Source organism: Schistocerca americana, chromosome 3 (genome assembly GCF_021461395.2).
Source record: "Schistocerca americana isolate TAMUIC-IGC-003095 chromosome 3, iqSchAmer2.1, whole genome shotgun sequence".
Classification (NCBI taxonomy): domain Eukaryota; kingdom Metazoa; phylum Arthropoda; class Insecta; order Orthoptera; family Acrididae; genus Schistocerca; species Schistocerca americana.
Window position 1 is genome coordinate 28,475,250 of NC_060121.1, and position 128,965 is coordinate 28,604,214.

Genomic DNA, 128,965 nt, shown 5'->3' on the forward strand with positions numbered 1-128,965 from the left:
CCATTTGGTGAATGTAGCCACGTAAGTCATTTGATAAGAATTCGGGATGAAGGCTGCAGTTTTGAAAATCGATACAATTTCTGTGTCGTCCGTCAATGTGAGGGTGTGCAGGATACAGTAAACGGGAGTGGCAAGACAGAAACAAGCAACTGACACCCCAGGAGAGGTTCCATGCGGTGACTGTAGCCGCGTTAGTCGCTCGGAGAGAAGTCGGAATGGCTCCTGTAGTTTTCAATCGAGACAGAAATTCGGTGTCGCATTGTCAATGTGATGGTGAGAGGTTTTGCAGTAAATGGGCAGTGGTGCATCGGAAACAAGCTACTGGCCTCCCAGGAGAGGTTCCATTTGGTGAATGTAGCCACGTAAGTCATTTGATAAGAATTTGGGATGAAGGCTGCAGTTTTGAAAATCGATACAATTTCTGTGTCGTCCGTCAATGTGAGGGTGTGCAGGATACAGTAAACGGGAGTGGCAAGACAGAAACAAGCAACTGACACACCAGGAGAGGTTTCATGCGGTGACTGTAGCCGCGTTAGTCGCTCGGAGAGAAGTCGGCATGGTGCCTGTAGTTTTCAATCGAGACAGAAATTCGGTGTCGCATTGTCAATGTGATGGTGAGAGGTTTTGCAGTAAATGGGCAGTGGTGCATCGGAAACAAGCTACTGGCCTCCCAGGAGGGTTCCATTTGGTGAATGTAGCCTTGTAAGTCATTATATAGGAAATCGGTATGAAGGCTGCAGTTTTGAAAATCGATACAATTTCTGTGTCGTCCGTCAATGTGAGGGTGTGCAGGATACAGTAAACGGGAGTGGCAAGACAAAAACAAGCAACTGGCACCCCATGAGAGGTTCCATGCAGTGATTATAGAAGCGTTAGTCGCTCGGAGAGAAGTCGGCATGGTGCCTGTAGTTTTCAATCGAGACACAAATTCGGTGTCGCATTGTCAATGTGATGGTGAGAGGTTTTGCAGTAAATGGCCAGTGGTGCATCGGAAACAAGCTACTGGCCTCCCAGGAGGGTTCCATTTGGTGAATGTAGCCACGTAAGTCATTAGATAAGAATTCGGGATGAAGGCTGCAGTTTTGAAAATCGATACAATTTCTGTGTCGTCCGTCAATGTGAGGGTGTGAAGGATACAGTAAACGGGAGTGGCAAAACAGAAACAAGCAACTGGCACCCCAGGAAAGGTTCCATGCAGTGATTATAGAAGCGTTAGTCGCTCAGAGAGACGTCGGCATGGTGCCTGTAGTTTTCAATCGAGACAGAAATTCGGTGTCGCATTGTCAATGTGATGGTGAGAGGTTTCGCAGTAAATGGGCAGTGGTGCATCGGAAACAAGCTACTGGCCTCCCAGGAGAGGTTCCATTTGGTGAATGTAGCCACGTAAGTCATTTGATAAGAATTCGGGATGAAGGCTGCAGTTTTGAAAATCGATACAATTTCTGTGTCGTCCGTCAATGTGAGGGTGTGCAGGATGCAGTAAACGGGACCAAGTAGCAATCGGTATTGTAACTGTCAACTGTCGAAGCTGCGTTGGTAAAGTACCGGAACTTCAAGCGCTGATAGAAAGCACCGAAGCTGAAATCGTTATAGGTACAGAAAGCTGGCTTAAGCCAGAGATAAATTCTGCCGAAATTTTTACAAAGGTACAGACGGTGTTTAGAAAGGATAGATTGCATGCAACCGGTGGTGGAGTGTTCATCGCTGTTAGTAGTAGTTTATCCTGTAGTGAAGTAGAAGTGGATAGTTCCTGTGAATTATTATGGGTGGAGGTTACACTAAACAACCGAACTAGGTTAATAATTGGCTCCTTTTACCGACCTCCCGACTCAGCAGCATTAGTGTCAGAACAACTGAGACAAAATTTGGAATACATTTCACATAAATTTTCTCAGCATGTTATAGTCTTAGGTGGAGATTTCAATTTACCAGATATAGACTGGGACACTCAGATGTTTAGGACGGGTGGTAGGGACAGAGCATCGAGTGACATTATACTGAGTGCACTATCCGAAAATTACCTCGAGCAATTAAACAGAGAACCGACTCGTGGAGATAACATATTGGACCTACTGATAACAAACAGACCCGAACTTTTCGAATCTGTATGTACAGAACAGGGAATCAGTGATCATAAGGCCGTTGCAGCATCCCTGAATATGGAAGTTAATAGGAATATAAAAAAAGGGAGGAAGGTTTATCTGTTTAGCAAGAGTAATAGAAGGCAGATTTCAGACTACCTAACAGATCAAAACGAAAATTTCTGTTCCGACACTGACAATGTTGAGTGTTTATGGAAAAAGTTCAAGGCAATCGTAAAATGCGTTTTAGACAGGTACGTGCCGAGTAAAACTGTGAGGGACGGGAAAAACCCACCGTGGTACAACAACAAAGTTAGGAAACTACTGCGAAAGCAAAGAGAGCTCCACTCCAAGTTTAAACGCAGCCAAAACCTCTCAGACAAACAGAAGCTAAACGATGTCAAAGTTAGCGTAAGGAGGGCTATGCGTGAAGCGTTCATTGAATTCGAAAGTAAAATTCTATGTACCGACTTGACAGAAAATCCTAGGAAGTTCTGGTCTTACGTTAAATCAGTAAGTGGCTCGAAACAGCATATCCAGACACTACGGGATGATGATGGCATTGAAACAGAGGATGACACGCGTAAACTGAAATACTAAACACCTTTTTCCAAAGCTGTTTCACAGAGGAAGACCGCACTGCAGTTCCTTCTCTAAATCCTCGCACAAACGAAAAAATGGCTGACATCGAAATAAGTGTCCAAGGAATAGAAAAGCAACTGGAATCACTCAATAGAGGAAAGTCCACTGGACCTGACGGGATACCAATTCGATTCTACACAGAGTACGCGAAAGAACTTGCCCCCCTTCTAACAGCCGTGTACCGCAAGTCTCTAGAGGAACGGAGGGTTCCAAATGATTGGAAAAGAGCACAGATAGTCCCAGTCTTCAAGAAGGGTCGTCGAGCAGATGCGCGAAACTATACACCTATATCTCTTACGTCGATCTCTTGTAGAATTTTAGAACATGTTTTTTGCTCGCGTATCATGTCATTTCTGGAAACCCAGAATCTACTATGTAGGAATCAACATGGATTCCGGAAACAGCGATCGTGTGAGACCCAACTCGCCTTATTTGTTCATGAAACCCAGAAAATATTAGATACAGGCTCCCAGGTAGATGCTATTTTTCTTGACTTCCGGAAGGCGTTCGATACAGTTCCGCACTGTCGCCTGATAAACAAAGTAAGAGTCTACGGAATATCAGACCAGCTGTGTGGCTGGATTGAAGAGTTTTTAGCAAACAGAACACAGCATGTTGTTATCAATGGAGAGACGTCTACAGACGTTAAAGTAACCTCTGGCGTGCCACAGGGGAGTGTTATGGGACCATTGCTTTTCACAATATATATAAATGACTTAGTAGATAGTGTCGGAAGTTCCATGCCGCTTTTCGCGGATGATGCTGTAGTATACAGAGAAGTTGCTGCATTAGAAAATTGTAGCGAAATACAGGAAGATCTGCAGCGGATAGGCACTTGGTGCAGGGAGTGGCAACTGACCCTTAACATAGACAAATGTAATGTATTGCGAATACATAGAAAGAAGGATCCTTTATTGTATGATTATATGATAGCGGAACAAACACTGGTAGCAGTTACTTCTGTAAAATATCTGGGAGTATGCATACGGAACGATTTGAAGTGGAATGATCATATAAAACTAATTGTTGGTAAGGCGGGTACCAGGTTGAGATTCATTGGGAGAGTGCTTAGAAAATGTAGTCCATCAACAAAGGAGGTGGCTTACAAAACACTCGTTCGACCTATACTTGAGTATTGCTCATCAGTGTGGGATCCGTACCAGGTCGGGTTGACGGAGGAGATAGAGAAGATCTAAAGAAGAGCGGCGCGTTTCGTCACTGGGTTATTTGGTAACCGTGATAGCGTTACGGAGATGTTTAATAAACTCAAGTGGCAGACTCTGCAAGAGAGGCGCTCTGCATCGCGGTGTAGCTTGCTCGCCAGGTTTCGAGAGGGTGCGTTTCTGGATGAGGTATCGAATATATTGCTTCCCCCTACTTATACTTCCCGAGGAGATCACGAATGTAAAATTAGAGAGATTAGAGCGCGCACGGAGGCTTTCAGACAGTCGTTCTTCCCGCGAACCATACGCGACTGGAACAGGAAAGGGAGGTAATGACAGTGGCACGTAAAGTGCCCTCCGCCACACACCGTTGGGTGGCTTGCGGAGTATCAATGTAGATGTAGATGTAGATGTAGAATGGCAATACAGAAACAAGCTACTGGCCTCCCAGGAGAGGTTCCATTTGGTGAATGTAGCGACGTAAGTCATTTGATAAGAATTCGGGATGAAGGCTGCAGTTTTGAAAATCGATACAATTTCTGTGTCGTCCGTCAATGTGAGGGTGTGCAGGATACAGTAACCGGGAGTGTCAAGACAGAAACAAGCAACTGACACCCCCGGAGAGGTTCCATGCGGTGACTGTAGCCGCGTTAGTAGCTCGGAGAGAAGTCAGCATGGTGCCTGTAGTTTTCAATCGAGACAGAAATTCGGTGTCGCATTGTCAATGTGATGGTGAGAGGTTTTGCAGTAAATGGGCAGTGATGCATCGGAAACAAGCTACTGGCCTCCCAGGAGACGTTCCATTTGGTGAATGTAGCCACGTAAGTCATTTGATAAGAATTCGGGATGAAGGCTGCAGTTTTGAAAATCGATACAATTTCTGTGTCGTCCGTCAATGCGAGGGAGTGCAGGATACAGTAAACGGGAGTGGCAAGACAGAAACAAGCAACTGACACCCCCGGAGAGGTTCCATGCGGTGACTGTAGCCGCGTTAGTAGCTCGGAGAGAAGTCGGCATGGTGCCTGTAGTTTTCAATCGAGACAGAAATTCGGTGTCGCATTGTCAATGTGATGGTGAGAGGTTTTGCAGTAAATGGGCAGTGGTGCATCGGAAACAAGCTACTGGCCTCCCAGGAGAGGTTCCATTTGGTGAATGTAGCCACGTAAGTCATTTGATAAGAATTCGGGATGAAAGCTGCAGTTTTGAAAATCGATACAATTTCTGTGTCGTCCGTCAATGTGAGGGTGTGCAGGATACAGTAACCGGGAGTGTCAAGACAGAAACAAGCAACTGACACCCCCGGAGAGGTTCCATGCGGTGACTGTAGCCGCGTTAGTAGCTCGGAGAGAAGTCAGCATGGTGCCTGTAGTTTTCAATCGAGACAGAAATTCGGTGTCGCATTGTCAATGTGATGGTGAGAGGTTCTGCAGTAAATGGGCAGTGATGCATCGGAAACAAGCTACTGGCCTCCCAGGAGACGTTCTATTTGGTGAATGTAGCCACGTAAGTCATTTGATAAGAATTCGGGATGAAGGCTGCAGTTTTGAAAATCGATACAATTTCTGTGTCGTCCGTCAATGCGAGGGAGTGCAGGATACAGTAAACGGGAGTGGCAAGACAGAAACAAGCAACTGACACCCCCGGAGAGGTTCCATGCGGTGACTGTAGCCGTGTTAGTAGCTCGGAGAGAAGTCGGCATGGTGCCTGTAGTTTTCAATCGAGACAGAAATTCGGTGTCGCATTGTCAATGTGATGGTGAGAGGTTTTGCAGTAAATGGGCAGTGGTGCATCGGAAACAAGCTACTGGCCTCCCAGGAGAGGTTCCATTTGGTGAATGTAGCCACGTAAGTCATTTGATAAGAATTCGGGATGAAGGCTGCAGTTTTGAAAATCGATACAATTTCTGTGTCGTCCGTCAATGCGAGGGAGTGCAGGATACAGTAAACGGAAGTGGCAAGACAGAAACAAGCAACTGACACCCCCGGAGAGGTTCCATGCGGTGACTGTAGCCGCGTTAGTAGCTCGGAGAGAAGTCGGCATGGTGCCTGTAGTTTTCAATCGAGACAGAAATTCGGTGTCGCATTGTCAATGTGATGGTGAGAGGTTTTGCAGTAAATGGGCAGTGGTGCATCGGAAACAAGCTACTGGCCTCCCAGGAGAGGTTCCATTTGGTGAATGTAGCCACGTAAGTCATTTGATAAGAATTCGGGATGAAAGCTGCAGTTTTGAAAATCGATACAATTTCTGTGTCGTCCGTCAATGTGAGGGTGTGCAGGATACAGTAAACGGGAGTGGCAAGACAGAAACAAGCAACTGACACCCCCGGAGAGGTTCCATGCGGTGACTGTAGCCGCGTTAGTAGCTCGGAGAGAAGTCGGCATGGTGCCTGTAGTTTTCAATCGAGACAGAAATTCGGTGTCGCATTGTTAATGTGATGGTGAGAGGTTTTGCAGTAAATGGGCAGTGGTGCATCGGAAACAAGCTACTGGCCTCCCAGGAGAGGTTCCATTTGGTGAATGTAGCTATGTAAGTCATTTGATAAGAATTCGGGATGAAGGCTGCAGTTTTGAAAATCGATACAATTTCTGTGTCGTCCGTCAATGTGAGGGTGTGCAGGATACAGTAAACGGGAGTAATGAGACAGAAACAAGCAACTGACACCCCAAGAGAGGTCCCATGCGGTGACACTAGCCGCGTTAGTAGCTCGGAGAGAAGTCGGCATGGTGCCTGTAGTTTTCAATCGAGACAGAAATTCGGTGGCGCATTGTCAATGTGATGGTGAGAGGTTTTGCAGTAAATGGGCAGTGGTGCATCGGAAACAAGCTACTGGCCTCCCAGGAGAGGTTCCATTTGGTGAATGTAGCCACGTAAGTCATTTGATAAGAATTCGGGATGAAGGCTGCAGTTTTGAAAATCGATACAATTTCTGTGTCGTCCGTCAATGCGAGGGTGTGCAGGATATAGTAAACGGGAGTGGCAAGACAGAAACAAGCAACTGACACCCCCGGAGAGGTTCCATGCGGTGACTGTAGCCGCGTTAGTGGCTCGGAGAGAAGTCGGCATGGTGCCTGTAGTTTTCAATCGAGACAGAAATTCGGTGTCGCATTGTCAATGTGATGGTGAGAGGTTTTGCAGTAATTGGGCAGTGGTGCATCGGAAACAAGCTACTGGCCTCCCAGGAGAGGTTCCTTTTGGTGAATGTAGCCACGTAAGTCATTTGATAAGAATTCGGGATGAAGGCTGCAGTTTTGAAAATCGATACAATGTCTGTGTCGTCCGTCAATGCGAGGGTGTGCAGGATATAGTAAACGGGAGTGGCAAGACAGAAACAAGCAACTGACACCCCCGGAGAGGTTCCATGCGGTGACTGTAGCCGCGTTAGTGGCTCGGAGAGAAGTCGGCATGGTGCCTGTAGTTTTCAATCGAGACAGAAATTCGGTGTCGCATTGTCAATGTGATGGTGAGAGGTTTTGCAGTAAATGGGCAGTGGTGCATCGGAAACAGGCTACTGGCCTCCCAGGAGGGTTCCATTTGGTGAATGTAGCCACGTAAGTCATTTGATAAGAATTCGGGATGAAGGCTGCAGTTTTGAAAATCGATACAATTTCTGTGTCGTCTGTCAATGTGAGGGTGTGCAGGATACAGTAAACGGGAGTGGCAAGACAGAAACAAGCAACTGACACCCCCGGAGAGTTTCCATGTGGTGACTGTAGCCGCGGTAGTCGCTCGGAGAGAAGTCGGCATGGTGCCTGTAGTTTTCAATCGAGACACAAATTCGGTGTCGCATTGTCAATGTGATGGTGAGAGGTTTTGCAGTAAATCGGCAGTGGTGCATCGGAAACAAGCTACTGGCCTCCCAGGAGGGTTCCATTTGGTGAATGTAGCCACGTAAGTCATTAGATAAGAAATCGGGATGAAGGCTGCAGTTTTGAAAATCGATACAATTCCTGTGTCGTCCGTCAATGTGAGGGTGTGTAGTATACAGTAAACGGGAGTGGCAAGACAGACACAAGCAACTGACACCCCAGGAGAGGTTCCATGCGGTGACTGTAGCCGCGTTAGTAGCTCGGAGAGAAGTCGGCATGGTGCCTGTAGTTTTCAATCGAGACAGAAATTCGGTGTCGCATTGTCAATGTGATGGTGAGAGGTTTTGCAGTAAATCGGCAGTGGTGCATCGGAAACAAGCTACTGGCCTCCCAGGTGGGTTCCATTTGGTGAATATAGCCACGTAAGTCATTAGATAAGAATTCGGGATGAAGGCTGCAGTTTTGAAAATCGATACAATTTCTGTGTCGTCCGTCAATGTGAGGGTGTGCAGGATACAGTAAACGGGAGTGGCAAAACAGAAACAAGCAACTGGCACCCCAGGAAAGGTTCCATGCAGTGATTATAGAAGCGTTAGTCGCTCAGAGAGAAGTCGGCATGGTGCCTGTAGTTTTCAATCGAGACAGATTTCGGTGTCGCATTGTCAATGTGATGGTGAGAGGTTTTGCAGTAAATGGGCAGTGGTGCATCGGAAACAAGCTACTGGCCTCCCAGGAGGGTTCCATTTGGTCAATGTAGCCACGTAAGTCATTTGATAAGAATTCGGGATGAAGGCTGCAGCTTTGAAAATCGATACAATTTCTGTGTCGTCCGTCAATGTGAGGGTGTGCAGGATACAGCAAACGGGAGTGGCAAGACAGAAACAAGCAACTGACACCCCCAGAGAGGTTCCATGCGGTGACTGTAGCCGAGTTAGTAGCTCGGAGAGAAGTCGGCATGGTGCCTGTAGTTTTCAATCGAGACAGATATTCGGTGTCGCATTGTCAATATGATGGTGAGAGGTTTTGCAGTAAATGGGCAGTGGTGCATCGGAAACAAGCTACTGGCCTCCCAGGAGAGGTTCCATTTGGTGAATGTAGCCACGTAAGTCATTAGATAAGAATTCGGGATGAAGGCTGCAGTTTTGAAAATCGATACAATTTCTGTGTCGTCCGCCAATGCGAGGGTGTGCAGGCTACAGTAAACGGGAGTGGCAAGACAGAAACAAGCAACTGACACCCCCGGAGAGGTTCCATGCGGTGACTGTAGCCGCGTTAGTCGCTCGGAGAGAAGTCGGCATGGTGCCTGTAGTTTTCAAACGAGACAGAAATTCGGTATCGCATTGTCAATGTGATGGTGAGAGGTTTTGCAGTAAATGGGCAGTGGTGCATCGGAAACAAGCTACAGGCCTCCCAGGAGAGGTTCCATTTAGTGAATGTAGCCACGTAAGTCATTTGATAAGAATTCGGGATGAAGGCTGCAGTTTTGAAAATCGATACAATTTCTGTGTCGTCCGTCAATGTGAGGGTGTGCAGGATACAGTAAACGGGAGTGGCAAGACAGAAACAAGCAAATGACACCCCGGGAGAGGTTCCATGCGGTGACTGTAGCCGCGTTAGTCGCACGGAGAGAAGTCGGCATGGTGCCTGTAGTTTTCAATCGAGACAGAAATTCGTTGTCGCATTGTCAATGTGATGGTGAGAGGTTTTGCAGTAAATGGGCAGTGGTGCATCGGAAACAAGCTACTGGGGTCCCAGAAGGTATCCATTTGGTGAATGTAGATACGAAAGTCATTTGATAAGAATTCGGGATGAAGGCTGCAGTTTTGAAAATCGATACAATTTCTGTGTCGTCCGTCAATGTGAGGGTGTGCAGGATACAGTAAACGGGAGTGGCAAGACAGAAACAAGCACCTGACACCCCAGGAGAGGTTCCATGCGGTGACTGTAGCCGCGGTAGTCGCTCGGAGAGAAGTCGGCATGGTGCCTGTAGTTTTCAATCGAGACACAAATTCGGTGTCGCATTGTCAATGTGATGGTGAGAGGTTTTGCAGTAAATCGGCAGTGGTGCATCGGAAACAAGCTACTGGCCTCCCAGGAGGGTTCCATTTGGTGAATGTAGCCACGTAAGTCATTAGATAAGAAATCGGGATGAAGGCTGCAGTTTTGAAAATCGATACAATTCCTGTGTCGTCCGTCAATGTGAGGGTGTGTAGTATACAGTAAACGGGAGTGGCAAGACAGACACAAGCAACTGACACCCCAGGAGAGGTTCCATGCGGTGACTGTAGCCGCGTTAGTAGCTCGGAGAGAAGTCGGCATGGTGCCTGTAGTTTTCAATCGAGACAGAAATTCGGTGTCGCATTGTCAATGTGATGGTGAGAGGTTTTGCAGTAAATCGGCAGTGGTGCATCGGAAACAAGCTACTGGCCTCCCAGGTGGGTTCCATTTGGTGAATATAGCCACGTAAGTCATTAGATAAGAATTCGGGATGAAGGCTGCAGTTTTGAAAATCGATACAATTTCTGTGTCGTCCGTCAATGTGAGGGTGTGCAGGATACAGTAAACGGGAGTGGCAAAACAGAAACAAGCAACTGGCACCCCAGGAAAGGTTCCATGCAGTGATTATAGAAGCGTTAGTCGCTCAGAGAGAAGTCGGCATGGTGCCTGTAGTTTTCAATCGAGACAGATTTCGGTGTCGCATTGTCAATGTGATGGTGAGAGGTTTTGCAGTAAATGGGCAGTGGTGCATCGGAAACAAGCTACTGGCCTCCCAGGAGGGTTCCATTTGGTCAATGTAGCCACGTAAGTCATTTGATAAGAATTCGGGATGAAGGCTGCAGCTTTGAAAATCGATACAATTTCTGTGTCGTCCGTCAATGTGAGGGTGTGCAGGATACAGCAAACGGGAGTGGCAAGACAGAAACAAGCAACTGACACCCCCAGAGAGGTTCCATGTGGTGACTGTAGCCGAGTTAGTAGCTCGGAGAGAAGTCGGCATGGTGCCTGTAGTTTTCAATCGAGACAGATATTCGGTGTCGCATTGTCAATATGATGGTGAGAGGTTTTGCAGTAAATGGGCAGTGGTGCATCGGAAACAAGCTACTGGCCTCCCAGGAGAGGTTCCATTTGGTGAATGTAGCCACGTAAGTCATTAGATAAGAATTCGGGATGAAGGCTGCAGTTTTGAAAATCGATACAATTTCTGTGTCGTCCGCCAATACGAGGGTGTGCAGGCTACAGTAAACGGGAGTGGCAAGGCAGAAACAAGCAACTGACACCCCCGGAGAGGTTCCATGCGGTGACTGTAGCCGCGTTAGTCGCTCAGAGAGAAGTCGGCATGGTGCCTGTAGTTTTCAAACGAGACAGAAATTCGGTATCGCATTGTCAATGTGATGGTGAGAGGTTTTGCAGTAAATGGGCAGTGGTGCATCGGAAACAAGCTACAGGCCTCCCAGGAGAGGTTCCATTTAGTGAATGTAGCCACGTAAGTCATTTGATAAGAATTCGGGATGAAGGCTGCAGTTTTGAAAATCGATACAATTTCTGTGTCGTCCGTCAATGTGAGGGTGTGCAGGATACAGTAAACGGGAGTGGCAAGACAGAAACAAGCAAATGACACCCCGGGAGAGGTTCCATGCGGTGACTGTAGCCGCGTTAGTCGCTCGGAGAGAAGTCGGCATGGTGCCTGTAGTTTTCAATCGAGACAGAAATTCGTTGTCGCATTGTCAATGTGATGGTGAGAGGTTTTGCAGTAAATGGGCAGTGGTGCATCGGAAACAAGCTACTGGGGTCCCAGAAGGTATCCATTTGGTGAATGTAGATACGAAAGTCATTTGATAAGAATTCGGGATGAAGGCTGCAGTTTTGAAAATCGATACAATTTCTGTGTCGTCCGTCAATGTGAGGGTGTGCAGGATACAGTAAACGGGAGTGGCAAGACAGAAACAAGCACCTGACACCCCAGGAGAGGTTCCATGCGGTGACTGTAGCCGCGTTAGTCGCACGGAGAGAAGTCGGCATGGTGCCTGTAGTTTTCAATCGAGACAGAAATTCGGTGTCGCATTGTCAATGTGATGGTGAGAGGTTTTGCGGTAAATGGGCAGTGGTGCATCGGAAACAAGCTACTGGCCTCCCAGGAGGGTTCCATTTGGTGAATGTAGCCACGTAAGTCATTAGATAACAATTCGGGATGAAGGCTGCAGTTTTGAAAATCGGTACAATTTCTGTGTCGTCCGTCAATGTGAGGGTGTGCAGGATACAGTAAACGGGAGTGGCAAGACATAAACAAGCAACTGACACCCCAGGAAAGGTTCCATGCGGTGACTGTAGCCGCGTTAGTAGCTCGGAGAGAAGTCGGCACGGTGCCTGTAGTTCTCAATCGAGACAGAAATTCGGTATCGCATTGTCAATGTGATGGTGAGAGGTTTTGCAGTAAATGGGCAGTGGTGCATCGGAAACAAGCTACTGGCCTCCCAGGAGAGGTTCCATTTGGTGAATGTAGCCACGTAAGTCATTTGATAAGAATTCGGGATGAAGGCTGCAGTTTTGAAAATCGATACAATTACTCTGTCGTCCGTCAATGTGAGGGTGTGCAGGATACAGTAAACGGGAGTGGCAAGACACAAGCAAGCAACTGACACCCCAGGAGAGGTTCCATGCGGTGACTGTAGCCGCGTTAGTCGCTCGGAGAGAAGTCGGCATGGTGCCTGTAGTTTTCAATCGAGACAGAAATTTGGTGTCGCATTGTCAATGTGATGGTGAGAGGTTTTGCAGTAAATCGGCAGTGGTGCATCGGAAACAAGCTACTGGCCTCCCAGGAGGGTTCCATTTGGTGAATTTAGCCGCGTAAGTCATTTGATAAAAATTCGGGATGAAGGCTGCAGTTTTGAAAATCGATACAATTTCTGTGTCGTCCGTCAATGTGAGGGTGTGAAGGATACAGTAAACGGGAGTGGCAAAACAGAAACAAGCAACTGGCACCCCAGGAAAGGTTCCATGCAGTGATTATAGAAGCGTTAGTCGCTCAGAGAGAAGTCGGAATGGTGCCTGTAGTTTTCAATCGAGACAGAAATTCGGTGTCGCATTGTCAATGTGATGGTGAGAGGTTTTGCAGTAAATGGGCAGTGGTGCATCGGAAACAAGCTACTGGCCTCCCAGGAGAGGTTCCATTTGGTGAATGTAGCCACGTAAGTCATTTGATAAGAATTCGGGATGAAGGCTGCAGTTTTGAAAATCGATACAATTTCTGTGTCGTCCGTCAATGTGAGGGTGTGCAGGATACAGTAAACGGGAGTGGCAAAACAGAGACAAGCAACTGGCACCCCCGGAGAGGTTCCATGCGGTGACTGTAGACGCGTTAGAAGCTCGGAGAGAAGTCGGCATGGTGCCTGTAGTTTTCAATCGAGACAGAAATTCGGTGTCGCATTGTCAATGTGATGGTGAGAGGTTTTGCAGTAAATGGGCAGTGGTGCATCGGAAACAAGCTACTGGCCTCCCAGGAGAGGTTCCATTTGGTGAATGTAGCCACGTAAGTCATTTGATAAGAATTCGGAATGAGGGCTGTAGTTTTGAAAATCGATACAATTTCTGTGTCGTCCGTCAATGTGAGGGTGTGAAGGATACAGTAAACGGGAGGGGCAAAACAGAAACAAGCAACTGACACCCCAGGAAAGGTTCCATGCAGTGATTATAGAAGCGTTAGTCGCTCAGAGAGAAGTCAGCATGGTGCCTGTAGTTTTCAATCGAGACAGAAATTCGGTGTCGCATTGTCAATGTGATGGTGAGAGGTTTTGCAGTAATTGGGCAGTGGTGCATCGGAAACAAGCTACTGGCCTCCCAGGAGAGGTTCCTTTTGGTGAATGTAGCCACGTAAGTCATTTGATAAGAATTCGGGATGAAGGCTGCAGTTTTGAAAATCGATACAATGTCTGTGTCGTCCGTCAATGCGAGGGTGTGCAGGATATAGTAAACGGGAGTGGCAAGACAGAAACAAGCAACTGACACCCCCGGAGAGGTTCCATGCGGTGACTGTAGCCGCGTTAGTGGCTCGGAGAGAAGTCGGCATGGTGCCTGTAGTTTTCAATCGAGACAGAAACTCGGTGTCGCATTGTCAATGTGATGGTGAGAGGTTTTGCAGTAAATGGGCAGTGGTGCATCGGAAACAAGCTACTGGCCTCCCAGGAGGGTTCCATTTGGTGAATGTAGCCACGTAAGTCATTTGATAAGAATTCGGGATGAAGGCTGCAGTTTTGAAAATCGATACAATTTCTGTGTCGTCTGTCAATGTGAGGGTGTGCAGGATACAGTAAACGGGAGTGGCAAGACAGAAACAAGCAACTGACACCCCCGGAGAGGTTCCATGTGGTGACTGTAGCCGCGGTAGTCGCTCGGAGAGAAGTCGGCATGGTGCCTGTAGTTTTCAATCGAGACACAAATTCGGTGTCGCATTGTCAATGTGATGGTGAGAGGTTTTGCAGTAAATCGGCAGTGGTGCATCGGAAACAAGCTACTGGCCTCCCAGGAGGGTTCCATTTGGTGAATGTAGCCACGTAAGTCATTAGATAAGAAATCGGGATGAAGGCTGCAGTTTTGAAAATCGATACAATTCCTGTGTCGTCCGTCAATGTGAGGGTGTGTAGTGTACAGTAAACGGGAGTGGCAAGACAGACACAAGCAACTGACACCCCAGGAGAGGTTCCATGCGGTGACTGTAGCCGCGTTAGTAGCTCGGAGAGAAGTCGGCATGGTGCCTGTAGTTTTCAATCGAGACAGAAATTCGGTGTCGCATTGTCAATGTGATGGTGAGAGGTTTTGCAGTAAATCGGCAGTGGTGCATCGGAAACAAGCTACTGGCCTCCCAGGTGGGTTCCATTTGGTGAATATAGCCACGTAAGTCATTAGATAAGAATTCGGGATGAAGGCTGCAGTTTTGAAAATCGATACAATTTCTGTGTCGTCCGTCAATGTGAGGGTGTGCAGGATACAGTAAACGGGAGTGGCAAAACAGAAACAAGCAACTGGCACCCCAGGAAAGGTTCCATGCAGTGATTATAGAAGCGTTAGTCGCTCAGAGAGAAGTCGGCATGGTGCCTGTAGTTTTCAATCGAGACAGATTTCGGTGTCGCATTGTCAATGTGATGGTGAGAGGTTTTGCAGTAAATGGGCAGTGGTGCATCGGAAACAAGCTACTGGCCTCCCAGGAGGGTTCCATTTGGTCAATGTAGCCACGTAAGTCATTTGATAAGAATTCGGGATGAAGGCTGCAGCTTTGAAAATCGATACAATTTCTGTGTCGTCCGTCAATGTGAGGGTGTGCAGGATACAGCAAACGGGAGTGGCAAGACAGAAACAAGCAACTGACACCCCCAGAGAGGTTCCATGCGGTGACTGTAGCCGAGTTAGTAGCTCGGAGAGAAGTCGGCATGGTGCCTGTAGTTTTCAATCGAGACAGATATTCGGTGTCGCATTGTCAATATGATGGTGAGAGGTTTTGCAGTAAATGGGCAGTGGTGCATCGGAAACAAGCTACTGGCCTCCCAGGAGAGGTTCCATTTGGTGAATGTAGCCACGTAAGTCATTAGATAAGAATTCGGGATGAAGGCTGCAGTTTTGAAAATCGATACAATTTCTGTGTCGTCCGCCAATGCGAGGGTGTGCAGGCTACAGTAAACGGGAGTGGCAAGACAGAAACAAGCAACTGACACCCCCGGAGAGGTTCCATGCGGTGACTGTAGCCGCGTTAGTCGCTCGGAGAGAAGTCGGCATGGTGCCTGTAGTTTTCAAACGAGACAGAAATTCGGTATCGCATTGTCAATGTGATGGTGAGAGGTTTTGCAGTAAATGGGCAGTGGTGCATCGGAAACAAGCTACAGGCCTCCCAGGAGAGGTTCCATTTAGTGAATGTAGCCACGTAAGTCATTTGATAAGAATTCGGGATGAAGGCTGCAGTTTTGAAAATCGATACAATTTCTGTGTCGTCCGTCAATGTGAGGGTGTGCAGGATACAGTAAACGGGAGTGGCAAGACAGAAACAAGCAAATGACACCCCGGGAGAGGTTCCATGCGGTGACTGTAGCCGCGTTAGTCGCACGGAGAGAAGTCGGCATGGTGCCTGTAGTTCTCAATCGAGACAGAAATTCGGTATCGCATTGTCAATGTGATGGTGAGAGGTTTTGCAGTAAATGGGCAGTGGTGCATCGGAAACAAGCTACTGGCCTCCCAGGAGAGGTTCCATTTGGTGAATGTAGCCACGTAAGTCATTTGATAAGAATTCGGGATGAAGGCTGCAGTTTTGAAAATCGATACAATTACTCTGTCGTCCGTCAATGTGAGGGTGTGCAGGATACAGTAAACGGGAGTGGCAAGACACAAGCAAGCAACTGACACCCCAGGAGAGGTTCCATGCGGTGACTGTAGCCGCGTTAGTCGCTCGGAGAGAAGTCGGCATGGTGCCTGTAGTTTTCAATCGAGACAGAAATTTGGTAACGCATTGTCAATGTGATGGTGAGAGGTTTTGCAGTAAATGGGCAGTGGTGCATCGGAAACAAGCTACTGGCCTCCCAGGAGGGTTCCATTTGGTGAATTTAGCCGCGTAAGTCATTTGATAAGAATTCGGGATGAAGGCTGCAGTTTTGAAAATCGATACAATTTCTGTGTCGTCCGTCAATGTGAGGGTGTGAAGGATACAGTAAACGGGAGTGGCAAAACAGAAACAAGCAACTGGCACCCCAGGAAAGGTTCCATGCAGTGATTATAGAAGCGTTAGTCGCTCAGAGAGAAGTCGGAATGGTGCCTGTAGTTTTCAATCGAGACAGAAATTCGGTGTCGCATTGTCAATGTGATGGTGAGAGGTTTTGCAGTAAATGGGCAGTGGTGCATCGGAAACAAGCTACTGGCCTCCCAGGAGAGGTTCCATTTGGTGAATGTAGCCACGTAAGTCATTTGATAAGAATTCGGGATGAAGGCTGCAGTTTTGAAAATCGATACAATTTCTGTGTCGTCCGTCAATGTGAGGGTGTGCAGGATACAGTAAACGGGAGTGGCAAAACAGAAACAAGCAACTGGCACCCCCGGAGAGGTTCCATGCGGTGACTGTAGACGCGTTAGAAGCTCGGAGAGAAGTCGGCATGGTGCCTGTAGTTTTCAATCGAGACAGAAATTCGGTGTCGCATTGTCAATGTGATGGTGAGAGGTTTTGCAGTAAATGGGCAGTGGTGCATCGGAAACAAGCTACTGGCCTCCCAGGAGAGGTTCCATTTGGTGAATGTAGCCACGTAAGTCATTTGATAAGAATTCGGAATGAGGGCTGTAGTTTTGAAAATCGATACAATTTCTGTGTCGTCCGTCAATGTGAGGGTGTGAAGGATACAGTAAACGGGAGGGGCAAAACAGAAACAAGCAACTGACACCCCAGGAAAGGTTCCATGCAGTGATTATAGAAGCGTTAGTCGCTCAGAGAGAAGTCGGCATGGTGCCTGTAGTTTTCAATCGAGACAGAAATTCAGTGTCGCATTGTCAATGTGATGGAGAGAGGTTTTACAGTAAAGGGGCAGTGGTGCATCGGAATCAAGGTACTGGCCTCCCAGGAGGGTTCCATTTGGTGAATGTAGCCACGTAAGTCATTAGATATGAATTCGGGATGAAGGCTGCAGTTTTGAAAATCGATACAATTTCTGTGTCGTCCGTCAATGTGAGGGTGTGAAGGATACAGTAAACGGGAGTGGCAAAACAGAAACAAGCAACTGGCACCCCAGGAAAGGTTCCATGCAGTGAATATAGAAGCGTTAGTCGCTCAGAGAGAAGTCGGCATGGTGCCTGTAGTTTTCAATCGAGACAGAAATTCGGTGTCGCATTGTCAATGTGATGGTGAGAGGTTTTGCAGTAAATGGGCAGTGGTGCATCGGAAACAAGCTACTGGCCTCCCAGGAGAGGTTCCATTTGGTGAATGTAGCCACGTAAGTCATTTGATAAGAATTCGGAATGAAGGCTGCAGTTTTGAAAATCGATACAATTTCTGTGTCGTCCGTCATTGTGAGGGTGTGAAGGATACAGTAAACGGGAGTGGCAAGACAGAAACAAGCACCTGACACCCCAGGAGAAGTTCCATGCAGTGATTATAGAAGCGTTAGTCGTTCGGAGAGAAATCGGCATGGTGCCTGTAGTTTTCAATCGAGACAGAAATTCGGTGTCGCATTGTCAATGTAATGGTGAGTGGTATTACGGTAAATGGGCAGTGGTGCATCGGATACAAGCTACTGGCCTCCCAGGAGAGGTTCCATTTGGTGAATGTTGCCACGTAAGTCATTTGATAAGAATTCGGGATGAGGGCTGCAGTTTTGAAAATCGATACAATTTCTGTGCCGTCCTTTAATGTGAGGGTGTGAGGATACAGTAAACGGGAGTGGCAAAACAGAAACAAGCAACTGGCACCCCATGAGAGGTTCCATGCAGTGATTATAGAAGCGTTAGTCGCTCGGAGAGAAGTCGGCATGGTGCCTGTAGTTTTCAATCGAGACAGAAATTCGGTGTCGCATTGTCAATGTGATGGTGAGAGGTTTTGCAGTAAATGGGCAGTGGTGCATCGGAAACAAGCTACTGGCCTCCCAGGAGAGGTTCCATTTGGTGAATGTAGCCACGTAAGTCATTTGATAAGAATTCAGGATGAAGGCTGCAGTTTTGAAAATCGATACAATTTCTGTGACGTCCGTCAATGTGAGGGTGTGAAGGATACAGTAAACGGGAGTGGCAAAACAGAAACAAGCAACTGGCACCCCATGAGAGGTTCCATGCAGTGATTATAGAAGCGTTAGTCGTTCGGAGAGAAATCGGCATGGTGCCTGTAGTTTTCAATCGAGACAGAAATTCGGTGTCGCATTGTCAATGTAATGGTGAGTGGTATTACGGTAAATGGGCAGTGGTGCATCGGATACAAGCTACTGGCCTCCCAGGAGAGGTTCCATTTGGTGAATGTAGCCACGTAAGTCATTTGATAAGAATTCGGGATGAAGGCTGCAGTTTTGAAAATCGATACAATTTCTGTGTCGTCCGTCAATGCGAGGGTGTGCATGATACAGTAAACGGGAGTGGCAAGACAGAAACAAGCAACTGACACCCCCGGAGAGGTTCCATGTGGTGACTGTAGCCGCGGTAGTCGCTCGGAGAGAAGTCGGCATGGTGCCTGTAGTTTTCAATCGAGACAGAAATTCGGTGTTGCATTGTCAATGTGATGGTGAGAGGTTTTGCAGTAAATCGGCAGTGGTGCATCGGAAACAAGCTACTGGCCTCCCAGGAGGATTCCATTTGGTGAATGTAGCCACGTAAGTCATTAGATAAGAAATCGGGATGAAGGCTGCAGTTTTGAAAATCGATACAATTTCTGTGTCGATCGTCAATGTGAGGGTGTGTAGTATACAGTAAACGGGAATGGCAAGACAGACACAAGCAACTGACACCCCAGGAGAGGTTCCATGCGGTGACTGTAGCCGCGTTAGTAGCTCGGAGAGAAGTCGGCATGGTGCCTGTAGTTTTCAATCGAGACAGAAATTCGGTGTCGCATTGTCAATGTGATGGTGAGAGGTTTTGCAGTAAATCGGCAGTGGTGCATCGGAAACAAGCTACTGGCCTCCCAGGTGAGTTCCATTTGGTGAATATAGCCACGTAAGTCATTAGATAAGAATTCGGATGAAGGCTGCAGTTTTGAAAATCGATACAATTTCTGTGTCGTCCGTCAATGTGAGGGTGTGCAGGATACAGTAAACGGGAGTGGCAAGACGGAAACAAGCAACTGACACCCCCGGAGAGGTTCCATGCGGTGACTGTAGCCGCGTTAGTCGCTCGGAGAGAAGTCGGCATGGTGCCTGTAGTTTTCAAACGAGACAGAAATTCGGTGTCGCATTGTCAATGTGATGGTGAGAGGTTTTGCAGTAAATGGGCAGTGGTGCATCGGAAACAAGCTACAGGCCTCCCAGGAGAGGTTCCATTTAGTGAATGTAGCCACGTAAGTCATTTGATAAGAATTCGGGATGAAGGCTGCAGTTTTGAAAATCGATACAATTTCTGTGTCGTCCGTCAATGTGAGGGTGTGCAGGATACAGTAAACGGGAGTGGCAAGACAGAAACAAGCAACTGACATCCCGGGAGAGGTTCCATGCGGTGACTGTGGCCGCGTTAGTCGCTCGGAGAGAAGTCGGCATGGTGCCTGTAGTTTTCAAACGAGACAGAAATTCGGTATCGCATTGTCAATGTGATGGTGAGAGGTTTTGCAGTAAATGGGCAGTGGTGCATCGGAAACAAGCTACAAGCCTCCCAGGAGAGGTTCCATTTAGTGAATGTAGCCACGTAAGTCATTTGATAAGAATTCGGGATGAAGGCTGCAGTTTTGAAAATCGATCCAATTTCTGTGTCGTCCGTCAATGTGAGGGTGTGCAGGATACAGTAAACGGGAGTGGCAAGACAGAAACAAGCAACTGACACCCCGGGAGAGGTTCCATGCGGTGACTGTAGCCGCGTTAGTCGCTCGGAGAGAAGTCGGCATGGTGCCTGTAGTTTTCAAACGAGACAGAAATTCGGTATCGCATTGTCAATGTGATGGTGAGAGGTTTTGCAGTAAATGGGCAGTGGTGCATCGGAAACAAGCTACAGGCCTCCCAGGAGAGGTTCCATTTAGTGAATGTAGCCACGTAAGTCATTTGATAAGAATTCGGGATGAAGGCTGCAGTTTTGAAAATCGATACAATTTCTGTGTCGTCCGTCAATGTGAGGGTGTGCAGGATACAGTAAACGGGAGTGGCAAGACAGAAACAAGCAACTGACACCCCGGGAGAGGTTCCATGCGGTGACTGTAGCCGCGTTAGTCGCTCGGAGAGAAGTCGGCATGGTGCCTGTAGTTTTCAAACGAGACAGATATTCGGTGTCGCATTGTCAATGTGATGGTGAGAGGTTTTGCAGTAAATGGGCAGTGGTGCATCGGAAACAAGCTACAGGCCTCCCAGGAGAGGTTCCATTTAGTGAATGTAGCCACGTAAGTCATTTGATAAGAATTCGGGATGAAGGCTGCAGTTTTGAGAATCGATACAATTTCTGTGTCGTCCGTCAATGTGAGGGTATGCAGGATACAGTAAACGGGAGTGGCAAGACAGAAACAAGCAACTGACACCCCGGGAGAGGTTCCATGCGGTGACTGTAGCCGCGTTAGTCGCTCGGAGAGAAGTCGGCATGGTGCCTGTAGTTTTCAAACGAGACAGAAATTCGGTGTCGCATTGTCAATGTGATGGTGAGAGGTTTTGCAGTAAATGGGCAGTGGTGCATCGGAAACAAGCTACAGGCCTCCCAGGAGAGGTTCCATTTAGTGAATGTAGCCACGTAAGTCATTTGATAAGAATTCGGGATGAAGGCTGCAGTTTTGAAAATCGATACAATTTCTGTGTCGTCCGTCAATGTGAGGGTGTGCAGGATACAGTAAACGGGAGTGGCAAGACAGAAACAAGCAACTGACACCCCGGGAGAGGTTCCATGCGGTGACTGTAGCCGCGTTAGTCGCTCGGAGAGAAGTCGGCATGGTGCCTGTAGTTTTCAAACGAGACAGAAATTCGGTATCGCATTGTCAATGTGATGGTGAGAGGTTTTGCAGTAAATGGGCAGTGGTGCATCGGAAACAAGCTACAGGCCTCCCAGGAGAGGTTCCATTTAGTGAATGTAGCCACGTAAGTCATTTGATAAGAATTCGGGATGAAGGCTGCAGTTTTGAAAATCGATCCAATTTCTGTGTCGTCCGTCAATGTGAGGGTGTGCAGGATACAGTAAACGGGAGTGGCAAGACAGAAACAAGCAACTGACACCCCGGGAGAGGTTCCATGCGGTGACTGTAGCCGCGTTAGTCGCTCGGAGAGAAGTCGGCATGGTGCCTGTAGTTTTCAAACGAGACAGAAATTCGGTGTCGCATTGTCAATGTGATGGTGAGAGGTTTTGCAGTAAATGGGCAGTGGTGCATCGGAAACAAGCTACAGGCCTCCCAGGAGAGGTTCCATTTAGTGAATGTAGCCACGTAAGTCATTTGATAAGAATTCGGGATGAGGGCTGCAGTTTTGAAAATCGATACAATTTCTGTGTCGTCCGTCAATGTGAGGGTGTGCAGGATACAGTAAACGGGAGTGGCAAGACAGAAACAAGCAACTGACACCCCGGGAGAGGTTCCATGCGGTGACTGTAGCCGCGTTAGTCGCTCGGAGAGAGGTCGGCATGGTGCCTGTAGTTTTCAAACGAGACAGAAATTCAGTATCGCATTGTCAATGTGATGGTGAGAGGTTTTGCAGTAAATGGGCAGTGGTGCATCGGAAACAAGCTACAGGCCTCCCAGGAGAGGTTCCATTTAGTGAATGTAGCCACGTAAGTCATTTGATAAGAATTCGGGATGAAGGCTGCAGTTTTGAAAATCGATACAATTTCTGTGTCGTCCGTCAATGTGAGGGTGTGCAGGATACAGTAAACGGGAGTGGCAAGACAGAAACAAGCAACTGACACCCCGGGAGAGGTTCCGTGCGGTGACTGTAGCCGCGTTAGTCGCTCGGAGAGAAGTCGGCATGGTGCCTGTAGTTTTCAATCGAGACAGAAATTCGGTGTCGCATTGTCAATGTGATGGTGAGAGGTTTTGCAGTAAATGGGTAGTGGTGCATCGGAAACAAGCTACTGGGGTCCCAGAAGGGTTCCATTTGGTGAATGTAGATACGAAAGTCATTTGATAAGAATTCGGGATGAACGCTGCAGTTTCGAAAATCGATACAATTTCTGTGTCGTCCGTCAATGTGAGGGAGTGCAGGATACAGTAAACGGGAGTGGCAGACAGAAACAAGCACCTGACACCCCAGGAGAGGTTCCATGCGGTGACTGTAGCCGCGTTAGTCGCTCGGAGAGAAGTCGGCATGGTGCCTGTAGTTTTCAATCGAGACAGAAATTCGGTGTCGCATTGTCAATGTGATGGTGAGAGGTTTTGCAGTAAATGGGCAGTGGTGCATCGGAAAAAAGCTACTGGCCTCCCAGGAGGGTTCCATTTGGTGAATGTAGCCACGTAAGTCATTAGATAACAATTCGGGATGAAGGTTGCAGTTTTGAAAATCGATACAATTTCTGTGTCGTCCGTCAATGTGAGGGTGTGCAGGATACAGTAAACGGGAGTGGCAAGACAGAAACAAGCAACTGACACCCCAGGAAAAGTTCCATGTGGTGACTGTAGCCGCGTTAGTAGCTCGGAGAGAAGTCGGCAAGGTGCCTGTAGTTCTCAATCGAGACAGAAATTCGGTATCGCATTGTCAATGTGATGGTGAGAGGTTTTGCAGTAAATCGGCAGTGGTGCATCGGAAACAAGCTACTGGCCTCCCAGGAGAGGTTCCATTTGGTGAATGTAGCCACGTAAGTCATTTGATAAGAATTCGGGATGAAGGCTGCAGTTTTGAAAATCGATACAATTACTCTGTCGTCCGTCAATGTGAGGGTGTGCAGGATACAGTAAACGGGAGTGGCAAGACACAAACAAGCAACTGACACCCCCGGAGAGGTTCCATGCGGTGACTGTAGACGCGTTAGTCGCTCGGAGAGAAGTCGGCATGGTGCCTGTAGTTTTCAATCGAGACAGAAATTCGGTGTCGCATTGTCAATGTGATGGTGAGAGGTTTTGCAGTAAATGGGCAGTGGTGCATCGGAAACAAGCTACTGGCCTCCCAGGAGAGGTTCCATTTGGTGAATGTAGCCACGTAAGTCATTTGATAAGAATTCGGGATGAAGGCTGCAGTTTTGAAAATCGATACAATTTCTGTGTCGTCCGTCAATGTGAGGGTGTGCAGGATACAGTAAACGGGAGTGGCAAGACAGAAACAAGCAACTGACACCCCCGGAGAGGTTCCATGCGGTGACTGTAGACGCGTTAGAAGCTCGGAGAGAAGTCGGCATGGTGCCTGTAGTTTTCAAACGAGACAGAAATTCGGTGTCGCATTGTCAATGTGATGGTGAGAGGTTTTGCAGTAAATGGGCAGTGGTGCATCGGAAACAAGCTACTGGCCTCCCAGGAGAGGTTCCATTTGGTGAATGTAGCCACGTAAGTCATTTGATAAGAATTCGGGATGAAGGCTGCAGTTTTGAAAATCGATACAATTTCTGTGTCGTCCGTCAATGTGAGGGTGTGCAGGATACAGTAAACGGGAGTGGCAAAACAGAAACAAGCAACTGGCACCCCCGGAGAGGTTCCATGCGGTGACTGTACACGCGTTAGAAGCTCGGAGAGAAGTCAGCATGGTGCCTGTAGTTTTCAATCGAGACAGAAATTCGGTGTCGCATTGTCAATGTGATGGTGAGAGGTTTTGCAGTAAACGGGCAGTGGTGCATCGGAAACAAGCTACTGGCCTCCCAGGAGAGGTTCCATTTGGTGAATGTAGCCACGTAAGTCATTTGATAAGAATTCGGCATGAAGGCTGCAGTTTTGAAAATCGATACAATTTCTGTGTCTTTCGTCAATGTGAGGGTGTGAAGGATACAGTAAACGGGAGGGGCAAAACAGAAACAAGCAACTGACACCCCAGGAAAGGTCCCATGCAGTGATTATAGAAGCGTTAGTCGCTCAGAGAGAAGTCGGCATGGTGCCTGTAGTTTTCAATCGAGACAGAAATTCAGTGTCGCATTGTCAATGTGATGGAGAGAGGTTTTACAGTAAATGGGCAGTGGTGCATCGGAAACAAGCTACTGGCCTCCCAGGAGGGTTCCATTTGGTGAATGTAGCCACGTAAGTCATTAGATATGAATTCGGGATGAAGGCTGCAGTTTTGAAAATCGATACAATTTCTGTGTCGTCCGTCAATGTGAGGGTGTGCAGGATACAGTAAACGGGAGTGGCAAAACAGAACCAAGCAACTGGCACCCCAGGAAAGGTTCCATGCAGTGATATAGAAGCGTTAGTCGCTCAGAGAGAAGTCGGCATGGTGCCTGTAGTTTTCAATCGAGACAGAAATTCGGTGTCGCATTGTCAGTGTGATGGTGAGAGGTTTTGCAGTAAATGGGCAGTGGTGCATCGGAAACAAGCTACTGGCCTCCCAGGAGAGGTTCCATTTGGTGAATGTAGCCACGTAAGTCATTTGATAAGAATTCGGAATGAAGGCTGCAGTTTTGAAAATCGATACAATTTCTGTGTCGTCCGACATTGTGAGGGTGTGAAGGATACAGTAAACGGGAGTGGCAAGACAGAAACAAGCACCTGACACCCCAGGAGAGGTTCCATGCAGTGATTATAGAAGCGTTAGTCGTTCGGAGAGAAATCGGCATGGTGCCTGTAGTTTTCAATCGAGACAGAAATTCGGTGTCGCATTGTCAATGTAATGGTGAGTGGTATTACGGTAAATGGGCAGTGGTGCATCGGATACAAGCTACTGGCCTCCCAGGAGAGGTTCCATTTGGTGAATGTTGCCACGTAAGTCATTTGATAAGAATTCGGGATGAGGGCTGCAGTTTTGAAAATCGATACAATTTCTGTGCCGTCCTTTAATGTGAGGGTGTGAGGATACAGTAAACGGGAGTGGCAAACCAGAAACAAGCAACTGGCACCCCATGAGAGGTTCCATGCAGTGATTATAGACGCGTTAGTCGCTCGGAGAGAAGTCGGCATGGTGCCTGTAGTTTTCAATCGAGACAGAAATTCGGTGTCGCATTGTCAATGTGATGGTGAGAGGTTTTGCAGTAAATGGGCAGTGGTGCATCGGAAACAAGCTACTGGCCTCCCAGGAGAGGTTCCATTTGGTGAATGTAGCCACGTAAGTCATTTGATAAGAATTCGGGATGAAGGCTGCAGTTTTGAAAATCGATACAATTTCTGTGTCGTCCGTCAATGTGAGGGTGTGAAGGATACAGTAAACGGGAGTGGCAAGACATAAACAAGCAACTGACACCCCCGGAGAGGTTCCATGCGGTGACTGTACACGCGTTAGAAGCTCGGAGAGAAGTCGGCATGGTGCCTGTAGTTTTCAATCGAGACAGAAATTCGGTGTCGCATTGTCAATGTGATGGTGAGAGGTTTTGCAGTAAATGGGCAGTGGTGCATCGGAAACAAGCTACTGGCCTCCCAGGAGAGGTTCCATTTGGTGAATGTTGCCACGTAAGTCATTTGATAAGAATTCGGGATGAGGGCTGCAGTTTTGAAAATCGATACAATTTCTGTGCCGTCCTTTAATGTGAGGGTGTGAGGATACAGTAAACGGGAGTGGCAAAACAGAAACAAGCAACTGGCACCCCATGAGAGGTCCCATGCAGTGATTATAGAAGCGTTAGTCGTTCGGAGAGAAATCGGCATGGTGCCTGTAGTTTTCAATCGAGACAGAAATTCGGTGTCGCATTGTCAATGTAATGGTGAGTGGTATTACAGTAAATGGGCAGTGGTGCATCGGATACAAGCTACTGGCCTCCCAGGAGAGGTTCCATTTGGTGAATGTTGCCACGTAAGTCATTTGATAAGAATTCGGGATGAGGGCTGCAGTTTTGAAAATCGATACAATTTCTGTGCCGTCCTTTAATGTGAGGGTGTGAGGATACAGTAAACGGGAGTGGCAAAACAGAAACAAGCAACTGCCACCCCATGAGAGGTTCCATGCAGTGATTATAGAAGCGTTAGTCGCTCAGAGAGAAGTCGGCATGGTGCCTGTAGTTTTCAATCGAGACAGAAATTCGGTGTCGCATTGTCAATGTGATGGTGAGAGGTTTTGCAGTAAATGGGCAGTGGTGCATCGGAAACAAGCTACTGGCCTCCCAGGAGAGGTTCCATTTGGTGAATGTAGCCACGTAAGTCATTTGATAAGAATTCAGGATGAAGGCTGCAGTTTTGAAAATCGATACAATTTCTGTGACGTCCGTCAATGTGAGGGTGTGAAGGATACAGTAAACGGGAGTGGCAAAACAGAAACAAGCAACTGGCACCCCATGAGAGGTTCCATGCAGTGATTATAGAAGCGTTAGTCGTTCGGAGAGAAATCGGCATGGTGCCTGTAGTTTTCAATCGAGACAGAAATTCGGTGTCGCATTGTCAATGTGATGGTGAGAGGTTTTGCAGTAAATGGGCAGTGGTGCATCGGAAACAAGCTACTGGCCTCCCAGGAGAGGTTCCATTTGGTGAATGTAGCCACGTAAGTCATTTGATAAGAATTCGGAATGAAGGCTGCAGTTTTGAAAATCGATACAATTTCTGTGACGTCCGTCAATGTGAGGGTGTGAAGGATACAGTAAACGGGAGTGGCAAAACAGAAACAAGCAACTGGCACCCCATGAGAGGTTCCATGCAGTGATTATAGAAGCGTTAGTCGTTCGGAGAGAAATCGGCATGGTGCCTGTAGTTTTCAATCGAGACAGAAATTTGGTGTCGCATTGTCAATGTGAAGGTGAGAGGTTTTGCAGTAAATGGGCAGTGGTGCATCGGAAACAAGCTACTGGCCTCCCAGGAGAGGTTCCATTTGGTGAATGTAGCCACGCAAGTCATTTGATAAGAATTCGGGATGAGGGCTGCAGTTTTGAAAATCGATACAATTTCTGTGCCGTCCTTTAATGTGAGGGTGTGAGGATACAGTAAACGGGAGTGGCAAAACAGAAACAAGCAACTGGCACCCCATGAGAGGTTGCATGCAGTGATTATAGAAGCGTTAGTCGTTCGGAGAGAAATCGGCATGGTGCCTGTAGATTTCAATCGAGACAGAAATTCGGTGTCGCATTGTCAATGTAATGGTGAGTGGTATTACAGTAAATGGGCAGTGGTGCATCGGATACAAGCTACTGGCCTCCCAGGAGAGGTTCCATTTGGTGAATGTAGCCACGTAAGTCATTTGATAAGAATTCAGGATGAAGGCTGCAGTTTTGAAAATCGATACAATTTCTGTGCCGTCCTTTAATGTGAGGGTGTGAGGATACAGTAAACGGGAGTGGCAAAACAGAAACAAGCAACTGGCACCCCATGAGAGGTTCCATGCAGTGATTATAGAAGCGTTAGTCGTTCGGAGAGAAATCGGCATGGTGCCTGTAGTTTTCAATCGAGACAGAAATTCGGTGTCGCATTGTCAATGTAATGGTGAGTGGTATTACAGTAAATGGGCAGTGGTGCATCGGATACAAGCTACTGGCCTCCCAGGAGAGGTTCCATTTGGTGAATGTTGCCACGTAAGTCATTTGATAAGAATTCGGGATGAGGGCTGCAGTTTTGAAAATCGATACAATTTCTGTGCCGTCCTTTAATGTGAGGGTGTGAGGATACAGTAAACGGGAGTGGCAAAACAGAAACAAGCAACTGGCACCCCATGAGAGGTTCCATGCAGTGATTATAGAAGCGTTAGTCGCTCAGAGAGAAGTCGGCATGGTGCCTGTAGTTTTCAATCGAGACAGAAATTCGGTGTCGCATTGTCAATGTGATGGTGAGAGGTTTTGCAGTAAATTGGCAGTGGTGCATCGGAAACAAGCTACTGGCCTCCCAGGAGAGGTTCCATTTGGTGAATGTAGCCACGTAAGTCATTTGATAAGAATTCAGGATGAAGGCTGCAGTTTTGAAAATCGATACAATTTCTGTGACGTCCGTCAATGTGAGGGTGTGAAGGATACAGTAAACGGGAGTGGCAAAACAGAAACAAGCAACTGGCACCCCATGAGAGGTTCCATGCAGTGATTATAGAAGCGTTAGTCGTTCGGAGAGAAATCGGCATGGTGCCTGTAGTTTTCAATCGAGACAGAAATTCGGCGTCGCATTGTCAATGTAATGGTGAGTGGTATTACGGTAAATGGGCAGTGGTGCATCGGATACAAGCTACTGGCCTCCCAGGAGAGGTTCCATTTGGCGAATGTTGCCACGTAAGTCATTTGATAAGAATTCGGGATGAGGGCTGCAGTTTTGAAAATCGATACAATTTCTGTGCCGTTTTTTAATGTGAGGGTGTGAGGATACAGTAAACGGGAGTGGCAAAACAGAAACAAGCAACTGGCACCCCATGAGAGGTTCCATGCAGTGATTATAGAAGCGTTAGTCGCTCGGAGAGAAGTCGGCATGGTGCCTGTAGTTTTCAATCGAGACAGAAATTCGGTGTCGCATTGTCAATGTGATGGTGAGAGGTTTTGCAGTAAATGGGCAGTGGTGCATCGGAAACAAGCTACTGGCCTCCCAGGAGAGGTTCCATTTGGTGAATGTTGCCACGTAAGTCATTTGATAAGAATTCGGGATGAGGGCTGCAGTTTTGAAAATCGATACAATTTCTGTGCCGTCCTTTAATGTGAGGGTGTGAGGATACAGTAAACGGGAGTGGCAAAACAGAAACAAGCAACTGGCACCCCAGGAGAGGTTCCATGCAGTGATTATAGAAGCGTTAGTCGCTCGGAGAGAAGTCGGCATGGTGCCTGTAGTTTTCAATCGAGACAGAAATTCGGTGTCGCATTGTCAATGTGATGGTGACAGGTTTTGCAGTAAATGGGCAGTGGTGCATCGGAAACAAGCTACTGGCCTCCCAGGAGAGGTTCCATTTAGTGAATGTAGCCACGTAAGTCATTTGGTAAGAATTCGGAATGAAGGCTGCAGTTTTGTAAATCGATACAATTTCTGTGACGTCCGTCAATGTGAGGGTGTGAACGATACAGTAAACGGGAGTGGCAAAACAGAAACAAGCAACTGGCACCCCAGGAGAGGTTCCATGCAGTGATTGTAGAAGCGTTAGTCGCTCGGAGAGAAGTCGGCATGGTGCCTGTAGTTTTCAATCGAGACAGAAATTCGGTGTCGCATTGTCAATGTGATGGTGAGAGGTTTTGCAGTAAATGGGCAGTGGTGCATCGGAAACAAGCTACTGGCCTCCCAGGAGAGGTTCCATTTGGTGAATGTAGCCACGTAAGTCATTTGATAAGAATTCAGGATGAAGGCTGCAGTTTTGAAAATCGATACAATTTCTGTGACGTCCGTCAATGTGAGGGTGTGAAGGATACAGTAAACGGGAGTGGCAAAACAGAAACAAGCAACTGGCACAACAGGAGAGGTTCCATGCAGTGATTGTAGAAGCGTTAGTCGCTCGGAGAGAAGTCGGCATGGTGCCTGTAGTTTTCAATCGAGACAGAAATTCGGTGTCGCATTGTCAATGTGATGGTGAGAGGTTTTGCAGTAAATGGGCAGTGGTGAATCGGAAACAAGCTACTGGCCTCCCAGGAGAGGTTCCATTTGGTGAATGTAGCCACGTAAGTCATTTGATAAGAATTCAGGATGAAGGCTGCAGTTTTGAAAATCGATACAATTTCTGTGACGTCCGTCAATGTGAGGGTGTGAAGGATACAGTAAACATGAGTGGCAAAACAGAAACAAGCAACTGGCACCCCAGGAGAGGTTCCATGCAGTGATTATAGAAGCGTTAGTCGCTCGGAGAGAAGTCGGCATGGTGCCTGTAGTTTTCAATCGAGACAGAAATTCGGTGTCGCATTGTCAATGTGATGGTGAGAGGTTTTGCAGTAAATGGGCAGTGGTGCATCGGAAACAAGCTACTGGCCTCCCAGGAGAGGTTCCATTTGGTGAATGTAGCCACGTAAGTCATTTGATAAGAATTCGGGATGAAGGCTGCAGTTTTGAAAATCGATACAATTTCTGTGTCGTCCGTCAATGTGAGGGTGTGCAGGATACAGTAAACGGGAGTGGCAAAACAGAAACAAGCAACTGGCACCCCCGGAGAGGTTCCATGCGGTGACTGTAGACGCGTTAGAAGCTCGGAGAGAAGTCGGCATGGTGCCTGTAGTTTTCAATCGAGACAGAAATTCGGTGTCGCATTGTCAATGTGATGGAGAGAGGCTTTACAGTAAATGGGCAGTGGTGCATCGGAAACAAGCTACTGGCCTCCCAGGAGGGTTCCATTTGGTGAATGTAGCCACGTAAGTCATTAGATATGAATTCGGGATGAAGGCTGCAGTTTTGAAAATCGATACAATTTCTGTGTCGTCCGTCAATGTGAGGGTGTGAAGGATACAGTAAACGGGAGTGGCAAAACAGAAACAAGCAACTGGCACCCCAGGAAAGGTTCCATGCAGTGAATATAGAAGCGTTAGTCGCTCAGAGAGAAGTCGGCATGGTGCCTGTAGTTTTCAATCGAGACAGAAATTCGGTGTCGCATTGTCAATGTGATGGTGAGAGGTTTTGCAGTAAATGGGCAGTGGTGCATCGGAAACAAGCTACTGGCCTCCCAGGAGAGGTTCCATTTGGTGAATGTAGCCACGTAAGTCATTTGATAAGAATTCGGAATGAAGGCTGCAGTTTTGAAAATCGATACAATTTCTGTGTCGTCCGTCATTGTGAGGGTGTGAAGGATACAGTAAACGGGAGTGGCAAGACAGAAACAAGCACCTGACACCCCAGGAGAGGTTCCATGCAGTGATTATAGAAGCGTTAGTCGTTCGGAGAGAAATCGGCATGGTGCCTGTAGTTTTCAATCGAGACAGAAATTCGGTGTCGCATTGTCAATGTAATGGTGAGTGGTATTACGGTAAATGGGCAGTGGTGCATCGGATACAAGCTACTGGCCTCCCAGGAGAGGTTCCATTTGGTGAATGTTGCCACGTAAGTCATTTGATAAGAATTCGGGATGAGGGCTGCAGTTTTGAAAATCGATACAATTTCTGTGCCGTCCTTTAATGTGAGGGTGTGAGGATACAGTAAACGGGAGTGGCAAAACAGACACAAGCAACTGGCACCCCATGAGAGGTTCCATGCAGTGATTATAGAAGCGTTAGTCGCTCGGAGAGAAGTCGGCATGGTGCCTGTAGTTTTCAATCGAGACAGAAATTCGGTGTCGCATTGTCAATGTGATGGTGAGAGGTTTTGCAGTAAATGGGCAGTGGTGCATCGGAAACAAGCTACTGGCCTCCCAGGAGAGGTTCCATTTGGTGAATGTAGCCACGTAAGTCATTTGATAAGAATTCAGGATGAAGGCTGCAGTTTTGAAAATCGATACAATTTCTGTGACGTCCGTCAATGTGAGGGTGTGAAGGATACAGCAAACGGGAGTGGCAAAACAGAAACAAGCAACTGGCACCCCATGAGAGGTTCCATGCAGTGATTATAGAAGCTTTAGTCGCTCGGAGAGAAATCGGCATGGTGCCTGTAGTTTTCAATCGAGACAGAAATTCGGTGTCGCATTGTCAATGTAATGGTGAGTGGTATTACGGTAAATGGGCAGTGGTGCATCGGATACAAGCTACTGGCCTCCCAGGAGAGGTTCCATTTGGTGAATGTTGCCACGTAAGTCATTTGATAAGAATTCGGGATGAGGGCTGCAGTTTTGAAAATCGATACAATTTCTGTGCCGTCCTTTAATGTGAGGGTGTGAGGATACAGTAAACGGGAGGGGCAAAACAGAAACAAGCAACTGGCACCCCATGAGAGGTTCCATGCAGTGATTATAGAAGCGTTAGTCGCTCGGAGGGAAGTCGGCATGGTGCCTGTAGTTTTCAATCGAGACAGAAATTCGGTGTCGCATTGTCAATGTGATGGTGAGAGGTTTTGCAGTAAATGGGCAGTGGTGCATCGGAAACAAGCTACTGGCCTCCCAGGAGGGGTTCCATTTGGTGAATGTAGCCACGTAAGTCATTTGATAAGAATTCAGGATGAAGGCTGCAGTTTTGAAAATCGATACAATTTCTGTGACGTCCGTCAATGTGAGGGTGTGAAGGATACAGCAAACGGGAGTGGCAAAACAGAAACAAGCAACTGGCACCCCAGGAGAGGTTCCATGCAGTGATTATAGAAGCGTTAGTCGCTCGGAGAGAAGTCGGCATGGTGCCTGTAGTTTTCAATCGAGACAGAAATTCGGTGTCGCATTGTCAACGTGATGGTGACAGGTTTTGCAGTAAATGGGCAGTGGTGCATCGGAAACAAGCTACTGGCCTCCCAGGAGAGGTTCCATTTGGTGAATGTAGCCACGTAAGTCATTTGATAAGAATTCAGGATGAACGCTGCAGTTTTGAAAATCGATACAATTTCTGTGACGTCCGTCAATGTGAGGGTGTGAAGGATACAGCAAACGGGAGTGGCAAAACAGAAAAAAGCAACTGGCACCCCAGGAGAGGTTCCATGCAGTGATTATAGAAGCGTTAGTCGCTCGGAGAGAAGTCGGCATGGTGCCTGTAGTTTTCAATCGAGACAGAAATTCGGTGTCGCATTGTCAATGTGATGGTGAGAGGTTTTGCAGTAAATGGGCAGTGGTGCATCGGAAACAAGCTACTGGCCTCCCAGGAGAGGTTCCATTTGGTGAATGTAGCCACGTAAGTCATTTGATAAGAATTCGGGATGAAGGCTGCAGTTTTGAAAATCGATACAATTTCTGTGTCGTCCGTCAATGCGAGGGTGTGCAGGATATAGTAAACGGGAGTGGCAAGACAGAAACAAGCAACTGACACCCCCGGAGAGGTTCCATGCGGTGACTGTAGCCGCGTTAGTGGCTCGGAGAGAAGTCGGCATGGTGCCTGTAGTTTTCAATCGAGACAGAAATTCGGTGTCGCATTGACAATGTGATGGTGAGAGGTTTTGCAGTAAATGGGCAGTGGTGCATCGGAAACAAGCTACTGGCCTTCCAGGAGGGTTCCATTTGGTGAATGTAGCCACGTAAGTCATTTGATAAGAATTCGGGATGAAGGCTGCAGTTTTGAAAATCGATACAATTTCTGTGTCGTCTGTCAATGTGAGGGTGTGCAGGATACAGTAAACGGGAGTGGCAAGACAGAAACAAGCAACTGACACCCCCGGAGAGGTTCCATGTGGTGACTGTGGCCGCGGTAGTCGCTCGGAGAGAAGTCGGCATTGTGCCTGTAGTTTTCAATCGAGACACAAATTCGGTGTCGCATTGTCAATGTGATGGTGAGAGGTTTTGCAGTAAATCGGCAGTGGTGCATCGGAAACAAGCTACTGGCCTCCCAGGAGGGTTCCATTTGGTGAATGTAGCCACGTAAGTCATTAGATAAGAAATCGGGATGAAGGCTGCAGTTTTGAAAATCGATACAATTTCTGTGTCGTCCGTCAATGTGAGGGTGTGCAGGATACAGTAAACGGGAGTGGCAAAACAGAAACAAGCAACTGACACCCCCGGAGACGTTCCATGCGGTGACTGTAGCCGCGTTAGTGGCTCGGAGAGAAGTCGGCATGGTGCCTGTAGTTTTTAATGGAGACACAAATTCGGTGTCGCATTGTCAATGTGATTGTGAGAGGTTTTGCAGTAAATCGGCAGTGGTGCATCGGAAACAAGCTACTGGCCTCCCAGGAGGGTTCCATTTGGTGAATGTAGCCACGTAAGTCATTAGATAAGAAATCGGGATGAAGGCTGCAGTTTTTAAAATCGATACAATTTCTGTGTCGACCGTCAATGTGAGGGTGTGTAGTATACAGTAAACGGGAGTGGCAAGACAGACACAAGCAACTGACACCCCAGGAGAGGTTCCATGCGGTGACTGTAGCCGCGTTAGTAGCTCGGAGAGAACTCGGCATGGTGCCTGTAGTTTTCAATCGAGACAGAAATTCGGTGTCGCATTGTCAATGTGATGGTGAGAGGTTTTGCAGTAAATGGGCAGTGGTGCATCGGAAACAAGCTACTGGCCTCCCAGGAGAGGTTCCATTTGGTGAATGTAGCCACGTAAGTCATTTGATAAGAATTCGGGATGAAGGCTGCAGTTTTGAAAATCGATACAATTTCTGTGTCGTCCGTCAATGTGAGGGTGTGAAGGATACAGTAAACGGGAGTGGCAAAACAGAAACAAGCAACTGGCACCCCAGGAAAGGTTCCATGCAGTGATTATAGAAGCGTTAGTCGCTCAGAGAGAAGTCGGAATGGTGCCTGTAGTTTTCAATCGAGACAGAAATTCGGTGTCGCATTGTCAGTGTGATGGTGAGAGGTTTTGCAGTAAATGGGCAGTGGTGCATCGGAAACAAGCTACTGGCCTCCCAGGAGAGGTTCCATTTGGTGAATGTAGCCACGTAAGTCATTTGATAAGAATTCGGGATGAAGGCTGCAGTTTTGAAAATCGATACAATTTCTGAGTCGTCCGTCAATGTGAGGGTGTGCAGGATACAGTAAACGGGAGTGGCAAGACAGAAACAAGCAACTGACACCCCCGGAGAGGTTCCATGCGGTGACTGTAGACGCGTTAGAAGCTCGGAGAGAAGTCGGCATGGTGCCTGTAGTTTTCAATCGAGACAGAAATTCGGTGTCGCATTGTCAATGTGATGGTGAGAGGTTTTGCAGTAAATGGGCAGTGGTGCATCGGAAACAAGCTACTGGCCTCCCAGGAGAGGTTCCATTTGGTGAATGTAGCCACGTAAATCATTTGATAAGAATTCGGGATGAAGGCTGCAGTTTTGAAAATCGATACAATTTCTGTGTCGTCCGTCAATGTGAGGGTGTGCAGGATACAGTAAACGGGAGTGGCAAAACAGAAACAAGCAACTGGCACCCCCGGAGAGGTTCCATGCGGTGACTGTACACGCGTTAGAAGCTCGGAGAGAAGTCGGCATGGTGCCTGTAGTTTTCAATCGAGACAGAAATTCGGTGTCGCATTGTCAATGTGATGGTGAGAGGTTTTGCAGTAAATGGGCAGTGGTGCATTGGAAACAAGCTACTGGCCTCCCAGGAGAGGTTCCATTTGGTGAATGTAGCCACGTAAGTCATTTGATAAGAATTCGGAATGAAGGCTGCAGTTTTGAAAATCGATTCAATTTCTGTGTCGTCCGTCAATGTGAGGGTGTGAAGGATACAGTAAACGGGAGGGGCAAAACAGAAACAAGCAACTGACACCCCAGGAAAGGTTCCATGCAGTGATTATAGAAGCGTTAGTCGCTCAGAGAGAAGTCGGAATGGTGCCTGTAGTTTTCAATCGAGACAGAAATTCGGTGTCGCATTGTCAGTGTGATGGTGAGAGGTTTTGCAGTAAATGGGCAGTGGTGCATCGGAAACAAGCTACTGGCCTCCCAGGAGAGGTTCCATTTGGTGAATGTAGCCACGTAAGTCATTTGATAAGAATTCGGGATGAAGGCTGCAGTTTTGAAAATCGATACAATTTCTGAGTCGTCCGTCAATGTGAGGGTGTGCAGGATACAGTAAACGGGAGTGGCAAGACAGAAACAAGCAACTGACACCCCCGGAGAGGTTCCATGCGGTGACTGTAGACGCGTTAGAAGCTCGGAGAGAAGTCGGCATGGTGCCTGTAGTTTTCAATCGAGACAGAAATTCGGTGTCGCATTGTCAATGTGATGGTGAGAGGTTTTGCAGTAAATCGGCAGTGGTGCATCGGAAACAAGCTACTGGCCTCCCAGGAGGGTTCCATTTGGTGAATGTAGCCGCGTAAGTCATTTGATAAGAATTCGGGATGAAGGCTGCAGTTTTGAAAATCGATACAATTTCTGTGTCGTCCGTCAATGTGAGGGTGTGAAGGATACAGTAAACGGGAGTGGCAAAACAGAAACAAGCAACTGGCACCCCAGGAAAGGTTCCATGCAGTGATTATAGAAGCGTTAGTCGCTCAGAAAGAAGTCGGAATGGTGCCTGTAGTTTTCAATCGAGACAGAAATTCGGTGTCGCATTGTCAGTGTGATGGTGAGAGGTTTTGCAGTAAATGGGCAGTGGTGCATCGGAAACAAGCTACTGGCCTCCCAGGAGAGGTTCCATTTGGTGAATGTAGCCACGTAAGTCATTTGATAAGAATTCGGAATGAAGGCTGCAGTTTTGAAAATCGATACAATTTCTGTGTCGTCCGTCATTGTTAGGGTGTGAAGGATACAGTATACGGGAGTGGCAAGATTAAAAACAAGCACCTGACACCCCAGGAGAGGTTCCATGCAGTGATTATAGAAGCGTTAGTCGTTCGGAGAGATATCGGCATGGTGCCTGTAGTTTTCAATCGAGACAGAAATTCGGTGTCGCATTGTCAATGTAATGGTGAGTGGTATTACGGTAAATGGGCAGTGGTGCATCGGATACAAGCTACTGGCCTCCCAGGAGAGGTTCCATTTGGTGAATGTTGCCACATAAGTCATTTGATAAGAATTCGGGATGAGGGCTGCAGTTTTGAAAATCGATACAATTTCTGTGCCGTCCTTTAATGTGAGGGTGTGAGGATACAGTAAACGGGAGTGGCAAAACAGAAACAAGCAACTGGCACCCCATGAGAGGTTCCATGCAGTGATTATAGAAGCGTTAGTCGCTCAGAGAGAAGTCGGCATGGTGCCTGTAGTTTTCAATCGAGACAGAAATTCGGTGTCGCATTGTCAATGTGATGGTGAGAGGTTTTGCAGTAAATGGGCAGTGGTGCATCGGAAACAAGCTACTGGCCTCCCAGGAGAGGTTCCATTTGGTGAATGTAGCCACGTAAGTCATTTGGTAAGAATTCAGGATGAAGGCTGCAGTTTTGAAAATCGATACAATTTCTGTGACGTCCGTCAATGTGAGGGTGTGAAGGATACAGTAAACGGGAGTGGCAAAACAGAAACAAGCAACTGGCACCCCATGAGAGGTTCCATGCAGTGATTATAGAAGCGTTAGTCGTTCGGAGAGAAATCGGCATGGTGCCTGTAGTTTTCAATCGAGACAGAAATTCGGTGTCGCATTGTCAATGTGATGGTGAGAGGTTTTGCAGTAAATGGGCAGTGGTGCATCGGAAACAAGCTACTGGCCTCCCAGGAGAGGTTCCATTTGGTGAATGTAGCCACGTAAGTCATTTGATAAGAATTCAGGATGAAGGCTGCAGTTTTGAAAATCGATACAATTTCTGTGCCGTCCGTCAATGTGAGGGTGTGAAGGATACAGTAAACGGGAGTGGCAAAACAGAAACAAGCAACTGGCACCCCATGAGAGGTTCCATGCAGTGATTATAGAAGCGTTAGTCGTTCGGAGAGAAATCGGCATGGTGCCTGTAGTTTTCAATCGAGACAGAAATTCGGTGTCGCATTGTCAATGTAATGGTGAGTGGTATTACGGTAAATGGGCAGTGGTGCATCGGATACAAGCTACTGGCCTCCCAGGAGAGGTTCCATTTGGTGAATGTTGCCACGTAAGTCATTTGATAAGAATTCGGGATGAGGGCTGCAGTTTTGAAAATCGATACAATTTCTGTGCCGTCCTTTAATGTGAGGGTGTGAGGATACAGTAAACGGGAGTGGCAAAACAGAAACAAGCAACTGGCACCCCAGGAGAGGTTCCATGCAGTGATTATAGAAGCGTTAGTCGCTCGGAGAGAAGTCGGCATGGTGCCTGTAGTTTTCAATCGAGACAGAAATTCGGTGTCGCATTGTCAATGTGATGGTGAGAGGTTTTGCAGTAAATGGGCAGTGGTGCATCGGAAACAAGCTACTGGCCTCCCAGGAGAGGTTCCATTTGGTGAATGTAGCCACGTAAGTCATTTGATAAGAATTCGGGATGAGGGCTGCAGTTTTGAAAATCGATACAATTTCTGTGCCGTCCTTTAATGTGAGGGTGTGAGGATACAGTAAACGGCAGTGGCAAAACAGAAACAAGCAACTGGCACCCCAGGAGAGGTTCCATGCAGTGATTATAGAAGCGTTAGTCGCTCAGAGAGAAGTCGGCATGGTGCCTGTAGTTTTCAATCGAGACAGAAATTCGGTGTCGCATTGTCAATGTGATGGTGAGAGGTTTTGCAGTAAATGGGCAGTGGTGCATCGGAAACAAGCTACTGGCCTCCCAGGAGAGGTTCCATTTGGTGAATGTTGCCACGTAAGTCATTTGATAAGAATTCGGGATGAGGGCTGCAGTTTTGAAAATCGATACAATTTCTGTGCCGTCCTTTAATGTGAGGGTGTGAGGATACAGTAAACGGGAGTGGCAAAACAGAAACAAGCAACTGGCACCCCAGGAGAGGTTCCATGCAGTGATTATAGAAGCGTTAGTCGCTCGGAGAGAAGTCGGCATGGTGCCTGTAGTTTTCAATCGAGACAGAAATTCGGTGTCGCATTGTCAATGTGATGGTGAGAGGTTTTGCAGTAAATGGGCAGTGGTGCATCGGAAACAAGCTACTGGCCTCCCAGGAGAGGTTCCATTTGGTGAATGTAGCCACGTAAGTCATTTGATAAGAATTCAGGATGAAGGCTGCAGTTTTGAAAATCGATACAATTTCTGTGACGTCCGCCAATGTGAGGGTGTGAACGATACAGTAAACGGGAGTGGCAAAACAGAAACAAGCAACTGGCACCCCAGGAGAGGTTCCATGCAGTGATTGTAGAAGCGTTAGTCGCTCGGAGAGAAGTCGGCATGGTGCCTGTAGTTTTCAATCGAGACAGAAATTCGGTGTCGCATTGTCAATGTGATGGTGAGAGGTTTTGCAGTAAATGGGCAGTGGTGCATCGGAAACAAGCTACTGGCCTCCCAGGAGAGGTTCCATTTGGTGAATGTAGCCACGTAAGTCATTTGATAAGAATTCAGGATGAAGGCTGCAGTTTTGAAAATCGATACAATTTCTGTGACGTCCGTCAATGTGAGGGTGTGAAGGATACAGTAAACGGGAGTGGCAAAACAGAAACAAGCAACTGGCACCCCAGGAGAGGTTCCATGCAGTGATTATAGAAGCGTTAGTCGCTCGGAGAGAAGTCGGCATGGTGCCTGTAGTTTTCAATCGAGACAGAAATTCGGTGTCGCATTGTCAATGTGATGGTGAGAGGTTTTGCAGTAAATGGGCAGTGGTGAATCGGAAACAAGCTACTGGCCTCCCAGGAGAGGTTCCATTTGGTGAATGTAGCCACGTAAGTCATTTGATAAGAATTCAGGATGAAGGCTGCAGTTTTGAAAATCGATACAATTTCTGTGACGTCCGTCAATGTGAGGGTGTGAAGGATACAGTAAACGTGAGTGGCAAAACAGAAACAAGCAACTGGCACCCCAGGAGAGGTTCCATGCAGTGATTATAGAAGCGTTAGTCGCTCGGAGAGAAGTCGGCATGGTGCCTGTAGTTTTCAATCGAGACAGAAATTCGGTGTCGCATTGTCAATGTGATGGTGAGAGGTTTTGCAGTAAATGGGCAGTGCTGCATCGGAAACAAGCTACTGGCCTCCCAGGAGAGGTTCCATTTGGTGAATGTAGCCACGTAAGTCATTTGATAAGAATTCGGAATGAAGGCTGCAGTTTTGAAAATCGATACAATTTCTGTGTCGTCCGTCAATGTGAGGCTGTGCAGGATACAGTAAACGGGAGTGGCAAGACAGAAACAAGCAACTGACACCCCCGGAGAGGTTGCATGCGGTGACTGTACACGCGTTAGAAGCTCGGAGAGAAGTCGGCATGGTGCCTGTAGTTTTCAATCGAGATAGAAATTCGGTGTCGCATTGTCAATGTGATGGTGAGAGGTTTTGCAGTAAATGGGCAGTGGTGCATCGGAAACAAGCTACTGGCCTCCCAGGAGAGGTTCCATTTGGTGAATGTAGCCACGTAAGTCATTTGATAAGAATTCGGGATGAAGGCTGCAGTTTTGAAAATCGATACAATTTCTGTGTCGTCCGTCAATGTGAGGGTGTGCAGGATACAGTAAACGGGAGTGGCAAGACAGAAACAAGCAACTGACACCCCCGGAGAGGTTCCATGCGGTGACTGTACACGCGTTAGAAGCTCGGAGAGAAGTCGGCATGGTGCCTGTAGTTTTCAATCGAGACAGAAATTCGGTGTCGCATTGTCAATGTGATGGTGAGAGGTTTTGCAGTAAATGGGCAGTGGTGCATCGGAAACAAGCTACTGGCCTCCCAGGAGAGGTTCCATTTGGTGAATGTAGCCACGTAAGTCATTTGATAAGAATTCGGGATGAAGGCTGCAGTTTTGAAAATCGATACAATTTCTGTGTCGTCCGTCAATGTGAGGGTGTGCAGGATACAGTAAACGGGAGTGGCAAGACAGAAACAAGCAACTGACACCCCCGGAGAGGTTCCATGCGGTGACTGTACACGCGTTAGAAGCTCGGAGAGAAGTCGGCATGGTGCCTGTAGTTTTCAATCGAGACAGAAATTCGGTGTCGCATTGTCAATGTGATGGTGAGAGGTTTTGCAGTAAATGGGCAGTGGTGCATCGGAAACAAGCTACTGGCCTCCCAGGAGAGGTTCCATTTGGTGAATGTAGCCACGTAAGTCATTTGATAAGAATTCGGGATGAAGGCTGCAGTTTTGAAAATCGATACAATTTCTGTGTCGTCCGTCAATGTGAGGGTGTGCAGGATACAGTAAACGGGAGTGGCAAGACAGAAACAAGCAACTGACACCCCCGGAGAGGTTCCATGCGGTGACTGTACACGCGTTAGAAGCTCGGAGAGAAGTCGGCATGGTGCCTGTAGTTTTCAATCTAGACAGAAATTCGGTGTCGCATTGTCAATGTGATGGTGAGAGGTTTTGCAGTAAATGGGCAGTGGTGCATCGGAAACAAGCTACTGGCCTCCCAGGAGAGGTTCCATTTGGTGAATGTAGCCACGTAAGTCATTTGATAAGAATTCGGGATGAAGGCTGCAGTTTTGAAAATCGATACAATTTCTGTGTCGTCCGTCAATGTGAGGGTGTGCAGGATACAGTAAACGGGAGTGGCAAGACAGAAACAAGCAACTGACACCCCCGGAGAGGTTCCATGCGGTGACTGTAGACGCGTTAGAAGCTCGGAGAGAAGTCGGCATGGTGCCTGTAGTTTTCAATCGAGACAGAAATTCGGTGTCGCATTGTCAATGTGATGGTGAGAGGTTTTGCAGTAAATGGGCAGTGGTGCATCGGAAACAAGCTACTGGCCTCCCAGGAGAGGTTCCATTTGGTGAATGTAGCCACGTAAGTCATTTGATAAGAATTCGGGATGAAGGCTGCAGTTTTGAAAATCGATACAATTTCTGTGTCGTCCGTCAATGTGAGGGTGTGCAGGATACAGTAAACGGGAGTGGCAAGACAGAAACAAGCAACTGGCACCCCCGGAGAGGTTCCATGCGGTGACTGTACACGCGTTAGAAGCTCGGAGAGAAGTCGGCATGGTGCCTGTAGTTTTCAATCGAGACAGAAATTCGGTGTCGCATTGTCAATGTGATGGTGAGAGGTTTTGCAGTAAATGGGCAGTGGTGCATCGGAAACAAGCTACTGGCCTCCCAGGAGAGGTTCCATTTGGTGAATGTAGCCACGTAAGTCATTTGATAAGAATTCGGGATGAAGGCTGCAGTTTTGAAAATCGATACAATTTCTGTGTCGTCCGTCAATGTGAGGGTGTGAAGGATACAGTAAACGGGAGTGGCGAGACAGAAACAAGCAACTGACACCCCCGGAGAGGTTCCATGCGGTGACTGTACACGCGTTAGAAGCTCGGAGAGAAGTCGGCATGGTGCCTGTAGTTTTCAATCGAGACAGAAATTCGGTGTCGCATTGTCAATGTGATGGTGAGAGGTTTTGCAGTAAATGGGCAGTGGTGCATCGGAAACAAGCTACTGGCCTCCCAGGAGAGGTTCCATTTGGTGAATGTAGCCACGTAAGTCATTTGATAAGAATTCGGGATGAAGGCTGCAGTTTTGAAAATCGATACAATTTCTGTGTCGTCCGTCAATGTGAGGGTGTGCAGGATACAGTAAACGGGAGTGGCAAGACAGAAACAAGCAACTGACACCCCCGGAGAGGTTCCATGCGGTGACTGTAGACGCGTTAGAAGCTCGGAGAGATGTCGGCATGGTGCCTGTAGTTTTCAATCGAGACAGAAATTCGGTGTCGCATTGTCAATGTGATGGTGAGAGGTTTTGCAGTAAATGGGCAGTGGTGCATCGGAAACAAGCTACTGGCCTCCCAGGAGAGGTTCCATTTGGTGAATGTAGCCACGTAAGTCATTTGATAAGAATTCGGGATGAAGGCTGCAGTTTTGAAAATCGATACAATTTCTGTGTCGCCCGTCAATGTGAGGGTGTGCAGGATACAGTAAACATGAGTGGCAAGACAGAAACAAGCAACTGACACCCCCGGAGAGGTTCCATGCGGTGACTGTACACGCGTTAGAAGCTCGGAGAGAAGTCGGCATGGTGCCTGTAGTTTTCAATCGAGACAGAAATTCGGTGTCGCATTGTCAATGTGATGGTGAGAGGTTTTGCAGTAAATGGGCAGTGGTGCATCGGAAACAAGCTACTGGCCTCCAAGGAGAGGTTCCATTAGGTGAATGTAGCCACGTAAGTCATTTGATAAGAATTCGGGATGAAGGCTGCAGTTTTGAAAATCGATACAATTTCTGTGTCGTCCGTCAATGTGAGGGTGTGAAGGATACAGTAAACGGGAGGGGCAAAACAGAAACAAGCAACTGACACCCCAGGAAAGGTTCCATGCAGTGATTATAGAAGCGTTAGTCGCTCAGAGAGAAGTCGGCATGGTGCCTGTAGTTTTCAATCGAGACAGAAATTCAGTGTCGCATTGTCAATGTGATGGAGAGAGGTTTTACAGTAAATGGGCAGTGGTGCATCGGAAACAAGCTACTGGCCTCCCAGGAGGGTTCCATTTGGTGAATGTAGCCACGTAAGTCATTAGATATGAATTCGGGATGAAGGCTGCAGTTTTGAAAATCGATACAATTTCTGTGTCGTCCGTCAATGTGAGGGTGTGAAGGATACAGTAAACGGGAGTGGCAAAACAGAAACAAGCAACTGGCACCCCAGGAAAGGTTCCATGCAGTGAATATAGAAGCGTTAGTCGCTCAGAGAGAAGTCGGCATGGTGCCTGTAGTTTTCAATCGAGACAGAAATTCGGTGTCGCATTGTCAATGTGATGGTGAGAGGTTTTGCAGTAAATGGGCAGTGGTGCATCGGAAACAAGCTACTGGCCTCCCAGGAGAGGTTCCATTTGGTGAATGTAGCCACGTAAGTCATTTGATAAGAATTCGGAATGAAGGCTGCAGTTTTGAAAATCGATACAATTTCTGTGTCGTCCGTCATTGTGAGGGTGTGAAGGATACAGTAAACGGGAGTGGCAAGACAGAAACAAGCACCTGACACCCCAGGAGAGGTTCCATGCAGTGATTATAGAAGCGTTAGTCGTTCGGAGAGAAATCGGCATGGTGCCTGTAGTTTTCAATCGAGACAGAAATTCGGTGTCGCATTGTCAATGTAATGGTGAGTGGTATTACGGTAAATGGGCAGTGGTGCATCGGATACAAGCTACTGGCCTCCCAGGAGAGGTTCCATTTGGTGAATGTAGCCACGTAAGTCATTTGATAAGAATTCAGGATGAAGGCTGCAGTTTTGAAAATCGATACAATTTCTGTGACGTCCGTCAATGTGAGGGTGTTAAGGATACAGTAAACGGGAGTGGCAAAACAGAAACAAGCAACTGGCACCCCAGGAGAAGTTCCATGCAGTGATTATAGAAGCGTTAGTCGCTCGGAGAGAAGTCGGCATGGTGCCTGTAGTTTTCAATCGAGACAGAAATTCGGTGTCGCATTGTCAATGTGATGGTGAGAGATTTTGCAGTAAATGGGCAGTGGTGCATCGGAAACAAGCTACTGGCCTCCCAGGAGAGGTTCCATTTGGTGAATGTAGCCACGTAAGTCATTTGATAAGAATTCAGGATGAAGGCTGCAGTTTTGAAAATCGATACAATTTCTGTGACGTCCGAAAATGTGAGGGTGTGAAGGATACAGTAAACGGGAGTGGCAAAACAGAAACAAGCAACTGGCACCCCAGGAGAGGTTCCATGCAGTGATTGTAGAAGCGTTAGTCGCTCGGAGAGAAGTCGGCATGGTGCCTGTAGTTTTCAATCGAGACAGAAATTCGGTGTCGCATTGTCAATGTGATGGTGAGAGGTTTTGCAGTAAATGGGCAGTGGTGCATCGGAAACAAGCTACTGGCCTCCCAGGAGAGGTTCCATTTGGTGAATGTAGCCACGTAAGTCATTTGATTAGAATTCAGGATGAAGGCTGCAGTTTTGAAAATCGATACAATTTCTGTGACGTCCGTCAATGTGAGGGTGTGAAGGATACAGTAAACGGGAGTGGCAAAACAGAAACAAGCAACTCGCACCCCAGGAGAGGTTCCATGCAGTGATTGTAGAAGCGTTAGTCGCTCGGAGAGAAGTCGGCATGGTGCCTGTAGTTTTCAATCGAGACAGAAATTCGGTGTCGCATTGTCAATGTGATGGTGAGAGGTTTTGCAGTAAATGGGCAGTGGTGAATCGGAAACAAGCTACTGGCCTCCCAGGAGAGGTTCCATTTGGTGAATGTAGCCACGTAAGTCATTTGATAAGAATTCAGGATGAAGGCTGCAGTTTTGAAAATCGATACAATTTCTGTGACGTCCGTCAATGTGAGGGTGTGAAGGATACAGTAAACGGGAGTGGCAAAACAGAAACAAGCAACTGGCACCCCAGGAGAGGTTCCATGCAGTGATTATAGAAGCGTTAGTCGCTCGGAGAGAAGTCGGCATGGTGCCTGTAGTTTTCAATCGAGACAGAAATTCGGTGTCGCATTGTCAATGTGATGGTGAGAGGTTTTGCAGTAAATGGGCAGTGGTGCATCGGAAACAAGCTACTGGCCTCCCAGGAGAGGTTCCATTTGGTGAATGTAGCCACGTAAGTCATTTGATAAGAATTCAGGATGAAGGCTGCAGTTTTGAAAATCGATACAATTTCTGTGACGTCCGTCAATGTGAGGGTGTGAAGGATACAGTAAACGGGAGTGGCAAAACAGAAACAAGCAACTGACACCCCCGGAGAGGTTCCATGCGGTGACTGTAGACGCGTTAGTAGCTCGGAGAGAAGTCGGCATGGTGCCTGTAGATTTCAATCGAGACAGAAATTCGGTGTCGCATTGTCAATGTGATGGTGAGAGGTTTTGCAGTAAATGAGCAGTGGTGCATCGGAAACAAGCTACTGGCCTCCCAGGAGAGGTTCCATTTGGTGAATGTAGCCACGTAAGTCATTTGATAAGAATTCAGGATGAAGGCTGCAGTTTTGAAAATCGATACAATTTCTGTGTCGTCCGTCAATGTGAGGGTGTGAAGGATACAGTAAACGTGAGTGGCAAAACAGAAACAAGCAACTGGCACCCCAGGAGAGGTTCCATGCAGTGATTATAGAAGCGTTAGTCGCTCGGAGAGAAGTCGGCATGGTGCCTGTAGTTTTCAATCGAGACAGAAATTCGGTGTCGCATTGTCAATGTGATGGTGAGAGGTTTTGCAGTAAATGGGCAGTGGTGCATCGGAAACAAGCTACTGGCCTCCCGGGAGAGGTTCCATTTGGTGAATGTAGCCACGTAAGTCATTTGATAAGAATTCAGGATGAAGGCTGCAGTTTTGAAAATCGATACAATTTCTGTGACGTCCGTCAATGTGAGGGTGTGAAGGATACAGTAAACGTGAGTGGCAAAACAGAAACAAGCAACTGGCACCCCAGGAGAGGTTCCATGCAGTGATTATAGAAGCGTTAGTCGCTCGGAGAGAAGTCGGCATGGTGCCTGTAGTTTTCGATCGAGACAGAAATTCGGTGTCGCATTGTCAATGTGATGGTGAGAGGTTTTGCAGTAAATGGGCAGTGGTGCATCGGAAACAAGCTACTGGCCTCCCAGGAGAGGTTCCATTTGGTGAATGTAGCCACGTAAGTCATTTGATAAGAATTCAGGATGAAGGCTGCAGTTTTGAAAATCGATACAATTTCTGTGACGTCCGTCAATGTGAGGGTGTGAAGGATACAGTAAACGGGAGTGGCAAAACAGAAACAAGCAACTGACACCCCCGGAGAGGTTCCATGCAGTGATTATAGAAGCGTTAGTCGCTCGGAGAGAAGTCGGCATGGTGCCTGTAGTTTTCAATCGAGACAGTAATTCGGTGTCGCATTGTCAATGTGATTGTGAGAGGTTTTACAGTAAATGGGCAGTGGTGCATCGGAAACAAGCTACTGGCCTCCCAGGAGAGGTTCCATTTGGTGAATGTAGCCACGTAAGTCATTAGATAGGAATTCGGGATGAAGGCTGCAGTTTTCAAAATCGATACAATTTCTGTGTCGTCCGTCAATGTGAGGGTGAGAAGGATAAAGTAAACGGGAGTGGCAAAACAGAAACAAGCAACTGGCACCCCAGGTGAGGTTCCATGCAGTGATTATAGAAGCGTTAGTCGCTCGGAGAGAAGTCGCCATGGTGCCTGTAGTTTTCAATCGAGACAGAAATTCGGTGTCGCATTGTCAATGTGATGGTGAGAGGTTTTACAGTAAATGGGCAGTGGTGCATCGGAAACATGCTACTGGCCTCCCAGAAGAGGTTCCATTTGGTGAATGTAGCCACGTAAGTCATTTGATAAGAATTCGGGATGAAGGCTGCAGTTTTGAAAATCGATACAATTTCTGTGTCGTCCGTCAATGTGAGGGTGTGAAGGATACAGTAAACGGGAGGGGCAAAACAGAAACAAGCAACTGACACCCCAGGAAAGGTTCCATGCAGTGATTATAGAAGCGTTAGTCGCTCAGAGAGAAGTCGGCATGGTGCCTGTAGTTTTCAATCGAGACAGAAATTCGGTGTCGCATTGTCAATGTGATGGTGAGAGGTCTTGCAGTAAATGGGCAGTGGTGCATCGGAAACAAGCTACTGGCCTCCCAGGAGAGGTTCCATTTGGTGAATGTTGCCACGTAAGTCCTTTGATAAGAATTCGGGATGAAGGCTGCAGTTTTCAAAATCGATACAATTTCTGTGTCGTCCGTCAATGTGAGGTTGTGAGGATACAGTAAACGGGAGTGGCAAAACAGAAACAAGCAACTGGCACCCCAGGAGAGGTTCCATGCAGTGATTGTAGAAGCGTTAGTCGCTCGGAGAGAAGTCGGCATGGTGCCTGTAGTTTTCAATCGAGACAGAAATTCGGTGTCGCATTGTCAATGTGATGGTGAGAGGTTTTGCAGTAAATGGGCAGTGGTGCATCGGAAACAAGCTACTGGCCTCCCAGGAGAGGTTCCATTTGGTGAATGTAGCCACGTAAGTCATTTGATAAGAATTCAGGATGAAGGCTGCAGTTTTGAAAATCGATACAATTTCTGTGACGTCCGTCAATGTGAGGGTGTGCCGGATACAGTAAACGGGAGTGGCAAAACAGAAACAAGCAACTGGCGCCCCAGGTGAGGTTCCATGCAGTGGTTATAGAAGCGTTAGTCGCTCGGAGAGAAGTCGGCATGGTGCCTGTAGTTTTCAATCGAGACAGTAATTCGGTGTCGCATTGTCAATGTGATTGTGAGAGGTTTTACAGTAAATGGGCAGTGGTGCATCGGAAACAAGCTACTGGCCTCCCAGGAGAGGTTCCATTTGGTGAATGTAGCCACGTAAGTCATTTGATAAGAATTCGGGATGAAGGCTGCAGTTTTCAAAATCGATACAATTTCTGTGTCGTCCGTCAATGTGAGGGTGAGAAGGATAAAGTAAACGGGAGTGGCAAAACAGAAACAAGCAACTGGCACCCCAGGTGAGGTTCCATGCAGTGATTATAGAAGCGTTAGTCGCTCGGAGAGAAGTCGGCATGGTGCCTGTAGTTTTCAATCGAGACAGAAATTCGGTGTCGCATTGTCAATGTGATGGTGAGAGGTTTTACAGTAAATGGGCAGTGGTGCATCGGAAACATGCTACTGGCCTCCCAGAAGAGGTTCCATTTGGTGAATGTAGCCACGTAAGTCATTTGATAAGAATTCTGGATGAAGGCTGCAGTTCTGAAAATCGATACAATTTCTGTGTCGTCCGTCAATGTGAGGGTGTGAAGGATACAGTAAACGGGAGTGGCAAAACAGAAACAAGCAACTGGCACCCCAGGAGAGGTTCCATGCGGTGACTGTAGCCGCATTAGTCGCTCAGAGAGAAGTCGGCATGGTGCCTGTAGTTATCAATCGAGACAGAAATTCGGTGTCGCATTGTCAATGTGATGGTGAGAGGTTTTGCAGTAAAGGGGAGTGGTGCATTGGAAACAAGCTACTGGCCTCCCAGGAGAGGTTCCATTTGGTGAATGTAGCCACGTAAGTCATTTGATAAGAATTCTGGATGAAGGCTGCAGCTTTGAAAATCGATACAATTTCTGTGTCGTCCGTCAATGTGAGGGTGTGAAGGATACAGTGAACGGGAGTGGCAAAACAGAAACAAGCAACTCGCACCCCATGAGAGGTTCCATGCAGTGATTATAGAAGCGTTAGTCGCTCGGAGAGAAGTCGGCATGGTGCCTGTAGTTTTCAATCGAGACAGAAATTCGGTGTCTCATTGTCAATGTGATTGTGAGAGGTTTTACAGTAAATGGGCAGTGGTGCATCGGAAACAAGCTACTGGCCTCCCAGGAGAGGTTCCATTTGGTGAATGTAGCCACGTAAGTCATTTGATAAGAATTCGGGATGAAGGCTGCAGTTTTCAAAATCGATACAATTTCTGTGTCGTCCGTCAATGTGAGGGTGAGAAGGATAAAGTAAACGGGAGTGGCAAAACAGAAACAAGCAACTGGCACCCCAGGAGAGGTTCCATGCAGTGATTATAGAAGCGTTAGTCGCTCGGAGAGAAGTCGGCATGGTGCCTGTAGTTTTCAATCGAGACAGAAATTCGGTGTCGCATTGTCAATGTGATGGTGAGAGGTTTTACAGTAAATGGGCAGTGGTGCATCGGAAACATGCTACTGGCCTCCCAGAAGAGGTTCCATTTGGTGAATGTAGCCACGTAAGTCTTTTGATAAGAATTCTGGATGAAGGCTGCAGTTTTGAAAATCGATACAATTTCTGTGTCGTCCGTCAATGTGAGGGTGTGAAGGATACAGTAAACGGGAGTGGCAAAACAGAAACAAGCAACTGGCACCCCAGGAGAGGTTCCATGCGGTGACTGTACCCGCATTAGTCGCTCAGAGAGAAGTCGGCATGGTGCCTGTAGTTTTCAATCGAGACAGAAATTCGGTGTCGCATTGTCAATGTGATGGTGAGAGGTTTTACAGTAAATGGGCAGTGGTGCATCGGAAACATGCTACTGGCCTCCCAGAAGAGGTTCCATTTGGTGAATGTAGCCACGTAAGTCTTTTGATAAGAATTCTGGATGAAGGCTGCAGTTTTGAAAATCGATACAATTTCTGTGTCGTCCGTCAATGTGAGGGTGTGAAGGATACAGTAAACGGGAGTGGCAAAACAGAAACAAGCAACTGGCACCCCAGGAGAGGTTCCATGCGGTGACTGTACTCGCGTTAGTCGCTCAGAGAGAAGTCGGCATGGTGCCTGTAGTTATCAATCGAGACAGAAATTCGGTGTCGCATTGTCAATGTGATGGTGAGAGGTTTTACAGTAAATGGGCAGTGGTGCATCGGAAACAAGCTACTGGCCTCCCAGGAGAGGTTCCATTTGGTGAATGTAGCCACGTAAGTCATTTGATAAGAATTCGGGATGAAGGCTGCAGTTTTGAAATTGAATACAGTTTCTGTGTCGTCCGTCAATGTGAGGGTGTGCAGGATACAGTAAACGGGAGTGGCAAAACAGAAACAAGCAACTGGCACCCCAGGAGAGGTTCCATGCAGTGATTATAGAAGCGTTAGTCGCTCGGAGAGAAGTCGGCATGGTGCCTGTAGTTTTCAATCGAGACAGAAATTCGGTGTCGCATTGTCAATGTGATGGTGAGAGGTTTTACAGTAAATGGGCAGTGGTGCATCGGAAACAAGCTACTGGGCTCCCAGGAGAGGTTCCATTTGGTGAATGTAGCCACGTAAGTCATTTGATAAGAATTCGGGATGAAGGCTGCAGTTTTGAAAATCGATACAATTTCTGTGTCGTCCGTCAATGTGAGGGTGTGCAGGATACAGTAAACGGGAGTGGCAAAACAGAAACAAGCAACTGGCACCCCAGGAGAGGTTCCATGCAGTGATTATAGAAGCGTTAGTCGCTCGGAGAGAAGTCGGCATGGTGCCTGTAGTTTTCAATCGAGACAGAAATTCGGTGTCGCATTGTCAATGTGATGGTGAGAGGTTTTACAGTAAATGGGCAGTGGTGCATCGGAAACATGCTACTGGCCTCCCAGAAGAGGTTCCATTTGGTGAATGTAGCCACGTAAGTCTTTTGATAAGAATTCTGGATGAAGGCTGCAGTTTTGAAAATCGATACAATTTCTGTGTCGTCCGTCAATGTGAGGGTGTGAAGGATACAGTAAACGGGAGTGGCAAAACAGAAACAAGCAACTGGCACCCCAGGAGAGGTTCCATGCGGTGACTGTACCCGCGTTAGTCGCTCAGAGAGAAGTCGGCATGGTGCCTGTAGTTATCAATCGAGACAGAAATTCGGTGTCGCATTGTCAATGTGATGGTGAGAGGTTTTACAGTAAATGGGCAGTGGTGCATCGGAAACAAGCTACTGGCCTCCCAGGAGAGGTTCCATTTGGTGAATGTAGCCACGTAAGTCATTTGATAAGAATTCGGGATGAAGGCTGCAGTTTTGAAATTGAATACAATTTCTGTGTCGTCCGTCAATGTGAGGGTGTGCAGGATACAGTAAACGGGAGTGGCAAAACAGAAACAAGCAACTGGCACCCCAGGAGAGGTTCCATGCAGTGATTATAGAAGCGTTAGTCGCTCGGAGAGAAGTCGGCATGGTGCCTGTAGTTTTCAATCGAGACAGAAATTCGGTGTCGCATTGTCAATGTGATGGTGAGAGGTTTTACAGTAAATGGGCAGTGGTGCATCGGAAACAAGCTACTGGGCTCCCAGGAGAGGTTCCATTTGGTGAATGTAGCCACGTAAGTCATTTGATAAGAATTCGGGATGAAGGCTGCAGTTTTGAAAATCGATACAATTTCTGTGTCGTCCGTCAATGTGAGGGTGTGCAGGATACAGTAAACGGGAGTGGCAAAACAGAAACAAGCAACTGGCACCCCAGGAGAGGTTCCATGCAGTGATTATAGAAGCGTTAGTCGCTCGGAGAGAAGTCGGCATGGTGCCTGTAGTTTTCAATCAAGACAGAAATTCGGTGTCGCATTGTCAATGTGATGGTGAGAGGTTTTGCAGTAAATGGGCAGTGGTGCATCGGAAACAAGCTAGTGGGCTCCCAGGAGGGGTTCCATTTGGTGAATGTAGCCACGTAAGTCATTTGATAAGAATTCGGGATGAAGGCTGCAGTTTTGAAAATCGATACAATTTATGTGTCGTCCGTCAATGTGAGGGTGTGAAGGATACAGTAAACGGGAGTGGCAAAACAGAAACAAGCAACTGGCACCCCAGGAGAGGTTCCATGCAGTGATTATAGAAGCGTTAGTCGCTCGGAGAGAAGTCGGCATGGTGCCTGTAGTTTTCAATCGAGACAGAAATTCGGTGTCGCATTGTCAATGTGATAGTGAGAGGTTTTACAGTAAATGGGCAGTGGAGCATCGGAAACAATGTACTGGCCTCCCAGGATAAGTTCCTTGTGGTGACCGTGGTGGCATTAGTCGCTCAGAGTGAAGCCGGCATGGAGCCTGTAGTATTCAATCGCGACGCTGTTTCTGTGTTGCATCGGCAATGTGATACTCCGAGGGTTACGGTAAATGGACAGTGGTGCACCAGAAACAAACCGCTGGTCTCCCAGGAAAGGTCCCATGCAGTGACTGTGGCCGTGTTAGACGCTCGGAGAGAAGTAAGCGTGGAGCCTGTAGTATTCAATCGTGATGGCATATCTGCGTCACATTGTCAGTATGAGGATGCGAGGGTTACAATAAACGGTCAGTGGTGCATCAGAAACAGACTACTCGCTTCACTTGAAGAGAAGTCAGGATGGAAGCTGCAGTACTCAATCGCATTGCAGTTTCTGCGTCGCATCATCAATATGAGGGTGCGAGGGTAACAGTGAATGGAAAGTTGAGCATCGGAAAAAGGCTGCTGGCCTCCCATGAGAGATTCTATGTGCTGAAGGTATCCACGTTAGTAGCTTGGAGAGCAGTCGACATGGAGCCCGTAGTATTCAAACGAGACGCAATTTCTGTGACGCATCGTCAGTGTGCCGGTGTGAAGGGTTAATGTGCATGATCTGTGGTCTGTCGGAAACAAGCTACTGGACTCCGAAGAGAGGTTTCAAGCGGTGAACGTAGCTGCCTTAGTTGCTTGGAGAGAAGTCAACATTGTTCCTGTAGTAATGAAACGCGATTCTTCTCCTTACACGAGGCATCACAACAACGTTTCACCAGGCAACGCCGGCCAGCTGCTGTTTGTGTATGAGAAATTGGTTGGAAACTTTCCTCATGTCAGCACATTGTAGGTGTCGCAACCGGCGCCAACTTGTGTGAATGCTCTGAAAAGCTAATCATTTGCATATCACAGCATCTTCTTCCTGTCGCTTAAGTTTCGCGTCTGTAGCACGTCATCTTCGCGGTGTAGCAATTTTAATGGCCAGTAGTGTAGTTTGCGCACGAGGAATTTGCTTTGTGCAGGACCCTGGATTCTTGTTTTGACAAATTTTAAAAGGATAGGATGATCTCCTTCACATCATAGTGCAAAGGTGGTAGGTACATTATTTATAAATTCATTTAATGTTGACTTAGTGCCATCAAAGGCCTGAGGGATCAACTGTAACGCATCGCTTATTGAAATACTGCTCTCAGTATCGGCAGAGTTAGGGGTCGTCATGACTCGCTGTGTTTGTGATGCGAAGTCCTGAGTAGAGGCAAGCTGGCGCTGCTCCATTGTCGCACGTGCAGATACTGCCCTTGGAGCCGAGTTGCTACCACCTGTCCAGAGCTGCGCTATCTCGGGCCGGGCGTGGTGTCGTGTAGCCCGCAGGCGCTGGAGCCGCTGGAGGCTCCTGCTGACGCCCAGGCGGTCCTCCCAGGACCGTGATACGGATTTAGGGCAGGGGTTGCCGGAAGGGCCTACCACTTTAAGCAGATTGAAGGTTACGTTGGACTTCAGGGATGGGATCATTCTGGCAGAGTTTACAGGTGGAGGAGTCAGGTAACTGGCAGAGACCTTCCGCCTTCTATTAACTCTGATTCATAACAACAGTGGTGGAAGAACCTTTGTCTGCAGGTATACATCTACATCTACATTTATAGACCGCAAGCCACCCAACGGTGTGTGGCGGAGGGCACTTTACGTGCCACTGTCATTACCTCCCTTTCCTGTTCCCGTCGCGTATGGTTCGCGGGAAGAACGACTGCCGGAAAGCCTCCGTGCACGCTCGAATCTCTCTAATTTTACATTCGTGATCTCCTCGGAAGGTATAAGCAGGGGGAAGCAATATATTCGATACCTCATCCAGAAACGCACCCTCTCGAAACCTGGACAGCAAGCTACACCGCGATGCAGAGCGCCTCTCTTGCAGTGTCTGACACTCGAGTTTGCTAAACGTCTCCGTAACGCTATCACGCTTACCAAATAACCCCGTGACGAAACGCGCCGCTCTTCTTCGGATCTTCTCTATCTCCTCTGTCAACCCGACCTGGTACGGATCCCACACTGATGAGCAATACTCAAGCATAGGTCGAACGAGTGTTTTGTAAGCCACCTCCTTTGTTGATAGACTACATTTTCTAAGGACTCTCCCAATGAATCTCAACCTGGCACTAGGCTTCCAACAATTAATTTCATATGATCATTCCACTTCAAATCGTTCCGCACGCATACTCCCAGATATTTTACAGAAGTAACTGCTGCCAGTGTTTGTTCCGCTATCACATAATCATACAATAAAGGATCCTTCTTTCCATGTATTCGCAATACATTACATTTGTCTATGTTAAGGGTCAGTTGCCACTCCCTGCACCAAGTGCCTATCCGCTGCAGATCTTCCTGCATTTCGCAGGAATTTCCTAATGCTGCAACTTCTCTGTATACTACAGCATCATCCGCGAAAAGCCGCATGGAACTTCCGACACTATCTACTAGGTCATATATATATATATATATATATATATATATATATATATATATTGTGAAAGCAATGGTCCCAAAACACTCCCCTCCGGCACGCCAGAGGTTACTTTAACGTCTGTAGACGTCTGTCCATTGAGAACAACATCCTGTGTTCTGTTTGCTAAAAAGTCTTCAATCCAGCCACACAGCTGGTCTGATATTCCGTAGGCTCTTACTTTGTTTATCAGGCGACAGTGCGGAACTGTATCGAACGCCTTCCGGAAGTCAAGGAAAATGGCATCTACCTGGGAGCCTGTATCTAATATTTCTGGGTCTCATGAACAAATAAAGCGAGTTGGGTCTCACACTATCGCTGTTTCCGGAATCCATGTTGATTCCTACAGAGTAGATTCTGGGGTTCCAGAAATGACATGATACGCGAGCAAAAAACATGTTCTAAAATTCTACAACAGATCGTTGTCAGAGATATAGGTCTATAGTTTTGCGCATCTGCCGACGACCCTTCTTGAAGACTGGGACTACCTGTGCTCTTTTCCAATCATTTGGAACCTTCCGTTCCTCTAGAGAGTTGCGGTACACGGCTGTTAGAAGGGGGGCAAGTTCTTTCGCGTACTCTGTGTAGAATCGAATTGGTATCCTGTCAGGTTCAGTGGACTTTCCTCTCTTGAGTGATTTCAGTTGCTTTTCTATTCCTTGGACACTTATTTCGATGTCGCCCATTTTTTCGTTTGTGCGAGGATTTAGAGAAGGAACTGCAGTGCGGTCTTCCTCTGTGAAACAGCTTTGGAAAAAGGTGTTTAGTATTTCAGCTTTACGCGTGTCTTCCTCTGTTTCAATGCCATTATCGTCCCAGAGGGTCTGGATATGCTGTTTCGATCCACTTACTGATTTAACGTAAGACCAGAACTTCCTAGGATTTTCTGTCAAGTTGGTACATAGAATTTTACTTTCGAATTCACTGAACGCTTCACGCATAGCCCTCCTTTCGCTAACTTTGACATCGTTTAGCTTCTGTTTGTGTGAGAGGTTTTGGCTGCATTTAAACTTACAGTGAAGCTCTCTTTGCTTTCGCAGTAGTTTCCTAACTTTGTTGTTGAACCACGGTGGGTTTTTCCCGTTCCTCACAGTTTTACTCGGCACGATGATTAGGTCAGGATTTGTTTTGAGGCTGTGTACGGCTGTACTTGCTGTCATGTCCTGACACAGTTGGCAGAGGAAGGACAGGGGTTGCTGGTCAGTCTGCGCTCCCGAGCAGTACACAGCAGTACACAGAAGGACAATTCACAGTGAAGGCATTTGAATGCTTCCATCTATCTGAGCCGGCACTGGTGCAGGCGTTTACTAGAAGAGCAGGCGGTGAGACTCGGTAGGGAACTCGTTGTGGAGACTCTCGGACAAACAAGGTTTTGAAATAGTTGTTTATTCCAGAGAGGACTAACTAATACACTGGAGGCTAGGGTTAGAAAAAGCACGAATAACATTGTTACAACAGAAGCCAGTGCACAAGTCCCAGGAGTGGATGCTAACCACAGTAGCAAACACTAACACTATCTTAAGGCAACAACTTACTTGCGAAACAAAACATACTGAATGTGACACTGTTCACTGAGGCACTCCAAGTGAGAGAGAGCAGACTTACGCGGAGCTGGACCGAGGCTGGAGTCGACGGACGCGGATTCGGCGCCCAGATCGTCTGACTGAGAACTCCGCCAAGATGCGGAATCTAGGAGTTTTACAGAGTCGCGTGGGGGCACTGTTTTTCCCACTTAAAGCCACCCAGCCAAACCCGCAGGTCTCTTGCAGGCGCCTGCCAATCGCGGTTTAGTTAGGTCCCCTCTACTGCTCTTCAGGCAGGGATGATAATGCAGTTGCACTAAGTCCGTATTTGGTATCAACATTGTTCAGCTGAAAGCTAAACGTAACTGCTCTGCCAAATAAGACTTGCAACATTATCGTCACACGTCATTTAGCCCCACCCTTCGGGCTCCCCGGAGTGGGGACTGCTGGGTCAACAGCTTTTTGGCGTTGTCGCTCTCTTCCTAAGCCTTGTGAGCCTACTGACACTGCTGGCCTCAGGGCTGGTATCAATCTGGCTTTATACGCTACTACATGCCCGTAGGTTACAAAGTTCTACGGTGGCAACCTAGCACACCGTTTAGACGACATATGAAGTTACGTGTGAATTCCTCGAAGAGTAACTAGCGCTCTGGGGCCGCGTCTGCATTTTCGCAAGGCTTTCCCCTTACGGTTTACTTCCTGTAGTAACAGCATCTCTCCCAGTTTTGTCTGCCCCCAGCATCGTCTCTGCTTCCGCACCTTGGTGGGCCTGTCCTCCTTTCTCACAGCTTCAAGATAACACTGCAGTATCAAGGAAAAATCTATATACACTACTGGCCATTAAAATTGCTGCACCACGCAGATGACGTGCTACAGACGCGAAATTTAACCGACAGGAAGAAGATGCTGTTATATGCAAATGATTAGTTTTTCAGAGCATTCACACAAGGTTGGCGCCGGTGGCGACACCTACAACGTGCTGACATGAGGAAAGTTTCCGACCGATTTCTCATACACTAACAGCAGTTGGCCGGAGTTGCCTGGTGAAACGTTGTTGTGATGCCTCGTGTAAGGAGGAGGAATGCGTACCATCACGTTTCCGACTTTGATAAACGTCGGATTGTAGCCTATCGCGATTGCGGTTTATCGTATCGCGACATTGCTGCTCGCGTTGGTCCAGATCCAATGACTGTTAGCTCAATATAGAAGCGCCTGCGATGCTGTACTCAACGACGAACGTGGGTGCCCGAATGGCAAAACGTCATTTTTTCGGATGAATCCGGGTTCTGTTTACAGCATCATGATGGTCGCATCCGTGTTTGGCGACATAGCGGAGAAAGCACATTGGAAACGTGTATTCGTCATCGCCATACTGGCGTATCACCCGCCGTGATGGTACGGGGTGCCATCGGTTATACGTCTCGGTCACCTCTTGTTCACATTGACGGTACTTTGAACAGTGAACGTTACGTTTCAGATGTGTTACGACCCGTGGCTCTACCCTTCATTCGATCCCTGCGAAACCCTACATTTCAGCAGGATAATGCACTACCGCATGTTGCAGGACCTGTACGAGACTTTCTGGATACAGAAAATGTTCGACTTCTGCCCTGGCCAGCACATTCTCCAGATCTCTCACCAATTGAAAACGTCTGGTCAATGGTGGCCGAGCAACTGGCTCGTCACAATACGCTAGTCACTACTCTCGATGAACTGTGGTATTGTGTTGAAGCTGCATAAGTAGCTGTACCTGTACACGCCATCCAAGCTCTGTTTGACTCAATGCCAAGGCGTATCGAGGCCGTTACTAAGGCTAGATGTGGTTGTTCTGGGTACTGATTTGTCAGGATCTATGCACCCAACTTGCGTGAAAATGTAATCACATGTCAGTTGTCAGTTGTAGTATAATATATTTGTCCAATCAGTACCCGTTTATCATCTGCATTTCTTCTTGGTGTAGCAATTTTAATGGCCCGTAGTGTATTACTTTGCTTCTGCTGAAAGGCTGGTGTTCTGAGGAAGAGACAGGTCAAGCTGGAGGTAAGGAATTCCTGGATCGTGACCAGTGGCTGGTTAGGTGGAGGGTGGAGGGGGGGTGAGGATCATGGTTGGACAGTGCTATGAACTAGGAGAGACAGGGATCAGTGTTGGGATTACGTTGGCTCTGGTTGGAGAGACTGGTGGCAAAAGACGTGTTTCCATTTCATGAATCAGGAGAAGGAGAGTAGGTCTTTGACACATCATCAAGGTCAAGCTCGGGTGTCGGGCGGAAGGTGAGGCCTCTACCTACGACCGAAACTTCTGTGGGGCTGAGGGTTTTAGAGGAAAGGTTAACAACAGTGTTAGGGGAATGTTCTGGCTCTGGATTTGGTGCAGTGTTACCAGGGAGTTTTTGGGATGTGGCAAATTGAAAAGATCAGCTAGGCAGGGTTTGGAGCGCTGTGGGGAGGATAGGGACTGGATACTGGTTCACTGAGGTGGCAGTAGCATGTCAGCAGGTTGGATGACTTATGAAAGCGGTGCTCATAATGCCGTTCCAGGTGCTGGACAGTGTGGGATTCAGTTTCAGAGACACGATGTATACAGCTTGTCTTGGAGGGTTGCTGAGGTAGTTCTGGCATGCCTGTGCCGTACAGATGTGTATTTGCAATACCAGTTTAGTGAGGACCAGGGACCAGCGGAACCTGAGAAGATGCTCATTATGAAAGCAGGGGTGGGATCCAGAGAAAGGAATTTTTGCAGTTAGACCAGTGTACGGGTGGGGGGTGTACTGTGGTTTAGGCAGCGTTTAAGAAACAGGATGTGGGACTGGGTTTTAGCCAGGGAAAGGGATACTCTTCTCAACTGGTGCAGAAAGATGGAGCGGGTACATTGTGGTAGGGACACTGTAGGTAAAACGGGAAGGACACGGAAATGGGCAAATGAAGGAGTTAGATTGTCGTGAGGGGAGCTCAATAACAGAAAAGAGGAGTAAAAAAATACGACACGCAAAAACATGCACAGATACGTTAAAAATGTACAGAAACACGCGAAAAAAGGAACCGACGAGGAACGGGATATGCGTGCATAAGGGAAAAGTGGGGAACGGGGGATCGGTTAGACTGAGGATCAAAGTTAGTGTGGCACAGGTAGGTGTGGAGAATAAAATGTAAAAATAAGTGAAGATGAGGGATAAAATGGGATCAATAGGAATAATTATCATTTGCAGTGGGAAGAACTTGGAGCATCAGATGCTGCACCGACACCCCGTGCAGTCACGAAGCCACATTTTTAGTGGAAGAAATCGTTCGTACAGAGTTGCTCGGAAGTGTGTGCAGTTTGAAAGTCGGTGAATAAACACTGGAAAGAAGAGAGAAAATGTACAGAGAGAAGAATAATACTATAGAGAATAGTAACAAAGGAAAACATTGCAGTGTTGTGCGATTGTAGAAAACCCGTTAGGCAAAAATCAAACAATGGAAACTCCAGGTTCGAATTTCAACAGTATAAGGAAAAGATAGATCTACTAACTGTAAAGATGACACATTGGCTTGCTGACAGGCACAATGAAAAGATGCTTACACATTTAGCTTCCAGTCAAAGCCTTCAGAAAGTGAAACACACACACATTCACTCACACGAGCAACCACACCACACACACACACACACACACACACACACACACACGACCACCATCTCTGACAGGTGGGACTGGGATGTGGCTGTAATGTGGGATGGAAACAGCAATCTCTAGAGGAGGAGGGGGGGGGGGGGACAGCAGCAAATGGGTGGGGGCGGGGGGGTGGGGAGAGAGAGAGGAACGCTGACTGGCGGACTGTGTAGGACCAGACTGCCGAAAGGCGCAGTGTCAGCAGGTTGTGGGGCTGGGGTGGTGAGGGGAAAAGGACAGGAGTGGGGAAGGGGGAAGACGGGGGGACGCATTGGCAGAGTGTGGCACACAAAGAGGGTGAGCGGGCGAGAACGGGAAGGAGGTGACGGGACAGAGGGTGCGAAAACTGTCGAACGGAGGGTGTGGGGACTGTAGGTTGACGGGAATGGAGAAACCGAAATGATGCTATTTGAAGCTAAATCGTTAAAAGGTAACATACGATGATTATGATGTCATAGAAGCAAAACGTATGACGTTTTTACACCTTAAATCTCCAAAAATATCCAAACTGGAATGCACACATTGACTACTTAACAGCTTAGTATTTTCAATTTGTATTTTGGCAGGTGCGAGAAACACAGACTAGAAAGGTAGTCTATAACTTCTACTTTGAGTCAGGTATTCATTATGGCATAATCTTATGGGGAAATTCAACAAATGAGACTCCTAGTATTACAGAAGAAAATACTTAGGAACATAAGTGTTACCAAACAACAGGTGTCCTGTCAACTATTGTTAAAAGATTTCAATACACAATCTGTACCCTCCCTTTACATATATGAGGTGATGTTATTCTTATATAAAAGTCAGTATACAGTAAACTCTGTTTCGTCCACAACTAAAATACTCACCACAGAGAGAATTTTAAACTCTTGAAACACTACTGAAAACTTTTTACCCAAACACCAGGGTAGAAGGGACTTAAAATTTACAATAAAATAAAAGGCAGTAATATATTTAACATGGAGTTTGGTTCATTTAAAAGATTAGTTTTTACCATTCTAGTGGAAAAGTGTTATTAGTCTATTGACGAATTCAATGGGGAAAGTTTCAGAGTTTTAAGATGGTAACTATGCATTTTATTTTTGTATACTGGAAACTGCAGTATGCATTTGTGTAGCAGTATCTCAGTAGTATACATAAAATAATGTAAACTATTGCATTTCTCTTTAAAAATGTTTCTTATTTTAAATCCTGACACGTCTCCCACAAATTGTGTATTACGAGACAAATAAGAATGACGACAAGGCGCGACGGTGAGTGCGTGTTTCCACCTGCTGTGGAGGGTCGCTTATGCTTTAGACTCACAGCTTTGCAGGTCTGTCAGCAAGCAAAATCGAGAATGGTGACCACAAGATATTTATAATGTGTAAGTTGGCACACACATCAGCAGGGTGACAGATCATTCATGGAGTGGATCACCAAACCCACACTTGTGCCACTCCACAATGTGTGCTGAAACCACGACAAATGAAATAAAATGACAAAAATTGTTTTCCTAATGAGCCCTCCAATTGTGATGTTGTTAATGTTTATGTTTTATAACTTCTAATTATATGTAAATCGTGAAATATAGATTAGAAATACTGAACAACGGAATGGCAGTGAAGTGTGACTTCTGGTGACACTGACTGTGCAGCAATGTGTTTCAGAACCTCTAGAATATGAAAACTGGTCAGATCTGACAGTTGAGCTCTGGATCAGTGCAACATGGAAAGCATGTAATGTATGTATGACTGACACTTTATTAACAACATTATGAGAAGGAAAGTTGCTACTCAACATATAGTGGAAATGCCGAGTCCGTCCTGGATTTTCCATTGTTTGACACTTTATTAATTTATTTCCATTTCGTCCCAAATAAAAATCGTTGTGTCCTTTCGTTAGTGTATTACTATCTGCAGGTGACATCAAAATAGTGCACATATGAAATAACTGAAAAGTGTGAAACAGGCATCTGAAAGACATTCAGGACACATGGAGGTAGGATTGCCTGCCCACTCAGATTTAAAGGACAATTTCATAAACACAAGGATATGGCAATAAAAGGTATGAATATGACATTCGCTATGGTGCCAAAAATTCCCATTTGCGTAATGATAATTGTGACAATGAGCTTCAATATGGAGGGAAATAAAATCAGTTTCAGTGGCTGACATAATGAATTCTTTTGTGAAATAAAATTTTTTTAAACACGAAAAATTGCATTTTTATTTCGGCCAACACTTTCTTGGCTCTTATACAATAATTTCATAAATCCATATTTTGTCTTTTACTTGCTTTTCAAACAGTTCACTCATCCAGGGGCTCCAATGTTACATTCTGCAGTCTGAAAACCAAAATTATTTCTCAGTACCCTATATCGGTGTCATCATCATCATCATCATCCGTTTCGTAATCTGTTAGGAAGTCATTCTCTGTCCATCGGAAAGTATTAATTATCCTGAGCCGAGGCATTTGACTCTGCATCTCAGCAAAAACATTTTTGTAGAAAACCTCATCCTCTTCCTCATACGTCACATGTAGTTCTCTGGAAGAAGAAAGAGAAAAGTAACTGCAACATTTGTATTTCTGTATTTTATTACGCCCTATTTCTTGTAATACTACAAACCATAAACATTGATGAACTGTGTCATAAATGAAGTGCAAAGGAAATTTATCAGAATTTTTAAACTTAGGAGATACAAATTCTAGTTAATACCTATCTTCATATTAAACAGGTTTTAACTGTGGAAATATGTGGGTAGCATATGGTGTTTTGACTGATATCTCAATAAAGGACTTGGAGAAATGAAGAACCTACAAAAACAGTGAAAACTGGTCTCAACATGCAATTGAGGTAAGTACTAAATGATTTCTATTGTGTTTTTCATTCTAATTATTTCTCGAATACATCAAATCCAATGAAATTTGGAATAATGCACTATTTTGCGACTGATGATTTTAAAGAAAGTGTTTTTTTCCTCTGTGCCTTAAATACCTGAGGACCATCCTACAAGATATTTTCAAAATTTTTCCTTTTTTCCAGTCAGTCTTCTGACTAGTTCAATACAACCCACCACAAAGTCCTCCCGTGAGCCAATCTCTTGATTTCAGTTGCATCTTGTGTCCTCAATTATTTGTTGGATGTATTACACTCTCCTTCTACACTTTTTACTCCTCACAACTCCTCCTAGTACCACGGAAGTCATTGCTCAATGTCCTAACACATATCCTATCATCCTGTTTCTCTCCTATCATCCTATCCCTCTTCTTGTCAGTGTTCTCCACACTGATTCTGCACATAACCCATCTCTCATTTCTTATAACAGCCCACCTAACTTTCAACACTCTTCTATCAATTTTCTTCTCTTCTCTTCCAGTTTTCTTATAGTCTGTGCCTCGCTTTCATACAATGCTGTACTCCAAACGTACATTCTCAGAAATTTCTTCTTCTACTTAAGGTTGATGTTTGATACCAGCAGACTTCTCCTGGCCAGAAATGCCCTCTATGCCTGTGCTAATTTGCTTTATACGTATTGTTTGGTTATAATTAAAGTTCAGCCACTTACACAGGTCCAGTGTGGGCTGAATTATCATATGGCAGTGAAACTTGGTAGGTATGCTAATGTGTTAATGCAGGACCAATTTATGCTGGAAAAACAATTACTTCCAACTACGGCCACTACGAGCAAATCTGGCACAGTACACCGTTTGTACGACATCCACACTATCGTTCGACAAGCTGTAACGTGAGTGAACAGTAGTGATAATTGAGGAGAAAGACTGTGTGCTGTTAGTGAAACAGTTTCATGTGAACGGCAGCAATTCCAGTGCTGCACTGACAGAGGGGCCAGATGTCATTAAATGCTTTAAAGAAAATGACGATGAAATTCAAAAACGTGGGTGGGCTTGGTGTGGCACCTGGAAGAGGAATGCATCCTACCGCAGTGGAAGTTATTGACACAGTTATTATTGCTGCAACTCAGTATGCAGCACGTGTCCCGGCTAATGCTAGTGTTTGTGCCATTCCACGAGAATTGTCCATCCTGTGGTCAATGGTGTGGTCAGTTTTTGTGTGGTGTCACCGCCAGACACCACACTTGCTAGGTGGTAGCCTTTAAATCGGCCACGGTCCGTTAGTATACGTCGGACCCGCGTGTCGCCACTGTCAGTGATTGCAGACCGAGCGCCGCCACACGGCAGGTCTAGTCTAGAGAGACTCCCTAGCACTCGCCGCAGTTGTACAGCCGACTCTGCTAGCGATGGTTCACTTACTACAGACACTCTCATCTGCAGAGACAACAGTTTAGCATAGCCTTCAGCTACGTCATTTGCTACGACCTAGCAAGGCGCCATATTCAGTTACTGTAACAAATTGCTTCAAGACTGTATTCTGAACAAATAATATTGTGAATCATGTACCGTCAAGAGCGACGTTCATCATCAGTGGATTAAAGTTAAGTATGAAAGTAATTACGTCCGCTTTCTGAATTCTCATTCCCTGTCATGTTCCAGACCTCACGTCAGCATAGTCCTTCCCTCCTCACGCCAGCCTGCGTGAGCTAAAACGCGTGCATTTAGACTGGTGCCCCTACAAGATCCGGACGGTGCAGCAACCAAATCATCATATCTGCAGCAACGTACTGAATTAGCTCTTCAGTTTTCGGACAGATAGAAGTCGATGACATGCTACCAGGCAATTTTCTATGGAGTGAAGAGGCACATTCTACACTACAGGGTACAGTAAATACACAGAACTGCCAAATTTAAGGGTACTGTTAAACTGCATGTTGTGCACCAAGAACCACTGCAGTTGCTGTATATGACTGCTTGGTGTGGAGTCACAAGCATCTTTATTCTTGGTCCGTTCTCTGAAGAGGATACATCCGTAGAGCCTGTCGGGGGTGGTGGGGGGAGGGGGGGGCCCTCTGTGATGCCTTTACGTTATGGAGACCTCCTTGTACAGCACGTGATTCCTGCTTTGGAAGAGCACAACTGTGTGGAAACCATTCTTTTCATGTAAGATGGGCCAACATTGCATGTCACTCACCCAGTGAAAGATCTGCTTAGTGCAACCTTCCTTAAAACATATTATATCGAGAGGTTTTCAGATGCATTGCCTGCAAGATGACCTGATCTGAATCCATATGACTCTCGACTCTGGGAATACCTAAAAGAATACCTTTACCAGAGGCACATTAGGTCTCTACCTGATCTGAAGGCCAGTACGCAGGAACACATCGCTTAAATTCCACCGGAACTACTGTGAGCAAGTGTTGATCACATCGTTTTACAGAAGTAGCATCTCATTCGACATCTCCAGTGCTCGTACAGAATGAATTAACCCTTTAGTGACCAAATTATTTCCGGAAGTTGTAGATTTTTTATGAACACTTTATTGGGCTAAGAAACCGTTCATAAAATCATAGTTTAAATCTTGAAATGAGAGTTTAGCCTATGAGTGTAAAAAAATTAGTGGGAACTATTGGAACTGTGGCGTAACTTCACTTGCTAATTTAAAACAAATGTATTTCCTTTATTTTTTAGTACAAAAACATGTTAAACATTACATTTATATTTGTATTAGTTCATACTGTCCTTTGAGTTCACTAAGGTGATGTACTATGGAACTTAGAGAAGCATGGTGCTACATACAAAGGTACACGACAGTTGCTACTCATTACTTTTGTTCGCTTTTCTTTGTTCTTGGTGCTACATTGGCGGCATCTTCTGTTTGTTGTACCTTTTGTAGGGAAATGAGTTCCAACTTTCTCCAGACGAACTTCATCTGGTACTCCAGACACACCTCTTATTGGTGTTTGACCTTCCTCTTCTCGTACGACTTGAGAAGCCAGAGATAAGCTGCCTTGCCAAGTGCAATCTAAATGTTAGCTGGTCTGCTTTTGTCTTCTGTAGCTTCCACATAACGTAGGAACTGACAACTGCCAAATGCACAAGAAAGGAAAACAGTTTGTGTCACCACTTCCACGAACGACGGCCTACAGCATACCGTTGACGCAGCTGATCAAATCTATCGACTCCTCCCATTATTTTATTATACTCTGCCACAGCCAATGGGCAGAATACTTCAGTTCTGCTTCCACTAACTTACCTTGTAATATTTATGTAATTTTCAGTCAAATGCAGCAAATATCCACGAATACTATCTCCCTCATAAATACAAAAATAGATAAGTACAACACAAGTCACTTCACAGGCAAAAGGAAAGCACACTATCCAAAAAACGCTGTAGCGGTCGAAACAGTGGCTCGTTTTCACACGGGAACTGCGCTTCTGCAATGATTGACTCACAAGGTAGAAAAACAACAGCTTTAGCCTAACTTTTGACAGTCTATACATAGTTAGCACACTCTAACAGAGATGGTAGCATAAGTTAGAAGTGGGAACACGGATTACCACTGAACTTACAGAGAAAACAAATAAGTGGGAACTATTTGCATTCGCAGCACCAGATTCGCACCTGGTCGCCAAAATTGAAACTAATTTTTCTCCAGCGTAAAACTGTTCTGTGTTAACGCATTAGAATACAAATCGAGTTTCGCTTCCATATGATAATTACAGCCCACACTGGACCTCTGCGAGTATCTGCACTTTAATTACAGCCATTTGGTATGTCATCATTGCTTCATGCATCGTGTGTTACTTTATTTCCAATGTATCAGAACTGCATCACTTCTTCATGGACACCAGTTTTGATGTTAAATCCATAACTAATCTGATATAGCTAATGCTCATTAATTTCATCTTTCCTGGTTTCTTTCTCAATCTGTAGTGTGTTCTCATTAGACTGTTCTTTCCATTCAACAGGTTCTGAAATTCTTCCTCCCTTTCACAAGCCAATAGGAGTATCATCAGTGAATGATATTATTAATATCCATTCTCCCTGAATTTTAATCCACTCTTCCATCTTTCTTTTATTTCTTTCACTGCTTCTTTGATATATAAACTGGAAAGTTGGGATTGAAAGTTTATATCCCTGCCTTACACTCTCTCTAATACTAGCACTCCGTTCCCAGTCTCGTGGAAGTCATCGAGGTCATACGGTAGAAACGCAAAGTCATCAGAACCGGGCTCGGACGGTGAACAGAAGCAGCAGGAGCAACCTACCTGAGGTTCACGAGCCTGACAGAAAATTCTTCAAATGGCACAGCTCTGATGTGGCCGCTGTACAGGATATCGAGGCAGCGCAGTTGCTTCAAGTCCAGGACGTGCCGTAGGCTCGGCTGCAGATCTGTCAGGTCGTCAATGTACTGGAGGAGCAGCGTGCGGGGGGCCGGCAGCTGCGCCACGTGCGCCACGGCAGATCCGCCCAGCCCACTGCATCCGGAAAGATCCAGTCTAGAAGAACAAACAGAAAAATAATGTAACACTTTAAGATGTTGGTGACAACATGAAATTTTCTGTGTAATACACAGTACGACAAAAAAGAAAGGCAATGAATTATCCAAATGGGACAGAAATCAGTACATGTACAGACAAACAAATGGTTACATGTTGTATACATAGTTCCGTGTAGTCAGCGCGTACACAACTTTCCCACTAGAGCGCGCCCCGCTAAGCACAACAGCGCAGGCGCAGCGCTCGTCTGTCTCCGCACTACGAGATGGCGCTGCCTTAGAGACGGACCAAATTCTGCTTCCGCCGATCTGCGTATTAATATGTAACGCAGCCAATGAGATTGCTGCTAATGTATAACCTTTTCTCCTCGTGGATCACACTCGCGCAGTGATACCTGAACGCGCGAGGTATTATAACGAGTGTACAGACCTCCAATTAGTCAGTCTGCATTAGTCTGTACCAGTCTATAGTCAAGTTTCAGTGTGCGCCTAATAAGATTATCATATTCCTGTACATAGCCACGAAGATAAATGTATAGACACTTTGTCAAGTATCAGAGATATGTGAGAATAAGATTAACGTACCAAGACCAAAGGAACTTCAGATTGTCAATTGTAAATAGCATCCAGAATCAAGTTACGTAATGTTTATGCTTGTTATCATTTTAATAAATGTGTGCGAAAATTAATCAAGTTCTGTTTGAAGTCGGTCACCGTCAACCTGCTACTCTAAGCGTGCAAGTGGCATATCTACCGTCCGACCTAACGGCAGAAGATAAACACGCCACAATAAGACCATGAGACATATTGCTGACACTCGCCTACTTCGTTAGATCGACAAGTCAAATAATCTGATGGTGTGTGTACCGAATGTCTTACAGTACGCACACCACATTACAATTTCAGAAAAAACTGGATGATTCATTCAGGAGAGAGAGCTCCACAAATTGAGCAAATCAATAGCGCATTGGTCCATCTCTGGCACCTGTGCAAGCTTGGCACTGATGACAGAGTTGTCGAGTGTCCTCCTGAGGAATATCGGGCCAAATTCTGTCCTATTGATCCATCAGATCGTCATAATTCTGAGACTGTTGGAGGACTCTACCCATAGCGCTCCAAATGCTCTCAATTGGGAAGACATCCGGCAAACTTGTTGACCGAGGTAGGGTTTGCGAAGCACCAAGAAAAGCAGTAGAAACTCTCGCCCTGTGGAGGCAGGCATTATCTTGCCGAAACGTAAGCCAAGGACAGCTCGCCACGAACGGCGACAAAACGGGGCGTAGAGTAGCATCGACTTACTGTCGTGCCGCAAGTGTTCCGAGGATGACAACCGAAGGAGTGCTGAAAACAAATGGCACCTCAAACCGTCACTTCCGGTTGTCGTACCGTATGGCGGGTGACAGACACGTTGATATCCCTCTGCTATCCGGGGTACCTCCAGACGCGTCTTCAGTCTGGAATAAAATTGTCTTCAGTGATGAGCTCTGCTTGAAACTGAGCCACAGTGACCAGCAAAGACCTGCCTGGGGACACCCCGGAGTGTAGTGGGATTACCAACCGACAGCAAAACAACCGGAACTGATAGTCTGGAGTGCCACTTGTTTTCGTAGCAGGTCACTTTCGGTTGTTATCCTCGGAAAACTTGTGGCATAGCAGTAAGTCGACACTATTTGGTTGCCATCCACAGCACCCTTACAGCACAGTGATACGTCAACGATATTCTACGCCCCTTTTGATTGCCCTTCCTGCTCTTACATTTCAGCAAGATAATGCCCGCCCGCACACTGCGAGAGTTGCTATTGCTCGTCTTCACGCTCGCCAAACTCTACCTCGGCCAGCGAGGTTGCCGGATCTCTCCCCAACTGAGAGCATTTGGAGCATTACAGGCAGGGCTTTAATGATGTCAGGATTTCGATGACAGAATTGGGCACCCAATATCCGTCAGGACGACATCCGACAACTCTGTCGATCGAAGCCGAGCCGAATAACTGCTTGCGTACAGGCCAGAGGTAGACCGACGCGTAGTCGAATTGCTCAATTTCTGAAGCTCTTTCTCTCGAATAAATCATCCAACTTTTCTGAAATTTTAATGATTTGTTTGTCTGTGCACGTACATCACATCTGCCAGTTTCCATCCCTCTGGACAATTCCTTCGTGGTGTGACGTTTTCTTGACTTAGAGCGGCATTTACACGTGAGTAATTTCCTGTGCACACTAAGTGCAGCAGCTGTTGCAAATACATGCACGAGAACAGACTTTCACTCAGCTCTGTCCCGTGGCACAATCTTCTGGGCCTTTGCAGCTAAGGGGAAAAAGTACAGGGTCTTCATTAATGAGTGGTGCATTTTCATATACTTATTGATTTATATGGGCACATTTTACATCATAATTTTACATCACTACATGACTACGGAGAGCACAGGCTCGCTGTGTCGTTGGGGCCGGAACACGGGTCCGGGAACTGCGACGGACGAGCCCGGACGCGGTCGGGGTAGTATCTGGAGCTCAGCGGGAACGTGACACGCACACCGACAGTGGCCCCAATGCCCGATGCGACGACAGTGGGCCCGGGAGCTGTGACGGGCAGTCGGCCGACGAGACGGGAGGAGACGTCTGGAGACCTGAAGACGAGATCACAGCCAGTGAAGTGGCCTGCCGGGGACAGTGTGTTAATAGCAGATGGCAGGCAGGGTGCAAGCTGGCCGTGTCGTGTGGTGTGACGTCATTACGGTGCGGCACGGGCATTCGAAATGGACGCGGCGGCCAGCTCGCGTCACGCAGTCTGCCGGCTGCCGGAGTGCCCGTTTGGAGCACGGTCTCGGGGGCTGCCCGGCCAGGTCGGGGACGGGACGAGGTGGGTGTGGCTGCGCACTGGCAGCTGGCGGTACCCGTGCACCGCTGACGGCTAGGGGAGTGGGCTCTGCCTAACAGGTCGCACGGGGAGTGTCGTCCGTGGACAAGTCCTCCACTGAAACTTCCTAGCAGATTAAAACTGTGTGCCGGACCGAGACTCGAAGTGCTAGGAAGTTTCATATCAGCGCACACTCCGCTGCAGAGTGAAAATCTCATTCTGGGAACATCCTCCAGGCTGTGGCTGAGCCATGTCTCCGCAATATCCTTTCTTTCAGGAGTGCTAGTTCTGCAAGTTTCGCAGGAGAGCTTCTGTAAAGTTTGGAAGGTAGGAGACGAGATACTGGCAGAAGTAAAGCTGTGAGGACGGGGCGTGAGTTGTGCTTGGGTAGCTCAGGGGTAGAGCACTTGCCCAAGAAAGGCAAAGGTCCCGAGTTCGAATCTCGGTGCGGCACACAGTTTTAATCTGCTAGGAAGTTTCATATCAGCGCACACTCCGCTGCAGAGTGAAAATCGCATTCAAGTCCTCCACTGGTTTGAAGAACTGAACGAGAATCGGAGTAGTTGAGGTGAAAGCTGTCTCAATTCTGTCCACGGAGACTTTAGTCGGCTCGCCATTACATTTGATCTGCAAAATGTTCTCGTCACGGTGATCGTGCGGTGCACTCTATGGCAGCGTAAGTGGTGGCCGTGCCACGTCTACGCACAATACCGGGTAAAAAGTATTTAATGCGACAAACTCCTGGAGGTTGTAGGGGACGTCAAAACAAATATTTTCCCTAATGTCATTTTTACCTATGAGGATTATTTAAACTGGTGGAGGCTGTATTATGCTCGTCAGTTGTTAGACGCCGTATTGCGATCTTGAGATGTTAGAGGGTTTATTACGCTCTTCAGTTGTGGGCAACTGCTGTCCACCAGTGTAGTAGTGCATTGTCTCTGTTTACTAGTAGAGCGATGCATCTGGAGTGAATACACTGACACGGTTGGTGCGTACTACGTAGCGCACCACAACGGACGAGCTGCACAGCGGGTTTAGCAACAGCAATATCCTAATCGCCGTATCCCGCATCATACGACCTTTGCTGCTGTGTACCAACGTCTGCGTGAGACCGGGTCATTTAGCAGATTACCTGGACAGGGACGCCGTCGCACGGTAAGAACACTGCAGTTTGAGGAAGCTGTCTTGTAGCATGTGGAGCCGGGTGCTTCAGTCAGCACTCGCGCAATTGCACGTGACATTGGGACTAATCAGACGAATGTAAGAACAGTCCTTCGAGAGCAATTGTTACGTCCATTTCACTTATAGCGTGTCCACAACCTGGAACCAGTTGATTATCCACCCAGAGCACAGTTTTCGCAGTGGTACCTGGAACAGTGTGAAATGCATCCTACATTTCCATCCTCTGTGTTGTTTAGCGATGAAGCAACGTTCGGGCGCGATGGAGTCTTCAACATGCACAATTCGCATGTTTGGAGTGAGGATAACCTACATGCCACAGTTACTAGCGCTCATCAAGTGCGGTTCTTCGTTAATGTGTGGGTCGGTGTTGTTGGGGACTGTTTAATTGGGCCGTATCTGCTACCTAGGCCATTAAATGGCAGGCACTATTACAGTTTTCTCGCCAGAGCATTGCCAGAATTGCTGGAAGACGTCCCGCTCCCTACAAGACAACGCACGTGGTGCCAACATGACGGGCCGCCGGCACATTTCAGTCGTCGTGTGCGTCGATTCCTGGACCGACGGATCCCAGAAACGTGGATTGGCAGAGGTGGTCCTGTACCGTGGCCTGCTCGATCCCCAGATATGTCCCCTCTGGACTTTTTTGTGTGGGGAGAGATGCGCAACCTTGTTTACGCACCTCCTGTTGCATCAGAAGAGGATCTGTTTGCCCGGATAGTAGCAGCAGCAGGAACAGTTAAGGATACTGCTGGGGTTTTGCCCGTGTCAGACATAACATGATCCGACGGTGTAACCTTTGTTTACGTGTGTCAATGGAGGCATTTCTGAAAATCTACTGTAATTGAAATTGGGTTGTGTTAATGTATTGTCTCTTGGTCATAAAAAAATGGAAAAGTGTTTCTTGGTTTAATTAATTTGCCGCCAGAGAAATCTTCCTCTACCGGTTTAAATACTCCTCTTAGGAAAAAATGACATTAGGGAAAAATATTTGTTTTGATGTCCCCTACAACCTCCCAGAGTTTGTCGGTATAAATACTTTTCACCCTGTGTAATGTGGAACAGTGTAAATCGGCTCGAGCAAATACCCACCGGTACTGTGCCGTGTCGGCGCGTGCAGTCGGAGGTCGGCTGTACGACTGCGCCGATGTTCTGCCGGTGTCGGGCACCGAGGCAGCGTGTGACGGTAGTACCTCCTCCACTAATTCACCGGGAATGGCGAGCGAGTGAGCACAGGCGAGGTGTACAGGTGGAATACCGATGTCGTCCTTGGGATTATTCGCAGGCCGAGAAGTACGAGCCGAAGTGCGTCCGTCCGGGTGATGCCGTGACACGTCAGGGATGCTTCCGGTATACAGTGGAGCCGTTCCGGGTGGCTACGCACACGTCACGTGCACGACGACGAGTCCGGAACTGTGTCGGACTGCCGTCGCGTGCCGCCCAATGTGCAAACTACGTCTCATCTCACTGGCTCAAATGGCTCTGAGCACTATGGGACTTAACTACTGTGGTCATCAGTCCCCTAGAACTTAGAACTACTTAAACCTAACTAACCTAAGGACACCACACACATCCATGCCCGAGGCAGGATTCGAACCTGCGACCGTAGCAGTCCCGCGGTTCCGGACTGCGCGCCTAGAACCGCTAGACCACCGCGGCCGGCTCATCTCACTGGCACCGTTTGATTCGTGGACACGACAGGACGAAGCAAACAGTCGGCACTCGTTCAAATCCGTCAAGGTGTTGTAACGCCGGAAATGCATATCCTCCTATTTCCATCTATTGTACTATTATTTTTTTCCTTGTTTTGTTGCCTCAAGATATGACATTTCTGTCTCTTTATATATTGTAATTGCTTTACTGTTTGGATATATATATATATATATATTTATGCACTTATGTCGATGTATAATTGGTTTGTTTCGTAAATATTATTTGTATTTTTACGCTGGGTCTTGCCTAGGGAAAACTGCTATCGAACGATTACATCGATAGGTCGTGTGAAGAATCAAAGTGTGTAGGATCTTTGGTAGTGTTAACTCTGCCGCGTGAAGCGCGGGCGGAGCAGTGAGAGTCTGGCTGGAGTAGCGAGTGGAGCAGGTGTGTTGTGTGACGCTCCCGCGAGTTGCCGCGCTTTCGGGGTTTGGCAGCATGTAATTGCGCTCGACTCGCGATGATAGTTTCTGACATGGTGTCGCGGACGGGAAGCATTAGCTGGCGCACATCAAGAGCCCGTTTCGCCTGGTGACCGTGTCGAGAAGAAGGCGCGCCAACATCCAGCTTCTGCAACAGCGACGGCCGACAATGAGTGACTGTCGCCACCTCCTCGATCGACGGCTTCAAACCTTCAATCAACCAACAAGGAAGACTAAAAGCACGTAAAGTTTCAGAACTGTATGGCAGACCTCAGCTTTTCAAATTGTTCCATTTGCCTCGCAAAATTACAGCAACTTAGCATGAACCTTTGTTGCTCATTGTCCCAATTGCATTGCCAAGCAGGGTCCCTTCCTTTTCCGAAATGAGCCCGAGGGTCGTTGAAATTCAAACGCCAGCATCATTCGATTTCACTGCTTTAATTTCAAAGTTCAGCTGGCTACAATATTTAGATTGCACAAGCACGAATTAAGAGTGCGAGTTTTGTTACCGTATTTTAGTTACCTGTGACTGCAGCTCAGCTTGGTACGTACTAAATTTTACTATTGTTAATTGTTCAGAATCATTTAATTCAAGTTCAAAGTTAATTCTCTTATTTCTAAATTGCGTAGATTCAAGTAGCTTTTGAAATGATTGTTGAGGTAGTCCAAGACTAACTGTCTTTCGATGTGCTTCAGAAAGAAAGCTCACTATTAACTTCAGTCACTAAATTAACTTTCGATTTTCCGGTTTCATTAATTCTTTTGCTAAATTAAGTGTAGCGAAATTTATTACTTCTGACAAACTTTCAGTTTTCACACTACACGTGTCAACCTTCAGTTGCCACGCTTCTAGTGCTAATTATATGTGTAATTACCTTGCTTTTTCAGTTACTATAGTAATTGTCCTTAGGACTGGCGACCGTGATTTCCCCCAAATCTCAAATATCTAATTACCGCTAGTTAATTGTTAACGTAACGGCCGCACATTTACTTTCTTTATTAACTTTATCCCTATTTCAAAATTAATTTCCACCAGTTTCACTTGCATTTTTCCTTTCATTTAGATGTAACCCTTTCCTCCCTCTTTACCGACAGGTTAACTTCGGTGACGATTGCTTTTCCAAAATTCCCATTAGATACACGCGGTTTCGTTTTTCACTGTCATTAAGGTCGATAAGTGAGGGGGAGGTTACAGTGTCAGTGGGGGGCCACGCATTGTACTCGATCCGCGTGGTCCGTGGCTAACAGAATCGGAAATAGGCGTAACTGTCCACGAGGCGTGGAGATCTAGCTCACACTGGCTTTTGCTTCGCTGGGTGCTCCACCGTCGTCACAGGTTGGCCCGGCCATTAAATCTCCTCCCACAGGTAAACGCTGACGTGCTGCTACCCACGTGATTCTGTGGGATGCCTGCCACAAGTTTGGCATAAGCTACGTTTAATATTTTTTGTGGGATCTGAAATTTAAAAACCTCTCTCACACCGGCCCGATTGAGCTTCACAGATCAGGATAGTAAAAAACACGCGAATATTTAGGGAATTTTCATTCACAAAGCAGGCTTATCACATTCACACAGTTCAATGCTGTCCTATCCTGATTAAATTGAGCTTAACTTAAATTCCATAAGGCAGTGAAGCAATTTCGAAGTCTCGGTGCGACGAAAATTGTCAGTCGATCTTCTGAAAACATTTGTAATAATTATTAACTTTCGGTGACCACACGGGGAAGACCGGAGATGTGCTGGTAAGACCGTGTTAGCCCATTTATTGGAAGTAATAAACTGGATATCTTGAGCGTACAAAACGGCAGGTTCGTCCAGTGTAAATCAGACGTTCCCCACTGATCCCGTGCAACACAGCATAGTAAGCAGACACTGTCAATAATAATCAGTTAAATAATACGCGAACACACTTTAGTTTACTTCATGTTCAAATGGTTCAAATGGCTCTGAGCACTATGGGACTCAACTGCTGAGGTCATTAGTCCCCGAGAACTTAGAACTAGTTAAACCTAACTAACCTAAGGACATCACAAACATCCATGCCCGAGGCAGGATTCGAACCTGCGACCGTAGCGGTCTTGCGGTTCCAGACTGCAGCGCCTTTAACCGCACGGCCACTTCGGCCGGCTTACTTCATGTATTAAATTCCTCATACAGAATCTCATCAAGATGGCGACTAGCTCAACAATACATACATATACATCTTCGTTCTTTCACGGCTAATCGGCAAGATCTCCTTCATTCTTTTCATAAGAGAAAACATAGATAGCAGAGAAGGTATTCCATGGAGTAAATGCACGCTCCAAGGAATAATAGGGCTTGAAACTACTTTGCATTGATAAAAGATAAGAAGAGATATTTCGAGATATGTACTGAGTTATATATTTTATAATATTTCTGAAAATATCGCGTAGAGACCGCCGCAAGAGACATTACATACGGTAGTGCTCAGGTAATCATTAGTGACAACGTCGGATTTCAAACAGAGTCCACAAAGTGGGTACCCCATCTTCTCACCACAGACGACAAATTTCATCATCTTGAGGCGTACAAACAGCTACTGGTACGCTACCAAATTGAAGGGGAACATTTTGTGCACCGGATTTTGATCTGTGATGAAACGTGGGTACACTGTTACGCACGGGAATCGAAAAAAGCGGCCCAAAATGGCACAAAAAAGACCAATCTACACCCACTGACGACTCTACACCCACGGAGTGCCTAAAATTGTCTCTGTGTGGGGAAGGTTATTGCGACAGTCTTTTTTTATATTAAGGAAGTTCTCATCAGTTTTGTCCAAGAATGCTGTACTGTGAGCGCCGTATACTACTGCCATTTTTTGCATAGATCGGAAAGCGAATATCGTCAGAAAATACCAAATCTGGGGCGTGACTAGGCCGCGTGACAGTGCTCGGCCCCACACGGCAGCCCGGACTCGACAAAAAGTTCGGGAGCTGTCGTGTGCCACACTACGACATCCTCCCTACACTCCGCACTTATTGTCCTGTGATTTTCATTTGTTTGGACCACTAAAAGAAGCAGTCGGACCACACAGATCTAACAACAATTGCGCTGTCAAAGTGTTTGTGTGAACCCTGCTGTTACAGCCACATTCATTTTGTGAAAACGGGGTTGAGAAAACTACCTATCCCCTGGGAAAAATGTATTTCCCATTCAGAAGACTACACAGATTAAATAACTTGTGTGTATGAGTTTTTCTGAAGTGAACTTTTCTGAAGTGAACTTATAAACAAAAAATTCAAATTAATATTTGAATTTCCTTTGTACGTGAGCATAAAACATGTTCAAAAACTGCGCAACAGCGACGTCAGGTACTTACATCTGTAAGTGTTTAAGACGGTGGATCTCGGCAAGTGCTCCGTCTGTGAGACTCGTCGCAAAAGTCAGGCTCAGGTGGCGCAGTGACGGGCACCCCCGAGAAATGGTGACCACCGCGTCATCCGGGAGGTCGGTGGCGTGCGGCAGGTCCAACTTCTGCAGCAGTGGTAGGCAGCCGGGCCTGCAGTTGTTCAAAACAACACCTGTTGTGAATGTAAATCTAAGCCGCACGGGTGAAATATTAGTCAGACCCTCAAAAGAGTACCGTATTTACTCGAATCTAACAAGGGGAAGGCCTCAGACACGGCCAACCGATTCGGCTCAAATTTGGCAGGTCGCTTGTGTACAACCCAAAACGAAGGAATCTAAGATATTTTGGGTCAACACCCCCTCGTATTTGAGAAAATCACCCCTAAAGGTTATGGCGAGCAATCAACTCAAAATTGGCGGGATCGATAGATAATTGTAATTACATTTTTCATCATCAGGTATGAGGTCCGAAAACGCATACTTTTCCAGAAATGGGGGTAAGAAACTTTTACAACTGCCACTTCTGTACCGACATGCAAAACGCTTTCCGCCGGCAGCGCCGATAGCACAAAGGTAACTGGCTCGGAATGGGAGAACCCGGGTTCGAATCTCGAAGAAACCTAGCGGATGTTATTATTTTCATTTGTATTTTTCCATATCTCAATTGATAAGGATAGGACGGTTAATAAGGTAAGTAAATCAATAACGAATGATAATAATAAGGTAAGCAAACTAATTTCCCAAACGCCGTGAGTTAGTAAAGTATTAAACTTTTAAGCCTCGTCACATGAAAACAAATAGGAGCAAGAGTGCTGCGAATTCCTCACGAGGGATCACAGACAGCCAACCGTGCGACGCTTGTTTACAGCGAGGCACGGGACATAATGTACGCGCGGAGAGTTTTGTTGTCCCGGTTGCCTCTTCGTCATATCATAGTTGAGAACCTGGAAGAGTGAAGGTGTGCAGCACGAGCCTTATAGAAGTCAATCGGAAAGAGTTGTTTTCCGTCATAGGCTGCCGCGAACCTCGCCGATACATGTAGTGATTTTTCCATCGTTAATGCGCCGAATGAAATACGATTTGTGAATGAATACAGTCCTTCCGTAAGTAACATATGACGAGTATTGTCTGTAGTTTGTGGTAATTAGCTCGTCTGTTTATGCTGTAGTAACTAGTTATTGTTTGTTGTGTCATATTTTTTCGAGATTCGAACCCGGGTTCTTCGAGACCCAGCCAGTTACCTTGGCCGGTGCGCTATCAGCGCTGTCGCCGAATAGCGTTTACCACGTGGGCACAGAAGCGGCAGTTATAAAAGTTTCTTTCCTCGATTTCTGGAAAAGTTTGCGTTTACGGACCCCATACTCGATGATGAAAAATGTTCTATTTACAATTATCTATCGATCCCTCCAATTTCGAGTCGATTGCTCTTCACAACTTTTAGGGGCGATTTTCTCAAAAACGCGGGGGTGTTGACCCAAAATAACTTAGATTCCTTCGTTTTAGGTTGTACACAAGCGACCTGCCAAATTTGAGCCGAATCGGTTGGCCGTGTCTGAGGCCTTCCCCTTGTAAGCCGCACTTGAATCGAAGCCGCACCTGAAAAATGAGACTCGAAAGCAAGAAAAAAAATTTTTCCCGAATCTAAGCCGCACCTGAAATTTGAGACTCGAAATTCAAGGGGAGAGAAAAGTTTTAGGCCGCACCTCCAAATCGAAACAAAGTTGGTTCATTTTAATACGAGACACAATTTAGGTCGAATGAATGACGATACAGCTACAGTAGTTTGGTTCGAGTCGTAAGCTTAGCAATTAAGCTTTACCAGGTAGCCATTGCTATGCGTCAGGCGCTCCGTCGGTATTTATACGGGTACCCTTCCTTTTTCACGTGCTTCGTCTGGTTTGAATTGATTGCTTATATTTCTTTGATCTCGTAAGTGCCGTTCTCTTTGTTATAGGTGTTTACGTCACTCTGAGCGGAAAATGCATTACTGTACTGTGTCACGCATTGTTTGTGGCATTATGTTAGTGAGTGTTTACGGCCTGTCGCCGCTCGCGGCATGGCTTGCTTATGTGCGCGCTACCGCCGCTTACAATGGCAGCGGGGGGAGGGGGGGGGGGAGGGGAAGGGGGCGGGGGAATATGTTCTGAACGAGAGTTTAGCGAAAATTTTTCTCCGTTTGAAAATCTTTGCAGACGCCTCTTTAGTACATTACATTCTGCACAGAAATTAGAGTCATCTTAGATTTAAAAATCTAGTCAATTGCCGTGCTTCATTTCTGACTGTATCACTAATAGGCATAAGAATAATACGAATAGGTCTAGCGGTTCTAGGCGCTCAGTCCGGAACCGCGCAACTGCTACAGTCGCCATGCCTCGGGCATGGATGTGTGTGATGTCCTTAGGTTAGTTAGGTTTAAGTAGTTCTAAGTTCTAGGGGACTGATGACCACAGATGTTAAGTCCCATAGTGCTCACAGCCATTTGAACCATTTAATACGAATATAAACATGACATGATATGTACATTCTTCCGCGTTTGCTGTTGTCTCACTCTAGTTTCGTAGTTTATTACGCAGACAGGATTTAAATGAGATAGCAGCAAACACGAAAGAATACATGGCAAAATGTTTATATTCGTATTATTATATTGTGGTGAAGAGAATACCGCATGTGATTCACAATTCATAAAATTTCCTATTAGCAACCATCTCTTCTCACAGGTAGGTAAAAATTCAGAATGTACAGTTGGCCATATTGACAAAAACCCCAAACAGTCTTACCAGTCGGATTTTCATAGTACATTGAAATGCTGCTAGATACGAAGATGAACAATACGGTATTTGTATTTACTTCGTTGGATAATGTATGAAAATGCAGTGGTCGAAACTCGGGGCGGAGGAAAAAGCTCATCTTCCATTTTTTTTTTTTTTTTTATTTATTTACTGACGCAGAGGTTTTGGCACAAGTATTTATCTTTGTGCCTGCAAAGCAAGCCTGTGTAGCACTACATATATTCGACGGCAGAAGTTAGTTGTGGCGGCACCTATGAACATTTTTCAGAACTTCCGCTTACTTTGCACTCGATTCTAAGCCGCAGGCGGATTTTTGGATTACAAAAACCGGAAAAAAAGTGTGGCTTAGATTCGAGTAAACACGGTACACAGGGATGGCTAGAGGACAAATGTAAGGAGGTAGAGGCTTATCTCACCAGGGGTAAGATAGACACTGCCTACAGGAAAATTAAAGAGACCTTTGGAGAAAAGAGAACCACTTGTATGAATATCAAGAGCTCAGATGGAAACCCAGTTCTAAGCAAAGAAGGGAAAGCAGAAAGGTGGAAGGAGTATATAGAGGGTCTATACAAGGGCGATGTTCTTGAGGACAATATTATAGAAATGGAAGAGAGTGTAGAAGAAGATGAAATAGGAGATATGATACTGCGTGAAGAGTTTGACAGAGCACTGAAAGACCTGTGTCGAAACAAGGCCCCGGGAGTGGACAACATTCCATTAAAATTACTGACAGCCTTGGGAGAGCCAGTCCTGACAAAACTCTACCATCTGGTGAGCAAGATATATGAGACAGGCGAAATACCCTCAGACTTCAAGAAGAATATAATAATTCCAATCCCAAAGAAAGCAGGTGTTGACATATGTGAAAATTACCGAACAATCAGTTTAATAAGTCACGGCTGCAAAATACTAACGCGAATTCTTTACAGACGAATGGAAAAACTAGTAGAAGCCGACCTCGGGGAGGATCAGTTTGGATTCCGTAGAAATATTGGAACACGTGAGGCAATACTGACCCTACGACTTATCTTAGAAGCTAGATTAAGGAACGTCAAACCTACGTTTCTAGCATTTGTAGACTTAGAGAAAGCTTTGGACAATGTTGACTGGAATACTCTCTTTCAAATTCTGAAGGTGGCAGGGGTAAAATACAGGGAGCGAATGGCTATTTACAATTTGTACAGAAACCAGATGGCAGTTATAGGAGTTGAGGGACACGAAAGGGAAGCAGTGGTTGGGAAGGGAGTGAGACATGATTGTAGCCTCTCCCCAATGTTATTCAATCTGTATATTGAGCAAACAGTGAAGGAAACAAAAGAAAAATTCGGAGTAGGTATTACAACCCATGGAGAAGAAATAAAAACTTTGAGGTTCGCCGATGACATTGTAATTCTGTCAGAGACAGCAAAGGACTTGGAAGAGCAGTTGAACGGAATGGATAGTGTCTTGAAAGGAGGATATAAGATGAACATCAACAAAAGCAAAACGAGGATAGTGGAATGTAGTCGAATTAAGTCGGGTGATGCTGAGGGACTTAGATTAGGAAATAAGACCCTTAAAGTAGTAAAGCAGTTTTGCTATTTGGGAAGCAAAATAACTGATGATGGTCGCAGTAGAGAAGATATAAAATGTAAACTGGCAATGGCAAGGAAAGCGTGTCTGAAGCAGAGAAATTTGTTAACATCGAGTATAGATTTGAGTGTGAGGAAGTCGTTTCTGAAAGTATTTGTATGGAGTGTAGCCATGTATGGAAGTGAAACATGGACGATAAATAGTTTGGCCAAGAAGAGAATGTGGTGCTACAGAAGAATGGTGAAGATTAGGTGGGTAGATCACATAACTAATGAGGAGGTATTGAATAGGATTGGGGAGAAGAGAAATTTGTGCCACAACTCGACTAGAAGAAGGGATCGGTTGGTAGGACATGTTCTGAGGCATCAAGGGATCACCAATTTAGTATTGGAGGGCAGCGTGGAGGGTAAAAATCGTAGAGGGAGACCAAGAGAAGAATACACTAAGCAGATTCAGAAGGATGTAGGTTGCAGTAGTTACTGGGAGATGGAGCAGCTTGTACGGGATAGAGTAGCATGGAGAGCTGCATCAAACCAGTCTCAGGACTGAAGACCACAACAAGAACAACAACATCAACGGTACACAGATCGCTCTGGAGCGCTGCACACGTGTGGAAGTGGTAGTGAGCGGTCACGAGGCGGTGCAGTAAGGTGTGCTGAGCAGGAGACGTGGCAGAGTGGCGCAGAGGAGGTGTCTCGTCTGCAGGTGCCCGTGACCACACCGTCAGTGAAGTTGCCGCATTTATTGGGGTATCGACACAGAGCGTCTGCTGTGCCTACAGAGGCTACTGCACAACTCACAGCATTATAGAATAGAGGTCCTAACGAGATTCTAACTGACAGGGAGACGAGTGTCGCGCCTTTTCGACGATAATTTCGTACCTGACAAGAACTGCTGCATTTTCGAGATGAACATTGTAAAGAGAACTGCACGTAACGAACGTACGGTGTTTGGTGCCTCACAGAAGGCTGTCATTCAGAGCTGCACGTAAAGCTCAAAGTTGCAGCTCGAGTTACGCACTGTAATTGAGTCGACAACTTCACGAGCGGTCTGCATCCGAGTATTATTCTCGATGACTTTTACCTCGATTGTCTTCTCACACAGTTGCCTTTCTCAAATTTTCCCTGACAAGAGCTGCTGCATTTTCGAGATGAACATTGTAAAGAGAACTGCACGTAACGAACGTACGGTGTTTGGTGCCTCACAGAAGGCTGTCATTCAGAGCTGCACGTAAAGCTCAAAGTTGCAGCTCGAGTTACGCACTGTAATTGAGTCGACAACTTCACGAGCGGTCTGCATCCGAGTATTATTCTCGATGACTTTTACCTCGATTGTCTTCTCACACAGTTGCCTTTCTCAAATTTTCTCGGTGCACAGGACCTGCTACACAATGCCAAATATTGCAGTCTGACTTCTTCTCCGTCTACAAAATACCGAGGGCGGGAAGAGAGCTTTGTAGTATTTACACTACTAAATGATGTAACAACTCTTTGAAGAACCATTATGTTTTCGGTTGTTCTTTCTAACAATTACAACACAGTGTGAGGGTAGTGGTGTGTAGTATCTGTAAGTGGTTGTTCTTTGGTGGGCGACAATGCCCAGTGGCGCAGAGAGTCGCTAAGTAGAGGCAGTTGTTGAGAGGCTGTGGACGGTGTAGGCTGCGTGAGCCGAAGGCGGTTGCGTAGCGAAGGATTTATCTCTGTGTTTAATAGTAGTGGCACAGTTTGATTAATAGTGTGTTTATGTTTGTGCAGTGTGATAAGGGAAAAAAATTAAATTTTAGCAGTTCTTAATGCGTCTCCATCAGTTAGTACCACACCACTGCATGTAACAATGAACGAAATCTCGATATACACGGTCAATTAAAACAAGAGGAATGTAACATAATAATCATTAGTTAAGCCATATAATCTCCAAGGAGACGGGAGCTTATAATTGCATCTCTTGTTAATCAGAAAAACATATCCAAAAGGAATCTCAGAACAGATCAGAAGAGAATGACACCTTTCTTCAGCTCCTTTCAACCGTCCGTCTGGACGTCGTCATTCTGGGTGGCCCGTCTCATTCTCTGCCTTCTGAGACACAGCCGAGCCACGACGCAAAGCACGAGTGACGCCTACACTACAGGTGGCGACACCTGACCGCTATCGCACCCTGGTGACATTCTGTGCTAGCTTGGCTCGCTCCGACTCTGCACACTCGTGAAACCGGCACGAACACAGTGGAAAATTCTCTGCAGCCCAACTACCTAAACAATAGTTTTACACTGACACCTTCCATCTGATCGTGAGCAAGAGGTGGAGCAATCACGAGCTGCACACATTCGACGAGCCAAATGACACGGACTGGACAGTACCCAGTTGGAGTTGTATGGTTTGGTCCAGTGGGTCGTGATACTGCTCATTTTTGTACGACACGAGGTATCGAGTGTACTGGTGACCCAATGACGTGTTTAATCTGCAGTATGTACCGTGACTTGAGCACTTTTGTTGAGGTTACTGTGAACATTAACAGTGTTTATTTCCACATTCTCAGTAACCAAACGTTTTCCTTCTGTGTATGTTCCTGATCAGTATGCTGTGGACACTCCTGTCATTTGAGATGACAACAGCCATGTTCACAGGGCTGTAAGCATACATACCTAGTTTCATGAACATTCAATAGCCCTGCCACACCTTGACTTCTCCTCTATATCAGCCAGTATAAATCCCATTGCAGAATATGTGGGACTCATACAATGTAGGCTTTCACAGCCGGTGTTGTCTTCAGTTGAAACTTCCTGGCTGAGAGGCTGTGGTCGATGTATAAAATTTCCACCTGACGTTTCGTCTCCATCTGCGGGAGACATCTTCTGAGGTCGACCGGCTACTGCCACTGAGGCACCATGTACTCTCGCATTTATAGAGGGCACCACCGTTCGTCACGTGATGCCGACGGTATGCCTATCTTTGGAAGGCATCATCATTCTCGATTAAGAGTAATTGATTGTCATTCTGCTGGTGGGTCTGAAGATTGTTTCGAACCCATACTTGGCCAGAACTTTCTCGATACGGTCCGTGGCCCACCATGAAGTTTAAGGAATATTTAAGAACTGCAAAAGACGCCCGACATCCCCTAGCAACACCTGGGGTATACAAAATTCCATGCAGTTGTGGACAAGTATATATTTCAACAACGAAAAAAAGTGTAAACACCCGCTTAGCCGAACATAGAAGTAACTGTCGCTTAGGACACATCGAAAAATCGGCAGTAGCTGAGCATGTTTTTCGAGATGGGAATCACGAAATTAAATTTAATGAGACAAGCGTTCTAGCACGAACATCCCATTATCATGCTCGCATGTGTAGAGAAGCAATAGAAATTCACAAACACCATAACAACTTTAATAGAAAAGAGGAAGTTTTAAAGTTGGACAAAATATGGATGTCGACGTTGCGCCAGCAGAATGACAATCAATTACTCTTAATCGAGAATGATGACGCCTCCCAAAGATAGGCATACCGTCGGCATCACGTGACGAATGGTGGTGCCCTCTATGCGCTCTATAAATGCGAGAGTACATGGTGCATCAGTGGCAGTAGCCGGTCGACCTCAGAAGATGTCTCCCGCAGATGGAGACGAAACGTCAGGTGGGAATTTTATACATCGACCACGGCCTCTCAGCCCAGAAGTTTCAACTGAAAAATATGTAGGACTATCTCAAATAGTGATGGGAAGTAGCAATCGATATCCCCACATTTTTTGTAGCTCTTTGTTTTTTTTCTTTTCTTTCTTTTTTTTTTTTTTTTTTTTAATCTCATTTTGTTCGTTGCATTTGCTCGGGGCGGACGTCGTAAGACGTCCATTGAAGTTCGTTGTTGATCGATTAACTCAGTTTTTTATTACAGAGGGCAGCTAACCCTCTGGCCGAACACGCTGAGCTACCGTGCCGGCGTAGCTCTAGATGATCTGAGCTTTGACGAGTGGCTCCGGCTGGGTTTGGCATACCTGAAACAGCGTCTGGACTCTCAGCCACTGTGAAGGTGTTAATGTGATGTCTTTATGGGGTGAGTAACTTTGTGTACGGTGCACTTAGAATGGCACTCTCTGCTGGCACACGCAAATGTTCACTTAGGTCGTATCAAAGCCAATCACAAACTTGTGAAACTTGAATTTCTGCTGATGTATAAGATATTCAAACAACTTGAGGGAGCACAGTCAGGAGATGTTTTAGGCAACCAATGACACGTAGCCAGGTGAACAGCCCTTCATTTTCGCAGCACAAATGCAATAGGGCAGCATTGTGTGAGGAAGTTTAAAACCTCAATATGCAGGTCACATTCAGACAAACACTGTGATGATAGATGTCAAAAGTTATCAATAGCAAATACTAAATGGTGACGTCTCTAGAAATGGAAGTTTTTGCTTAAATTCCATTTAAAATCCAGCTCTCTCCCTCTCTCTCTCTCTCTCTCTCTCTCTCTCTCTCTCCTGAAACAACAGAGAGACAGAGTTAATGTTGCTTCCTCTCCTGCTGATAATTAATATTCACAATCAATAACTTCCGGTGTTCATCATCTTTGGTTGTGCAGTGGAGCTAGTATTTACTCTCTCTCTCTCTCTCTCTCTCTCTCTCTCTCTCTCTCTCTCTCTCTGTGTGTGTGTGTGTGTGTGTGTGTGTGTGTGTGTGTGTGTGTGTGTGTCCTTTTCGACCAGCATACCGAGGTTTTAAACTTCCTTGCACAGCACACTCTCATCTCTCATTGCATATGTGGCTCTCAAACGGTGGGGTGTGTGCCTATTGAAATATTGGCGGTTGTCAAACACGTCACCAGCTGTGTTCTAATAAGACATTTGAACAAGTACACTCTCGAATAGTACCAAATACGAGAGTCGAGGAAAAAAATATTTGGTTTTTGGTTCTCCAGCACTTTTCATTGAAGATAATTGAAGAAAACTTATTTTACAACATATTTTGGTAGCTGAGCTACTTTTCTATGTAGCTGCCACTGAAATTTAAATACCTGTCACAGACTCATTTGCCATCAAGTTGTTGAGCCAGTCACTACTGACCTCTTTCAGTTTGTTGTCATTACCATTGTGCTCTCAGCTCAAAAAGTTCTTCATTTTGTGAAAAATATCATAATCATTTCATGACCAGATCTGGGCTATGACGTCGCTGTTCAAAAGCTTTCCACATAAACTGCCATGGCGACGCAGCAGAATGCGGCTGAACATTATCTTGAAGAACCACAGTGCTGCCGGAAAACAACCCATGCATCAGTTTTGATTTGCCTGGCACAGTCTCCGAAGGGTGTGACGGCAGGCTGCAGCATTTTTGGTCTCTCCTTTAACCCTACAGCCAACGAGCAGAATGCCCATTCAATCCCTAAACACTGTGGCTGTAGCCTTTCTTGTGATCAGAATTTGTTGATTTTTTTTTGTTTTGATGTAAATCACGAATGGTGCCATTTGAATGACACGCACTTTGTTTCTGTACTTTTACATGGAACCCACGTCTTGCAACCAGTGACAATGCAGTTACAAAAATCCCCACCATACTTGTTGTGCTGTGTGAGGAATGTTGCTGCCAAATGTCAAGAATACCACCTGGTACACACTTTCTATAGCCGAAATCACCAGAATCAGTTTGATAAAATCCATGTGGTACACACTTTCTATAGCCCAAATCACCAGAATCAATTTGAAAAAACTGTTCATGAAATTTCAGGAAAGTACAAGTTCAGTCCATCAAAAGTGGAACGTTTATGGCATCGAATTTTTTTCCTGGGTTTGTCAGTAGCAACTGCCAGTCTGGCTGATCGTTCTTCATCATAAATTTTCCTCTGTCTGCCACTAAATGTGATGCACAATTTTTGAACTAAAACTTCATTCAACACACTTCCATAATGTTTTGTTATGTGTTTCTAAATTTCAATACAGCAGACTTTTTGGCATTCAGAAACCACATTATGCTAAGAACCTCACACTTCATGATCATTACAAGGTGCTGTGACTATTGCCTACTTGCTGACACCATTTTCCATAGGTCAACTGCTTCCTGCGCTGGAATCTTCCTCTTTTGACTTCATCCTACATTTTTATTCTACTCCTTCCCACTTTCTTCTGTGCTCTCACTGAACCTTCAAGAGCTGTTGTCAGAAATCCTTTTACTCATTTTATGTGTTCCGCTAAATCTGTTCCCCTTTTCTTAATGAAGTTTAGGAGATTTCTTTGCTTCTTTATGCTTTTCACTACCCCATTACTCCTCACTTTACCCACTCATGTTGTTTTCTCCATTCTTCTTTCAACCTCACATCTCAAATTCTTCAAATCTCCCTCACACACACACACACACACACACACACACACACACACACACACACACTCTCTCTCTCTCTCTCTCTCTCTCTCTACATCTAGATCTACATCCACATAGATATTCTGCAAGTCGTCATATGGTGTGTGGCAGGGGGTGTTCTGTACCAATACTTGTCATTTCTGTTTCTGCTCTATTCGCAAATAGAGCAAGGGAAAAATGATTATCTACGTGCCTCCATATGAGCCCTAATTTCTCTATCTTATCTTCACGGCCCATCACACAGAGTATATTACTGACAGTAGAATCGTTTGGCACCCTGCTTCAAATGTGGGTTCTCTACATCTTCTCAATAGTGTTTCTCGAAAATAACTTCACCTTTCCTCCAGAGATTCCCCTTTGAGTTCCTGAAACATCTCCATAACATTCACGTACAGTTCGAACCTACTGGTAACGAACCTAGCAGCCCACCTCTAAACTGCTTCGACGTCTTCCTTCAATCCGGCCTGATACAGATCCCAAACACTCGAGTAGTACTAGCTTCCTATATGCAGTCTCCTTTACAGGTGAACCACTCTTTCCTAAAATTCTCCCAATAAACTGAAGTCGACCATTCAGCTTCCCTGCCACAGTGATCACACACTCGTTCCACCTCGTATCACTTTGCAACGTTAATCCCAGATATTTAAATGACTTGACTGTGTCAAACACAACACTAGTAATACTGTATCTGAACATTACAGGTTTGATCTTCCTACTCATCCACATTAACTTACATTTTTCCACATTTTGGGCTAGCTGCTATTCATCACACCAACTAAATTTTGTCTAAGTCATCTTGCATCTTCATACAGTCACTGAACTTTGACACCTGCAAACAACTGCAGATTGCCACCCACCCTGTCCACGAAATCATTTACGTATACAGAGAACAAGAGCGCTACTGTCACACTTCACTGGGGCACTCCTGGAGAAACACTTGTCTCTGGCAAACACTCACCGTCGAGGACAACATACTAGGTTCTATTATTTAAGAAGTCTTCGAGCCACTCACATATCTGTGAACTCATTCCATATGCTCGTACTTTTGTTAACAGCCTGCAAGGGGGTAGCGTGTCAAATTCTTTCTGGAAATCTGCATGTTGCCCACCATCCATAATTCTCAGCATGTCACGTGGGAAAAGGGCAAGCTGACTCACACAAGCGAAACTGTGCTGATCCGTGTACATAAGCTTCTCATTCTCAAGAAAGTTAATTATATTCTTAAATTTATTATATTCTGTCTCTCTCGCCTTCAATTCCCAGCTTTCACAGCCATACAGAAAAACACTCTACACTCTCACTTGGTGGGATCATTAATTTTGTCACACGTTTAAAAATCATACAAATAAACAGTAAATGACACATGCTGTTTGTGTCATACTGGCACTGAAGACAATGAAGGTGTAAGACACAGTGGCGGGATTGGGGGTAGAATTGTGCAGCTCTCAGATCAAAACATTCTTTACTTTTTTTTTGAAAGACCCTCTATTTCCCTGGATAAACTGAAAGAACCAGAGGATGTAGAGAGCCTCAGGGAAAATATAAGGGAACAACTGACAAGAATGGGGGAAAGAAATACAGTAGAATAAGAATGGGTAGGTTTGAGAGATGAAATAGTGAAGGTAGCAGAGGATCAAGTAGGTAAAAAGACGAGGGCTAGTAGAAATCCTTGGGTAACAGAAGAGATATTAAATTTAATTGATGAAAGGAGAAAATATAAATATGCAGTAAATGATGCACGCAAAAAGGAATAGAAACGTCTCAAAAATGAGATCGACAGGAAGTGCAAAATGGCTAAGCAGGGATGGCTAGTGGACAAATGTAAGGATGTAGAGGTGCATATCACTAGCGGTAAGATAGATACTGTCTACACGAAAATTAAAGACACCTTTCGAGAAAAGGGAAGCACTTGCATGAATATCAAGAGCTCAGATGGAAATGCAGTTCTAAGCAAAGAAGGGAAAGCATAAAGGTGGAAAGAGTATATAGAGGATATATACAAGGGCAATGTTCTTGAGGACTATATTATATAAATGGAAGAGAATGTAGATGAAGATGAAATAGGAGATACGATAATGCGTGAAGAGTTTGACAGAGCACTGAAAGACCTCAGTCGAAATAAGGTCCCAGGAATAGACAACATTCCATTAGAAATACTGACAGCCTTGGGAGAGCCAGGCCACATAAAACTCTACCATCTAGTGAGCATGATCTATGAGACAGGCGAAATACCCTCAGACTTCAAGAAGAATATAATAATTCCAATCCCATAGAAAGCAGGTGTTGACAGATGTGAAAATTACTGAACTACACGCTTAATGAGCCCCGGCTGCAAAATACTAACACGAATTCTTTACAGACGAATGGAAAAACTGGTAGAAGCCAACCTTGGGGAAGATCAGTTTGGATTCCATAGAAATGTTGGAACACGTGAGGCAATACTGACCCTGTGACTTATCTTAGAAAACAGATTAACAAAAGGCAAACCTACGTTTCTAGCATTTGTAGACTAAGAGAGAGCTTTTGACAACGTTGACTGGAATACTCTCTTTCAAGTTCTGAAGCTGGCAGGGGTAAAATATAGGGAGCGAAAGGCTATTTACAATTTGTATAGAAACCAAATGGCAGTTATAAGAGTTGAGGGGCATGAAAGGGGAGCAGTGGTTGGGAAGGGAGTGAGACAGGATTGTAGCCTCTCCCCAATGTTATTCAATCTGTATATTGAGCAAGCAGTGAAGGAAACAAAAGAAAAATTCGGAGTAGGTATTAAAATCCATGGAGAAGAAATAAAACGTTTGAGGTTCGCCGATGACATTGTAATTCTGTGAGAGACAGCAAAGGACCTGGAAGAGCAGTTGAACGGAATGGACAGTGTCTTGAAAGCAGGATATAAGATGAACACCAACAAAAGCAAAACGAGGATAATGGAATGTAGTCGAATTAAATCAGGTGATGCTGTGGGAATGAGATTAGGAAATGAGACACTTAAAGTAGCAAATGAGTTACTGATGATGGTTGAAGTAGAGAGGATATAAAATGTAGACTGGCAATGGCAAGGAAAGCGTTTCTGAAGAAGAGGAATTTGTTAACATCGAGTATAGATTTAAGCGTCAGGAAGTAGTTTCTGCAAGTATTTGTACGGAGTGTAGCCTTGTATGGAAGTGAAATGTGGACGATAAATAGTTTCGACAAGAAGAGAATAGAAGCTTTCGAAATGTGGTGCTACAGAAGTATGCTGAAGATTAGATGGGTAGATCGCATAACTAATGAGGAGGTGTTGAATAGAATTGGAGATAAGAGGAGTCTGTGGCACAACTTGACTAGAAGAAGGGATCGGTTGGTAGGGCATATTCTGAGACATCAAGGGATCACCAATTTAGTACTGGAGGGCAGCGTGGAGGGTAAAAATTGTAGAGGGAGACCAAGAGATGAATATACTAAGCAGATTCAGAAGGATGTAGGTTGCAGTAAGTACTGGGAGATGAAGAAGGTTGCACAGGATAGAGTAGCATGGAGAGCTGCATAAAACCAGTCTCTGGACTGAAGAGCACAACAACAACAGTAGAGTGGAAAAGTGAAGGGACACATACAGCACAAAAGCGTACAGGCTGACCTCGTCTGTTGACTGACAAAGACTGCTGACAGTTGAAGAGGGTCGTAATGTGTAATAGGCAGATATCTATCCAAACCATCACACAGGAATTCCCAACTGCATTATGATCCACTGCAAGTACTATGACAGTTAGGCAGGAGGTGAGAAAACTTGGAATTCATGGTGATAAGCCGCACATCACACTGGTAAATGGCAAACAACACCTTGCTCGGTGTAAGGAGCATAAACATACAATGGACGATTGAACATTGGAAAAACATTGTGTGGAGTGACAAATCACGGTATGCAATGTGGCGATCCGATGGCAGGGTGTGGGTATGGCGAATGCCCAGTGAACGTCATCTACCAGCGTGTGTAGTGGCAACAGTAAAATTTATAGCTCGTGGTGTTATAGTGTGGACGTGTTTTTCATGGAATGGACTTGCACCCCTTGTTGTTTTGAGTGGCACTATCACAGTACAGGCCTACATTGACGTTTTAAGCACCTTCTTGCTTCCCACTGTTGAAGAGCAATTCAAGGATGGCGATTGTATCTTTCGACATGATCGAGCACCTGTTCATAATGCACCGCCTATGGCAGAGTGGTTACATGACAATAACATCCCTGTAATGGACTGGCCTGCACAGAGTCCTGACCTGAATCCTATAGAACACCTATGGGATGTTTTGGAGCACTGACTTCACGCCAGGCCTTACTACTGCCATCGATACCTCTTCTCAGTGCAGTGCTCTGTGGTGAAGAATGGGCTGTCATTCCCCAAGAAACCTTCCAGCACCTGATTGGACGTTTGCCTGCAAGAGTGGATGGTGTCATCAAGACTAAGGGTGGGCCAACAACAAAGTGAATGCCAGAATTACCGATGGAGGGTTCCACAAACTTGTAAGTCATTTTTAGTCAGGTGTCCAGATACATTTGATCACATAGTCTATCTTACAACCTGCCTCATAACTGCTTGACAGAAAGTCACCTCAATTTTCTGCTCGGTCTATGTGACTAAATAATCTTAATCGGGGGCCAGTAAGCTCTATCTCACACAGCAATCCACACCTTTTATTTCTTCGCTTATGCTGTTATTATCAATTATCGGCACTTCTGAGCACTAGACTTTCTCTCATCTCTCACAGTTGGTCCCGTTCAACTCGATGTATTTCTCTTTAACAGCAGCATTTTTCCTGGAAGCAAAGAAGTACTGAGTTTTGATGTCATCTACTCAAATGCTCAACTCTTCTGCTTTCTTTTCTAGTCTGCCAAATACTTGTTCCAGTTCTTTCAATTTTCTGGACAACATGCAATCATCATAGGGATATGCTCGGTTTTGGTTCACATGGTTAAACAGAGTACCACATGGGTTATTGATCTTTCCCCTTCTCATCACTTTCTCCAACACTATGTTGAAAGGTAGTGCAGATAGTAGATCCCCCTGTCATAACTCTTGGTTAACTTCAAATTTTTAGAAGAATTTCTTTCTATTTGCACTTGGCATTTCATGCTGGTGAGGACCAATTGTACCAATCTCATTAGTTTATAATGAAATTTCATACCCATTACAATCTGATATAGCTTCTTCCTTTTAAAGCTATTGTAAGCCTTTTTGAAACCTACAATGAGCTGATGTACATCCACATTATGTTCATAGTGCTTCTCCATTATTTGCCTTATAGTAAATATACAGTCAGTCACTGATCTGCCCTGTCAGAAATCACACTGATGGTCTCCAAATATCTCTTCTGCAAATGGAATGAGTCTCACAGGAATGACTTTGGCTAAGACTTTGTATACAACATCAAATAAGGCGATACCACAGTAATTTTCACAATCTGCTTTCTCCTTCTTCTTATAAATCGGGCAAATAATGGCCAAGTTCCACTGGTCTGACATCACTTCTTTTTCTCATATTTCAAAGATCAGCTGGTGGACAGATGTTCACCACCACCTTCAGTCATCTCTGCTGAAATGTTATTGTTCTCCGAGACCCCATTATTCTTCAGGCTTTTAACTGGCAACCTAATTTTCTCTACTATTGTTGTGGGTGCAAATATTTCATCCTAGCTACCACTGTGCATGGCCGACTGTGCCCTGTTTCATTTTCTTCCAGTATTACTACAGTGAAATCTCTCTATGATATTTTTTTTCAAGGGACCACGAATTCTCAACACTGCATCGAGGTAAACACTGTAAAGGTGAAGACTTCTAATTGATGATTATAAAAGTTGAGTCAAATTTTACTGAGGTTATACTACATAAGAAGACAGTAAATAGTAAAAATTAAAAAAGAATTAGCTACAAATAATTACTTTAATAATGAACTTGTAAAATACAACTTCAGTCAGACTTTCGCAAAAATCTATGAACTGACACAAATTGAACAACCTGTACCCAGGGTTCTTTGAAGTAATCAAGCAAACATGTTTGCTTCCTATTTCCTCTGGGCTGTATTAGAACCATTTCTTGCTCCAAATGAGAAAGTTGTGCTATTGTTGTACCCGAGGGGTCATCATAAATCTTCTGAATGTTTTGAATGTTTCAAATCCTTCAGCCACCTTTGTATAAATGGATCTTCAGGCCCCAGATTCCTTCTTCCCATCCAGGGTGAACCCAAAAACGTTTGTTTTTTTCATCACAGTCATTGACATCATCATCCTGCCCTCATCCTAATGGTTACAGGCACTGCCAGGGAAATATTCGAAAAACGGCTACGTCTACCGTGTGTAAATTTATGGCCTGTGTGGTTGTGTGTACTACTGCTGGAAGAAGAGTAAATGCTCAAAAGCTAGGATGAATGTTGTTGCTTTTAAGTGTTTCTATGTTCCACATACCAATCTGTTAGACCGTAGGTAATTGCCTTTCCCTTATTTTACGTATTGCTCCATCCTGGAATTTCCATTATTGTTATAAATTTAGGTGAAGTGTCCTTGAGCAAACAACCATTATAATACAAAACAGTTGGGTCATAATTCAGAACAGTAATAAAATAATTTTGTGCTAGCTACGTAACAGAACAACAATTACTTTAAAAAATAGGAACCTCAAGGTCACACCTGTCAGAAATTTTTAATTCAAATGAATTATGTTACGAAAAATCACTAATTCTCCTTCCATTTTCACATTTTATTCCATCTAGTGTAAACACGCAGATTCGTGCCAGGGATACCCTGTGTGTACTGTGTAATTGGTTGACGTGAACCAATCTGCAGTTCCAAACACGTATGCCTGCAGTGCACCTCAGGTGTATAGTGTAATTGAGGTGGAGTGTTAAACACACTGTACAGCTGTTCACCGTTTGCTCACACGAAAAACAAAAAAACAGTGCCGACGAGACAAACGACAAGCACAATGTGTGTCACATCTCACATCACGCGGGCACTGACGCTGACGTGTGACTCACGCCCAGTGTGACCTTTCAGAGCTTGTGCAAATACACAGGACGGGAAATGAAGCACCTCCACCAAAGGCTTAAATGCTATGAGGAGAGAAATAATTGGTTAGGGTTCCAAAAATATGAATGTTACATGGAGGAAAGTGTTGTACAGAGTAAACATACTAAAGAGGAAACTTTAGCAGTGGGCAAACGGGCTTTTCGTCGGGACTGGAAAAGAAAGACAGAACACGGGGGAAACATTATCTGAGGGAAAGTTATAAAGAGGTTTCCGTATATCTCTGATCAGCAGTTTACTAAAATATTCAGCCCACCATTCCAGAATCTGTTCTTCTCCTCCTATAAAATTTCCTTCTTTAGCACTGCAGAATACAGTACACGAATAAAAGCCTTTATTTAGTTCACGAACCCTTTCATAGAATTTTCTTACTTCTTGGCCGTTACATTTTTATTCTAGCTCCATAATTCGTGTCTTCTCTGATTTTCATTTCTTTCTTCTGTTGATTCTGTTTACTTCCTCCCTTTCCTTTGTGAAATCTTCCGTATTACATTTTGTTGCCCTGTTTATCATTTTCTTTCTTGCCTCATTTCCCTCTGTCATTTTCTTTTTACAGTCTTCTTCAAACCATCCTGACACTTAACAGAGTTGGTACGAGGGTGAATCAAATACAAATGGGATTTTTGTTCCTGAGCACCAACAGTTGGTAGGACCGGACCTGTGCTGCTAGTATTGTCGGGTGGTTCCGTGAGGAGCAGGGAGAGCCGGCTATCGCATACCTCCGACAGCTCCGTCCGTAATGCGCAAGATATCTGAGTGACAGGTCTACCTCTCCACTGCGCGATGCATAATTATTACAAAAATTCTTGCTCGTGAAAGAGTTAGAGTGATAGTATTTGATCAGCGAACTGTGCAATCAGTCTCTGGAAGATTTCTGTCAAGGACGCGTGTGTTTGCTGGCATAAAGATTTCGAGGAAGAACGGGAATGTGTGGAAAATCAGCAATACGATCATCATCCTCGGACCAGTATTACAAACTGAGACATTTGTGCAGTTCGATACATTCTCGAAGGCGACAGATAGGTGAGAGTATCAGAAATAAGTTACGGGAGCTCTCGAGCGATCGTCACAAATTACCTACAGCTCCGGAAAGTTTGTTCCACATGGGTACCTCGCTTTTTGATCAAAAATCAGAAGCTGACACATTCGGAGGTCTGTCAAAGTCTTACAGCAAGGTTTGAGAAATAAAGTGATGCACTTTTGAGTCGGATCGTCGGCTGTGACCTGTGTGTCGGCCCACCACTGCACTCACACATCCAGACGGGCCAGTAAGGAGTCTTGGAGGAAGGGGGAGGAAGCCCCAGGGAAAGACAGGGCTCAGCTGTCAGCTGGCGTGGTTCTTTCCACCATTTTTCATTTTTACCGGTAAGCCATTTTGCTCACTGCATTTTTACACGAGCAATGCACAATCGGTGCTGCATACTACTGTGAGCTGCCGAAGAATGTGAGGGCTGCGTATCGCCTCAAAAGACGAGGTCGACCGATTTGACAGGTCGTCGCCCTCTGTGACAGTGCTGGACCCGATACTGCAGCTCTGGTGATCTCCAAATTACAGAAAATGCACTGGACTTAACTTAGTCATCCTCCTTACAGCCCGCACCTATCACAATGTGATTTCAATTTATTTGGACAGCTTGAAAAAAGCTCTAGGAGAGCACCAATTTGAAGATGACGGGGGTGTGGAGGAATCCGTGCGCAGTTGGCTTCTGACGTGACCAGCTGCATTCTATAATGCTGCAATAAAGAAACCTTCCTTCTCCCTGGGAAAAATGTACTTCTAAAGCAGGGAATTATGTGGAAAAATAAATGGTAACTGCCTTTTTTTCAATAAATGAATTTTTAAATAATAAAATCTGATTTATATCGACTCAGCCTCGTACCTATAAATAGTGAGGAATGACTTACTGGAAGGCGAGAGAGATGAGGCGAGGCCGGTGCGGGCAGAGCTGGTTGCAGTGCAGTTCACGCAGGTTGTGCAGCTGTCCGAGATCTGCAAACGTCGCGGCCTCCTCCTCGGGTGCCACGTCAAAGAGGCGCAGCTGCAGTTTCTCGAGAGAGCTGGCGGCCTCTTTCAGCACGGGAACCACACATCTGTCAGCAAGTGACACACTTTAAGCTTTTTAAAAATTTTTATTATACGGGATGTACAGAAATACCAAAATTTCCAATACAGGCTGTATTAGAGTGGAAAACATATTTTAGGTATTTATTAAGTGGACAACCTTACACTGTGTGTGCCCTAATTTTACGTCTGTGCAGATGAACTGTAAATAATGTCAGCTCCAGACATCAGCAAGGCACGACGGTGAATAAAACACTCCACCTGCCGTGGCAGAGCGCTTTTTCTTTGGGACGTCGCAGCTCAGTGGTGGCTTGAAGGACGAGGAGTGAAAAGAAGTGTGCAAGAAAGTCAACAGAGAAATCAAATGATGAAAGTTGTTAGAACTGTCACTCAGTCATTGGCTAATATCAAAGCAAGACTTATGTATGTTGAGACTTCCTGAGATCTGTTCACCTAGAGTGTCACTGAAGTTGTACACAGAGAAGTAGTGAACATATAATACAGAAGATTTAACGATACACTGTTTACATCTTTGCATAAATAGTTGACGTACATCTGCACTCTCTTACAGACTGAGTAATTTTTCCTCCTATCTATGTAATTATGTAGTTATGTAATTCTCAATTCGTTCAAGCAATCAGTCATTCATAATAGGAAACACAATCATATCTCAGTCGCTCAAATGATTCAGAAATTTTACTTGTTAGAATGAAATCAGGCGATGATTCTTCTTCTCTGCAGGCTCGTGCTTTGTGGCAGTCTGCTAATCTGTACAAATAAAATGCCTCGTAATTTTGGGAGCGTTGTATAATCAGTCGGGAAACCTCAGATTATGCGGATATTTGGCTTTGATGAAGTTTAACCTTCTGAAGAAGTAATGGAGCACTTGGATTATTAAATGCAGGTTCGTATCCAGTCTTTCGGAAGGTCCCTTCTGATTAACAACTACGCAATATATTGATGGATATCATTAATTCTCAAATGTCAAATACACACCTTTTGTATAAAGGAGCAAAAAATATATATATATATATTTTTCCCTTTTAATCGTACAATTTCGTATCAGTTATCTTTTGTCATAAATTTCAATATTCAGATTACAATTCTTCAAACAAAGCTCAGGCTAATCGGCACGAAGACAATCTCGGAAGCTTTTTCTGACAACCACCAGAGAGAGTACTACAAAGAATAATTATGTGCTCATGGCATAGCTATTGTATGAAACTACTTTGCGCATGGATTCTGCAAGTATGAAGATAGAAAGTTAGTAAACATCATTCAAGGGTAGAATTGTATCAGAATAATTCATCGAATATAAAGAGGTATTACAACCTCAACCTTCTGCAGGAGGAGTCGAAGTCACACGGCCAGAAGTAGTGGCACTGTGCAGCATTTCCACAGCGTCGAGAGAGCTACGAGAAGGCAAGCGTCGGGCTCAAATGAGACAAAGGTGATCGCGTGAAGCATCAGAATGACAGACAGAACTATAAACAAGGACTCGGTTACTACCGACAACCGGAGACCATTTTATTTCACTTCAGAACATGAAACTAACATGACGCTTGAGAATTATAGAGTTTTGGGCAGGGAGAAACAAAATTAAAAGACATTCCTAAAATAAACACATTCTTGAGCAAAGCATTATGGAATGATCAATGTACAGTTGAAATGTTAGTGTGGTTGGGCACTGGTGAAGTCAATGAATGTGAATGGAAGAAAATGATCACAGTACACAAGGATCTGTAGTGTAGCTATAAGCCTAGGCTACTTTGGAATGTCACAGTTTGGTTGCAAGATGGTGAAGCCAACAAATGTGAATCAAAGAAAACTCACTGTGATGACAAACACATATGTAGCATAGCCTGAAGTCTATGTTAATGTGGAATGTTTAATTAATTGTCAGTTGGGGAAGCCATCAAATGTGAATGGAAGAAAACTGGCTGCCGCGGCAGACTGATCTGTAGTGTAGCCCAAAGTCTAAGTCACATCTGAATGTGGGAGTTTAAATAATCATCTCAAAAACGTAGTGTGGTTTTTGTTTTGTTTTGGAATGCTCCATTTTCCAAGGTCGTGATTTCGCAGGAGCCTAAAAGAACAGCTTAAATATTACACAGCATTAAATTTCATATGTCAGCATTCTGCACACCTATATTTCATTATACCGCCCTGTATTTTCAGTTACTCACCATGATTACATTTATCATACGCTTTTGTCTCACTGGTTCCCATATTTGATCTATTTCTCTTAAAAGATACTTTTCAGTGCACTGCTTAGCAATTTTGGTGATTTATATAAAATGACGTACTTCTTACAATATAGCAGAGATGCTGAGTCGCAGATAGGCACAACAAAAAGACTGTCACAAAATAAGGCCTTTGTAAAAATAGACACACACACACACACACACACACACACACACACACACACACACACGCACGCACGCACACGCACGCACGCACGTGTCCACAGTCTCTTCAGCTTCCTGGATTTTTCATTGTTCGATGTACTTCTTACCTACATGTCAGTGCCTAAAATCTGATTTTGATATATGACAATCTCTTTTAATTGGATTCAGATATATTCTTAAGTTTTATCACACTGCCCCACTCTCTCTCTCTCTCTCTCTCTCTCTCTCTCTCTCTCACACACACACACACACACACACACACACACACACACAAACACATCTTTCCCTGCTAATGAAGTTCGTGTGTGTGTGTGTGTGTGTGTGTGTGCGTGCGCGTGTGAAGGGGGATTTTGCTTGGTAAGTACATTTTTAATTTTTTGCATTTTAAGAAGAATGTCGTGGATTTATTTGATATAGCAGAATGTGATTCAGTTGTATACCTAAATATATGAGTGTCAGGGCCAGTGAATGCTGTGTGTCTGATGCTCATAGGTTGGCAATGTGTCAGTTATGCATGTACATCAGTGATGTTTTCAGTAACAATTTTTGCAGCATTTTTTGCTTTCTTGGTACTGAGGACAGAATTCTAGTTATATAGGTCAAGTGGAGGTTTCAGTGCCAATTTTTGTTGCAAAGTTTGCTTTCTTAGTATCGTGGACTTCTTTCTAGCTATGTGGTCAATTGAAGTTTCCAATACGAGAATTTGTAGTGAGGTTTGGATTTTTGGTTAGACTTTTTTGATACATTTTCTTACAGATTTACTCATTAATTGGTATTATAAAGCTTGGTTTACCTAAACAGGTTAATAAAAAATGACAATACCAAATTGTGTGGGTTTTTGTGGCCTTCATGCAATGTAGATGTTATTGATTCCTGTGTATTATTTTGCTTGGGTATGTGAGTTAACACAGAAAGTCATTTGTTTTGTTTATCACTACCCAAAATCCCCTAATTCCTACGTGTTTCCTGTTACTTTCATGTTATTCTTTAAATTACTATAATCAAATTTTGTATTTGTTTTTGTTTTGTTAATTTACTGAGTTTGTCAATGTGGTGGACAGAGGTAATATGGCTAAGTATGCTATATTTGTGACTTCTTGGATCAAAGGTGACAGCCAGTAATGTCTCGACATTTCCACTGTCCACATTTATCGTAAATTTTAACGACTATAACTCTGAAAGTAAGTTTCATGAAATTAGTAATTTTTGTCCCAGGTTGCTTTATGGAAATACTGTTTTGTATGCTTATTGCTTCAGCACTTAAAGGGAATTAGTAATACTTTTAGCTTAACAAATCCAGAAATTAAAAGAGAATCAGCAGACTTATTTTAAAGTTATTTGTTGCTGTTTAGTAAAACATTGCACCCGCCACAACGGAGCCTCACTGTGAAGGCTGTTCTCAAACATGGGATGACATAGATGGAAATTGCCTAACTATAGTCAAACAATTGGAAACTGCTTTGAATATGTGTGTTGGGAGAGCTCCCCAGAGTTTTGTACCAGAGGTAACAAAGTTACCTCCAGCACTATCCTCTCCTGTCTCCTCTACAGAAGACTATTCATCCACTCGGCTGTGGGTGACGTGTCAGTGGGAGGGCTAGGCAACATTTCCAGGGGAGACAGGAACCAGGGAGAACTCCGTGTGTTAGACCCATCTCAATGACAGACAAGTTCAAAATGCTGACTTCCCCTGAAACTACACTCAGCCAGTGAGACTCACTTTCACTGTCGGAAACCTGTTCTGTCTCAGGTCAAGAGAAGGGAAATGTGAAAGTGTACAGTCTATCACTAATTTGTAGTTCAAATGTATGGCAAATAATGGTACCTGTTAGGGAAATGTCAGCTAGGGATGTAAAGGAAGATAAGATTCACCTGCCTGGGGGGTCTCATTCAGCATACCGAAGAGGCTAGTCTGGCAGCCGTTGACAAAATGAGGTACAACCGAGAACCGGTTGTGGTGGGTGTTGGAACAAATGATGCCTGTCATCTTGGCTCCGAGGTCATACTCAAATTATCCCAAGCAGATGGCAGGAAAGGCTGAGGAGACCATCCTTGTTCAAAGGTCACGGTTTACAGCACTGACCCCAGAACTTACTGTGGCACCACAGTTCTGAATGGAGTGGAAGGGTCGAATGACAGGCTTCAAAGGTTCTGAAACTTTCTGGAATAGCAAGATAACGTCGAGAACTGTACGGTCCCCCTAAATGGGTAAGAAATGCACTACATATCAGAGGCTGCTACCCAGGTAGCTGAATGTGTATTGAGTGCACCCAAGGGCTTTTTAGATTAGGTAACCCAATATTCACTCCAGACAATGACAGATGTAGAGGACGCAGAAGTGTCCGTATAAGATTCAAAGAAATGCCTCGTACAGGTGAGAGTCTTAAAATCCTACTGATTAATTGCAGCAGGATTCAGATGAGAGTGACTCACATAATGCTAGGTGCAGAAATCCGGTTAAAACCGGAAACTGATGGCAGTGAGATTTTTGCGAAAACTTTAAATGCGTATTGAAAGAGTAGGCTCATGGTAAATGGATGTGGTGTATTTCTCATAGTAGATGAGAAGAATACAGTTTTGTAAGTGGTGGGCATGGCAGGGTACCCTGCAAAACATTATTAAACCACCTACTTCATACTGTCTGGAAGACCAGTCACGATAGAAATATATTGGATATAACAATAATAAATAAACCTGAGCTCTTTGAGGATTTACACATAGGCCAGTATCAGTGACTGAGGCAGCTGTAGTAACAATGATTAGCAAAATACAAAAAGCACCAAAATGAGTAGAAACATTCACAAATTCAGTAAACTAGATAGAGATGACGTAGTGCCATATCTCAGTAAGGAACTCAAAACATTGAGCTCTAGTGAGAATACTGCAGACAAACTGTGGCTTAGGTTTAAAAAAATAATTGCCCATAAATTTGACAGATATGTACCTAGTAGAGCAGTTCATTTTCTTAAAACATTGGGCTACGGACAGAGGGGCGCTACAAATTTGGCTGTCAAGAGAGTAATGACTACCGTCACAGAAATTTATCGAAGGCCTGTCGAGAAACCAAAAGAAATTCAGATCGCGAGTAAAGGCTGTTGCTGGTATGTCTCCAGACACTCATGGGCACGACAGGGACTGAGACTGAGAGTAGCAAAGCAAAAGCAGAAATGCTTAACTTGATTTTCAAATGTTCTTTTACAAAGGAAAATCTACGGGTGCTGACTCAATTTAATTCTTGCACCACTGCAAAGATAAGCAATATAGATTTTAGTGTCAGTGGTGTTGAAAAATAACTGAAATCACTAGAACTGAACAAATCTACAGGGCCTGACGGAATCTCCATCAAATTCCATATCAGACCTGTGGCTAATTTACAATAATCTATCGCAGATCACTCAAACAAAAACCTGTGCCCTGTAGTTGGGAGAAAGCACAGGACACACACTTCCACAAGAAGGATGGCAGAAGTGATCTACAAAACTACCATCCAATATATTTAGCATCCATCTGCTGTAGAATCTTAGAATATATTCTGAGTACAAATGTAATGCTGTATGTTGAACAGAATGACCTCCTCCATCCCAACCAGCACGGATTTTGAAATCATTGATCGTGTGGATCCCAACTCATACTTTTCTCACAGGAAATCTTAAAAGCCACAGATCAAGGCAGTCACGGAGATGCAACATTTCTCAATTTCCGAAAAGCGTCTGACTCAGTACCGTAGCTATCCTTATAACTGAAAGGATCATTGTATGGGCTGTGAAGTGAAAGTTGTGAGCAGGCTGAGGAATTCTCGGAAGGGAGGACACAGTGTGGATGGAGAGTCACTGTCAGGTGTTGCAGTAACTCAGGGTGTGCCCCACAGAAGTGTGTCCAGACACTTCTGTTCGTGTTGTATATTAATGACCTTGAAGACAATATTAACTGTAATCTCAGACTTTTTGCAAGTGATGCAGTTATCTATAATGAAATACTATCTGAAAGAAGCTGCATAAATAATCAGTAAGCTCTTGACAAAATTTCAAAGTGGTACAAAGATTGGCAACTTGCTCTAAATGTTCAGAAATGTAAAATAGTGGACTTCGAAAAATAGAAAAAATGTAGTATCCTATGACAAAAATATCAATGAGTCACAGTTGGAATCGGCCAAATCATACAAATACCTGGGTGTAACACTTTATAGGGATACGAAATTGAATGATCACATAGGCTCAGTAATGAGTAAAGAAAGCAGGCAGTAGAGTTCAGTTTATTGGTAGATTACTGGGGAAGTGCAATCAGTCTATAAAGGAGATTGCTTACAAATCATTCATGCGACCTATTCTAGAATATCGCTCAAGTGTGTGGGACCTGTACTACGTAGGATTAACACGAGACGCTGAACGTATACGGAGAAGGGCAGAATGAATGGTCACAGGTTTGTTTGAGCCGTAGCAAGAGACTGTCACAGAGATGTTGAAAGAAGTGAACTGGCAGGCTCTTGAAGTGAGACATAAACCATACCAGGAAAGTCTACTGAAGTTCTAAGAACTGGCTTTAAATGCTGACTCTAAGAATATACTACAATGCCTTACATATCACTCACACAGGAAGATTTTCACTGTACAGCGGAGTGTGCACTGATATGAAGCTTCCTGGCAGATTAAAACGGTGTGCCGGACCGAGACTCAAACTCGGTACCTTTGCCTTTTGCGGGCAAATGCTCTACCAACTGAGCTACCCAAGCACGACTCACGCCCCGTCCTCACAGCTTTACTTCTGCCAGTACCTTGTCTCCTACCTTCCAAACTTTACAGAAGCTCTCCTGCAAACCATGCAGAACTAGCATGGAGTGTGTGCTGATATGAGACTTCCTGGCAGATTACAATGGTGTGCTGGACCGAGACTCGAACTCGGGACCTTTGCCTTTCGCAGGCAAATGCTCTACCAACTGAGCTACCCAAGCACGACTCACGCCCTGTCCTCACAGCTTTACTTCTGCCAATACCTCGTCTCCTACCTTCCAAACTTTACAGAAGCTCTCCACTGCAGAGTGAAAATCTCATTCTGGAAACATCCCCCAGGCTGTGGCTAAGCCATGTCTCCGTAATATCCTTTCTTTCAGGAGTGCTAGTTCTGCATGGTTCGCAGGAGAGCTTCTGTAAAGTTTGGAAGGTAGGAGATGAGGTACTGACAGAAGTAAAGCTGTGAGGATGGGGCGTGAGTCGTGCTTGGGTAGCTCAGTTGGTAGAGCACTTGCCTGCGAAAGGCAAAGGTCCCGAGTTTGAGTCTCGGTCTGGCACACCATTTTAACCTGCCAGGAAGTTGCAAGATCAGAATAATTACAGCATGCACAGAGGCATTAACAATCATTCTTTCTGCACTCTGTACAAGAGTGGAACAGGAAGAAACCCTAATAACAGGTACAGTGGGAGGTACCCTCTGCCAAGCACCTCACAGTGATTAGTGAAATCTTGATTAGATGTAGATGTGGATGTACATTAGTGATGCTAAAAGTGCTGGGCACTATCTGGATTCTGACTGCCTCTGAACTGAGAATTTAAATTCAAAACAGTTGTGTGTGCGTGCGCAAACTACTGCAAGACCGCCTTACATTGATTTCGAGTCTGGACAATGGCTAGATTGCAGAGATGAAATTAGCTTCCACACTGCCACAGAGAGGAGAGGGACAGATATAGAAGAGATAAAAGGTTTCACACTTTATGCAACACCATCCATAACTTATCAAGCACCTCTCGTCGAGCTTGTAGTCGACACTGGAATGTATATGCCAGCCAGCTAACTAATGGGCTGCTTCAAGTACAGACTACACAAACCTGCAAAGCTCAGATCCAGCAAAAATGTCTATTGGCACAGCTTTACCTTTCTTAGTAGATATGACACAGCTGATGAGGTAAGCTCTGTTGCCTCATCTCTGAGACAACTACATGCTCTCATTAATACAAGGGTTGCCCAGAAAATAATGCAAAGCATTTTATTTTTTCAGCCAGAAACAATGCTACAAATGCAAAACATTACATACATATTATTTGAAGTCTCCCGAGAGAGTGTACCAAGTTTCAGTCACTTCTGACGGATAGCGTAGCTTCGGGACAGTTTCAGAATGGCGTCTGTAGGTGACAGACGTTACGAGTGATGTGCCGTCATCGAATGACTCGCTGCAGGAAAAGAAATTGTGGGGAATACTCAAAAACGATTGTCCAGAGTTTAAGGAGCACCTGTTGTTGACAGAAGTACAGTCAGTTGTTGGGCACTGAGGGTGAAGTGACACGAAGGCAGTTCGGCAGAGCTCCACGATTTTCAGCGGTCGGGGAGACCGTTGACAGCTCTTGCACCTGACCTAGCCCCCTCGCACTTCCACTTGTTTGGGCCATTAAAGGATGCAATTCGTGGAAGACATTTTGATGGCAATGAGGAGACGATTCAGACAGTGAAGCACTGGCTCTGGCCCCAGAACAAGGATCGGTACCGACAGGGCACACACGCCCTCGTCTCGTGCCGGAGGAAGGCTGTAGAACAGGATGGAGATTACATAGAAAAATAGGGTGTGTAGATTAAGGAAAGGCCTACGTTTCTAGGATTTGTAGACTTACAGAAAGCTTTTGACAATGTTGACTGGAATACTCTATTTCAAGTTCTGAAGGTGGCAGGGGTAAAATATAGGGAGTGAAAGGCTATTTACAATTTGTATAGAAACCAAATGGCAGTTATAAGAGTTGAGGGGCATGAAAGGGAAGCAGTGGTTGGGAAGGGAGTGAGACAGGGTTGTAGCCTCTTCCCAATGTTATTCAATCTGTATATTGAGCAAGCAGTGAAGGAAACAAAAGAAAAATTCGGAGTAGGTATTAAAATCCATGGAGAAGAAATAAAACGTTTGAGGTTCGCCGATGACATTGTAATTCTGTGAGAGACAGCAAAGGACTTGGAAGAGCAGTTGAACGGAATGGACAGTGTCTTGAAAGGAGGATATAAGATGATCAACAACAAAAGTAAAACGAGGATAATGGAATGTAGTTGAATTAAGTTGTGTGATGCTGAGGGAATTAGATTAGGAACTGAGACACTTAAAGTAGTAAAGGAGTTTTGGTATTTGGGGAGCAAAATAACTGATGATGGTCGAAGTACAGGGGATATAAAATGTAGACTGGCAATGGTAAGGAAAGCATTTCTCAAGAAGAGAAATTTTTTAACATCGAGTATAGATTTAAGTGTCAGGAAGTCGTTTCTGAAAGTATTCGTATGGAGTGTAGCCATGTATAGAAGTGAAACATGGACGATAACTAGTTTGGACAAGAAGAGAATAGAAGCTTTTGAAATGTGGTGCTACAGAAGAATGCTGAAGATTAGATGGGTAGATCACATAACTGATGAGGAGGTATTGAATAGGATTGGGGAGAAGAGAAATTTGTGGCACAACTTGACCAGAAGAAGGGATCGGTTGGTAGGACATGTTCTGAGGCATCAAGGGATCACCAATTTAGTATTGGAGGGAAGCGTGGAGGGTAAAAATCGTAGAGGGAGACCAAGAGATGAATACACTAAGCAGATTCAGAAGGATGTAGGCTGCAGTAGGTACTGGGAGATGAAGAAGCTCGCACAGGATAGAGTAGCATGGAGAGCTGCATCAAACCAGTCTCAGGACTGAAGACCACAACAACAGCAACAGATGAAACACCATTATTTTGTGTGTGTAATTCTCATTACGTTCAATAAAGAGTTGTTGAAGAAAAAAAAATGTGGTGCATTACTTTCTGGGCAACCCTCGTAAGTCGACGTGGGAGGAATCGTGCAATAGAAGGCAGGACCCGACCTAAAAATAGTACAAATCAATGCAGTCCAACCAGTTTTATTCCAAATACCTTAGTATGGGGGTATGCTGGAATGGTAGAGTGGTGATTCTGAAGATTAACGATGTTGCTTACTTAGCCTCATAATTGTGTGACACACTACTGATCCTCGTGTTAGCACATTGACGAGATATCTCTGAGGAAGACGGAGGTGAAAAATTGGCTCAGTCAGTCACCCAACACTCCCTATTCCAGTGCTGTCACCCTATCAGGGGCCAGGCCTTCTGTGAAAGCAGCCACGCCATTTACCAGCTCTGTTGCAACCGCTCCACAGCTTTTCATATCAGTACGACTACCAGCCAGCTGTCCACCGGGAGGAACGGCCACTGACAAACTGTGGCCGAGAGCGAAGTGGACCGCCCTGGGGCATGGCGTGCAGCTGAACATAATTTGCTCGATTTCGACGCCTGCATCGTTACCCGGGGCATCTGGGTCCTCCCATTCACTACCAGCCTTTCCGAACTGTGCTCCTGTAACTATCCCAAACTCAACCTACAGTAACATACTGTTCCTGCACTCTGTATCCGACAGTTTCCACTCCCCTACATTCTGTTATCTCCTCTCCATCCCCATCTCCCACCTTCCTTGTTTGCTATTCTCTGCCATTACACCTGCCCACGTTTCCTCGCTCCTCTCCTCGTTTGCTCCTTGTTTTCCCTACCTACCTGTCCCACGACCTCCTAACGCCGCACTCGTCAGCTTTCGAGTCCCCACTCACTCCGCTAGGCAGCGTTTGTCTCTCTCTGCACTCGTACACTACTGCCCCTTCCCCTTCCTTGCCCCTCCAGATTGTCGCTCGTATCCCACATCGCAGTCTCATTCCGGCCCGAGAAACTGAAGTCGGTGGTCGTGTCTGCGTGAGGTATGCTTTCTTGTACGTACGAATGGCACGTGTCTCTCTTTTACTGATGATGGCTGTGGCTGAAAGCTTTATATAAATGTCTTTAAATTGTGCTCGTCTGTAACTAAATATGTCTTCTTTACGGTAAGTAGCAATCTGTCTTTTCCTACATTGTCGATATTCCTACCCGGAGTTTCCATTACAACAAATCTTCTCGAGAGAGAAAAGCTCGTATCCAAAAATCGATAGGGATCTAGATATCACCATTCCGGTGAAACTCGGCTCGTCCTCTTCTCACACGATGTCCTGCAAACTGTAAATCGAGGGCAACAGGCAGACTGCAAATTCCTAGATCTGCAGGAAGCATTCGACACGGTGCCAAACAGCAGACCGTTAATGAAGGTTCGAGCTCGTAGAATAGGTTCTCAGATAAGTAAGCGTCTCTAAGAGTGTTTACGTAATAGAAAAGTTAGTTAGTTCATTTCGTGTTCCACGGATCATTTTTGCATGATAAATCGTAATCGTCAAACGAGTCTTATTTGATGTTCGCAGTGCAAATTAATTTGTAAATATGGCTATATGCTGAACATTTATAAGTTTTTTTTATTATGTATTAAATATACCTATGTGAGTTAGTAATTCTTACCCACAACATTTTACATGTTACAATAATGGAAATTCTTGTACAGAACAGGAGTTGTCAAGTAGAAAGTTTTTTAATTTGTTTTCAAATTTTACTTGGCTGCCTGTAGGACATTTTATGTCCTTGTGTAAGTGATCAAAAATGTTAGTTGCAGCACTGTGCACCCCTTTTTGTGCAAAAGACAACCTTAATGTGGAGTGATGAATGTCATTTCTCTTTCTCCTATTGTAATTTTGTACATCATTGCTCCTTTCGAACTGTAGTGGATTATTTACAACAAACTTCATGAGGGGATAAATACACTGGGAAGCAGTAGTCAGAACTCCTTAAACAGATGTCTACAAGTTGATCACAGGTGAGCAACACATATTATTCTTACAGCCCTTTTTGAGTTATGAAGACTTTCTTTTTTAAAGATGAGTTATCCCAGAAAATCATTTCATATGACGTTATAGAATTAAAATATACAAAATGTCAGCTTACTGTTTTGTCTTTCCGTGGGATTTTCAATGTTTCTAAGCGCAAATGTGGGTGAACTAAGTTGTTTCAGGAATTCCAAAATTTGTTTTTTCCAATTTAAATCCTCATCAATGAGGACAGTGAATGTTCCTCACAGAGAAAGTAACCATCAGGATTTCCCCAGGGAAGTGTGCTAGGACCACTCTTGTCCTCTGTACATCTATATACACAAATGACCAGACAGATAGGGTGAACAGCAACAATTTTCTGACAATCTCAGTCGGTCCGTTGTAATTAGGGGACATCGGCTAGTATGTACTTTTCAATGTCAATAAACCTTACCGACAGCTGTACACTTTAAGATATTTTATTTTATTTTGAAAGCAACCAGTTTCGGCAATTCGTGTTCGTGTTGCCATCTTCAGGCCCCGTACGCTATACAATAAGTTCTGCACGGTTCACAGAAGAGTTTCTGTGAAGTCTGGAAGGTAGGAGACGAGGTAATGGCAGAACTGAGGCTGTGAGGATGGCTCATGAGTCGTGCTCGGGTAGCTCAGACGGTAGAGCACTTGCCCGAGTTCGTGTCTCTGTCTGGCACACAGTTTTAATCTGCCAGGAAGTTTCATACAATAAGTTCATTGACACTGAAAATTTTCTGATGCTGTAGTTTATGGAAAGTGTCATCTTTGAGTGATTGTAGGAAGATTCAGGACGTCTTAGACAGAGTTTCTATTTTATGAGATGCATGGCAGCTTGCTCTAAATGTGGGGAAATGTAAGTTAATAAAAATGACTACGAAAAACAATTCTGTAATGTCTGAATACAGTATTAGTGGTGTGTGGCCTGACAGAACATCTAGGCATAATGTAGCAAAGTGATAGGAAATGGAATGAGTGTGTAAAGAGAAGGCAAGTGGTTGACTTTAGTTTTTTGGGAGAATTTTATGGAAATGTAGCTTAGCTATAAAGAAGTCTGCAAATAGAATACTTGTGTTTTGAATGCTGCTCAAGTGTTTGGAATCCATACCAGATTGGATTAAAGGAATACATGCAATTATTTCAGATTTGAAATCTGTTACAGGTTTGATCAACGCGTATTGCAGAAATACTCTGAGAACTGAAATCCGAATGCCTGTAGGGAAGAAAATATCATTTTTGTGAAGCACTATTGAGAATATTTAGATAACTGGCATTTGTGACAGACTGCAGAACGATTCTACAGCAAGCGACATACGTATCACATAATGATCACAAAGGTAAGGTAAGAGAAATCGGCACTGGTACAGAGGAGAACAGATAGCCACTCTTCAGCTTGCTCCATTTACAAGTGTAGCAGGAAAGATAGTGACTAGAGGTGGTAAAAGGTATCCTTCGCCACGCATCGTACACTGGCTCGTGGAGTATTTTACGTCTGTGTGAATTTAGGTGACGTACCAGAACGCGGAGAAAGATGCCGACAGACTCACCTCTTCCCTGCCATGGTCCAGCGCACGGTGGCAGAAGTGAGTGTGTCCCTCTTGGCCTTCACGAAGTACTCGACGTCCTCCAGTGGGTGGTAGTCACAGCTGAGGTTTATCTCCCGCAACTTCGAGCGGGTGTCTGCCAGGAAGCGCAGCACCACGGGCCCCGCACCTCTCCGATTCTCGAACACTTCCTGGCTCTGCAAGTGTTCCAGGCACGACACCAACTCCGCGTACTGTCGGTCGGCCAGTAAGTTGTTGGCGATTATCAGCTTCTCAATCTTCGGACACTTCTCAAATATGTACTTCAGGAGCTGCAGGGAGAACAAATTGCAGTGTATTTGTTAGTACATCAGTATTTTCCATAGATTACATCTCATTATGGGATGTAACTATTCATTTACTATTGTCATATTTCATACACTGAAACCAACCTTCTCAATACCAGTATTGCTATTAATATTCTCTACGAATTTATACAGCTGCATTCTCGTTAATGTGAAAATGAGTGTAAGAACACCATCTACATCCACACTCAGCAAACCGCAGTGAAGTTGGAGCGTGCCGGGACATGTATCATGTATTAGTGCCACTTAAAGTTCATGTCACAACTGGATGAACCGGTTTTGAAACATTTCCTCACCCAGTAGATAGTGCGCAGTGTTCTCGACCTACCTTGCTTTGCTTATTCAATATTGTCTTCCCGGTAGCTGCGTCTGTCTCACCTAAATCACACTGAAATTAAGAAGCCAGGATCCTAGGTTAAGTTTTCCAAAATCAAAAGTCAAGATCGTATTCACTGTTGAACATTTATGTCAACCACAGTGTGATTTATTTGTTATCACTCGCACACACAATATTCATGTGACCAGGCCTCTTACACTTAATCGTCAAGTTAATATATCATACTTTATAATTTCCCAGGGTTAAAATGATCCTTTCTAATTGGTTTTGAAGTTAACTATAGGGTTTTATTACTTAAATAACATGAGTGAGCTGTATCAATTTAAATACAGGGAACTAACTTATGCATCCGCCGTGGGAATTCCCGACTTATAACCATGGCACCTCTTGAACAATAATTTTTACATATTCAAATTTACTTAATTCTTAATTAATGCACTTACAAAGTTGAGACTGGAGTCATTTTACGAAGAAAATATAGGTAGCAAAAGTATCAAAACAGATCTCGGAATTATACAGTAGTTTGGTCCCAATTGGCACTTAAAGTCATACAGGCTGCAGATTTCAAGTCTTAATATCTATTTAATTAATAGACTTTAGATTAATTTAAACACTTTGCTGGAATCAGTAAAATTTAGGCTTTCTTTTGGATGCAGTCTTCTAGCTAAATTCGATCTATTAGCTCACTCGAATTTTATTTAATATGTATTGCACAATATATGTCATTGTTCATAACTGTTAATATGATGCATTTCCAATAAAACTAATTAGCTCATTACTTTCAGAATGGACATTAGAATGTACTGAAATAATAGATTTTACAAGGGGAATTTTATTTAAACTATTTCTGAATTCTGTACGATGAGGCTGAACGTCACAGAATCTATAGTCGGAATCTGAGTAGTGAAAATGAAAAAAAAATACAAGTTCATTGCTTAACTAAGTTACTAAAGCAGTGTAAAACCAAAACAGGATATCAGTGGGCAACCCTGCTTCATTACAAAGTGAGTGGAAGAGGGGATGACCCACTGTGTCATCTATTAGGGTTTCTTTCCATTCCATTCATGTACGGAGCACAGGAAGAATGATTGTTTGAATGCCCCTCTGCATGCTGTAAATAACCTACTCTTGTTCTCACAATCCTTATGTGAGCAATATATATAAGGGGATGTAGTATATTTATAGAATTATCATTACAAGCATGTTCTTGAAGCTTTTAACAGGCTTTCTCAAAATATATGTAAACTATACGAGTTGGTCGACGTTCAGAAGCAGTCGGAAATTACCACGACTACTGACAAACGATTGACAGCTGCTGCAAATTGGTGTGTCGGAAGAACTCCCGAGAGTCGTGTACCTGTGATACCTCTACCAGAGGTACCTCTTCTCCTTTGGATCCTGCCTCCTCTGCAGAAAGTACAGGATCTGTCATTACCTGTCCAACTGACTTTGCGTGGCTTGTACAGGGCGGACGGTGACCGAGGAGGACTCAGACTGTCGTACCGATCCCCCTAACCGACAAGTTCGAAGTGCCGTCTTTCACTGAAACTGAGCCAGTGGGACCCACTACACCTGTTGTGGGGAAACCTGTTTTGTCCAGTGTCGGGAGGAAGCAAACGCAAAAGGGTAGGGGTCAATTAATCATCAGCACTTTGAATGTACAGTGAATGGTGGTACCCCTCAGGGAAATGGCAGCAAGGGACGGGAAAGAACATCAGGTGCACTCAGTGCCTGGGGGGGGGGGGGGGGGGGCTCATTCAACATGTTGAACGGGCTGTTCCAGGAGTCATTGAAAGAATAAGTTGCAGCCAACTACAAACTGTGGCACACATTGGAACAAATGATGTCTGTCGTCTGGGCTCTGAAATCATTCTTGTGTCATTCCGACAACTGGCAGAGAAGGTTGAGAGGACCAGCATTGTGCGTGGAGTTTCAATGAAGCTCACAATTTGCAGCATTGTCCCCGGAAGTGATGGTGGCCCTTTGATTATGAGTAGAGTGGAAGGACTGAACCAGAGAATTCAAAAGTTGTGTGACAAACTAGGCTACAACTTCCTGGACTTGCACCATAGGGTTGAGAACTGTAGGGACTCCCTAAGTAGGTCAGGCATGCACTACACATCAAAGGTAACTCACTGTGTGTGGGATTCACACAAGGGTTTCTCAGGTTAGGCGACTCTCCATCCAATCCAGATAACAATAGATGTAGGAAACCCAGAAGTATCAGTGTAAGATCGAAAGAAATGTCTCCCACAGGTGAGAGTATTGAAATCCTAATGGTTAACTGTACAATACAAGAAGAATGGGCAGCTTTGAGAGATGAAATAGTGGAGGCAGCAGAGGATCAAGTAGGTAAAAATATGAGGGCTAGCAGAAATCCTTGGGTAACTCAGCAGTTATTGAATTTAACTGATGAAAGAAGAAAATATAAAAATGCCATAAATGAAGCAGGCAAAAAGAAATACGAACATCTCAAAAATGAGATCGACAGGGAGGGCAAAATGCTTATTCAGGGATGGCTAGAGGTCAACTGTAAAGATGAGTGCATATGGAAAACCAGCCCTAAGCAAAGAAGGAAATACAGAAAGGTGGAAGGAGTATATTGAGGGTCTATACAAGGGTAATGTACTTGAGGGTAATATTATGGAAATGCAAGATGACGTAGATGAAAATGAAATGGGAGATATGATACGGCTGAAGAATTTGACAGAGCATTGAAAGACCTAAGTCAAAACAAGGCCTGGGAAGTAGACAACACTCCACAACACTCAGCAATGTGAGAGCCTGTCATGGCAAAACTCTTCCATCTGGTGAGAAAGATGTACGAGACAGGTGAAATACCCTTAGACTTCAAGAAGAATACAATAATTTCAATCCCAAAGAAAGCAGGTGTTGATAGATGTGAAAATTACCAAACTATCGGTTTAATACGTCACAGTTGCAAAATACTAACACGAATTTTTTGCAGACGTATGGAAGAACTGGCAGAAGCCGAGTCACCGAAGATCAATTTGGATTCTGTAGAAATGTTGAAAAATGTGAGGCAATACTGGCCCTACAACTTGGAAGATGGGTTAAGGAAAGGCAAACCTATGTTTCTAGCATTTGTAAACTCAGAAAAAGCTTTTGACAATGTTGACTGGAATAATCTTGTTCAAATACTGAAGGTAACTATTTACAACTTGTACAGAAACCAGATTGCAATTATAAGAGTCAAAGGGCATGAAAGGGAAGCAGCAGTTGAGAAGGGAGTGAGACAGGGTTGTAGCCTATCCCCAATATTATTCAATCTGTATATTGAGCAAGCAGTACAGGAAACAAAAGAAAATTTGGAGAAAGAATTAAAATTTATGGAGAAGAAATAAAACCTTTGAGGTTTGCCGATGACATTGTAATTCTCTCAAAGACAGCAAAGGACCTGGAAGAGCAGCTGAACAGAATGGACAATGTCTTGAAAGAAGGAAATGAGATTAATGTTGTAAGGGATCTGTGATCCCATGAACACAGATACTAGTATCCGACGCCCAGGTCAATAGTAGACAGGAGTCGATTGTCGAGCGCTGCAGGAGGCAGTGAGAGGAGTGTCAAGTGAGCGGCAGTACTGAGAAGATGGGCAAGAAGGGTGGTCAAGCCGAGTTTGGTGTCAATGGCGGATGTGCCGAGTGAGGAGTAAATTGTAAATTCACGGAAGTGTAACAAATGAGCGCATCCCCATTATCGTTGTGGGGTTGACCCTCATCAATACCGATTTGTGAGTGATATAAAACCAAAAGTGACAAGTGCCGAATTTTGTGTTTCGCATGAACCGCGTCTGCCAGTAACGACCGTCGATTGCAGTGAGGATTGTTGTGAATGTTAACCATCATCATTGTGTGTGACAAAGTACTTAAAAATCAGCAACCAATAACAGATACAACCGTAATTAAGCGTGTAAGGCGAAGGTAGCCACTGCCTCAGAATTTGCACGCCGGTTGCAGGCTGAGCTGTCTATTTGTAGCATCGTACCCAGGGTCGATCGTGGTCCTCCGGTTTGGAGCAGAGTGGAAGATCTAAACCAGAGGCTCAGACGACTCTGTGGCAGTATCGGATGCAAATTTCACGACCTCCGCTATCAGGTGCAGAATTTTAAGGTTCCCATTAATAGGTCAAGCGTGCACTAAAGTGCGCGTCATTTACGACGGCGAGCAAGTTTAGGTTCTTTCTGCGCATCTGACGTCACAAAACACAGTCAGCCGATGAACAGAGAACGACGTTGCCAGAACTCGACTGCAGTGCAGAGCACGGACGAGTGTCTTAAGTTTTAGAAACGTTCAGTCATATATAAAGTAATCGAACAAAAGCAAAGTCTTGATAGCAGACTTTTTTTTATAGAAAGTTTGGAAAAAGCATTCTTTATACCAACTGCTTCATATTCTATTAATTAATTAAGCCAAACAAGCAATAAGCCTCCTAATTCAGGTGATAGCAAGGAAAGGTGTTTGTATCATTCTCACAAACCGCTTTTTTGCAATAAAGAAAAGCGGTAATTGTTTATTTCCTATTGTACTTCGATGAAACGTGAGCAATTCGTAGTCATACCAACAGTGTTTGTCGGTATTTTGCTTGATATTTTAGAGTACTCCAGGACTTTTGTTAAACGGAATGCGGGGAGCACGTCTCTTAGCAGCGAAAGGGTTAGTGCGGCCGTGGTGGCTTTACTTCATAAACTGCGCGCTCCCGCCTAAACGTAAGTTGGCGCTGCTTCTCTTGGCGTGTACGTTGTTTGCAACTGGCAACGCAGCAATCTCCCGCATCTGGGCGGGCATGCGCAAGCCGCCAAGATAAAAGAATTGAACTATAAATGCAGGATGCGGCTACTAGAGTAGTGGAGTACGTGTGGTGTGCACACGGAGCTGTTTCAGGTTAGAGAACTCCTCCCTTGGGAGCAAAGATGATTTGCATGTCAAATCAACCACAGCAACCACGGAGATTCTTGGTCCTCGCAGATCAGAGATAGAAAGATTAATATGATTTTAGTAAACTGCAGGAGCATCCCAGGAAAGGTCCAAGAATTAGTATCGCTTACTGAAGGTGGCATTGCACAATTAGTATTGGGAACAGAAAGCTGGTTGAAACCAGACATCAGTGACAATGAAATCCTAAGTTCAGACTGGAATGTTTATCCTAGGGATAGGTTAGTCGCCAATGGTGGCAGCGTGCATATTGCAGTAAAAAATTCGATAATATCTAGTGAGGTTACCACAGACTCTGAATGTGAATTAATCTGGGTGAAATTGAGTATCAAATAACGGTCAACAATGGTTATCCAATGCTTTCATAGACCACCTGGGTCAGGATCTGTAGTTGTAGAATGCTTCGGACAGAACTTGCACAATATCATTAGTAATTTTTCTGATTGTGCCGCTGTAATAGGGGGTGACTTCAACTTGCCAGGTATAGATTGGAAGTGTTATGCCATCAAAAGTGGTGCCAGAGACAGAGAATCATGAGCCATTGTCCTGGATGTCTTGCCCTAAAATTACTTTGAGTAGATAGTTAGAGAACCAACTCAAGAGGATAACGTTTTAGACCTCCTGGCAACAAACATACCTGAACTTATAAAATCAGTTAACGCAGAGAAAGGTATCAGTAATCACAAGGCTGTGACAGAATCTATGATGACGGGTCCTACAAGGAATGTTAAGAAAGGTAGGAAGACATATTTGCTCAGCAGGATATAAATTTCAGAATATCTCAGCAGTTAGTATCAAATATTCGGTGATGAGGACAAAGATGTGGAGAACAAATGGAAAAAATTCAAAGGCATCGTTCAATATGCCCTACACAAGTATGTTATGAGTAATGTTTTAAGAGATGGAAAAGATCCACCATGGTGTAATAGTCATGTTAGAAAAGCACTACATAAACAAAGAGCACTTCAACTCAGATTCAAGAGAAGTAAAAACCTAGGTGACAAACAAAAGCTGAACAAAGCGAAAATGAGTGTAAGGAGAGCAATGAGAGAAGCGTTCAATGATTTTGAAAGTAAGACATTGTCAACAAATCTGAGAAAAAACCCTAAGAGAGGCTGTGTCGCCTGGCCACCAAGAGCTGTTGCACAATGATTTGAATCACGGATCCAGTTATATGGCTCCCTCCGTGTATAGCAATTTTACGACTATGACGTGTGGGGCCTGAAGATGGCATCAATGTAATGCCGAAACTGATAGCACATAGAATGTCATAAAATAAAATAAATTTCTACAATACATACGGCTGTTGGTAAATTATCGCATCAGGAAGTTCATGCCAGCGTCCATAATGGATCAACGAAGACTACGAGATTTTGGTTGTATGTAAAATCAGTAAGTGGGTCAAAATCATTTATTCATTCTCTTGGTGACCACACTGGCACCAAAATGGAAGATAACAAAGAGAAGGCCAAAATACTGAATTCGGTCTTCTGAAGTTGCTTCACCGTGGACTTTCAATCATCGTACGAACATCGAAGTGGCAGATATTGAGATAACTGATCACGGAACTGAAAAGCAGCTACAATAGCTTAATAGTGGAAAGGTTTGAGACCCAGATGAGATACCTATAAGATTCTATAAAGATTATGCAAAAGAACTTACTCCCCTTCTAGCAGTAATTTATTGCAGATCGCTTGAGCAATGAAAAATACCTAACAACTGGAAAAAAGGCAGGTCATTCCCGTTTTTAAGAAAGGCCGTAAGACAGATCCACACAGTTACAGACGTATATCATTGATGTCAATCTGTTGTAGAATTATGGAACATGTTTTATGCTCAAGAATTATGACATTTTTGGAAAATGAACATCTCCTTTATAAAAATCAACATGGATTCCACAAATAGGAATCCTGTGAAACTCAGCCCACTCTATTCCTCCATGAGATCCACAGCACAGTGGACAATGGTGCTCAGGTTGACGCCGTGTTCCTTGATTTCAGTAAGGCATTTGACACCGTCCCTCATTGCCATTTAATGAAAAAAATATGTGGTTATGGAGTATCACAGCAGACCTGCAATTGGATTCAAGACATTCTTGCAGACAGAACTCAACATGTTGCTCTTAATGGAACTAAATCGACAGGTGTAAAGGTAATATTCGGAGTACCACAGGGAAGTGTGATAGGACCGTTGCTGTTAACAATATACATAAATGATTTAGAAGAAAGCATCGGATGCTCTTTAAGGCTATTCGCAGATGACACAGTTGTCAATAACAAAGTAGCAACATCAGAAGATAATAAGAATTTGCAGAACAACCTGTAGAGAATTGATGAATGGAACAGACTCTGGCAGTTGACCCTGAACATAAATAAATGTAACATATTGCGCATACATAGAAAAAGAAATCCATTACTGTACAGCTACACTATTGATGACAAACACCTTGAGACAGTGTCTGCCATAAAATATCCAAGTGTAACTATCCAGAGTGACCTTAAGTGGAATGACCATATAAAACAGATACTGGGAAAAGCAGACACAAGACTCAGATTCATCGGAAGAATCTTAAGGAAATATAACTCATTCACAAAAGAAGTGGCTTATAAGGCACTTGTTCATCTGATTCTTGAGTATTGTTCATCTATCTGGGATCCCTATCAGGTAGAACTGGTAGAGAAGATAAAGAAGATCCAACAAAGAGCAGCACATTTCATCATGGGATCTTTTAGCTGGCGAGAGAGCATTACAGAGATGTTATACAAACTCCACTGGTAGATGTTACAAGAGAGGCATTGTGCATCACGGAGAGATTTCCTATTGAAATTTCAGGACAGCACTTTTCAGGAGGAGTCCGACAACATATTACTTCGCCCCGACATACATCCCGTGTATTAACCACGAGGAGAAAATTCAAGAAATTAGAGCCAATACAGAGACTTACCGACAATCAATCTTCCCACACACTATTCAGGAGTGGAACAGGGTTGCAGGGTCAAAAAGTGGTAGTGAAAGTACCCTCCACCACACATCATTAGGTGGCTTGCAGAGTATGATGTAGATGTAGATGAAAGGGTGAAATGCTTAACTCAATTTTCAAATGTTCCTTTACAAAGGAAAACCCAGGAGAATTGCTCCAATTTAATCCTCAAACCACTGGAAAGATGAATTAAATAAGTGTTAGTGTCAATGGTGCTGAGAAACAGCTGAAATTGTTAAAACTAAACGAAGCTCCAGGGCCCAATGGAGTTCCTGTCAGATTCTCTGCTGAATTTGCAGCCAAGTTAACCCCTCTCCTCACTACAATCTATCGTAGATCCTCGAACAAAAAGCCGTGCCGAATTTTTGAAAAAATGGCACAGGTCACACTCATCTACAAGAAGCGTTGTAGAAGTGATGCACGGTTTTTTAAAAAATTGATCATGTGAAAATCCCAATTTGCACTTTTCTCACATGTCATACTGAAAGCTTTGGATCAAGGCAACCAGGTAGACGCAGTGTTTCTCGATTTCCAAAAAGCAATTGTCTTAGTACTGCAATGTCAAAAGTATGATCATATGGGTATCAAATGAAATTTGTGACTGGGTTGAGGACTTTTTGGTAGGACCTTTGCTGTTCAGGTTGTATATTAATGACTTGTAGGCAATATGAATAGTAAAACCAGTCTTTTTGCAGATGATTCAGCTATCTATAATGAAGTACTAATTGAGAGAAACCGCATAAATATTCAGTCAGATCTTGATAAGATTTCAACATGATGCAGAGTATGGCAACTGGCTCTAAATGTTCAGAAATGTAAAATTTTGCACTTCACAAAATGAAAAAAATGTAGTAACCTATGACCAAAATACCAATGAGTCACTGCTGGAATCAGCCATCTCTACAACCAGGTGCTTGTATATGCTTTGTAGGTACATGAAATGGAATAATCACATAGGTTCAGTCATGGATAAAGCACGTAGTAGACTTCAGTTTATTGGTAGAATACTAGGGAAGTGCTATCAGTTTACAACAGAGATTGTTTACAAATCACTCGTGTGACCTATCCTAAAATATTGCTCCAGTGGGTAGGAGCCGTACCAGATAGGACTGACAGGGGATATTAATGTATACAGAGAAGGGGAACACTAATGGTCACAGGTTTTTTAATCTGTGGGAGACTGTCACAAAGATACTGAAGGAACTGAACCAGAAGACTCTTGGAGATAAATGTAAACTATCCCAACAAACTCTGTTAATGATCCCTCAAGAGCTGGCTTTAGATAATTACTCTAGGAATGTACTACAACTCCCTACGTATTGCTCACAGAGGTGGCGCGATGGTACGATTAGAATAATTACTGCACACACAGAGGCATTTAAACAATCATTCTTCCCATGCTCCATACACGAATGTCACAGGAAGAAACCCCAGTAACTGGTAAAACGGGACATACTCTCCGCCGTGTAGCTCACCGTGGTTTGCAGAGTATAGATGCAGATGTAGATGTAGATGAGTCTGTCAATTCAGTATCCGCAGTATATCTGTGACACTCTCTCACGGGTCAGACAAGCCTGTGATCATTTGGGCTGCCTTTCTTTCTATCCTCTGAATATTCCCTATCAGTCTTGCCTGGTATGGGTCTCACACACCTGAGCATTATTCAAGAATGGATTGCAGAAGTTTTTTGCAAGCAATCTCTTTTGTGCACTCATTCTATTTTCTTAGTGTTCTACCAATGAACCAAAGTCTGCCACCTGTTTACCTATGGCAGAGGCTACAAAACAGTTCAGTTCAATTTCCCTACAAATTCTTACATCCAGAGATTTGTATGAGTTGCCTAGTTTGATGCAGCTGTCTGCCTCTTCATCTCTGAATAACCACTCAGCCTACACTTGTTTGAATGTCTTTCCTGTAATTAAGTTCTGGTCTGCCTCTAAAATATGTAGTCTTACTAACATTCCCTGCCCAAATGACATCAGGCAAACATTCATAATTTTATACTTCACAGCATTTACGTTAGCTTCATCTCAATACATTTGGCAGTGGCCTTGCCATAGTGGTAACATCTGTTCCCACCAGATTACCGAAGTTAAGCACTGTCGGGCCGGGCTAGCACTCAGACAGGTCACCATCCGATCTGCCGACCGCTGTCGGCAAACGGGGTGCACTCGGCCCTCGCGAGGCAAACTGAGGAGCTACTCAATCGAGAAGTGGCAGCTCCGGTCTCTTAAACGTACGTACGGCCGGGAGAGCAGTGTGCTGACCACGTCCCCCTCTGTATCAGGTGACACCTGTGGGCTGAGGACGGCACGGCAGCCGGTTGGTACCGTTGTGCCTTCACGGCCTGTTCGGGCGAAGTTTAGTTTAGTTTCTTTTCGATACATTTACTCAAATGTTTTCTCATTCTCCATTTCATGTGGAGTTTACAATACTGACAGTGTGGTATCATCTTTCTCATCTGATGCAACACCAGGCACCACGATTTTTTAGCTGACAGTCAGCAAAGGTGAGAACACGGCAGCTGTATAGTCAATAAAAAAAAGGTGACGGCTCTGTAACTGTACCGTGTAATTTATATTAAGAAAATGTTCAGTTATTGCCTATTGCCAGTAGAATTATTTTCCACCTGTTCATCATAGGAAATGATTTGTGAATGTATAATGTAGATTCATAGTGAGTAGTGAGAGGAATTATCACAATTATCACAATTCACAATATCACATTATCTGTAGTGAGAGGAATTATTCACAATTTAAAAAAATTTGCAACTGGGTATTTTTATTTATTTTGCACAGAGTTTGGGAAGTTATATGGAAAAGAAGCATTAAAGACCCATTTAGCCCAAATGGAAGATTGCAATTAGAAACTCAGAGAATGTAATAAGCCTTTTATTACAGCAATGAGTGGTAGTTGTCTTTGACATAAAAATAAGAACAAATTATTTTACTAAATCCAAGAAAACTGATCTACTAATAGTTTTCTACACTGAGGTGGGTAAACAAAAGAAGGAAGCATTACAACAAAACTATTATATTATTGCGATGAAATGGAGATTTATTATGATGTACAGAGTTTCCTCATATTCCTTCAAAGTCCGCTTCATATAGCAGGCACCAGTAACTGAAAAGTATTTTGAACTTCAGTCCAAGTAAAGCATTATAATCAAATATACTTCCCTTCACCACCAAATTAATTACTCCTCAATGCCGCAGATTGTGCTGTATTGAGCTACTCCTTCCTTTAGCCATATTGTGCCAGGGAGTTATTTTCCCCCCAATTTATTTATTTATTTATTATCATCCCAATGATCACACTTGTGATATAGGATTTGTCAGGATACATTTCAACAACTATATAATATCTTAACAAAATGTTTTTCTATGCTGAATTCATATGAATCTATCTTATGTTTAATACAATATACAACTAATAAGTGTTTTTATAACATAATTTCTTATGTGCTTAACAGACCTATTCCTTGATGTTGTGATTTCATTTGTCACATTTATGATATCATATATTCTTATACAGTTGAGCAGAGCTATTCACTTATCCTGTAGTGACATTTGTCAAGCATGTGGTTCTTTATATTCTAATACAGTTGAGCCTAGAAATTCACTTACACTGTATTAACATTTGTCAAGCATGTGACTCTTTATAACAGTTTTAAATTTATCCTCATTTTCCAGCTCTTTGATATGTTTTGGTAGTGCATTAAAAAAGTTTGATGCCTTGATTACAAACATGTTTCTGACTTCGGGTCCTTGTTACAGCTTGTAAGGGGAGATCTTTACATTGCCGTGTATCGTAATTATGATAGTCTGTATTGGTTTTAATTTTGTCCTGATTTCTTTTGATCATCAACAGAAATTTCAGAATGTATAATTATGGAATTGTTAAAATTTTCAATGCTTTAAAAAGGGGCCTACAATGTGTTTGAGGTGGGCTCTGGCTCATTATCCAATAGCGCATTTTTGCAATTTGAAAGTCTCATTTAGACGACAATTTATTTTTTCCCAGAATACTATCCCATAGGACACAATGGACTGAAAATAGCCAAAATATACTAATCTGGTGCAGTCATTACTACAAACTCTTGAAATTATTCTAAGTACAAAACATGCTGAATTTAGTTTTAGTGCTAAGCTCACCAAATGGTCCTTCCAGTTTATCTTCTCATCACTGTGCATACCCAGGAATTTTGCACACTGTACTCAAGTTGTTTGTCCTCCATGGTGGCATTTAGGTCATCATGTTCACTTATTTTTCCATATTGCACATAATTAGTTTTTTTTTTTTTCATTCACTGTTAGCTTGTTTGCACTAAACCATTTTTGTATATCTTGTAGGACATGGTCCACAGCACTGTGCAATGACTGCTTCATATCACTAACTATTAAACTAGTATCATCAGCAAATAACACGATTCTAGCTTTTCTCTCTGACACCCGGATATCACTAATGTAAATGAGGAATAGCAAAGGGCCTAATACACTTCCTTGGGGTACTCCTACAGTGACCTCCCTTGGACCTGACCTTAGTTTAATTTTTTGGTTAATATTTGGTGCTGTAATTTCAACTACCTGCATCCTCTTTTCCAGATACGACTCAAACCACTTTTTTACCGGTCCTCTAATACCTATAGCTTCAGGTTTTTCAAAAGTATGCTGTGGTCAACAGTGTCAAAGGTTTTTGACAGATCTAGATTTAATCCAACTACACTTTTTCCCTCTCTCAATTTACTGATTATTTCTTTTGTGTATTCCAGTACAGCTGTTTCGGTACTTCTCCCAGCTTGAAAACTGTGCGGATTACTGTTTACCAGATTGTGGATATTAAGATTAAGGTTTTACAGATACAAATGAAATATAGAGTCACACATTGAGAAAGTTGGGAGAAGTGAGACAGGTCTGCAGTTTTCTATTTTAAGCTTAATTCTCTTTTTCAACAGGGGGACGACTTTAGAAATTTTCAGTTTCTGTGGAAACACTCCCTCAGCCATTGACACGTTTGCTACGTGCACCAATGGTTTCGCTATTTGATTAGCTGTTTTCTTTGCTTTTATTATTGACACCTCAACTACTCCAGCTGACATGTTGGACTGGAGACTTTTAATCATTTTTAAAACTTCCTTTTCGTATGTTGGGACTGCCATCATACTGCTGGGTGCCTTGGGTGCTGCTCTCCTCATCTCCTCCCCAAAATTCCTGCTTCATGTCTGGGGTATATTTAAAAAGTAATTATTTATATAACTGGGCATGGCATATTTATCTAACATTTTATTCTCCTCATCTTTTAGAATAATTTCCTTATCTTTGATAGGTACCCCAGTTTCTTTTCTCACAATTTCCCATGCTATTTTAGTTTTATTTCTGGACTGTTTTATTTCCATGTCATTACTTATTAACTTTGCATTTGCAATTACTCTGCAGTATATTTTCCTATACGTTTTGACATATTCTATAAAATCAGTATCTGCACACTCCCTCAACTCTGAATTGAGTTTTTTCATTTTTTCACACGATTTATTAATGCCAAGAGTCATCCGAGAACCTGACTTTATGTGTCCATTAGACTTGATTCTGGTCAGTTTCTTTGGGAAACACATATCAAAGTTCATCAGATAATTCGATGAAAATACACTATATGCCTCATCTGTACTTGTTTGTTTCATAACATCTAACCAGTTTTTCTTTTCTAAGATACTTATGAACAGATGACAGCTGTCCACAGAGAAGTTTCTTTTGTAAATATTATTTATACCTTTATCGTCGTTTGACCTTAAAGGGATTTCAATGGTGAGAGCATTGTCGTCAGACAATCCTAAATCTATGTTACCTCTATTTCACAGAGTACCTCTTTGTCAGTTACTCATCTAACCTTCAGCTTTCTTCTGTAGCACCATATTTCAAAAGGATCTGTTTTACTGTTGTCTGAATTGCTTATCAATCACGTCCCAATTACATACAAGTGTAGACTCCACACAAGTACCTTCAGGAAAGGTCTCCAAACATAAACGTAAACACCGCTCACGGATTAGGCCTTAGGCCTGTTCTGGCTGGCCAACTGCTGCCTAAAAGGCACTACGAGGAGCGGTCTACGATGGTGGAACGTGTGATCGGCATGCTGACAATTGCTCCAGCCGTTGTAGCCACCAGATGAATCCTGATGATGCTGTTGCTTCTTAATTTGACCTCACAAGGGCTGAGTGAATACCGTACCATATCTCCCTATCTCAAAAGATATCTGAAGAGGTACCAGGAATTGAACCTGCGACCTCCACACTGAAGGCAGCAACATTAATCGTTTGGTTGCAGAGGTGGACTTTCTGACACTTAAGTTTGAATTTGATGTTAACAGAGTCCTCTTTTCAGAAATGCTTTTCTTGTTATTGATAACCTGCATTTTACATCCTCTCTAATTCAGCAATTATGTTATTTTGCTACTCAGATAACATAACTCCTCCACTACTTTTAGTGTCCAATTTCCCAATCTAATTCTCTCGCCACAGCCTGTTTTAATTCGACTATATTCTGCTACCCTGTCTTGCTTTTGTCGACGTTCATCTAATATCCTCTTTTCGAGACATTATCCGTTCTGTTCACCTACTCTTCCGACCCCTCTCCCGACACTAACAGAAATTACAGAGTCATCAGGAAACCTCAAGCTTTTAATTTCTTCTTCCTGAACTTTAATTCCATTTTCAAATTTATTCCCAGTTTCCTTTACTGCTCGCTCAGTGAACAGACTGAACGACACCTGGTTTAGGCTACAACCCCATCTTCCTCGCTTTGCAGCACTGCTTCCCTTTCGTCGGATCCGCACGTGGCGGGTGTCATGGAATAGCGAGTGCTTAGACAGAGAGCAGATACGATTAGAAGTACGCACAATCACAGTGGCACTGCTGTTTACGTAAATTCGTACAGCTTGTCCAAGAGATTCCATTAGACAGAGCCTAATCATTATAAATGATCAAAATACAGAAATGCCACTTTAACCTTCACTCGTAGACTACTAGTTGGCTCATTGCAGTGTCTTCTTATCCAGTTCAGCAGTGGTGCTACATACGTGTACGACCAGAGATGTGGCTTCAAGACGGCAGCGGATGCGTTCTGCCTGGCACGGTATCGATACTGTACGGCACTGCAACTTTCGTGCCCTTAAACTCTTACATCTGCAGTCTACTTTCTGTACGTGCCATAAATATCCTTTCACTCCCCGTATTTTATGCCAGCTAACTTCAGGGGCAGTATTGCCCTGTGTGTTTCTACATTTCTCTGGAACCCAAACTGACCTTCCTCGAGGCCAGCTTCTACTAGTTTTCCCGTACCTCTGTAAGTGTGATGGCGTGTCAATAAATAAGTTGCAAAACAGGCTAGAGGCAATAAAAATCGAAGTAACTTCCTGAAATTTGTTTCACTTTGCTACATATTCACACTGTACATTCAGACACTTATCCCACCTTTTTACAAGCCTTCAATAACTGGCAGCAAAGAAGTCTTCCGAGGGTAAGTTGGGACCGTAGGGCAACTGTTCAAAGCATTCCCAATTAAATATTGGTAACAGGTCCCGTATTTGTCTTTCTGTACGAGGGCAGGCACTGACATCTAGAGGAATCACTACATTTGTGGTGAATGGTGTGTCAAGAGTTCCCACACACTGGTGCAGTTTGACACGGCATTCGGTGCCTCACCGTGAGGCCGGAATTTCACCAGTACAGCCCTCACGTGTCCCAAAACGTGGTGAGCAGAATCTTGCAGGCTGACGGAATGGCCTTCAGTGTTTTTATTGTCGAGGAGGTAGAATGCTTCCGTTCCGTGGATGGTCGTTTGGTCTCTGGTTGAAAGTGGTGAACCCAAAACTTGACCCCTGCAACAATTTGTGCCACTAAATCCTCTCCTTCCCTCCTTCCTTCCCCAGAGTATCGAATGAGGTGCTGTTGAGAAAAGCCCAATATATTCATTTTGTGCTCCTCAGTCACCATGCTAGGCAACCACTGTGCACAAACTTTATGAAACTTCAGCTGCTCACCCATTATAGTGTAAGCTGTTTGACACGAACAGCCTACAGCACGTGCTACGTCACTGATCGCCACATACCACTCGTTACGAATTATCTGCTCCACACACTGCTTCTCGGTTTCAGTTGCAACCACTGCAGGACAGCAAGCACGCTCCCAATCTCTGACGCTTTGCCTTCCCTTTATAAACTCCTGATCTGAGTGAACGCAGATTTCTGTGATAAACAGTTGTCAACATACACGGGACCCATTTCACGATACACTTCCCCTGTGAACAGCCCTCCCACCCACAAGAAATGCACAACCACATACTATTCTACTCGTGTACACTTCCCTGCAGCCTCTAAATGTGTACACGTGCCACTATCTGCTGGCAAAGTATGTATGCACGATTTAAACACAGTATAAGGTAAACTGATATTTGTGACTTATTCGTTGACTTGTCCTCACGGTGTCAGTATTTTGCAACAATGGTTTAGTAAACCGTTGGTCCAGTAGAATACACAACTGTAAGTACAGCAACTGCCTTCTCTGGAATTGGAATCGTGACACCCTCCTTGAACTCGGAGAGTATTTTGCCTGTTTCATACACCTTACGAGGTCTGTTCAAATAATTCTAGAACTTTGTCCAAAAAATTTGTCTATGCTTACCTTCTATTTCTACACGCTCTCTTTCGAAATACTCTCCACCACAATTGATAACACCGCTCGCAATGTCGTTTCTACATGTGGAAGCAGTCCTGGTACGCCTCTAGACGGATTACGCAAAACGCTGTTTTAAAATCTTCTTTTACGTCGTCTATCATTGCAGATCTTCGTCCTTTCAAAAGGGATTTCAACTTCGAAAATAAAAAAAGTCCACAGAGGCCAGGTCTGGAGAGTACGGAGCATCAGGCAGCACAGTGATTTCATTTTTTGTGCTACAGTCGTGCAGCAACAGGGAGAGATGTGTGGACGCGTTATCGCGAAGCGAGAGCCGTGAACTGTCTCGCCACTTTTCAGGCTGTTTCCTTCTCACATTTTATTGGGCTTCGTAACACGTCCCAATCCTACCATTGGTTAACAGTTTGTCTCTGTGGAACAAATTCGTGATGAAGATGAACTAATCATTCAAAGTCAAAGAAAACTGTCCGCGTCGCTTTGACATTTGATCTGACCTGATGAGCTAGTTTTGGTGTCGGAGAATCCTTCCCGATCCATTGTGAAGATTGAACCTGAGTCTCAACATCATAACTGTAGACCCACATCTCATCACCTGTTATAATACTCTTAAGGACCATCTCATTCTCATTTGTGCGATGCGAGAGCCCTTCACAGGTTGCACGGCGAAGATCTTTCTGGTCTCAACTCACGAGCTATGGGACGAATTTGCTGGCAACACATAGCACTCCAATATGCTGTGTCAAGATTTCATGACACGGTCCAATTGAAATGTTACATTCTTCCGAAATCTCTCGGACAGTCAGTCTGTGACTGGATCGCACAATTTTGTCGATGTTACCGACACGAGTGTCGGTGGTAGATGTCGGAGGGTGTCCCGAATGAGGGTCATCTCTAACTTCTGTCCAGCCATTTTTAAACTGTGTCAGCCATTTGTAACACAGAGTACGACTTAATCACTCATCACCGTAGGCTTCCTGCATCGTTTGGAGTGTCTCTGCAGATTTTCTTGAGTTTCGTGCACAATTTAATGCAGATGCATTGCTCCTCTAGCTCTTCCATCTCGAAATTCACAAACTGTGCAACACAACATTCTACTAAATGCAGCACTCAACAATAACTAACAGAAATACAACAATTAAACACATTAAACACAAGCATACGCGGATGCCAACCACATTTCACTCTAAATTACAAATGTTCTGGAATATTTTGAACAGACCTTGTACACACACAATGGAATAGTTCTGTCATGGCTGACTCTCCCAAGGATCTCAATAATTCTGAGGGAATGTCATTTTCTCCAGGGGCCTTATTTCAACCTTCAGTGCTCCAACAAATGCTTCTCGCACAATAAGATCCCCCGTCTCATTTTCATTTACTTCATCATCCCTTTGCTTTCAAGTTGATTTCCATTGTAAAGTCCTTCTACACACTCCTTCCACCGTTCAGCTTTCTATTCTTTGCGTAGTACTGGCGAGCCACTTAAGCTCTTTATATTTGTACAGCTGTTTCTCTTTTCTCCTAAAGTCATTTTAATGCTCCTCTACATGGCATCTATCTTTCCCCACAGTAATGCGTGCTCCTGTAGCCTTGCATTCATCCATTAGCCATTCCTGCTTAGCAATTTTGTACTT

General features: G+C 44.7%; 1 protein-coding gene and 1 non-coding gene across 2 annotated transcripts; both read right to left on the reverse strand.

Moving 5' to 3' along the window:
• Window positions 1-62,032: 62,032 nt before the first annotated feature.
• On the reverse strand, window positions 62,033-110,517 carry LOC124605227. The gene is made up of 6 exons (XM_047136778.1): window positions 110,464-110,517; window positions 110,036-110,343; window positions 96,213-96,398; window positions 76,530-76,709; window positions 66,794-67,024; window positions 62,033-62,213 (listed from the first exon to the last, which is right to left on the reverse strand). The coding sequence occupies exons 1-6, from the start codon at window positions 110,515-110,517 to the stop codon at window positions 62,033-62,035; spliced, it is 1,140 nt and encodes a 379-aa protein (XP_046992734.1).
• Window positions 103,652-103,726, reverse strand: Trnar-gcg. Its single transcript has one exon. It is a non-coding gene; the product is annotated as a tRNA-Arg (tRNA).
• Window positions 110,518-128,965: the final 18,448 nt, after the last annotated feature.

What these genes read in the sequence shown, in the direction of transcription:
- LOC124605227 (XM_047136778.1), bottom strand. Translation starts at nt 110,517, where the DNA reads ATGCAGCTGTATAAATTCGTAGAGAATATTAATAGCAATACTGGTATT. An exon ending in TGGACCATGGCAGGGAAGAG is followed by an intron (nt 96,399 to 110,035) that starts GTGAGTCTGTCG and finishes ACTTGCTGACAG; the next exon opens with ATGTGTGGTTCCCGTGCTGA. An exon ending in CTCATCTCTCTCGCCTTCCA is followed by an intron (nt 76,710 to 96,212) that starts GTAAGTCATTCC and finishes GAACAACTGCAG; the next exon opens with GCCCGGCTGCCTACCACTGC.